The 110,715-nt window shown below is 33.1% G+C and overlaps 9 protein-coding genes and 2 pseudogenes across 19 annotated transcripts; 6 read left to right on the top strand and 5 right to left on the bottom strand.

Moving 5' to 3' along the window:
- Positions 1-704: 704 nt before the first annotated feature.
- On the top strand, positions 705-3,649 carry LOC124836315 (transcription initiation factor IIE subunit beta-like). Of its 2 annotated transcripts, none has more exons than XM_047311461.2 (5): positions 705-811; positions 1,086-1,319; positions 2,033-2,164; positions 2,274-2,390; positions 3,060-3,649. In XM_047311461.2, exons 2-5 carry the CDS (start codon positions 1,086-1,088, stop codon positions 3,399-3,401), a joined length of 825 nt encoding a protein of 274 aa, XP_047167417.1. In that variant the 5' UTR covers positions 705-811; the 3' UTR covers positions 3,402-3,649. The 2 variants fall into 2 exon arrangements, with proteins under 2 accessions (XP_047167417.1, XP_047167416.1); XM_047311460.2 differs by lacking the exon at positions 705-811 and adding an exon at positions 818-955.
- A 780-nt stretch (positions 3,650-4,429) lies between these two features.
- LOC124836287 (Stress responsive alpha-beta barrel domain protein) lies at positions 4,430-20,634 on the top strand. Of its 7 annotated transcripts, none has more exons than XM_088103283.1 (12): positions 4,431-4,617; positions 4,727-4,805; positions 4,882-5,009; positions 5,138-5,277; positions 5,391-5,459; positions 5,682-5,820; positions 6,106-6,168; positions 6,253-6,296; positions 6,951-7,051; positions 7,132-7,184; positions 7,477-7,632; positions 20,334-20,634. In XM_088103283.1, exons 1-9 carry the CDS (start codon positions 4,527-4,529, stop codon positions 7,035-7,037), a joined length of 840 nt encoding a protein of 279 aa, XP_087959409.1. In that variant the 5' UTR covers positions 4,431-4,526; the 3' UTR covers positions 7,038-7,051; positions 7,132-7,184; positions 7,477-7,632; positions 20,334-20,634. The 7 variants fall into 7 exon arrangements, with proteins under 7 accessions (XP_087959413.1, XP_087959409.1, XP_087959410.1 ...); XM_088103284.1 differs by lacking the exon at positions 20,334-20,634 and adding an exon at positions 7,717-7,792; XM_088103287.1 differs by lacking the exon at positions 6,951-7,051 and having other exon boundaries at positions 4,430-4,617.
- On the top strand, positions 12,268-13,097 carry LOC148205458 (uncharacterized). The gene is made up of 2 exons (XM_088104529.1): positions 12,268-12,438; positions 12,528-13,097. The coding sequence occupies exons 1-2, from the start codon at positions 12,268-12,270 to the stop codon at positions 13,095-13,097; spliced, it is 741 nt and encodes a 246-aa protein (XP_087960655.1).
- A 932-nt stretch (positions 20,635-21,566) lies between the features above and the next one.
- Positions 21,567-25,673, bottom strand: LOC124836288 (DEA(D/H)-box RNA helicase family protein). The gene is made up of 10 exons (XM_047311419.2): positions 24,832-25,673; positions 24,360-24,466; positions 24,094-24,149; positions 23,784-24,008; positions 23,382-23,588; positions 23,204-23,290; positions 22,916-23,011; positions 22,619-22,834; positions 22,163-22,345; positions 21,567-21,930 (listed from the first exon to the last, which is right to left on the bottom strand). The coding sequence occupies exons 1-10, from the start codon at positions 25,599-25,601 to the stop codon at positions 21,700-21,702; spliced, it is 2,178 nt and encodes a 725-aa protein (XP_047167375.1). The 5' UTR covers positions 25,602-25,673; the 3' UTR covers positions 21,567-21,699.
- Positions 25,674-26,120: 447 nt separating this feature from the next.
- TET10 (tetraspanin10) lies at positions 26,121-29,874 on the bottom strand. Of its 2 annotated transcripts, XM_088103282.1 has the most exons (12): positions 29,380-29,874; positions 28,924-29,008; positions 28,602-28,714; positions 28,450-28,504; positions 28,285-28,340; positions 27,646-27,693; positions 27,476-27,524; positions 27,306-27,389; positions 27,140-27,207; positions 26,880-27,005; positions 26,713-26,788; positions 26,121-26,392 (listed from the first exon to the last, which is right to left on the bottom strand). In XM_088103282.1, exons 2-12 carry the CDS (start codon positions 29,005-29,007, stop codon positions 26,327-26,329), a joined length of 825 nt encoding a protein of 274 aa, XP_087959408.1. In that variant the 5' UTR covers position 29,008; positions 29,380-29,874; the 3' UTR covers positions 26,121-26,326. The 2 variants fall into 2 exon arrangements, with proteins under 2 accessions (XP_087959408.1, XP_047167376.1); XM_047311420.2 differs by lacking the exon at positions 28,924-29,008 and having other exon boundaries at positions 29,380-29,872.
- A 2,943-nt stretch (positions 29,875-32,817) lies between these two features.
- Positions 32,818-38,565, bottom strand: LOC124836300 (Nucleic acid-binding, OB-fold-like protein). The gene is made up of 14 exons (XM_047311437.2): positions 38,181-38,565; positions 37,449-38,069; positions 37,231-37,361; positions 37,034-37,151; positions 36,857-36,955; positions 36,453-36,752; positions 36,226-36,333; positions 36,049-36,120; positions 35,738-35,824; positions 34,799-34,870; positions 34,563-34,652; positions 34,012-34,119; positions 33,450-33,518; positions 32,818-33,263 (listed from the first exon to the last, which is right to left on the bottom strand). The coding sequence occupies exons 1-14, from the start codon at positions 38,412-38,414 to the stop codon at positions 33,189-33,191; spliced, it is 2,184 nt and encodes a 727-aa protein (XP_047167393.1). The 5' UTR covers positions 38,415-38,565; the 3' UTR covers positions 32,818-33,188.
- Positions 38,566-39,535: 970 nt separating this feature from the next.
- On the bottom strand, positions 39,536-41,169 carry LOC124836302 (LIM domain-containing protein WLIM2a-like). Its single transcript, XM_047311438.2, has 5 exons — positions 40,936-41,169; positions 40,687-40,786; positions 40,556-40,578; positions 40,346-40,435; positions 39,536-40,248 (listed from the first exon to the last, which is right to left on the bottom strand). Exons 1-5 carry the CDS (start codon positions 41,068-41,070, stop codon positions 39,880-39,882), a joined length of 717 nt encoding a protein of 238 aa, XP_047167394.1. The 5' UTR covers positions 41,071-41,169; the 3' UTR covers positions 39,536-39,879.
- An 820-nt stretch (positions 41,170-41,989) lies between these two features.
- Positions 41,990-44,794, bottom strand: LOC124836312 (remorin-like). The gene is made up of 5 exons (XM_088110947.1): positions 44,701-44,794; positions 42,691-42,735; positions 42,526-42,586; positions 42,339-42,420; positions 41,990-42,271 (listed from the first exon to the last, which is right to left on the bottom strand). Exons 1-5 carry the CDS (start codon positions 44,789-44,791, stop codon positions 42,071-42,073), a joined length of 480 nt encoding a protein of 159 aa, XP_087967073.1. The 5' UTR covers positions 44,792-44,794; the 3' UTR covers positions 41,990-42,070.
- Positions 44,795-54,727: 9,933 nt separating this feature from the next.
- On the top strand, positions 54,728-66,188 carry LOC124822111 (glucan endo-1,3-beta-glucosidase 13-like; annotated as a pseudogene). The gene is made up of 9 exons (XR_015783266.1): positions 54,728-55,824; positions 56,801-56,868; positions 59,204-59,451; positions 59,847-60,024; positions 60,593-60,930; positions 64,565-64,669; positions 65,000-65,048; positions 65,345-65,401; positions 66,116-66,188. The product of XR_015783266.1 is annotated as a glucan endo-1,3-beta-glucosidase 13-like (transcript).
- LOC124822112 (uncharacterized) lies at positions 61,676-66,188 on the top strand (annotated as a pseudogene). The gene is made up of 6 exons (XR_007027520.2): positions 61,676-61,696; positions 62,513-64,428; positions 64,565-64,669; positions 65,000-65,048; positions 65,345-65,401; positions 66,116-66,188. The product of XR_007027520.2 is annotated as an uncharacterized LOC124822112 (transcript).
- Positions 66,189-101,195: 35,007 nt separating this feature from the next.
- On the top strand, positions 101,196-106,451 carry LOC124820571 (uncharacterized). The gene is made up of 9 exons (XM_047292287.2): positions 101,196-101,609; positions 101,940-102,140; positions 102,213-102,335; positions 102,438-102,475; positions 102,577-102,685; positions 102,979-105,219; positions 105,338-105,475; positions 105,724-105,809; positions 105,894-106,451. Exons 1-9 carry the CDS (start codon positions 101,541-101,543, stop codon positions 106,138-106,140), a joined length of 3,252 nt encoding a protein of 1,083 aa, XP_047148243.2. The 5' UTR covers positions 101,196-101,540; the 3' UTR covers positions 106,141-106,451.
- The last annotated feature ends 4,264 nt before the right edge of the window (positions 106,452-110,715 follow it).

Below are 110,715 nucleotides of genomic sequence, written 5' to 3'. Positions count from 1 at the left end.
TGGCTATGTGTGTTTATTTTTTATGATAATAAAAAATACGATTATTATTTAAGTTTGAAAAAAGGTCAAATAAAAAAATGTTTTAAATTAAACAAAGGGTGACTTAAAAGGTAGTATTTATAAAATATTTATTTTCATTTTAAAAATTATTTAAAGTGTAAAATTGAAAAATAAAAGTGAGAAAGAAATATTCTTTGTAAACAATTTTTTAATTAAAAAAGTAGTTAAGTTTGAAAAAAGACAAATGTGGAAAAAAAATCACTTTAGATATAGTACTAGGAAAAACACATGCATTACAAGTATTCATTTTTTTCTATTATAACAAAAAATAATAAAATTATTGTTATTATAGTTATAAAAATAAATATATATAATTTGTTATAATTTTTTTATAGATAATTTTTATTTGTTGTGAAAATAATTTTTGAACTTAAAAAAATATTTTAATTTTAAAAAATGATTAAATTTAAAAAAATGGTAAAATCAACAGTTAAATAATTCTAAAAATTTACTTAAATTAGGTATTAATAATAGTATAGATAACAAAGAGAAATTAATTTAAATAAACTTAAAATTAATAACGATATTAATATTAATATAAAAATAGTAGGTAACTAATTCGGACACAAAATTGCACGTGATTCTCATTAGTTTTAATAAAAAAATGAAATTATTTTCTGAAAATTGCTATTCTTAACATATTCACGACAAGTAGTATATGCGATAGTTCTAGACAGTACAGACTCTAATCCAGTCCAACCAAACCAAAGCCCAGTCAGTAACGGCAAAAAGTCGTTTGCTTCCATTCACGGTTAGCTTCTCTCTCTTTCTCTCTCAATTTTCGACTTTCCTTGCAAGATTAGAGCATTCAAAACTCAATACTTACTAATCCTCCAAAGTCTCTGGTTTCTTTGCCACTTCCCTCACTGGGAGCTATTACTTTCTCGTTATTAGGGTTTGTTTTTTCTTCCGAAATCCCAAATTTTTCCCTCTCAATTTGCACACTCAACTCCAGTTTTACACTTTCAGTGCTGGGAATTTCAAAGGGAATAACTTAATCATAGTTCTTGTGTTTCGCTTTTCAGATGGCGTTGCAGGATAGGTTAGACAAGTTCAAGAAGCAGCAAGAGAAGTGCCAAGCGACACTGTCAAGCATTGCAGCAAGCCAAAAATCTGCCTCACATGGTTCGGCCAATGGAAAAAACGTGCCCCCTGCGGTTAAGTTTTCAAACGACACGGAGAGGCTCCAGCATATTAACAGCATACGGAAAGCCCCCGTGGGTGCTCAGATGAAGCGTGTTATTGATCTCCTTCTAGAGGTGCCTATCCAAATTGCCTTCAACTATATTAGTCTTTGTTTCATAGGGTTTGAATTTTATTCTCATTTTTTTATGGTATCAGTGATAGATAGTCACCAGCATGGTAGAAGAATTAAAAATGGAGTTTTGCTTGTCACTTACATGCTTTGGGTTGTGAGCATCTTAACTCCTGTTTGGATAAAGATTTCAACAGACACTTGACATTGTTTGGACTTCTCAGAAAACACCTGGGCATGTTCAATTAAACTTCTCAAGAAACACTAACACTTAGGTCTTGCTTGGATAAATTTAAAATTAACTAGTCAATAAGTAAAAATTATCTTATGCATAAAGGTAAAATAAACTTTTGGAGAAGTTAAATGAGAGAACTTCTATAAAAGTTGAAGCTTACAAGTTGATTTTAACTTATTGTCCAATTTTATCTTTTTCTTATAATGTCTACTAGTGTTCATTAAGAAATTTATCCAAATAAAGTTTCAGTTCTAAATATCAAAACTGTGTTCCTAAATCACCTGAGGGTAGATTTTTTTTTTCCGTAATAGTCTACGGTTGTGTATAATATAACCATAAAAATCCACACGACATGTATAACCATGCTTTTGTTTCAGCCTTGAAGTTAATTTGTGGCTAATGAATCTGAAATGGTGATTGATACAGTGTAAGGTTGATCGATTTGTTTTATCATACTCTTATCTTCATGTGTTTGCCGACAGACAAGACAAGCTTTAACACCGGAGCAGATAAACCAGTCGTGCTATGTTGACATAAAGGCTAACAAGGATGTCTTTGAGAATCTTAGGAAAAACCCGAAAGTGAATTATGATGGCCAACGATTCTCTTACAAGGTTTTTATTCATACCACATGATATATCTGTAGTTCTTAACATTCATTTATGCGGATGGTCCTTTAGAAAATAACACGTTCTACATTTTTTGATTGCTTTTGGTCTATAGTCAAAGTACGGGCTTAAGGACAAAACAGAACTTCTTCAACTGATACGTAAGTATCCTGAGGGCCTTGCTGTTATTGACTTAAAGGATGCTTACCCCACTGTGATGGAAGACTTGCAGGTAAGATTACTTTTATTAGGCCCCCCCAACATTGAGCATTTCTTGGCATTGATTTTCCGGGACATTGGTTGTTTTGTTCCTAGACTAGATGTATGTAATAATTTCTTTTAGATTGGACTCATGTCTACATAATGCTTTTTTTTGGAGAAACATGAGTGCACATTGGTCTGTTTTGAAAATATTTTTTGCCACTTTCTCCTAACATTTACACTATAGCATTTAGGTTAGCACCGAGGAAATCAAAACACTTTATTAACCAGTCATTAGAAAATCTTTCTGTTGAGGTGCTGCTAGCTTCAGTGCAGTTCAGCCTTTCCTGATACACATAATCGAGTTGGACTTTGGAGCTGTATTAACGGGCAGAATTTCAAGTGTTCTTAGTGCATGAGTTCAATTTGAAGGGCATCCTGCCTAGTAGTAGAAGAAAGTCCATTGAAATTTTCCTCCTTTCACTTATCTGCATCTGTTTGGTCTTTCCTCCTTTCCAAGACCTACCTTGCTTATTTTCTTATTGAGGTTTAAATGATGCTGAAATATGTAAATAAGAATACAGCCATTTGATGAAGTTGAATTAAAATGACTTCAGTTAGATAACTTGTAGTGCTAGTTAATGTTTTTGCACAAATTGCAGAGTAAAAATAATGCATATAAATGTTTTTCGGTTTCTAGGCTTTGAAAGCTGCGGGGCAGATTTGGCTGCTATCCAACTTTGATTCACAGGAAGACATTGCCTACCCTAACGACCCCAAATTGCATATTAAGGTGGATGATGATCTAAAACAGCTTTTCCGGAGTATTGAATTGCCTCGTGATATGATTGATATAGAGAAGGATCTTCAAAAGAATGGAATGAAGCCCGCCACCAACACTGCAAAGAGGAGGAGTGCAGCACAAATTCAAGGCATTTCTTCCAAGCCCAAGCCTAAGAAGAAGAAGAGTGAAATCAACAAGAGAACGAAGCTGACCAATGCTCATCTTCCAGAGCTTTTTCAAAACCTGAACAATTCCTGATTAGCTCTCAACTAGTGTTGGATTAGTTCAAATAGATAATGTATCAGACAGACTAAACTAGATTAGTAGACTGAAATAGTCAGGAGGTTCTTGCTGCTCTGTCCTAGTCTTATTTGTTTACAATTTTTATTTTTTATTTTATACATCAAGGCTGCAGCTAATGAACTGTTGTGATCTGTAACAACTCGTAATAATTTGTGAATCCTTGTATATTAAACCATGCTATATTAATTTTCTTAGTCTTGTAACTTTCTGTACATTAATTAGTAGATCGAAAGTTCAATTCTTTTATTCAACTCAACAAGCGAAATAAGAGATTGTGTTAAAGATTTATAGAGATAAGAACAATTTAAAATAAATTGTAATTAAATTTAAAGTTGATTTCTTAATATTGTTTTCAAAGTTTTTTTTTCTTTTTTATTATGACATTGCAGGCCAGATTCCCGAGTACAGACAAAATATGTATTCTGTTTTTTTTTTTTCGTGTCAGCCCATTTAGAAATGAATGGAAAAATAGACTATGAATGCTAATATATGTGCTCGCAGAAGGAAAAATAGATTAATTAAAAAATGGATGGTGAAATATGATAGAATGGTAGTGAAGTTATGTGTAAAATAACTACAATAATAACAATAACAATGATTGTAAATATTATCATTAAAAAAAAGTTTTTGCTCCATAGTAGTAATTGAAAGAAAATACAAGTATGAAATTAAAAGGAAATATTTTTATTGATCTTGAAAGGTTTTATGTACAATGATAATAATGTCTGTAAAGTGTGTTATATAAGTAAAAAGGCTCGTGTTTGTGAAATATTTGAATAGAGTCAAGTGAGATAAAAAAAATGTATAAAAATTCATAAACTAATTTTTAAATTTTTGGATCAAAAGTGATTTTAAAATATATTAAATATGTAGTAGTGAATAATAAATGTGCGCGGAGTGAACAGCTGTAAGTGTAGTTCACTTAAAATGTAAGGCGCCAATTTTGCGTGGTATTTAAATGAAAGGCGTTGGTTTTTCCCAGTCCACCCATTTTCTTTTTCCAGCAAATTTCTTGCTTTTGTGATAAAATAAAACTCAGTCTCGCTTTCATCGGAGAAGAGAAGCGCAAAGCTGCAGAAAATGGGTTTCGCGATGCAATGCTCAAGCTATTGCTCTTGTATTTCTATTTCTGCCCCTCATCGGTTCCCCCAGGCCCCTCTATCTTTTCACGGTCTTTGAGTTTACTCCTTCAACTCTCAACTCCTTATCCAAATTCACTCATCTACATTTTCTTTAACGTAACATCACCGTTTTCACATCAATTCGAATTTCCCTTCCAGCTGCGCGAAAGAATCAGAGGATAACGGTTCTTTGTGGGTCGGACCGGCGAAGTTCCAACCTAGGTTCTGATAGGAAAAGGTCTCTGTTCTTTTTATTGTTGCATTTCCGATTTTCTCCTCTTAAATATGAATATGACTGTTTCAATTTCTTGTAGAAAAATCGTGGAACACGTTTGTCTTCTCAAAGCAAAGCAGGATTTATCAGAAGAGGAAGAGAACGACATGCTCGATTACTTGTACACTACGCAGTACCAGATGGGTGGTGTTATTGCAATTTCATTAGGTGGAGCGGCCTTCATCATATGCATTCCCTAATTACGTACCTTTATCTATCGGTGCTTTAAATTAATTCCCCTACATGTAATCTAGTGTTAGTTCCTTTTGTTGCCATTGACCTTGTTGATTCTTTAGGGCGCGTTTCTGCCCCAAATCCAGAGCGTTACACGCATGCGCTGTTTATGCGGTTTCAGAAGAAGCAAAATCTTGAAAAGTTTTATGAGAATCCCTTTTACTTGAAGGTTCTCAAGGACCATGTACTGACTTACTGCCATGTATGCACCAACATGTAAACACCGATTCTCTGTTTCTTTATTCTTCGGCTGTTGCTGCGTGAACCTCTGCGTGTGAACAGTTTAACTTGGTTTTCATTTGATTTCTGTTTCAGGGATTGGTCAATGTGGATTTTGAATCGGAAGTGGATGATGAGATGCTTTCTATATTTCGCAAAGGAGAGGTTGGACTATAAATTGAAGACTTGCTCATTACATGTTCATTTGACCATAAGCCAGGGCCACGAATTCTATTCACATTAGAAACTTTGAAAGAAAACGGGCATTAATGCATCAATGCTCTCAATATTTGTTCTTGTACATTTTAGATTTAGATGTCACTTTTTTCTTCACATCTCATTACGTATGTCACGTCCTGTTTCTGATTCTTGCAATGTATATGCCAGGAGTTCAACCATGGAGTGGAGTTTCTGCTTCTGATATCATTTAATGAGTCTGCACTGAGAAACCAGGCAGAGGATGCATTGGCCTCTCTGGCATTGATGATGTCGGAATCTCCTTCCTTGGTAGTCCAATTCACTCAAGGTATCCAGTTCCACCATCACTTATACAATTGTTTCCTTATTTTTCTGGGTCTGCTGTCTCATCAAAAGTTGAAAATTTTCACAAAAGAATAGTATGGAAGTTAGGGTGAGCTTTGGCACAATGGAAAGCTTGCTGCCTAATAACTAGGAGATCACGAGTTCAAATATTGAAAACAACCTGTGTGGTTGACCTCACTTGGTGGGAGTGCAGTAGGTTATGAAGAATATCCTTTTCACTGAATTTTTATTTTGTAACTGCCTAACTGGGTTATTACTATATTCCCAGGTTTGAATTTTAGTCCAAGCTCTAAGGAGTATACTCATGGAATTGTCATACGATTTCGATCAGGTAACCTAAGTCTCGTTATCTTTAGCATCTGATTTCCTTTCACTGTAACACTGGTACTGGTTGATGATGGTATTTCTTTTGCAGTTGAGGCATTTGAGATATTTATAAACAGCAAAGAGTACAAAAATGTAAGAAACCTTTTATTGTTTCTTGCACAATGGAATTTTGGCTGTTATTTTTCTTACAAATTTTGGTCTACAGTAGTGTGTATTGTATTTTATTGAAGATTATAATTTCATCTCCTTGCCACATTTTTAATGGAAAACGTTTCTGAATGTGTCCTTTTTCTGTAAACAATATAATTCTAAATTTTATTTGGGTTTGTGTTGTCGTTTTCTCTGGATAAATGTTAATTCTAATTTGTTGGGTGGCGGTCATTTTTAGGTTTCTATGAGAATGGGTTTTCTTGTTGGGGAGAGGAAGAGGTTAAAATTTTCATTTCTAATTTAGTACTCTTTTTAAGGTAAAAGACATAAAATGATAGATTAGTGTAATTTTTCTTTTACCATTCGCTTATTTTAGTAAACATTATGTATTTCTCTTAATTTAAAAATGAAAAATTATCCTGCTCCTCCTTTTATCTTCCAAAACCCCATGTTAAATATGTCCTTTGAGTTTTTCCATTTTTATCATATCAACTTATTAAGATGAACTTCTAATGAGCAAATTTTCATATAACTTCATGATATAAGTATCTTTACAAAACTAAACTATTACCACTGTAACCATATCTTGGGAACATGTACAGCAAGGTTCTAAGTTATCTTTGAATTGAAAAATAGGTATGGCATTCTAAGTTCCAGCCTATTGCTCACAAATCTTTGTCTCTTCATTTTTCTGTTGATCCTGTGGGAACTGAAATTATGTAGTGAGGATGTTTATGGTAAGTTCTTACAATTCACTCACTTGGCTTATGTGGAAGGGAGATACATATTTAACATATTTTATGCCAAATGTTTGCAGGTTGTCAATAAGAGACGCGACTCGGTTTCCTCTTTTTAGAAACAAGGAAGAAGGTTATTTCCTGCTTTGTTATTTTTCCCTTTGTTTTTTTGCCATGAATTGAGTACAATAGTACACTTGTTTTTGTGATCTGTGACATTCTAAAACACAATTGCCTCAGTTTTTTGTTTATTTATACATTTGCGTGTGAAATTGTACATCTTTATATTACTTTGGTAAATATTGCTGTAAGTTAATGTCAAAATTAGCCCTACATAGTACATCTTTTTCCCCGGTAAAAAGAGTGTTGCATAATTTTTCAATACTGATTTATGGACATATGCTAAACTAATAGCTATCTATCAGTTCAACCACAACGGTCAAAGACAACAGTAATGAACCTCCCTGTGAGGAGAGGACTTGGATGGGTGATCTTGAGATAAGAGTCTTTGCAGGAGATGCTTTATTTTTTGCCTGCAACCGCACTAAAAGATGTCCTTTTTATCAATTTATAACTATATGGTACTTCTCGATTTCAATTTTTTTCATTATTGTTGACAAGGTTTGGTTTTCAACCGAGCTAATAATATTGTGTAATCCGTGTAGTCAATCTAATCTAGCGAGATTAAGTTGTTGGCAAAGATTGAGCTAGTATTCATGTATGTCTACCTACTTTTACCTTCGCTGGTAGCACTTATTATTTTTTTACATCCTTGGCAATCACATCAAATCTAATAAGCACTAAAATGAAAAGTTCTAGTATCCTTTTGTTAGGAGACTTGCTCAATAATTAGCAAAATTTACAATTTCTGACTACCTAGACTAATTCATTTATGAAAGGTTGTTATAATAGAGATTAATGACTTTTCAAGAGTCACTAAGAGCTAAAATAATAAAGACAAGTAATAGCGAGGCTCCTGCAAAAAATATGGAAATGTTGGGTTGGATTTCACTGAACACCATACTCTTGCATTTCTCCATGTTGAACTTAAAAGGAATGAGAATTTGGGTTGTAATCTGGACTTCTACACTCAACCTCAGGAAATCTCAAGCTCATGCTAGCTTGCTCTCAACGCCTGTGTTAGGAATTCTTGAGTTCAAGAATTCAAATTATAGGATTAACACTGCAGTAACACTCAAATTAAACATTCAACAATTACATGGATATAAACATTCAACAGTGTCCAAGGGAAGAGTTCCCTTCACACAGGTTAACACCTGTTATGAAACAACAATCAAAAAACCACCCCTGTAGAAGGAACCGTTTCCCCCTTAAAAGACAACCATACTAAACGAAATCACTCTCTCTAACCTCCTCTAACTACCCATAAATCGTCCAACCCCTGACAACTGTTCTATACCTTCTAATTTTTAACTTTTTTCCTAACATACAGGCTTATCAATACTCCCCGGATTCTGAACAACCTTGTCCTCATGGTGGAAATCTGGATATTGATCACGAATGGTTCCTTCATCTTCCCATGTAGAACCTTCAGGTCCTCCTGTTTGCCACTAAATAAGGAGTTGAGGAATTGACATACCATGATACTGCTGCACCCTGTGATCTAAAGACTTGAAAGGGAAAACAATTGAGTTCTAGTATGTAAAGTTCAGTTGGAAGGTTCTGTTTGACTGGATGATTGCAAATAGCTAGCTTAAGTTGGGAGACATGAAAAACAGGATGAATCCGGGCCGTCTCTGGCAGTTGAAGGCGAAAAGTGATGGGACCCACCTGTCTAAGCACTAAAATAGGATTAATACTGCAATAACACTCAAATTAAACATTCAACAATTACATGGATAGATTTACGGGATTACAAGTCTAAAAACATTCAACAGTGTCCAAGGGAAGAGTTCCCTTCACATATGTTACGGTATAAGGTAGGGGTAATAATAAGGTTCGGAAAGTATATGAGAAGGAGAAGGAAGGTAGGAGGGAAGTGAGGCCGAACGATATTGACGGTAAAGGCCGAACGGTAGCCGAACGGTGGAAGACGTGGAGAGGTCTAGCCGAACGGTGGAAGGTGGTGAAGAGCGGGAGCCGAACGGTAGGAGGCAGGGGGAAGCAAGCCGAACAGAGGAAGGCGAGGAGCGATTAGGCTGAACGGTGGAAGGCAAGGAGCGAGTAGGCCGAACGGTGGACAAGGGGAGCGACCAGGACGAACAGTGGGAAGCAAAGGACCTGAGCCGAGCGGTTGAAGAGCTACCATCCTAACTGTCATAGCGGTTAGGATGGGCAGGAACTAATTACAGTAAAGGAAGCTATATTTGAGGAGAATATTCAGTATAAGATAATTAGAGTAAATAAATATATATTCCAGGAAAATATACAATATAAGATATTTATAATTAATGATATATGCTAGGGAAATATACCATGAATATTTACATTAAATATAGGGATATTTATATTAAATATAGATATATTCTAGGAAGATATTTAGTATGAGATGAGTAGGAAATAATTACTATAAATAAAGCTAGAGTCTAGGGTTAAGGGTATACTTTTGATTATTGAGTTTGGTTGACAGACGACTATGCGGGAGGTTATGCTCCCAAGTAATTGAAGGAGGTTATGCTCCCAATTATTGTGTACTTTTGTTATTCAGATATCACCATCAATAAAAGAAATTCTTTAGTTTAATTCCATTCTTTTATTATTATTTTGCTTACTTTGAGTGTGTGAGGGATTATTCTGGTCACGTTTCCTACTCAGATACTTAACAACATAGGTTAGCACATGTTCTGCAACAATTTAACTGCAATTTCTGTTTCTTTGAATAAGGTTGCTGGAGTAATCACCCTCTTGGTTAAAGAAGGATCCCCCTTTACAGAAACCTCCTTCCCTGCTTGAATGAAGCACATAGTTAAATCCTTCCAGTTAATTTTGACTTCCCCCAATGTAGCTAACCAAGCAATTCCTAAAATTAAATCCACTTCGCCTAATTCAAAGAGGTAAAAACCTTCCTGCACCTCCAACTCCTCCAATTGTAAATGTAAATTTTTACACATCCCACTAGTGGTCTTTTGATGGCCATCTCTCAAACTAACTTTCTAAGGAATAGTTTTGTCCACTGCCAAACCCAATTCAGCCACTAATTGATCTGAAATAAAATTATGACTAGCACCACTGTCAATCAAAATCAGGACCTTTCTTCCTTGCAAACCATCCTTGTAACTTCATAGTGTTTGTCTGTGACAAACCTCCTGCCGAAAAAAACAGATAACTCCATTTCTCTCCCAAAATTAACACTCGTAGATTCTTGTCAGGACATTTATGGCTAGGACTGTATGGTCCTCCACATTGAAAGCATCTGCCCTCTTCCCGTCGCTTGACATATTTAGGATAAGGTAAATTTCGCCATCCCCTAGTTCTGTTTTCTCCTGTATGTGTACCGCCCACCTTAGACTCCATGGTTACTCCCCTGCCATTTCTTTTAACCGTGCTAACATGACTGGAAGTTCCTGGTTCAGTCCGGTTTTCTTTCACCGTTTCTACCCGAGAAACTATTCCTCCAATCCCTTGAAAACGGCTAGGATACAAATTACCTCTAGTTGTAGTTCTCTCCCTTGACCTTATCTCACTAGAAACTCCTTCCACATCTCTAGCGATCTTCATGGCTCTCAATAAATCCTTGGGATTGTGCTGCCGGATCTGATTTCTAATATTAATATGCAAGCTTGCAAAAAAATACCCCAACAATTGTTCATCTGTCAGGTCTGTTGCTTGGCCTGCTAACATCTCAAATTCCTGTATATAGTCTTCCACTTCTCCTTGTTGTCTGACAGCAGCCAATTGTTCAAATACTGAAGATCTATCCCTTCCTCCAAACCTTCTTATCAATGCTTCCTTCAATTCTTCCCACGTCGGTGTTTTGGTTTTCTTCCTCCAAAAATTGAACGAATGATTAGCTTTGCCTTCCATACCGATAAAGGCCAACTTGATTCTCTCCCGAGGTGAAACCTCCTGCACATAAAAAAAAATTTCAGCCCTACTTATCCACCCAATGGAATCCCCTCTTTCAAAAGAAGGAAGTTCCACCCTTTTCATCCATCCTCGCTGGCTCTCCCTTTTATCTTCCTCCCATTCCTCCTCAACCTCTTCTCTTCTTCCCACTCTATCTCCATACACAACCTCTACTTCCATCTAACTCTCTTTCCGTGTTCTTGAGTCTTTGCAAGATATCCTCCTTCCTTTCTCCGAACCTTTGAAAGTTGGCCCTAGTTTCCTCTCTATTCTCCTCAAAAGCTCTCTCTAATGTACTCATTCTACTCTCCATGGTGTTTGACTGATCCGGCAAGTCGAACCAAATTGTTAGAAATTCTTGAGTTCAAGAATTCAAATTATATGATTAATACTGCAGTAACACTCAAATTAAACATTCAACAATTACATAGATAGATTTACAAGATTACAAGTCTAAAAACATTCAATAGCGTCCAAGGGAAGAGTTCCCTTCACACAGGTTAGCACCTGTTCTGAAACAACAATAAAAAAACCACCCCTATAGAAGGAACCGTTTGTCAGAATATGTGAATTTATTACACAATAAATATAACAATTAATATAGCAATTATGTGTAATCCCTAAAATTAAGGGATTAGGATTAGTAATTATTGGGCAAATTTCCTTTTATTAAGATTAGGTATTATTGGGTGGATATCTCCCAATTTAGAGACTTTATTTCAGGAGATTTTTTACCTTATGTAGACAATGGTTTGTTTCTTTTTAAACACCTATGTATTGTTTCAAAAGTATGAATGAGAGAATTATTATTTCCAGCATCCTACTTTTGTTTTCAACATGGTATCAGAGCTCTAAGTTTTTTCCTGGAGCCCTGGTCTTTGTTTTTTTGTCTCACGGCCTTCATTGTCGTTCCTCAACTATTGCTGGCCTTCATTGCCATTCTCGTCCAAAAAAAAGGGGTAGCCTTAATTGCTGTTGTTATTCTTTCCGTTGTGTTAACCTAACCTCCGATTACAATTGCTACATCAAGTAGAGAAATCTCTAGTTCTTCACACAAAAATGGAGAACTCCAAGGTCTCCGAGCTTCATATAGGCTGGATGGAAAAAAATTTCTCAAATGGTCCTAGTTTGTTAGAACCTATCTCAAGGGAAAAGGATGCTTGGTTCATCTCCTTGAAAATGGTTCAAGCATGGAGGATCCAACATTCGCAACATGGGATGAAAAAGATTCCATGATTATGTCTTGGTTGTGGGACTCCATGGAAGCTACCATCAGTGACACTTGTATGTTTCTTAATACAGCTAAAGATATTAGGGACTCCATAAACCGCACATATTCTAAAGCCAATGACGCTGCCCAAGTATATGAAATCAAAATAAAAATTGCAGCCACAAAACAGGGAGCAAAGGAATCACAGAATATGCGACACTGTTGCAGAATCTATTGCAGAAACTTGATCACTACAAAGTTTTTGAAATGAAGTGTGTTGAGGATGCAATCCTCTGGAAGAATTTCATGGAGAAGGATTGTGTGTATGATTTTCTAGCAGGACTAAATCCTGAATTTGATCAAGTTAGAGTGCAAATTCTAGGGAGAAAGGATACTCCTTCACTAGAAGAAACCATCTCTATTGTTCGTGCAGAAGAGAGTCAGAGGAGTGTAATGCTTGAGTCTCAACCAATAGATGGGTCTGCTCTACTTACCAAACCTGAACTGGTGCAGAAAGGAAATGAGCAAAATACTAATTCTCTATGGAAAGGAAACAAAGATGATTTATGGTGCACCTATTGTCAGAAACCGAGACACACAAGGGAGAAATGTTGGAAATTGCATGGCAAACCTCCAGGAAAGGAGTGGGTGAATCGTGGAGGACAACAAAAGTCCCAAGTCCATGTAACACAAATAGAGATTAAAGAATCTCCAGCAGTAGACAATTTCAATATGGAAGAAATAAAGAAACTGAAAAAGCTATTGGGGAATATGGAGGAACCCTCTAGATCATGTTCTCTTATAAACTGAAAAACTTCTTCTATGAATACCTCATATAATGTGAACTCTTGGATTGTGGATTCGGGAGCTACATATCATATGACACACTTATTCCACTTGTTTCATTCTTATACACCTTCACCAAGTAATAGAAAAATTATTGTTGCTAGTGGGTTAGTAGCTACTGTTGCAGGATATGGTAATATCCAAGTAAATCCCAACCTTATGCTTAAAAATGTCCTCCATGTTCCCAAACTCTCAGCCAGTCTTCTCTCCATAAAGAAACTAACCTCTGATCTCAATTGCTCTGCAATTTTCTCCCATCTCTATGTGTTTTTCAGGAACAGGATTCATAGAGGAGGATTGGACTTGCTAAAGAAAAAGATGGTCTTTACTACTTGGAAGTATCTCAAGAATCCCAAACCAACCAAGCAAAATCCCTTCACAGTATAACAAATAAGGATGAACTATGTTTGTATCACTATCATCTAGGATATCCATCATTTAAGGTGCTACAGTTTATGTTTCCACATTTTTATGGAAACTTAGATATCTCAAAACTTCATTGTGAAACTTGTGAGTTAGCCAAGCATACTCGTGCATCTTTTCCCAACAACAATAATAGAAGCTCTCAACCTTTTCAATTGATTCATAATGATATATGGGGACCTTCTATGGTACCTAATATTTATGGGGCCCGCTGGTTTGTAACTGTGAGAAATAGAGAAGATTGGGAGAAAATATCCCTTGTGTGTTTTGCATACACATAGGGTAGTTTATTTATATTGTAGGATATGGCCCAATGCCCTTAATACAGAATAGGCTGAGCCCAAATAACAGAAACACACATCTTAACATCTAACAATAACATTTATTGATGATTGCACTAGGGTTACTTGGCCATATTGGCTTAAATAATAATCTGATGTAAGCACTATCATTCCCATATTTCTCTCAATGATTAGAACTCAATTTGGAGTTAATATTAAAAGGTTTAGGACCAATAATGCTAGAGATTATTTCAACCAAACCATATCCTCGTATTTCCAATCTAATGGGATCATCCATGATTCTTCATGTGTTTATACCACACAACAAAATGGAGTGGCAGAAAGGAAAAATGAGCATTTACTCAATATAACTCGGACACTTCTTTTTCAAGGGAATGTTCCAAAAAATTATTGGGGAGAAGCTATTCTTATTGCATCATATCTTATTAATAGACTTCCCTCACATGGCCTAAGTAATAAGAGTCCAATAGAAGTCCTAAATAATTTCTTTCCTCACTTTAAGAAATCAAATGGACTGATTCCTAGAATATTTGAATGTACATCCTTTGCACATGTCCCTGTTCAAGCTAGAGATAAACTGGATCCCAGGGCTGTTAAATGTATTTTTTTAGGATATTCAGCCACACAAAAAGGGTATAAATGTTATGATCCTATCATTAAAAAATGGTATATCTCAACTGGTGTTACTTTTCTTGAAACTAAACCTTTTTTTAACAAAACCAATCCTACAGAACAATGTCTAGAAGACCCTCATGAAAATACTGAGTTCTTAACTCTGCCATATATCACAACCAACAGATCTAAGCCTCCAACTATACAACATAATTTTGAACAAGGATCAGAAGCTGAAATGGATACAGATTTCCCCATTGAAGCAACTTGAATAGAAGTTGACAATCCTCCGAGATTTAACAAGGTGTACACCTGGAGAAAGAAAATTCCAGATATGATGCAAGTCCATGAATCCAATCCAAGTTCTGCACCAGAAAATGTAGAAATACCTGAACCAGAAAATGAGATCGACCTTCCAATAGCCATCCGAAAAGGTACTAGAAATTGCACTAAAAAACCTCTTTATCCTCTCTCAAATTATGTTTCTTATGATAGATTATCAGCTAACCATAAAAGCTTTATTGTAAACTTGAATTTTGTGGTTATACCAAATAATATTACTGAAGCACTAGCAAAGAAAGAGTGGAGAGATGCTATGCAAGTGGAAATGACAGCATTAGAGAAGAATAACACTTGGGAAATTGTGGATAAACCCAAAGAAAAGAATATTGTTGACTTTAAGTGGTTATTCACAGTAATATATAATGTTGTGGGTCACTTGAACGATACAAAGCAAGATTGGTGGCCAAAGGATACACTCAAGCATATGGAATACACTATGAAGAGACGTTTGCACCAGTTGCTAAAATGAATACTCTAAGGATTCTTCTATTATTAGGTTTCTGATTTGGAAACCTAACCAAGAACTCTTCTCACACAAACAACAGAGAAACGCAGAAGAGAAAAAGAATGGTATCGTATCTTATTCACAAAGAATTGAATAGGCAACAATGATACAAGAGGCTTAACCCTCCTCCACAGGACTTAACCTGTTAACCAACTAACTGTCAAAACATAATCCCCTCTGCCAACTAACCAACTCCTATTTATACTAACACCTCCTCAGTTCCCTTAACTGACTAACTCCTCTAACTCGCCCCCCTATTTCTCCTCTCATATACAATCCACCCCTGTTTACCCTTAGGTCTATCATCTATCCTTAGCTTCTCATTTTGATTGGAAACTACTATAGTATAATGTTAAAAATGTCTTTCTTCATGGATACCTAGAGAAAGAAATCTACATGAATATCCCACAGGGGGTTGAAGGAGATAGACAAAATAAGGTGTGCAGACTTAAGAAGGCACTATATGGACTGAAACAATCTCCTAGAGCATGGTTTGGGAGGTTCTCAAAAGTTATGAAGGGATTTGGCTACAAACAAAGCCAACGAGACCACACGTTGTTCGTAAAACATTCAGAAAAGGGGAAGGTAACAATTCTTTTGGTGTATGTGGATGGGGAATGATGAAAAAGAAAAGGAAAACTTGAAACAAAGACTAGTCCAAGAATTTGATCTCAAAGAGCTTGGAACACTGAAATATTTTCTAGGAATTGAAGTAGCATACTCTAACCAAGGAACCTTTATATCCCAACAAAAATACATAACCGATTTGTTGGCTGAGACAAAGACTATTGGATGCAGACCCGCAACCACTCCAATGGACCCTAATCACAAACTGAGTAAATCTGGAGATGAACCAGAAGTAGAAAAAAGGATGTACCAGAGGCTGGTTGGAAAATTAATATATTTGGCGCATACTGGACCAAATATTGCTCATTCGGTAAGTGTAATAAGTCAATTTATGCATGAACCAAAGGACTCTCACCTTCAAGCTGCCTACATGATTCTACATTACTTAAAAGGCACTCTCGGAAGGGAATCCTGTTCAAGAAGAATGAAAGATTGAACCTTGAAGCCTACATCGACGCAGACTATGCAAGATCTCTAATTGATAGAAGATCGACTACTGGATATTGTACTTTCCTGGGTGGAAATTTAGTAACGTGGAGAAGTAAAAAACAAAATGTAGTGTCTAGATCCTCAGCCGAATCAGAGTTCAGAGCACTTGCTCAAGGAATATGTGAATTATTATGGATAAAAAATATTTTGGATGATTTGAAAGTTGATTTGAAGGGTCCCATGAAACTGTACTGTGATAATAAATCAGCAATAGAAATTGCACATAATCCCATTCAACATGACCGAACAAAACACGTTGAAATAGATAAGCACTTCATCAAAGAAAAAGTAGACGAAGGTTTAATATGCATGGCATACGTCCCATCCAGGCAACAAGTAGCTGATGTGTTAACAAAAGGTCTCGATAGCCCTATCTTCCAAGATCTTATAAGCAAACTGGGAATGACCAATATCTATTCATCAGCTTGAGGGGGATGTCAGAATATGTGAATTTATTACACAATAAATATGACAATTAATATAGCAATTATGTGTAATCCCTAAAATTAAGGGATTAGGATTAGTAATTATTGGGCAGATTTCCTTTTATTAAGATTAGGTATTATTGGGTAGATATCTCCTGATTTAGAGACTTTATTTCAGGAGATTTTTTACCTTATTTAGACAATGGTTTGTTTCTTTTTAAACACCTATGTATTGTTTCAAAAGTATGAACGAGAGAATTATTATTTCCAGCATCCTACTTCTGTTTTCAACACCGTTTCCCCCTTAAAAGAAACCCATACTAAACGAAATCACTCCCTCTAACCTCCTCTAACTACTCATAAACCGTCCAGCCCCTGACAACTGTTCTATAACTTCTAATTTTTAACTTTTTTCGTAACATACACTTTAAAAGGCTTATCAGCCTGAGTTGTCCACATTGAGCTTTAGAATGCTAACACTTAAGGATGACTTTGAAAACTTAATTTGTTTCCTCTGTGAGTTTGACTTTACCTTTCAAAAGCTTTACTTTTAATTTTTTGAATTCTTCCTTTTTTTTCTACAAAAAGAATATCAATGTGTAGTAATATGCTTAAGAAGTTAAAGAATCTACTGCTAATTAATATTTAGGTTACCTTAATATTTTATTAAAACAAAGTTTATGATAATTCTATAATATGTAGGTATAACAGGCATTAATCACATTTCCCACATCAGAGTATCATCTATCTTGTAGCTGTTTAAAAACACAAAGTTACTCCATATTGTTTACCTAAATTTAATAAAAGGATCACATCTACACCATTATTCCTGTCACTAATGGTATAATTAAGCCAACTAAGTAAGTAATGTGTAGACATACTTGAATTTGACTTGTTTTGGGGATTTTATTACTTTTACAACAACGATCTTTTATCTGTTGACTAAATAATTAAATATAATAGTTTTACTTCTGTTACATATGGGCAGTGTATGTGAAACCTTTATTGTCAAAGTCCTACAATCTTATTACGGAGACTTCTTTTAATAATATTTACAAGCATGTGAGTGAAAGAAAACGAGGGAAATTACTGAAATCTAAGTTTTGATAAAATATCAAGCATGAAAGAAAAATGAGATCTAGTCATCATCCCTTTTACAGTCACCTTATTATTTCTCTTTCTTTCATTGTTCACATTTTAGTCAGAAGTTCCTTTTAGCATACCTTCTAGTATAAATTATTCAGATACCCAACCCGAGAATTACACAGGTCATAAAGATATTAAACATAATTTTTGTTTGCAAATTTTCAAGAACAAACTTTATTCTTCGGGTAAATGTCTGCATATTTCATTATTTTTCCATTGAATCAAAGTACAATTTATGTCATTAGAAGACATGGACGATGATCCTCACGAATTATTCATTCTACATCTTTAATGGGAAACTAAAATATTTTACACCAGAAGCCTGCAAAAACTTGTATAACTTGACAAGCAGCAGAGTGATAGATAGTTGATCAGTTATGAAGGGGGTTTGGACCCCCTGGAACATCTCGTAGAGAAACTCCATAAATTGGGTGGACCTTTTCTGTGCTAGGTCCCTGTTGTGTCTTTGCATAGAGATGCCATGAGATTGATAGCCATTGAGAAGAGGTGCTTTTTTCTTTTTGCTTGATTTCCTTACTCATCCATCTGCCGGCCTTGCAGCAACTTGAGAGCTGGCTAAGCATCAGTATCGTCATTAAGATCAGAAGTGAGAGCCTTGAATATTGAACTGCCATCACTGCAGTCTTGTGAGAAACTTAAAAATACTAAAGGCTGAATTTAGTTTATTCCCTTATGCGGGACAGTTTGTTGTCCCTTTATACGAGGTCAGGGAAGAATTAGAGAAGATAGAGCCAAAACTAAATTAATATCAGTGAAATGTCCGAACTGCCCACTGATCATAAATGGATTTGCTGTCGACCATTGGCTTGACTAGATGACGAAACAGAATGAGGATTAAGCAGTTGTGCTTGTTTAGGCACAGTTGCTGGTGTTCACTTATTTTGATTCAGGTCGTTTTGTTGGAATGTTACTCTGATTATTCAAATAACTTTGATAATAGCCGGGAGGATATAATTAGATATTACTCCATTAAACTTGAACTCATGATGAATAAAAGCTGCGCTTTTAAATTATTGTTGAAGAAAGCAGGAGTCCTCTTTGGTCCTTTTACTCTGGTGGAGTGCCAAATAAAAATACTGCTTAGAAAAAGGATGAGACAGTTGACTTTTCTATCAATTGGGTTTGTATTATGCCGCTCATTCAGAGTTTTGATAATTTAATCGTGTGATAATAATTGAGAAGACTTGTGCATGCTTTCCATATACACCCTGTCCTTGGATCAGAATGACAAGTAGTGTTGGTGCCTATTTTCCGATTTAAATTTTGTCTTTCCTCGTCTGCCCTGGCCACTAATCTAGTCTTATTGGTAATCTGATGCGATATTTATCTATTTTTTAATTCGTGACCCTTCTATTGGTTTTCTCAGTTACCTCATTCAGTCAATACCAAAATCATGGTACTGATGCAAAAGCAGCTGTCTGCTTGTTCTTGCCCTTCCAAGTCATTTCGTGGTCTCCATTATGAGCGAACTGTTGAATTCCTTGTCTCAATCTTTTTATCCTCATCTGTTATATCTCTAGTAGGTATTCTTTCGAACCCCATTACTTGTAAAGTTGGCTACCTTCGTGTCAATGAAAGAGATAAATGGGTTGTGTCATAAGTTAATGCTTATGAGTGTAGCAACTGTTTTGCACAGAAGGTCGTGGATAAAACCACATGAATGAGGGCCCGTTTGGCGCCTGTTCTAATTGACTAAACTTATTGGGGCTGGAATTTCATTGTGCATTAAACAAATAAATAAATAAAACTAGTGTCATTCTCAATCATCTGTCTCTTTGATGGGTGTACAAGTATAAACTTGCACCGACGGTAGAAGTTGAATCTTGCCAGCCAGTGGTTAGGACTTAGACGTTACACACATATATGTTCAAGTTTAAAGGTCATGATGAATGATGATATATCTTAGTACTCACTCTTTTTGGACGGAACCCAGACCTATGTGCTCAATAAGCTGCTTCTATCTTTGTTACTCCAGTTCTAAGGGTTCCTTTTATTTTAACTATAATTTTAATGCTTGAGTTCAGCTATATAATCACTTATGTTGGGACAGGACAAGATATTTGTCCGAACAAGTTTTGCCTGTTCAGACTTCAATTGACCCAAGTTGAATCACTCATTTTCTGGGTTAATAGAAAAGCAAGCAGGCACTTCCATTAGGTTGGTGCTGAATAAATAGGCAGCTTGATTATCTTGCTTAATTATCGTGATTTATGACTTAAATACTCAATTTGTACAAAAGGCCATTTGATTCTTCTTGATTACTGTTAACTTTTCCTCAATCACCATGATCACATCTCTGGGTTTTTAGTTCTTGCAGGTGGAGTTTGATTGTGATTATGCTGTGCTATTACATGTCTCTTGTTGCATCCTGACGGGATACCAATTTGACTCCTGATTAACACGGTGGACCCAGGATCCGTTTAATATGGCCACGGTTATTAAGGTCAAGGTGATTTCGTGTGGAACAATATAATGGTCCCATAATAGTACTTGTGGGGATGCAGGACAAACGTCAAAAACAGATAATTTAACATTCTTTTTCTGTTGTTGATGTTGACAATCTCTATTTTGAACAAAACTACTTCACACCCTGGCAAGGTATCAAACTACCCAAGTATCAATCTAATGGGGATTTTAAATATAAATAAAATATTAAAAAGATGCTTATTAAATAAACAATTAAGGAAAATATTGGTTTAATGCAAAAACTTGAAGATATGCCAAATTAAGAGACACATGATTAAGTGTAAAAGAGTAAATACAGTTATCTTGCTAGATTCAAGTTTATAATATAATACTGCACACGATGTAAAAAGATTTAATTCTACTCAGCTGTAAATTTACATAGTAAAGTAAACTAACAAGAATGGAATTGTTAATAATGTTCTGCTGAAGAATTTTCCTGTCATGTTGTACAAATCATTCTAGAATAGGTGAAACTTGTCGTTTATAATGTTATTAAAATTTTAAGTCTGTCTAAGTATGAAAAACTATTAGAATAAATCACATGCACTAATAACGAAAATTTTGAAGTATCATCCAATCACATTATAAGTTCGTTTACTTTTATAAAGTACGATTTCTGATTTATCATGTTTTACATTGACGTACATGGCCATTAAACTCTTTTTCACCAATGTTTAGTTTTATGCGCAGAACTCTATTCCATTCTGATGCAAACTAGTCACTTTATGAGGTCCTTGGTTTTCTTTGTCTTTATAGTTTTTTCATGTACTTTTATAGATGTGAAAAATGTCAAAAATATATTATTCGATAAATTTTATTGAAAAGACTTCAAATTACACATTCAATAATGAAAAAAAAATTATATTCTAGAGTACACAATTCATTTTTTTTTCAATGCTTTTTTAATGTTATGTAATTATATATGAAATTTTAAATTATACAATCCAAAAATACATTTTAAATTACATAATTGAAATTTTTTTCTTACTTCTAAATTAATTAATATAAAATTATACTTTTTTTCACCTTCAGATCTATGAATCCGTTTTATTTCGTTGCACATAGGCCAGATGTGTGTTGATAAATGAGCTTTCGAGCCATTACTAAATAATTAGTACAAATTGAATAATCAGGAAACAAAATTCAACGACATTGTCCCATGCCGCTAGTATCTCTCTATAACTTTCCAATCTATGCCGACAGCTGAACTATTTACGAATTCTAATACCAGGAATGTCTTTCAAACCCATTTTTATAGCAGTTTTTCGGAAGAGAGCAGGAGGCCTCTGTAAACCAATTGATTCAGAAAATCGGTTTGCCAGCTCAGCTACAGTGCTCTTTTCCCTCCCAATTTCCCTGATAGAGTTGTAATAACCAAGCCAAGCATGATAAGCAGCTTCTTTGATGTCATTATCAATCTTTGCCATCGAATTCTCAATCTGCAACGATCATAGACAAAAATTCCGGTTAAGTTGTGTACATATTCTAGATAGTGCCCGTGCAAAGCCATGCTCAAAATAAACATGGAGTAATCAAAATTATGTCAGGACACAGTATGAATTTTGTGGATCAAAACATATATATGTGTGTGTGTGTATATATACACATATATATGGCATAAAAACCAAAATTTTGTATACATGAGAATGAGAACAACAGCAAGAAATGTACCTTTAGTTTTGCCTGTGGATGTATGTCAGGTAAGGGAAATTCCTGTAAAGGTAGATCCTTAATTTCTTCTAAAAAGTACTTTTCCCATGGAGCAATCAACAATATGCCTTCCCCTTCTTTGTCTTCTCGACCTGTTCTTCCAAGGCGGTGTATGTATTGTTCACGGTCAGAAGGAATTCCCACCTGGATTCCATTTAGACACACTATTAATAAAAAAGTGAAGTGTGCACTACATCCACCTAGATTTCACACATGAACCAATAAGTAGTTCCTGATGGAATCATTGGCTAGAAATCCACCTTTCGCTTGATATTTTCAGCAAGAAACAATTGACAGTCTCATAAGGAACTTTGTTTCAGTAGTTAATTTACCCTCACAAATCAAAAATGAGAAAAAAGGAAGAAAATTTCAAACATCCCAAGTACAGAAAAACGCGAGTAAAGTATGTAAGTATACCTGTATGACTAAGGTGACATCAGGATAATTCATTCCCCGTGATGAAACATCAGATGAGACAAGAATCAATTGTTTGGATTCCTTGAACTCATCTGATATACGAGTACGATAGAGCTGAGGTTTTCGAGAATGCATCTCCCTCACATTCATTTTCATTTCCCGAAGAAGGTTATACATGAGTGAGGTCACCATTCCAGTTATACAGAATACAATAACCTGTAGGCAAATCTATGAGTCAAAACCATAAAGTATATAACAAAACAATTCAAAATCTGAAACAGCATATGTATTACTAACCTTATAATCAGGTGTTTGCAAGATATGCTCCTTCAGAATATGATGCACTAATTGAAAATGTGACTCATGAGGAGCAACGAGATAAGATTGCTTCACCTGGTATGGCAAACCAGAACAACCATACAATCATTAAATCAATAACAGTTTTAAAAAAATTCAAAAATTATAATGGCAACCCCCTCTTCCCCAACAAGAAAAAATGTATATAACCTCAGGCTCTTGAAGTCATTTAAATATCTAATTTACATGTGCAATTTTTAGAGTGTGACAATGGTTGTTGTAACTTGCCTTAACAGGAGTTTCTACGCAACCCATTCCAACTGTATCAACATACTTGTGTTCCCTTTTCAAAACAAGCTGGGATATGCGACGTACCTAAATATTTTTAAGCATCGGCATCACTGTTGACAGAATAAAGAACCTGAGATTAAAGATTAATTATAAAAATAAAAAAATCTAACCTAACCTCCTTTGGTATGGTTGCAGAAAACAGTAAAGATTGCCTTTGACGGGGCAGACAATCCACAATTTTTTCTACATCCTTTCTAAATCCCAGGTCGAGTAAATGATCAGCTTCATCAAGTACAAGCATCCGCAAGCCCATTAATCGCAGAGATATTCCAGACTTATTCTCAATATGATCCAGCAACCTACCAGGTGTAGCAACAAGTATCTGCAAAAATTGATACAAGGAATGTAAAATGCATTGTTTTTGTACTTTGAAAGACGATTTTATTACACAATCAGTAACATCTCTTCTCTTCTGTTTTTTCCTTTCCCCCCTACCCTTGCCCACCAAGAAAACACCTACACTAGGCCAGAGGCCAAATAATAGGAAACATAAATAATTTTATATATAACATAAAACCTGGCATGGATCTGATTCGAGGCGTTTTTGGTCAACTTTAAATCGTATGCCTCCAACAAGAGTCTGCACCCCAATGCCATCTTGATATTTCAGCAAAACTTTCGCTACAGCGGCAATTTGACTAGCAAGTTCTCTTGTAGGGCAGAGAATAAGAACATATATTGGGGGGACCCGTTGAGATGTACTGCTACTCATAGCTTTCAGAACTGTTTCAATAGCAGGAAGCTGTTTGCACTCAACATCATTGATAGAAAAAAAATTCAAGACAAAACATAGTATGATAAAACAATATTAAAAATGTAGGGTATACCAAAAAAGCTACACTTTTTCCTGTGCCAGTTTTAGATTTGACTAAAGCATCCAGGCCTGCAGTTCAACATAGCTAAAATCATCATCGAAATCAAATAAAATAGTCATCTTACAATAACAAGCAAAAGACTCGAACTGGAACATTAACATACACAACTCTTGTAAGATGAACAAGAGATAGTCATAACAACAACTATAAATGGAAAATAGAAAGTGGATTGACCACCCAGCTGCGAAAATCAAATCTGGAAGAAAAAGGCAACATACCCTCAAGGCAAATCGAGAGGCTAGCCTCTTGTACCCGTGTCATATGAACATAACCAGCTGAAGAAAGTGCCTTGACAGTTTGCGGTGATATACCGCACTCATCAAATCTACAAAAAAAAAAATACAAAACATCTAAATTACCCATTGCAGTACTGCTGTCCGACAAAACAACCAACCATTTAATACCGATCCCAGGATTTAAAATGGCCTGGTTTTTGTCCCAATGTCAGGGTTTGTGGGGTGTCTAAAACCACCATTGTAGCTATATCCGTAATATCCAGCAATGTCAATAATCACAATTAAATTAAAACTTTAAAACTTGCATGCATCTATCAATACCCTGTTCAATTTGCATTACCATCCGTCCCACAAGCTATAGGTGCGTATGCTCTAATCAATCATAAATACTCAAAGAAAATTGGCTTTCTATTATCAGCGTAAAGAAAAATCCATACTAGCAAAGTAAGACCACCTTGTGTTGCTTAGAATACTTTCATAGCTGTGTTGTTTCTCAATCTCTTGCTCCTCAATCTGTCTCAACTTCCGCTTAATAAGTTCATGTCTAATAAACTCAACTTCTTCAGATTTCTTAGGCACCACTCTCTTCTCTCTCTTCACATCATACTCCCCCAAAGAAGCACTACTACCCGTCTTCAAACTCAATTCATTCTCATTCTCACTCTCGCTCTCACCGGAAGAAGAATCGTCACTACCTTTCCGCCAAAACCTATACTTGTGGGCCCCGACACGGTTGTTCCTAACCTCGGGAACTGAACGGTAGGCCCTAGAATGTTTGGGGCGAAAATTAAGGTTTGGGTTCGATATTGGGTTCGGTGTTGGGTTCGGTGTTAGGTTCGGTGTCGGGTTCGGAGTCAGGGGACCGTCGTTAGTGTTCCAGAGATCTTGGGCCCCTTCTTTGACGAAGCGGTCCGCGAGGGCTTTGACGTGGTCGTTAGGGGATAAAGGGCGATGGGTGGCGGCGGCGGCAGAGTGGTGGTCGGGGGAGAGGGTGGAACGGATGTGGGAGCGAATGCGAGCCTCGTAGAGCTGCTTCTCTTGCTCGATGAGTCTCTTTTGTTTGTCTCCTGCGCGTTTCTCGTGCATGCGCTTCCACTTCCACTTGTTCACGCCGCCCGGAAAGGTTCTCGGACCGCCACCCATGTGTCGGAGCGCCACCCAGTTGTAGGTGCACGCCACCTCGCACACCGCCCTACGGCCTTCACCAAGCATCCAAGCCCACATCGCTGGAAGAAACAAGCACGACCACTACAAGGTTTTAGTTTCAGCAGCGAAACCAAACTGGGGTTTTATTTCTTTGATAAAGGGTTTATAAAGAATATGATTAAATCCTAAATCAAACCAAGCATGGTATCGAATTATTTATATTAATTTCAAGATAAAAAAAATCCTAATATTCTAAATAATATAATACAATATGATAAATAAATATAGGAAATTATTAACAGAATAAAGTTTTAAACAAACACAAATAAGTCACACTTGTTATATTTTTACCATATTTAATGTTCATTTTTTTAACAACTAAAACTAATGTTGCAGGAATCAGCCATCACCGTTTGAAAGATGAGATTTAAACGTAATTTAATCTTATACAACTAATCGTAAGATGGGATTTAAACGTAATTTAATTCCCTTAACACGAATCTTATGCTGCTGTGAAATACGTTGAATTGATAAAAGGTTATTTGTCTTCTCTTATTATCTAATAAGCAAACGAACAAGACATCGTAACCACCACAATGTTTGCTAATTTTGGATTTTCTATTCACATCAAATCAAATAATAACATCAAAGATATTAACAATTGAAGTGATGGTGTTCACATTCAAGCTAACACGAATCCCATCAAGGGGTCCTCTAAAGATAACACGAATTTAGGAAGTTTCACTGATTTTCTCCTTCAAAATTGAAAAAGCATTATGATGATGGCTTCATGCGGGTTCCATTCAAGCTTTAGAATGCCTTCTGGCTGCATTTCGTCTCGCGCAGCATCCCACAAAGTATACAATTGACTGCATTGCACCAAAACAACGCCATTACACTTCAAAATTGTTTACCTTATTTGAGGTATAAAACTGAACAATTTTCTCTATTAACATTCCTAAAACAAGAAAAACAAGGTCAAATGAATCGAGTTTCCAACGTAAACTAAAACTAACTTCTAAAACAATTAAGTTATAAGTTCTTTTTTTCTCATTTAACTTTTCCAGAAGTGATGTTTATAGAAAAGTTTATCCAAGGTTTGAAAAATGACATAACAAAAGTGGATCGAATCGAACACCTTCTCTGATTGTCGTGTTATTAGAGAAAAGGGTAAGAATGTTTGCCTTACCAAGACAACAAATAAAACAACATTAAATATAGCAACAACTCGCCACTCGGTTTTCATGTATTGTGCTACACCAGCCCTGGATTGAAGATTGAGGACAAACAAAAAATGGCAGTGAGACAATATTTTACTGATCTAGAAAAGGAGAAATGGAGGATGGTCATGCTTACTTGCAAGAGTCACAGTCATAGCATTTGATGGCTCGAGAATTTTTGTATCGCTTGCAGTCATTGTTGGGGCTAACTGGATGAAAAGTCAAGTCATAGTAGGATGCATTTGCAGCAGGATATCCACACCTGAGTTAGACAAAACCCCAACTTAAAACCATATCAGAAATATGCACTCATTTTCTTATCTGAAAAATAAACTATACCCTATTGAAATGTATTTGAGTAAGCTATGAAACAAACAGTCCGAGAATAGAACCTACTGAGAAGGTGGTCGGCAGCAACCAGCTTCAATTGGCGTCAATTTAGCTGATTTATATTGTTTAAGAGTCTGCATAACAGGAAAATTGAAAAGGTATTAATCACAGTTTTTTTTTTTTTCTTTTTGTTCTAGAAGATTTAAATTCAATGGAATAGTATAGGTCACACCTTATATTTTTTGGATAGGTTATTGCAGTCTTCAGATTTGACAAGACAAACCTTCAATCTCTCCCAATTATGAGAATTGTTTAACTAAAACAAAAGATAGAAACTTCAAGCTTTTGGATGTTGAGGTGTTACTGTGCACAACAGTTCTCCATGTTGACAAAAGTGTTTACCTCTTTGAGAAACCAAGAACTAAAATCCTGAAGCTGATACTCCTTATACCTAAGCAGATAAGAAGGTTGTCATTGATCTTTCATCACATCACATATATCATGGAATTGTCACCATTTCAAATATCAAGGATCATAATATATCTACATAAATGAAATACTTGATTCCTTACCTCAAGCCAGTCACGCTATGACCTGATCCATTGTTGGTGACGATGAACCTGACACAATAATGGCAGAGCGTTACATAAGATCTAAACGTCTATCCACACAAGAAGAGACAGTGAAGCTTGCTTAAGAAAAATGCAAGTTTTGAAATGCCACTCATGTCACCAGTGGAACAAACAAAGAAGGATAACCATCAATGAAACATCAAACAACTCGTCTACAAACTTAGTTACTAGAGCAAATGTCTTTTCTATCAACAAATCTTAGTTCTTGATGTGTTAGATTTTGTTAGTGGAGGCATGAGCCTTGAGCGTTTTCACAGTTTCTTTTACAAAATTAATTGCAAATGATACTGATATGTTACACAGATTCTAAGTAACCTACTGCTGCTAAAACAATAAGGATAATGTCGCATATATGTACCATGAACTGCCAAGGTATTAAATTCAAAGAACAAATTGACCTAATGAACATACCAATAAAGCAAAGAAGAGCTGAAATACAAATATGTTAAAGACTTTTTACGGCCAGTATATGAGCCTCTAAACATAAACATGACAAAGACAGCTTATATTTAACAAAAAAAAAAAACGACAAATGATAATGAGAACAAAATCGCATTGTCAACCAAACTGCATACTTACACCAATACTGTGAAGACCAGGATTCCCACCAAGACAATGAACAGCGAAATCAGATACTGCAAGTACATTGTCAAGGATGATACCCAGAATCCAAAATTTATTTCTATTATTATTATCTGATGTAACCATCTTAAAAATAGTGCATCTAATAAGAAATAAGGATACAACCCATAAGAGTATGGAAATGTCTTTCAGGGCACCCAAAAAGCCAACTACAGATCTGCACAACAAAGAAACATGAGAGAAGACAACGCATTAGCAGAAAATATTCAAAAGAGAAATCAAGGCATCAAAATCATATAGAATGCAAAGCTGACATCAAGAAAATAACTGCTCCGAGGCCTATCACAGGCAAAGTGAGAGACTTTCTGCAGCCATCATGATGAGTGCTCATCCACACTCCAAAAATTATCACAACAATGGCCAAAAGCTGCGCAAGGTGAACAAGAAATCAGCATAAACAATCACAAATCGTAAAAGCAATGATAATAAAATACTTGCAGCCTGTTTGATTCCCTTTTCACTTTTTAGGTTTGAAAATTGTTTTCAGCAACATTTCCATACCACAAATCAATCAGATTCTCATATAAAATCTATTATGTTTTGAAAATTGTTTCCAAAACAAGTTCTTTAGCAAACCAGAAAATAAAAACAGCTGGAGATGTTTTCTCGTCTTTTTCTGTTTTCATCTTCCCCGATTACACACTGCTTTGAGCCTTGCATCCTACACCATTTGGTTAAACAATATTATTTAGTTGCATTTTGAAAACTAAAAGCAGCTTTTATAAAACAGAAATAAGTTGCATTTGGGTCTCAGTTGTGTTTTTCATCTTCAGTACACAAATAAACAGCTAGGGAAATAAAGCAGTAACTGTGAACAGCAGGCAAAGTCGACAGCTAAAAATCGTATCTTTGGAACAAGTTCAAGAGAAAACTAACGAAGGGTATGCAAGAACAACAGCAAAAAGCACGTGAATATAAGACAGTAAACAAAGTGAAAGTAAGAGAAAAAAAAGGAACAGACAAACCCAAAAATTGAACTGAAAAAAAAATGAACAGGAAAACTCAATCGCAGTAGAAATCAAACAGCATTACCATGGTGAGAAAGTTGATCCATCTAGTAACAAAGGTGCTAGTTCCCATTCCCATTTTCTTCCGAAGAGGGAAAACTTGGAGTGTCTGAATATTCTTGGTCTATCTTAGAATTTGTACTTTATTCAAAAGAATTCAGTTTTTGTTTCTACAAGTTGTGGAAACAAAGAGAAATCATTCACTAAGGGTAACAAAAGGGAAGCGAATGGTATGGAGAAAAAGGGTTCATTCAAATGATGAAGCATAATGGAGAAGCAGGTGCATTATGTGCGATGAAGATGCGGCACACGGTGTACGCTAAGAAACCCAACACTTTACGACACGATACCCGATGCTATGTTATTCACACCAAACACAACACAACGCTGTCCCAAACCACACCAAAAAAAGCTGTCTTTTTTATTTTCTAATTAAAAATGAAAAGAAATGAAAGCTGTCTATAGTTATGGAGAGAATTCAAACTTGTGGCACACATTCCCAGTACAACGGTCACCCATGCATGCTGTTTGTTCAAAACCCTGGAACCAGGTGCATATAAGGCACTGTCTAATTCGTTCTTTTCAAGACATAATTCAGTTTTGTTGACCAGTAACTAAACTAATAACATAATCATTGTTCTAACCAGGATAAATTTGTGGGACTGTGGTTAAAATATTGTTAAAATCTCGAGGATTACTTCAGTGGAATAAGACAGACATGTTCCAGTATTTGGCAAGTCAGAAATTTGAATTTCACTTGTTTATTTAAGTTGAAATAAATATTAGAATTCTTAATTGCTGTGAATTTTTTTCATAATTTGTTAACCATTATTAATTGTTAGAAGAGAAAAATTAAAAAAAAAACTGGTTGAAAGAAAATGTTGATGTATTTGCTTGAAAGGGAAAAAAATAGATTTTATATCTTATTTTCATTTTTCTCTTACTTATTATTCACTTATCTACTTTTTCTTTTTTTTTTTTAATAAGCACTCTTACTTTCATTTTATTTTTCACATGTTTGTATTTATTTTTTCTGTTTCCATTCATCTTTTTATCTTTCCGCAAAAGATACTTTAAAGATAAGTTTTCTTTAATATAAATTTTTTCATGATTTTTCTAATTATAAATCTTAAAATGAAAATTCTTAAATATTACAAAGTATTTGTTTCATTACCGGAAAATATTCCTAAGAGTACCGTCATCGCATGTGATTTAATAATTTCCAATAAAATTTACATTTTAATTTATAAAAAATTAGAATAGAACTCCGTTGAAAAAAAAAAAACTTGACTAAATACCATTTTTGAGGGAATGTTAGTTTTGGAAAGTAAACCAAACATCACAGAGCTATTTTCCGAATTTCATATTTCTAATGAATTTAAACATTTTCTTTCTTGCAAAAGGGAAATTACAGATTTGGCTCTCTTTAATTTTTTCTATCCCCTATTTTGATCCTTCTATTTTTTTTCATTATTTTAGTTTGCTTTAGAAAATTTACAACCCTGTCAAATTCATAACTTCACTTGTTTTGTTTTGTTAACTTTTATCCAATCGAACTTAAACGTAACATGTTTTATTAGTTATACTATATAAAAACATTTAATTAAGTTAAACATAAAACAAAGTAAACTATAATCAATGGAAGATTAGATTGAAATTATTACTTTTCTTAAAATTAGAAAGACCGTAATCGGGAATTAAAAAGAATCAAACTACGCTTTACATAATTTTAAATATAATCAAAATTAATTTAGCTTCTGCGTGTATTCTTTTGAATTTATTACTTACAAATTTTAATTTTTAAAAGGTATATCCATTTTTTACTCCATTATGCTGTAACATGTATTTAATTATGTCGCATTTTTATTGTTTTTAGGATTAAATATGTTGTTAGTCCCTTAAGTGTTACACGATTTTGGGTTTAATCTCTACTCGAAACTTTGATTGTTTTTAGTCCTCATAGTTTTGAAACTGTTATAAATAGTCCCTAATGTTGGATGGCGTTAACTTTTGTTTCCAACTTAAGGCCGCCACCACCTAGCCTACATGCCGCCACAAAAACCCTAAGCCAACCACCTGCAAACCCTGGGCAGAAGCGCCACCGTCATCTCCTTCAAATCGCGCCGTCATCGTCGAGAGAGAAAACCATAGCCACCAGATGGCGGTTTCATCTTCACCGGACCACCTCGTGCAAGCCAGCGCGTCAACCTCCAAAAACTTGCAGGAATCAAACCAAGAAGCCAGAGACACAAAAAACCCATCACGAAGCCACTATCCTCATTCTCGCAAGTCATCAACCTCCAGACCTAAGAGAGATTTGCGCAACAACTCGCGCCATCTAAGCGCCTGCATAGCAGTTCTGCTCCACGGTGAAGCAAGTCGGGCTCCATCAGAGAGCGGGTGTTCTTGCCATGACGGTGTAGGCGTAGCTTCTTTCCTTCTTTCCTAATGCTCAATTCAAAACCCTAATTTTGGGTAAAGGGTGAACTGGCATGTGGCATGGTTTCACTGGATAGACTCACCTGAGTCAACCCTGCACCTAGCTGGTCAAATGGGGCTATTATGCAATTTTGAAAAAAGGCTAGGGGCTAAGGTCTAAACATTGAAGAAATTAGGGGCTTGTGTACAAATTTGGAATAAAAAGAAAAGAAAACATAGCAGAGAATAAACTCATACCTGGCATCAGACGTGGGCTGGCCCTTAGCCACGTTAAACAAAAGTTAACGCCATCCAAAATTAGGAACTATTTATAACAGTTTCAAAACTATGAAGATTAAAAGCAAGTTGTATCATTAAAAATATTAATAGAAATTGTTTTAAATTATAAAATTTATAAAGACTATGAGTAATATCCGGTAAGTTATTGGTCTCATTAGGTTAAAATAAAGTTCTAAAAAAACATTTTTTGAGAATGCATATTTAAAAATATGGTATTCAAATGTTGAGTTTTCAAAATTATTTTTAGGTTTCAATGTAGAAAAGCATTAATACCTCATTTTATTTTATTTTTATCTTGAACAAGAAAATAATTTTCTCATAAACATATTAAAATCATTTTATGATCTAATGATAACACAGTGGTTATCATATTTATAAAATTTATGAAAATATAATGTTTAATAATTATAATAGTGATAAAACAAACTAATCCAACTCGATTTTGTTCCATCAGTCGTTAATCCGTAAAAAACAGGTCAAAAGGATAGGTTGACGAAGTGACAAACAAGCCCCACATTTTTCTTAATTTTTAATTTATTTATATATAAATAATATTAAAAATATATTTAATCCTGTAAATATTTTACAAACTTTTAATTAATTAATTAATTAATTTAATTATATAAATGATAATAATTATTTTACTTATATGTTAAATTGTTTTATTATAATTAATAACAAAAATTTAATTTATAAATATAATAATTTAAGTTCCAATACTATTACATATTTACCAGTTAAAAAATAAAATACAAAAACATTAATTTTATTTTAATTTTTAATTAAATCAATTATCAACAATTTCTCAAGTGGTCGCGGTAGCAAAAAGCAATCATGAAATGATACCACTGAGCCAAGAGAAAAAGGATTTATATTTCCTTTATCGTTGACCAACCACTTCTTCTCACCCCCAAACCTCACCACCAAAAAGGTAGGAATATGCCTTTATCACTACTTTTTTACAAGAAATAAAATTACTATCCTTCCACCAATGCTTTTGTATAGAGTAGTATCTTCAAATGCTCCTTAAATTGCAGCCTGCACACCCCAGAAGAACGTACAATCATAGAAATGCAAGCAACCAAAAAAGGCTTGCTGTCACAAATTAATCCACAATTATTCCACTCTGTTTGCACATGTCAGAACAGCTGATTTCATCCTTTCTTTATCCAAAGATGTTTGAACTATCACCTGCCCAAAATTATTCGTTGATCAGGGTTAGACTATACTGTGAATATGTCTAGATGAGTGTCTTAAGTAATTCATCTGCATCTAGAACAATATAAAGAAAAGAAAGAAAAAGAGAGACCAGAAGAAACATATACAGCAAAAACCTTTTTAACGAGATATTAAAACAAAACCGATATCATTCATTACCTCTTGTACTTTATTTCCCGATCGAGCTAGTAACTTGTATTGATCCTCAAATATGGATGCCATATAAACCTGGTACGGTATTGGTTTCCATACAGATAAACAACTTGAGTTAGCTAAAAATTATTAAACAGCGTCGAGAACAAACTATTAATAAAAATATAGCTGGTAAAATGATAAACAATAGGTTTGGGAGAACTAAGCATTTGTCTTGTTTACAAGAATGTCTACCAGCTGCTCAAAAACAATAACAAGCAATCGCATGACTAAGGAAAATGAAAAAGGATACTAAATGGGATTTCTTTTTTTCCAGAACGACCTTCTAGCTGAATACCAGACGGCATTATTACATTATCAACAAAGAACCTAATAATATAGCCAAAAGGAAATTCTGTCTGTTGATTGCTAATTTGAACCTTTATTGGCCTTCCACAAACAACATGCAAAATCCATAATGCAAATTGTAACTTCTGTGGAGTTCTGACAGATCAAATACTGAGCTAAAACTCATTTTAAAGAAAATAATAAAGAACATTATTCAAAGATCGAATATATGTATCCATACCTGAAAAGTTGGAGCCAAACCGGGGCTTCTGAAAAAACGGCCTTTTGAAACAGACTGGACTCCCTCAATCTTTTGCAATTCTTCAACAAGGGATTCCACTTCAGGCCACTGTCAAAAAATGAGTATAATTTGATGATTAGTCATGTCAAGCCAATAATCCATCTGGACAATAAAACAAACATAACATATTATTAGCCAGCAGATATAATCTCTAAGAATGTCTGAATGATTGCTACTACAAGAAAAACAATATAGTTCATTCTTATCTTCTATATTAATTATTTTGTCACATTGTTGTGAAGGAAGTTTTGACTTGAGTTTTGTCACATGAGGACCAGAGCACAAGCAATCGACATAAAGTAAACTTCAAAAACCAACAAGGAGATTTAAGATATTATAATATCAACACCTGTAAATAGAATTATTTGAAGCCTGTTGTTAGCTGCTAAACTACTGACAAATAAAGTCCTAGAGCACAGCAACTATTCAATCAATATAACGGGCATACTTTGGTAATTAAAATGACTTCTACTATTTCATATGAAGATTACCTCTACATCTGTTTGAGCTGCTTCCAATCTCCCATCTAAGGGGTCATGATCCCCAATTATAGCCTCTAAGGAATTGATTAATGGATCAGGCTGTCATAAGAAGACAATGATTTGATAAATAATAAAGTGTATAAATACTGTTTGATCTAAGAGGACTTTGTCAAAATAATCTCCATAATTTTCCCCTAATGCAAGGGAGACCTTGTGTAAATAACAAAATAGACAAAGAAAATTACCGTGACCTCCTTTAATGATAAAAGTATGCGCTCAAGAGAAAAGTTTAATTGGTGAACTTTTGCCTCCAGAACCTGGAACAAAAAGTAAGGTTAAAATAAATACAAAGTAAAACTATAAACAGTTCAAATATCAAGGGTACTTTTATCAACTTCATCTATTAGATATAAAACCATTCATGTAGTTTGTTTGCTAGCAAATTTGGAAAGTTCTGCTCTTAATTAAACAAGTTAGAAAGAAGGGAGATGATGTTGATGAAAAATGTTGAAAAAGTTAGCACCATCTATATTTAGTTTTTTTTTTTTCTAGCTATGTTATTTCTAATAACATTGCATGTTTACATTGTAAGTATAAATACTTATATTTACAACTTGTCATTGTAAAAAAATGTTCTCTTTTGAGTAGTGTGTGTGTACATAAAGATTATAACCATGAGTTTATCTTTAAAATTATATTCAACATCACTACCACCCACTTTCTCCTTGGCATTACTTGTCAGTCACGTGTAAACCCAACAAGGATCATGCCGGGTTGAGTTTGGACAGACCAATCCCTCAATTCAACAAAAAATCTCGGTTTGAATTAGGTTGGATTTCTGCCTTTTTTATTATTAGATCTAATCTATCGATAGCGTTGGATTATATTTGATCAATTGGTGGGATGGGGTGGGTTTGTATTATATCTAGACCCAATCCTGTATACCACCTGCTAATTAACGCTGCAAACAGATACAATCAAATTATCTTTGTACATCCACCAACAACTTGCACCGTTGAATAGTTTATTCATGCATCTATATTGAAAGCATTGAAAATAGACTGCAATGTCCGGAAGAAAAAAAGTAAACATGTTGGTGGAGGCACACATAATTATTATTTAGTTGTTGAAAACCATTCCCTACTTTATTAATTTGTCAAATTGTCAAGTAGGAAGGAAAATACCTGACCAATCCTAAAATACGATGCAGGGTTCACAGTGGCATCCCAGGATAATTCAGACTGATGAATTAGTGCAGAAACTCCTTCAACCTACAGTAATAAGTAATAATCACATCAATTTTTAGAATTTTTTCATCACCATTATAAACTCCGATTCTATGAAAGGGCTAAAAAGAGTATCCAGGTGCTTACTGCTTGGCTCAATAAACAGGCCAAACAAGGCAATTCCACTGGAATAAGTGATGTAAAGCTAAATATGCTAGTGAAACTGAACTCCAAAATACTAACATAACGACTTTAAATGTTGTATATACCTCAACAAAAATTCCAAAGTAAGCTATTTTCTGGATGCGGCATTTCACTATATCCCCAACTTGAAGTCTAGCCTGTCATAAGAAACATAGAATAAATCAGAATAACACTTCATTTCATTGAATAAGCAAGCATGCTCCATGCTAATTTAAGAATGCTATTCTTACTAAAGCATTTACCATGAGATTTCTCTTCTTCTCAACTAATTCTTCACTCTCTTTCCGCCTTAGAGAGAATATGAGCTTTCTTATTTTTCTGTCTGCCACTAACACATTTGCCTTAAGTTTCTGCAAAACACAAACTATTGATATCTTAAAAATAAGATAAGGCAATATTCAACTTCCGTCTCTTAACATAAAATTTGAGGAACATATTTGGGCAGTGCATGTATGTTTAAACACCAAACCTGTCCAATAAACGATGATAAGAACCTATTTTTCTCCTGGTCATAAATCCTTAGCAGATCTTCCAATTTCATATCTGGTGAAATTTTATCTTCAACTTTACCATCAATCTCCAGAGATGGAGGAGAATCCGGAGAAAAAATCTTAATATCAGTATCAAAACTTGTAATAGTGGCTGAGTTTTGCTTGTATATTGATGGATCCAAGCCCTTCTGTTTTAACCAAGTCTCAAAAGCTAAGAACTTCCATTTCGAACTAAGATTACGGTATGGCAGAAATCCTACCAAGGAACCAAAAGAAACCTGTAAAATGGTTTAACTGAGTTATTAAAAAACCAATCTAAGACTAAGAAACTGTTTTTTTATTTAGAAATTAAAGTCCGTCATACTGCTTCCTAAGTACTTACAATGAAACCTTTGGTGTTGCAGCTTACTAGTTCCACATCTCCTCTGTCTCCGGTCTTAATCAAACCTTCTGCCTTAGTCCAATCAGCATCCTCACTTTCCTACAAAATTGAAGAGCACAAAGGTTAACACAAAGTCAGGAAATAAGTAAATAACTCGTATAATCCATAAAATCTGACCTGGAAATCTGACATATCAACAGAATTCCCTAAATTATCATTGCTTGTTTGACCTCCAAGATCAAGGAAAGTGCCCTCTTCAACAAATTTCGAGGTTTGTTCAACATATTGATCTAATCTATATAAAATGCATTCAAGTAATTAACCAAAACTGAAATCACAACCATAAACTTAACCGTTAAACTATTTTGATATACCTTTTTGGCTTTGCCTGCAGTGCAGCATCCACAGGCAACTCCAATCTAGAATCAACTGACTTTACATCTAATGATTCATTTAAATCATTTGGCGCCCAATGTAACTCCAGCTGCTCATGCTGCTCCAATTCCTAATCAGTCAAGCAAAAAATTAGTAGAAAACCAGGCTTACATCACAAAAAGTTTATATTGCAAGTAGCAACAAAGGTTACACCTACATCATTTGGTACCATGGCATTCCATTCTCCAAACTCCTCCTCTTCTTTTTCCACGCTTGGTTTGTGAGGCCGCTCCAACAATGTAAAACCCGGCTCTTCATTCAACATATTTAACTCACCATCATCGTTCCCTTGGTCCACGTTAGACGAAGGCTCTTCAACCGTATCAGTACTCTTGGCAACCGGTGCTTCAGGCTTCCTCAATAGCGTCATGTCGCTAAACTTCTCCTTCACTTGCTCATCCCGCATGTTCAATGACAGATTGGGCCTCATTCTCAACCTTGACGTCAACGTTTCCGCGTCGTCATCATCTTTAAACACGGTCGGCTTCCTCAGAATAACATTGGGAACACTACTCTTCCTATCACTCCCCTCCACATTTTCAGTCCGGACAGGTTTCTTTATCTCCAATGCCGGTTTGTTATCATCCGATTTGAACTGGAATCCCTTAACAGGAACAGGACGCACCAAACCAAGGTCATCCAGTTTCCTTGATGACTTCCCTCCCTTAGAGCCCTCAAATGGAACTTCTTCTACTTCCACAACTTTACCACCATTCTTATAAAAGGCTTTCTCAATATCAAGATAAGAAGCATCAGGATTCGCCTTTCTTCCCATTATCTAAACCAACAGGCATAACATGGTGCACGGAACCAATTACAAGATTAAACTATAAACATTGTTACGCGCAATAATAATACAAAAATAAATAAAATTTGAAAAGAAGGATACCTTGGCAAGGGTGAGCTTGGGGTCTTCTCCCATTAACCGACCAAACTTGAGTTCCATGAGGTCGTAACTGTCAAGTTTAGGGGATTGTTTTTCTTCTTCATTTGGAGACCGTGAAGCGAAAACCTTGACTCTCTGCTTCAGAGAAATGGTTCTTGTTGGTGTTCTTGTGCGTGACGAAGACCAATGAAGATTGGTGAAGAAGGGTTTACTACCGGTGAGAGGAAGAGAACCCATTTGATTTTGCTCTGATTTTCAGTTCACAGTGGTTGCTGTTACTATTGTTATCATCAGAATTGAAAAGGGTATGAGTAATCGCTTCTTGTTTTCTCACAGTTGGAGACACTGGAAACTGGGTTTGGATAAACGGCCAAGGAGGAGTAATGAATACAGAGTTATCCCACACACAATAAATAAAATACTACGATATTTTTAAAAATAAATGAATTTACCCACAATTAACTTTTAAATATTCTTAAATTTGGTATTTTAAAGTGAGTCGATGGAACCGATATTTTTATACTTTTTTATTATTATTTTTTTTAATAGATGATGTGATTATAATTTTTATCTTATTATTTTATTTAATTATTCTTGTAAATTAAAAATATGATATTTATATTATTTTATTAATATCTTTTGCATTAAAATGTTTTTTTTCTTGTTTTACATACATTAGTATTATTTTATATTAATAACAAAATTTAAAATTTCATAATACGTGAATAATACTACTAAAAAAATGACAAGTTATGATGATAATTACGCCAACATGCATTCAATAAAATTTAAGAAATATTTGATTGAAAATTTTGAATTTTGAAATAAATTTGAAACTTAGTTAAATACATTAAGTTTATCAAGATTTGAAACTTAATTAAATTAAAAATAAAATAAAAGAATTAGTGATTTAAATAAAATAAAATGAACCAATTTAATACATATACCATTTAAAGAAGCAGAGTGAAACATTTTACCCACCGTCATTTATTTAATAATAGAAGAGAGAAGAGAGACTATTTAAAATGTCTAATTGAGCAAATAAAACTTTATGGATGATGTATTTTAATATATACTAGAGAATGAAATTAAGTTCTTTAAATCATGTGTGTTTATATAATAGGTTACTTTACTTCAATATTATAAACCTGTATTCTAGCTTGTGAAATAAATATTTGTTATTATATAAATTATATTATATAGTCTAAGACTAGATAACTTCAAATTGCAACTTATTTTTACATCAATGTTGAAATGTTTGTTTATAGGATGTTTGATGAAAGATAGTTGGTTTGGTTAAATAGGTAAAAGCGTAAAGGGTGATATGAAGTATAGAAAAAGAGATTGGTATGGTAATTGATGATGAACTGAGATGATAAAAATATATTGGTCTATTCTGGTGTCTGTTTCTTAACACAGAATTAAAGGAAATGACTGCGGCACGAATATAAAGGCATCTACATGCCCCAAAAAACAGAAGGCTTAACGATTTACAGTCTAAACTAACTGTTTGCAAATTTGTGATTATACTTTTGTAATAGCCCTTATGTGGGAATGTTCCCAAATCAGACAAGCCAACCCCTTGCATCAACAAAATGCCCAAAATATTCGGGTTTTGGGGTTGTGTTATAGCCAGAAAGATCAAATCATGAAAAGAAACACTTAGCAGTGAAGCCCCCAAGTTGAACTGACACTTTATCTACTACTCTTTGTCAGAGTTTGGTTCCTCGTCGGCTTCGTTTTTCTCTGTCTCTGCCTCTGTCTCTGCTTCTACCTCTGCTGTTTCTGTCTCTGGTTTTGTCTCTGTTTCTGCTTCCGACTCTGAGCGATTACCATCAGTCTTCTTATTCTCCGCAGACGCAGCCTCTTGCTCTTGTAGCATTTCACTTCTCTTCAATGAAGCTTGCTTGGACAGATAACTGTAGCTGCCCTTCTCCTTGAACAACTGAGAGAAGTGTGGCTTGCAGTATAGGTAGCCATCAAGAGCGGCATAGGTTGAAGGAGTCAGGAAACACCCTCCGTGGGCGCACCTGAAGCATGATTTGTGGTAAAACTCACCTTCCACTGTCAACTGTTTCACAAAAAGTACCAAACAAATTAAGGGTCACAACTCAGAACTCAGAAGCATGTATAATCCTCACAAAGCACCATTGATTTGTCTTTCAAACCTTTTCCAACGGATAGACTGTTTTCTTGCATTTTGAGCATTTTTCTTGAGTCCCAGAGAAGAAGGCAGAAATTTTGCTTGGTGTCCTATTCTGTGGTAGATAAAACAACGATGAAAACCATGTAAATCGACATTGTTTGCAGCCGTAATAAAATGACCGACTTCAAAACATATATACAGAAAGGATATTGCTTCATAGAATAATACATACGAGCTCGGTTGGTGGCTTTGGAGCTGATTGAAAATAATGAAACAAGATTATGATTAGTCCCAGAATTATCACAGAAAGAAAAAACCTTTAATGACAAATTTGGGTAGCAGAGTTAAAAATAAGGATTTTACAGGACTGGACTTTCTTGGGGTAGGAGCCAGTTTCCTTGAAAAGCTGCTCATAATGCACCTTGCAGTATAAAATTCCATCGCCAGAGCAGTAGTTGCTTATCTGCAACGAAAAACACCACAACGTATTAAAACAACAAAAGCTTGTGGTTTCAGACAACATGCTACATTTGTTCAATTCGTAGAATAATCTATTATGAAAAAGTGGTTTTGTGATTATAAAAAAATGCAAAAAGAAACAAGTGAATGTACCGCGAGAAGGCCATTGCAATGGCTGCATCTAAAGCAGTTTTTGTGATAGGAGATCCCATCGGCAGATAAGCTTTCGACGAAGTGAACAATTTTATCGCAAGCCTTGCACTTCTGTTGGGTACCGCTGAAAGCCATTATTTTATTTTTGTCTTTTATTTATTCGTCGCACTAGCTAGTCAGATTATTACCTGGGAAAGAAATGGTGGAAATAAGCTAGCTAGCACGAAAGATGGAAGTGGTGAGGGCTCAGCTTGAACACCAAAGGAACACAACACCTTTTATTGTTGATGTCCCCTGCGAAATTAGCGTAACAAACATCCAATGTGTGGATATCAAACATCATTTCGTTTTGTAATACGCTTCTACACAAATTTTGTTTTCTAATTATAGAACTCCACCCATTTCTGGAGAACATCACACCTCTATTACAGTAAACTCTATATATATATATGCTGCCAACGTGTCAGACCGACAGTTTTTTCAAAAACCAAAATTAATTTCCACGTGGCTGCCACCTTGTCAAAAATGAGTAAGAGGTTCAGCGGGTCAAAATATCATTTTCTTTTACTTTATTAATATACTGTTGTATATATTGTACGTTTGAAAATTTTGTTTCGGTAGTTCCCTTTACATAATTTTCTTTTTTAATTTTAAACGTGTAAGATTTTTGTCAAAACAACAGTTTTATTCGTGTCAATATTTTAAAAAAAATTTATTCTAATTTTTAATTAAAATAGCATGCAAATATTAATTTATATATATACTCAGATTTATATTTATAATCTTATTTTCATTTTCATCGCAGGCAAAACTATTAAATATATTCAAATTTATATTTTTAATCTTATTTTCATCTCATATACGAGATCATTGTGTTGACCTCAAATCCTTATAGCATTAACAGGATGAATCCCTTTTGGAATCAATATTTTTACAAAATTTTGAAATGAATTTTATTTTAAAATAATGGCTCAAATTGTTTTTATATATTTTTGAATGACTCGATCTCTCGTCCTTACCAGATAACATGATCCCTTGTTTGTGTAACAAGCGAATTGCTGCTCTTATTACAAAGGAAGAACAAACAAAGAGCGAATTTTGAACCTTTAACAAGAAAAGGAGAAGATGTTGAACTTTAACTGCCAAAGCATGGAAGAAATTTCCTGGGAGAATATCCACGAGTTCGAAACTTTGCAGCTTTCTCCTCTATTTCCAGAAATTCTTCTCCCTTGTACGCTTCTATCATTGCCCTTTTCTCCTCTGCTGTTCGGTGAATTTCTGCAACTTTATTTTGCATCTTCTCCACACACTTCGCCTTGTTTCTGTCCAATTTTTCCTGTCCAATGCAAAGGTTTTCAATACAACATTAACCTCATTCATCGTATAACACAAAAAACCAGTACCTCAATTCTCTTCAGATGTGCCTCCGCTGATGCTTTCTTACTATTCTCCCACAACACAACAGCATTGTGCCTTTTATATGCTCTGTTTCACATTTTCCACATCAGTCAATTTTACTTTCTGCAATACACTCTCTTCAACATATCATTTAACCAATTTATTAAAACATAAGTCATGTTTTTTGTTCACCTGTTTTCTGCTTTTGTTTTTTCACTTTCTTCCCAGGCTTTGATTAAAGCTACTCTTTTCTCTGATTCAACCCTTGCAAGCACAGCATCTGTGGAAAAACATAGGTTACTCATCTGAAATGTTTTTTTGTTGTTCGATAAATACAAAAAAAAATTAGAAAAGAACCTCTGTCAATTGAATCCTTTGTATCCGATCTAGTAATAGGGGGAACTGCAAACACAATTACATGAAGGTTGAGTAAATAAAGTACAATTGATCGAAACGTGTGGAAAATCATTTATGTATTATTCGTGTATTTCTGCATCTAGATAACAAAATTTTAAAACTAGATTATTTGAAAAGCAACTAACATTAAAGATTAAGTCATTTTATTCATCAATTAAAAGAATATATATACTTACTATTATTTTAGATATACATATAATGATTAAAATTTTCATCAATAAGTAATAGCAATAAATATGGAGGAAGGTTAACCTTAACCAATTATTATCCAAATCCTAATGAAAATATTTTAAATGTATTTTGGTATTAGTATTTCATACTATAAATAGTTATATCTAAACATTATAAATTAAAATACCTAAAAGAATAATAATTGCTTGGGTCGATAATAATTTAATTTATCTATTCAGTGTAACTAACAATTATCAACTGAGTTGAGTTTTTACATAATATTTAGATTGGAAGATAATAGAAAATAAGAGAGAGAGAGAGAGATTTCATGGAAAAGAAACTTCTTGTTTAAAATTTTTTAGGAGAAAAAAAAATCCGCCCAAAACATTTCTCTATTGATCATCCTATTTTCTTTATGTGATAACTGTTAAATATATTTTATATTTTCAAAACATTTTTTTAATTCAAGCTATATGTTAAAACCACATTTAAATTTCAGAAAATAAAATACATTTGCTATTTTATTTATTTATAAAGTAGTAAAAGGTTTAATTGGCGTTTGGTTTCCTTCTTCTCTCTTTCCCTTGATTTAACCAAATTCGATCTTAAAACCTAAAAATAACTCACCTTTCTTTTTGACCCTTTTGGACAAAATCACTAAGAAACTACGAAATCGATTCCATATGTCGAACAAACCTAGAAAGTAGAAACATAGACAAAAAAAATCAAAGTTTCGTGAGGGAAAAAAAATTAAAGGAAAAAAATTGAGTGAGATTGTCTGAGTAAATAGAAAATTTTCACTCTTGAATTAATTAACATTACGATGCATTTTATGTTATATTAAATAAAAATACTGGATTTGCCTTTAAATATTAAAAGACCAATTCACCGTTGTATTGTAGAAGTTCTTATTAACGAGGGATTCAAAGAGTTTCAGAAAAATATCAAAATGAGATATTATTTTAATTTTCTTTAAGCATATTTTTTACAATCTTTATTATTTTCTTATAGAAACTAACTACTAGCCTCCTCATTTATATTAAGAAAATTCATTGTTTTTAATAAATTAATAACCATAATAATATGAAAATCATTATTTCTTTAAATATTTCAGTCTTTATTAATCATAAATAAATAAAATAAAGAGCTATATTATTAATTCGAAACGACTAAATATAAAAAACAAAAAATATCCCTATAGAATATAATATTTAAACAATTAAGCATTATTAGACGTTTTAAACCTATATAAACATGTGATAATTTGAACATATTCATTCTTAAAACATTCATTATTATATATCTACCACACTCTAACATGATTTTCATGGTTGGTTCTCAATTGTTTTTGGTGAAATTTTTTATTCTCAAACAAATATGAAAATCTCTTAACATTAAAGGGTCAACATAACTATAAATGCATCATATCAAAACAGAGTAAGGATTCAAAATATAATTAAACCAAAAATATCGAGGATTATCCAGATGTGAAATTCATCAAAAGAAATATCACTTTAAAAGTAGCTAAGTTGAGCTTACATAATCCAATTTACATAAAGGTTTCACGTGAATGTTCTATAACATACGAAAATATCTTTCTTAAACAGTAATACATAAAAGATGTTCAATTTCAAAGAAATTATGTTTCTACAATCATAAAACTTTGACTCACTACAACAGAACAGAGAAGATTAGAATTTGTGAGGCACATAAAAAGCTATATGTTCTTGGTGAATACTTACAGATTATGTATGAGTTTTTTTTTGTAGAGTGACATACCTAGATCAAGTGGAGAAATGGGACGTTCTTTATAAGTGTTTGAAGTGCCTTCGTTCACTTCTTTTCCACGTTGCTTCCCAGTTTCTTCCATAACCCTCAGACTCAGTATAATAGCAGAGGTTATGGCATGCACTACATATACCCTACGAAACTATAATATATAGCAACACTCTTTGTTATGGTGTTCAACGATGATGGCCTCGTTGGTGCATGCAAGAGACATGGGGAAGTTTAAAAGTAGGGTCCACTCACGTATTTTTACTTGTTATAACATCGTTGGTGTTATGTTCCAATCACATATTTTGGTCAGAACCTGAAATGCTTTCGTGGAAGATTTTCCAAAGCTTATTGTAATGAACTGTATAGCATATGAGATTAATGAAAAGTTATGGTGAAGTTAGCTGGAATAAACGAAAATAATAGTTAATAAACTTAACTGCTTCTGCAAGGTATCTCCTCCCCCAAGTCTAGAATCAAATCGGGATTAATAACCCTTGTATATATTATATGGTGTGAAAAGTTACTGTTATAATTATCTGTGTTTACTTTCGAATGAATGATGATGGTGTTAACCTTGGCTCTTCTGGAAGAGACAGATGTGAGGATTTGAATATGTAGATATATTCTATTTATATGTTTTATAGCATAAAATGTACTTTGGATGGATTATGTATTGTATGACCATCATGTCACGATCTCACTCTTAAGAAATATTCAGTAAATCGGTTGATTGAATAACATGAATCGAGCGATCAATTATAAAAAATAATTAAGATTGATGATAATTAACTTAAATTTAAGCACAATCATTGCCACTTGAGTCGTAATTAGACAGATGATAATTCAAAACTCATTCTTAAAACTATAAACACAAGTTTGAGATATCGAGGTAAATTGAATATTAATATGCATTTATTGCTAAGACTGTCGAATCTTTACCGATTTACATCAGAGTACCTTCTATAGATAAACCTCCAGTACGACCAAACAATAAAAGTAAAGAATTCAATAAATTAAATTTTGAACAGGGTTTAAGAGTTTATTACTCCCCTAAGAAACTCTATTACTAAACTATACTTATAAACACTATCTTAAAAAATTCTATTAACTAAAATTGAATTGAGAAAATGAAAACAATATTACCTCGAATAAGATTAACACAAACAAAAAGAAATAACCAAGCAAACTTATATTTTTTCCAATTATATTACTAATCACAAAATGTACAAAAAGAAAACTTCAAGAAGAAATTTTTTAGGACTCTTTTTCAGATGGATTATATATTGTATAATTGTCTCCTAAGATTAGAACTAGACAAATCCACCAATTAGGAATATATAGTAAATCAGTCGGTTGAACAATATGAATTGAGTGGTTAGTCTTAAAAAACAATTAGGATTAATGATGATTAATTTAAGTCAAAGCACAATCATTATCAGTTGGGTTGTAATTAGACCGACGCTAATATGAAACTTATTCCGAAAGCTATAAATACAAGTTTGAGGTATCGAGGTAAGTTGGATCCATTTAATGAGCATTTATTGCTAAGATTGTGGAATCTCTTCTGACTAATATCACAGTGCCTTCTACATGTAAACTCCCAGTGCAACCAAACAAAGTGAAGGCAAAACGGTGATTAGGACAAGTGGTCAGACTAACGGAACTTGGGAGATTTATAACCTGGATCCTATAAATCGAAACATTTTGACACCTACCGTGGGGCTTGAGGATGAAGAAAACCCAATAGTGACCATTAGGAACATGGTGACCAACAAGACCCTATGGAGCTAATAAGGGAGATGCAACGGCAAATGCTAGAGATGCAAGCGAAACACGAGGCATATAATTAATAACGTTGAGGGTGGAGAACACAGTTGTGCGTCAAGAGCAAGCTACTCAACACTTTGTACTGGACGAGACTGGTCTGTCAAATGCAAACAAGTCGACAGAGGGATAAACCAAGATGGTCCAAGAAGCCAATACAGGAGCAAGCAAGGGAGCTCTTAAAATGCAAACGGTGCAGACAACCAGTTTATTACCTTTTACCACTATTATCATGGAGGCCCACAGGCCCTGACCATTCGCCTAGTGGGGAATGGACATTGTAGGTCCTTTCTCAATAGGTCACACTTAGAAGAAGTTCCTCTTTGTGGTGATAAATTATTTTACCAAGTGGGTGAAGGCAAAACCTCTAGCAACAATAACGACACAATAAGTGCAGAAGTTCACGTGGAAACTTATCTGTCGCTTCGGCCTCCCCATGGTCATTACTGATAGTGAACGACAATTCATCAATAAGAAATTAGTCGAGTTTTACAAAAACTTGGACATCAAGCATGTGACGAGTTTGGTGGAGCACCTCCAAACGAACGATCAAGCCGAAGCTGTCAACAAGGCCATTGTAGTCGAGCTCAAACGTCGTCTAGGGGACACTAAGGGAGTTTGGGTAGATGAGCTACCAGAGGTCTTGTGGGGTTATCGTTTTTCGTCGCATGGTACCATGGGTGAAACACCATTCAACCTCACGTATGATACTAACGTCATGCTCTCGGTTAAAGTGGGCGAACCTTTTCTTAGGCGGTAGCTAGAAGACATGGAGGTTAACGAGCCTGAATTGATAGTAGAGTTGGACACCCTACAAGAAAGAATAGAAGCATATTGTGCGGATAAAGGCGTACAAACGAGTGATTGCAAGAAGGTATAACGTTAAAGTAAAGTCGAGGAACTTTCATGAAGGGGACTTAGTATGGATAAAAACAAGTGAAGCTCGTAAGAAGCCCGCCCATGGAAAACCGACAACAAATTGGGAAGGACCATTCAAAATTGTTGAAGATCTGAAGAATGGGGCTTACCGTTGACACACTTGGACGATACAATCTTCCCTAATACATGGAACGCCTCCTACCTTAAATTTTATTTTAGTTGAAATCTCAAACATGATCTCCTTTTGCAAATCAATAAAATCAGGATTTCCAACTATTCTCTCGTGTGCAAGTGATCAAGTCAAGCCCGTCCGATGGAGGTTGCATGGGGAACGTTCTTAGTGAACTTCCAACAACCTCTAAACCGATCAATAAGAAATATATTCTTAGTGAGCTCTTGTTGCATCGCAGAAGCATGTTTGAGGAACGTTTTTACTGAACTTCCAACACTCAACCAATCGACAATGAACATTTTTCGTGAACTTGTGTTATATCGTCAAAACGAGTTTGAGAAACATTCTTCTACTTAACTTCTCCTAACCCTTTTCCTTTTATGGTTGGTCAAATCTCCTTCTAGATGCATTTCCACATCAGTCTTCCCACCTCATATCCTTTATGTTTAATAATATCACTCGAAGAAAAAGAAAATGATTTTCATATATTCATAACAATTATATTCTCTTTATTTTTATGTGTAACAATCTAATATTTTAATAAAGAAAAATAAGAAAAATATGAATTAAAAAATAATCTAGAAGATCATATATTTATTTATTTTTAATTAGAAACATTCATAAATATTTTTTTAAATAAAAAAATTCTATAAATATTTTTTTTAACTAAAAATATTCTATAAATATTTCCTCTGTTAACATTCTTCAGAGATTATATGAATATAAATATGTAACTTTTGTGCGTTAAAATGGAAATTTTTCTAAGGATATTATATGTAATTTAAAAAATTACATACACATATTGTATACGAATTTTTAAAATTAATTATTAAAAAATATAAGTAAAAATAAAATTTCAAATTTGTTCTCTTTCTGTCCCTAAAAAAAATAAAAACCCTAAAAATCACATTCATTTTGGACTCTCTCACATTCATTTTAAAAGAAACTTGAACATTTACGGGATTTAGAACTCTGTGAGCCATTATTTGCTTGCTCACAAGCCAACGGGAACCATCGTAGGCCACCGCAAGCCACCATTCGTCCACCATGGCTTTACCAACTTCTTATAGAAACTCTCTTCTTCTTTTTCCATCTGAGACCATAATTAAATAAGACTTCATTTTAAAATTTAATTTCAATAAGAAACTCCACACCAGTTCTTCATTTTTACTAACGGCACGTGTCTTCAAAATTTATGTATTGCAATAAATTTTATAAAAAGAAATAATTAATTATTATATTAAATATTGTCAGACCTCGGAAAACCCACCTGTCTTATCTTATTAAAAATGCACCCAAAACCCCTGTCAGAATCATTTAAAACGCACCCAAAACTCTGTAAACTGATGCCAGGTGTCAAGAATGGAAGATTCGAAAATCAGTAGTGGAGGATAGGTGTCTAAAGGAGAGCGCACGTCCGTTTGGACGTAGGGCAGACAAAAATGATTTTCTGAAAAACCCTGCCCACTCTCCTCTGCACGCACCCTCCTTCCAAAATCTGATCTTTCATTTTCCTCCTTCTTCTCTCTAGAAAACCCCTCCTTCTCTCTACTGTAACTTACCTCTCTCTACTCCGATCACCGTTCAGGCACCGTGGAAGCATTCCCGGCGACCCAAGCTTCATCTTGAACTGAACAAGTTTCAAGTTTGAACTGGTAAGTTTATCTCAGTCGTTCGTTCTTTTGGTTGCATGCAAAGCCAAGTTCTGGTTGCATGCAGGGGTATAGTCTAAATTATTCTTGATTTTTACATGGTTAGATTTAGTTGGAAGAGTTAAGTGATCGTTGAGGGTAGAAAGCTGTAGTCGGACGAACCAAAATCTTACTCTTAGGACGTTCACTCACAGATCCAGGTAAGGGAAGCTTATTCAATTTAATTTCCTATGTTGTATTGTGCTGTATGGACGTTCTGTGAATTGTATGAAGCATGACTTTGTGATATTTGATTTTTGGTATATGATAATGATTATGAGTGATGTATGAAAAATATGAAAATGTACTATGATATGAGTATATGAAAATATGAAACTATACACTGAGAAATGCGTTAAATGTAAATGAATTCTGAATATAAATTTCTCTATGATAATGTACATTCGTCATTGAACGGTCCTTGACCGTTCGGTGTTAATAGTAAACTTCTTTGAAATTGAATTCTTTCATTTGGGAAAAATTCTAGTTGAGGACAAACGCCCTCTTGTAATAGTGCTACGTTTGAGCGTTCGGCCAAGCGTGGATGCCCCGAGTGTTATGTGAGGATTTGAGAATCTTGTAAACATATATCTGGATACTTAGTCATTTTAAACCCTATCTTCACCATCTCGTATCATATTTATTACTATGAATATTTCTATTATGAGTTTAAATCAGTGATGGGTCTCGACCCAACGCGTTCATGATGAGTGGCGCTCGGTCTTATACCGAACGCTCGTACTCGTCTTTAATTATCAAACTTGTTGAAACAGCGTTCGTCCAAACTCAGTAAAATTCCTTTTACCGTGTTCGGTCATTGACTGACATTAGGTTTCTGTAATCGAATTATTCTAAGTATGGTTCTTTAATCGTCTTGAGGTGTCTATATCCATTGGATCCGGTCTAGAACCTCTGTACTTCAATTCTTCTTTGAGTATGGATCTGATCTTTCGAGAGTCAGTTCATTTAACTGATTCAAGTGGCCAATGATGTTCGTCATATATGGTATGTCGTTGTAGTCGGTTTTATTCTATTTTGGGACGAGAGATTTCTCGGACTCGTTCTTCGCGTTCGTCCTCGTTATGAAGAGGGTTGAACGTTCGGCATTTTATGTCCTTGGAATTGAAGATGAAAATGAAAATAAAGTGAAAATTATAAAGGGTGAACAGTATATGAGATGAATAAACGGTTGTGGTTTTTGAACGAGCGTTCCAGGGAGGAACGACTCTTGGATGAAAGTTGGAATTTGTAAAGTATGAATGTGGACAAAGCTTAGCTGGCGATTCATCCTGATGTTCCGTGAGTGCTCGTCCTCAAGTAGAGGGAAGTATGTCATGTGTGGGAACGGCAGGAGGTCCTAGTCCTTAGAGGTACTTTGGATGGAACGGACTAACCTCGGGTGGCAGCTGATGAGAAATTCCAGTTACTACATCACCCGGGTGCACGAACGTCGTAGCTACACAGAATTCATACAGTCCGGACAGTCAGTCTAGTATCAAGGTTGTTTGAATCTTATATTGAAATGTACTTGATATATTTGAATGTGTGAAATGCATGTTATTACTTGAATTAAATTAAATAAGCTTACCCTGTGTTGTCCTGTATCTGTACGTTCGTCTTGTCCTTGCAATGATCATCCGTGTGGATGTGAGCAGATGGTGGTGCGCTACTGGAAGAGGCGCTAGAAGAAGGAGTTTTGGAGGAAGAAAATCTCGTTGATGTGGAAGTAAAGGCCGAGCAGTAATACGTTCGGTTCGCAGTATAGTTTAGCTAGTATAGTGTGTTGTCTTCGAACGACCACTTTCCCTTTTTCTTGTTTTAACCGTTCGGTATTTTGCTTTGTAAACCGTTCGGTCAGTTATGCTTATATTGTACACCTCTAATATTTGTATTTCGTTTTGTAAGGCCGTTCGGCCATGAGCTTACGCTCGACTTTAGTGTAAGACTGAACCGATATGTTAATTAATGTGATTATTCTATTATATGGTTTATTACTGTATTTATGGGATATTACAAATATCATTTTATAAAATAAAAACTGAGTTTTTTTAATATCTTTATTATAAATAAAAAATATATAATTAATTTCTGAATGACAATGTAAATTGATTTTTAATTTAACTATCAAAGTTTTAACTAATTATTATTATTAATTTTAAAATAGTATCTAATTTTAAATTAAAACCTAATTTAAACATTAATTTATTGATATTTATTATTATTGATTAGTAACTAAAACTGTAGTCACTAACTTAAATTTTAATTCATAAAACAATTATAATTTTTTATTTATAATGTAAATGTCAATAATTTTTAATTTATATAATATTACTTAACCTGATAATAACTAATTATTTTTTATTTTTAAAATTAGTTACTATTTAATAACTTTTTTGCAGTGTTAAAATAAATACCCACTTTTCTTGTATTTTTTTTAATAAAAGGACATACCATGGTTTAATAAATATTTAGTATCATCATATTTTTACTAAATGGTAATTACTTAATTTATGTTTTTAATAAAATGATATCCATATTAATATATATTTTCTATTATAAAAATAAAATGATATCCATATTTTGGACTTAATATAGCAACCAGTGGTAAAAACTAAACCAGATTAAAATTGAAAACAAAATAGAAGTAGTACAATTAGAACAAAATTGTACTAATTTCATTTTATTCTATTATAATAACTAATCTGTTTTTGGTTGATTCCATTTTATTTTATGATTAGGTTTTTCTGTGTTTGTGAGCTGTGCTTTATTTTTGCTCATTTTATTCGGTCTATTTCTTGTCTAGAGTCATTTTAATTCAGTACAGGAATAATATATTATAGAAGCGGTTTTCTTCCGAATTTGAAAACCCTAGGCAGATGAAAATCTGCAGTTATGTATTATTTTTATTTTATTTTTAAACCACAACTAACATTTAATAATTATTTATTTAAATAATAAATATTGCATCCCGTAATCTTTAATTCATATTTTAAAATTTTGTGTTTTTAACTTACCGCCAAATCTCCGAACAAAGCAAAAAATCCCTAGCCGCACCATTTATTTCTTTCCCTCTATCTTCTCGCTTCTTCTTGCCGTCGTTATGCAAGATCCTTGCGGCAACTCCGGCAAGGGCCAGAGCCCCTGTGGTTTGGTTCGTCGAAATGGGGATGGTAGCCCGTGCCTTCAGATTGCGCCCACAGACGAAGAGAAGACCACTGTTTACTGGCGGCGGAAGCGGCGAGGAAGGAAAAGAGGACCTGCGTTGCGACCAACAACTTTTGCCAGATGGGAATGGGTGACGGCGGCTGACTTTGGCCGGAAGGGAATGACTTTCATTCTCTCTGTTTCTATTTCTATTTTAACCTTTCATCTCACCACCATCATCATTTACTAACCTTTCTCTTTCTCTTTTCTTCTTCTTGATTTTTTTTTCAATTTTTCTTTTTTCCGGCTGGGTTGAATGTGCGGAACGAGAGAATGGGTAAAGTGTCGCCCAAGACTCTGCTCAGCTTCGCTGCTCCAAGCCTTCAGGTTTGGCTTTTGCTGTGGGAAAATGTTGCTGCACTTGGAAGAAAAGGGTGGCGGTGTTGCATGCCAGGAAGAGAGCAAAGGGCCATGAAGAGAATGTCGATAAGAGTCCTACGATGCTTCCCTGTCAATTTGGTTAGTCACGAAAAGTTTCGTGGAGCCCCAAAAGCCCTCACCTTGATTCCCTTTTTGTATCCAGCTCGAATCTCTTCCCATGGAATTGCTTGTATTTTTCACTGGATTCAATTTTTTGGAGTTGTTAATTGAATGTTTATTCGTGTGTTGAGGGTTTGATTTGAGGAAAATGGATGCGTGCTAGTTTTCCAGGAAGAAAAAACACGTTTTTATATTTATTTTTAGGATTTGATTAGATTAGGGACGGAAAACCGCAGACAATCACTATCGATGCTGGATTTTCCATCGGTTTTCTCAACCGCGGGAAGTGAATTTTTTGGGAGTTAAAACCTCCGGTATTGACTAAAATAACCCCTAATAAAATTCAGTTTTTTGGTAGTGATTGATGAATCATGTCCTGTCATGTTTACAGTCATGTTTAATTGCTTCAAATGTCATAAATTCTGTGTTCAAAGCTGTTTTTGATGTCTCTGAGGTTTTTGAAGTTTTGGATAAATTGCTCAGTTGATGCACACCATATAAGCTATGACACATTCATTGTGAGCTCGGGTGCATGATATTGACCTTAATCTCAGATTTAAAGTGCTCGTGAAGTATAAATTGTTTTGAGTTTCTTATCAAGATCAATATACATTAATTCTGCGATAAACTGCGTGAGTGAGTTAGTAACAGGAGCACACCACTTAAGCCATGAATTGCTGAAGCAAATAGCTTGGTGGCACTGAAAACTCCAGCAGTGATCAAACTTGCAGTTGACCGATCTGCCCGACCTTAGTTGAGTCATTTGAATTGTTTTAATGTGGTTGAGCGTTAGAATCATTGCTGGACTTCTGGTAGTACATTCTTAGAGTCTTTATGAAGTTTCAATTGCTGTTTCAAAGCCATTCTCATCGTTAATTTGTCAATTGAATCATTAAAACTTAAAATTGGTGGTGAGGTTGAGCTGTTTGATTGCATAATTGGATATTGCAAGTTGTATTTTGGTTTAATGTCTCAATAGGTCCCTATTTTTGTTCAGAATTTGAAATAGGTCCCTTTATTTTTTGGCGTCTCAATTGGGTCCTTATTTTTGTTAATTTGATGCAAATAAATCCTTTCCGTCAATTTCATCAAACGGCGTTAATGAATGTGTGACGTGGCCTTACACGTGTCAATACTGTCCTCAGGCCACGTCACACATTCATTAACGTCGTTTGATGAAATTGACGGAAAAGATTTATTTGCATCAAATTAACAAAAATAAGGACCCAATTGAGACGCCAAAAAATAAAGGGACCTATTTCAAATTCTGAACAAAAATAGGGACCTATTGAGACATTAAACCTTGTATTTTCGAATTACTGTGCTTTGCATCCAATCTCAGTACAAAACCAGTTTGTTTTGATGTTTTAAATATGCTGAGATAGTTTAATTCGAATTATATCAACCTTTGTGCAATTTCACATTTTGAAACCACCATCTTAAGTTCATTTTGTGTGTGCAAGTGGAGACACAGTGCTTAATTTTGCGAACTGGATCTTTTCATAAGCATTTGATTGTAGCAAAAGCTAGGATCTGTGATGTTAAAATAAAAAAAACATGAAGATGATATATTCAGTGTAAAAAGCTTCAGACCTGTACAATCCAGTTAAAACCAGTTTTCAAAATAGAAAATCAGATTTAAACATACAAACTGGTTTCTTTGTGGCATGTCCTTTAACAGTTTTGAAAATTCAGTCGTGGAAGTTGAATTTGATTTCAGTTTCGACTTGTGGTGTTTCTTGCTTTATTAATATGTTCTAGTTCTATTCCTTAGGTTCTATTTGAGTGCTTACATTGATCAATAACTTTGTTTCTTGATCGTCTTGTTGGCTGTCTTGGTCTTGTCTACATCACATGTGAAATCATTTCTGCTGTTGATTATTGGATCTTTTCTTTGCTTTCTTAATCTGATCTTGAGTCAGTTACTCGGTTGTGCTGTCATTGTCATGACCTTGAGGCTTGATTGGGTTAATGTCTGTCCTGTTTTATTCATCACTTTATAATTAGTCTAGTGAATCCTGATTTCTGGTCATGTTTAGCCTAGCCATTTCCTGATTGAGAATCTGATTTCACTCTGGATTTTGGGATTTGAAAAGAAGGTAAGTGTGAATGGTAGCATCTTAGGTAGTGGTGATCCACAGGATTCTCTGGCCTAGACTGAAATTTCTCTTTAAACCTATCCTTTGAGTGTGTAAAGCTTCTAGAGAGAAACCTGAGTGTTGTGAGAGCTTTGTGAGGCTGACTTGGCCTATTTCCCTTGGTAAATTGAGAGAGAAAATCAGTTTTCATCTAACTGTTTTTTTTTTGGCTGAATGTTTCATTGTGCAGAGAATCAAGAATTGATAATAAAGAAAACACCTAGGTGCATAGAATAATTAACAACCCATAATTTACATGCAAATTATATTACTTGAAAAGAAAATGATTTTATTCGTAACAATTACATTTTTTTTATTTTTATTTGTAGTAATTTAATCTTCTAAAAAAGGAAAATAAAAAAAATGTACTAAAAAATAATCTAGAAAATCATATATTTATTTTTTTAATTAAAAAAATTCTATAAATATTTTCTCCCGCTACAACACTCTTTCAAATGTAATTTTTGCGCGTTAAAATGATTTTTTTAAAATATTATCCGTTTTAAATGTAATTTAAAAAATTACGTACACATCTTGTATACGAATTTTTAAAATTAAATATTAAAAAATAAAAGTAAAAATAAAACTTCAAAATTTTTTCTCTCTCCGTCACTAAAAAAATAAAAGCCCTAAAATTCACATTCATTTCGGACTCATTCATTTTTAAAAAAGCTTTTCTTATAGAAACTCTCTTTTTCTTCACAAGTCTTTCTGAGCACAACTTTTCCTCTCTCTAGTACCATCTTGCTTTCTCTTGTACAAGTTTTTTTTTTGATGATTCTGTTGCTTGGATAAGCCTTTTAATCCATCTGGGTCTTCTGTTTTTCGTTCTTGTGTCTTGCTTTAATCTCGAAAATCTCGTGTTTCTTGATTTTTTACGCAGGTTTCTGAAAAAGAAAATGTTATTTATTTTTTGTTGGGAATTTGTGTATTTTTTTATTCTTTAAATCCTTTTCCCTGTCATATTAGGGGTTGTTGATTCCATTTTTCAGTATGGTTCTTTACACTTAATCACTTTGGTCCAATTTTTTTGGCTCTATCATTAACATGTAGTTTTAGTCATGAATAAGTTTTCTTGAAAAATTAGTGCTTTTGTGATAAGTGATTTAAGAAATTTATATTTTGGTTTCTTTTGCTTGTTGAGGAATATATATAGTGATTGAATAGCACTTGATTGTCTTTGCAGGGAAAAATTAGGTTATCTTTTTAGGTCGAATCAGATTTTGAGAAATTTACTTCTTAATCTGTCTCTGAATCAATTTACTTCTTAGTTAGAATATATAAACTTGCTTGGGTTATGTTATATTTGGATGTCGTGTTTATATTTGATTTTCTTAAATATAATTTACTTCTTAATCTGTCTCTGAATCAATTTACTTCTTAGTTAGAATCTATAAACTTGCTTGGGTTATGTTATATTTGGATGTAGTGTTTATATTTGATTTTCTTAAATATATACGTACCTAGCTTAAATATGATTTTCATAAAGAAAAATCTACTTTGATGGTTTGATCTTTACATTACATTGCTCGTGTCAATTTAATGCGAGAGATATGATAAATGTTTCTTACTTGTGCAAGATTAATCATTTAACGAATTGACTTTTAATTGTGTATTTTGGTTAATCTTATCATTTTATACCATTTGCATGTTAAAACTTTAGTTGTTTATTGTTCTGTTATGGCCTTCTTGATGATGTCGCCTCTTTGCAGTTCCAAACTCCTTGTATTTGCAGTCCCGTTGTTGTAGCCTTCTTGTTGTTGTATCATCTTCAAGCTAGGTAACATTGACTCCTCGTGCCACACTTATTTTTAACAATGTGCCTTTTTTCTTTTTTAAATTTTACATCAGATTGAAAATTTGTCCTATTTGATTTCAATAGGCTTTTAGTGATTGAGCTTGGTCACCGATTTTAGCATCCCTTAAGATTCTTTTATTCCCAATGCAAATTTTAGATGCTTATGAGATGTTGCCTACAAATATATTTTTGAACCTTGTATTGATTTATTTTAGATGCTTATGAGTTGTTGCCTACAAATATATTTTTGAACCTTGTATTGATTTGACCACCTATAAATATATTGTCTTTTTGAAAGCCCTAGAAAATTCCTTTTATTCAGAGTACAAAATTCAGATGCTTATGAAATTTATTCATGTGGAATTGATGGATTTCAATGTTGACTTTATATTGAATTTATGAAAAACAAAAATTGCTTTTGAGCACAGTATGACAATTTCTGAGGCTCATTTCGTGTGGAAATATGAATTTCAATGTGGGCTTTATATTGAATTTATGGATAACAAAGATTGTTTTTGAGCATAGTATGACGGTTTGTGAGGCTCAGTTCGTGTGGAATTGATGGATTACAATGTTGGTTTTATATTGATTTTATGGATAAAAAAATTGCTTATGAGCATAATATGACGTTTTGTGGGACTCATTTTGTGTGGAATTGATGGATTAAAAAGTGGGCTTTATATTGAATTTATGGATAACAAAAATTGCTTTTGAGCATAAAATGACGGTTTGTGCGGTTCATTTCGTGTGGAATTGATGAATTACAATGTGGGCTTTATATTGAATTTATGGATAACAAAGATTGCTTTTGAGCATAGTATGACGGTTTGTGATGGATTACAATGTGGGTTTTATATTGATTTTATGGATAACAAAAATTGCTTATGAGCATAATATGACTTTTTGTGGGGCTCATTTCGTGTGGAATTGATGGATCAAAAAGTGGGCTTTATATTGAATTTATGGATAACAAAAATTGCTTTTGAGCATAAAATGACGGTTTGTGAGGTTCATTTTTTGTGGAATTGATGGATTACAATGTGAGTTTTATATTGAATTTACGGATAACAAAGATTGCTTTTGAGCATAGTATGACGGTTTGTGATGGATTACAATGTGGGTTTTATATTGATTTTATGGATAACAAAAATTGCTTATGAGCATAATATGACGTTTTGTGGGGCTCATTTCGTGTGGAATTGATGGATCAAAAAGTGGGCTTTATATTAAATTTATAGATAACAAAGAATGCCTTTGAACATAAAATGACGGTTTGTAAGGCTCATTTCGTGTGGAATTGATGGATTACAATGTGAGTTTTATATTGAATTTACGGATAACAAAGATTGCTTTTGAGCATAGTATGACGGTTTGTGAGACTCATTTTGTGTGAAATTGATGGATTAAAATGTGGGCTTTATATTGAATTTATGGATAACAAAGATTGTTTTTGAGCATAGTGTGACGGTTTGTGAAACTCATTTCTTGTGGAATTGATGGATTAAAATGTGGACTTTATATTAAAAAATTTCATCTCATGGTGGGACACAGACGTGGTTTTGGAGGAAACAACCAAGTTTCCTGAACTAACTGTGCAAGTATGTAACTGCCTTGTAATCTTTTAATTTTAAAAAATAAGATACTTATCAGAATTTTTATATGTTGAATCATGCTCAGGAGAATGGCCTTAAATGAATTTTGGTATTAGCTATTATATAGAAGCGTTGATATTCTTTTATCAACTTGTTTTCTTTGAAATTTTTGGAGGTATTGCAGTCAAAAACAGAACAATGGCCTCACAAAGGTCAGCTTTTATTTGGAAAAAGGGAAGGCCCCAAATGTCGTCAAAGCTCTCTCAAAATGTCTAGAGAAACATGGGGTGCGATTATAGTTCATAATAAACTTAATGGCAGAAATTTGTCTACTTCATTTGAAAGCTTTGCCTGCAAATATTTTTTTTGATAGGCTGGTAAGACTCTCTTGCCATCCTTTCTCATTTGTAAAAACAAACAACTGATAAGTATACATCGATATCTAATTGATTGGATTTGTCTTGATCTAATATTTTATTGAAAATAATTTATAGCAATGGTATTGCTTTGGATGTATTACCCCAAGTTGCTAGAAAAGGAAGGGCACTTGCTTTTCTAATTGAAAAACTAAATGTTGACGGACTTGGACCACGCTACACTCTTGTTTGTGGTGATTCTAATGTTTGTTTTATCTGCAAATGTGATTGTACTGTAATAGATGACCTTTCATTTCCTGAGTTTGAAGGTCAGCAATGCACAGGAATAATTGCTTCATTGGTATACAGAAAATGCAAGGAGCAATCCCCAAATAATTCATGCAACTAAAAGATGTGCAGCTGGCATTCTGCAAGCCATCAGTGACTTCTCTCAAGCCAACTGAAAGAATGTGTCTCCAAGAGATATTGGAGATTGCATGTCGAGCGGAAAAGTTCTTGATCCTAGCCATGAAGTAGTGATGTTCTACATATTTTGAGAGAGGTGTGGTGAAGTTTAGAATCTTAAGCAGTATATGCACAATTTTAAAGCAGTCTTTGTAAGTTTGATCCAATTGTAAAATTTTACTCAGCTGCAAATCCATATCTAAGCTTAATCAGAGCTGAATCTTTTGAGTACATGAACAATGAATGATATTTGGAATTGGAATACCTAGAACCGTTAGAGTATTAAAAGAAACCAGACAGAAGTTTAAATTGCATGAGAAAAGACATGGTGGATTTGAAAAGACGTTGTTTTATCATAAATAGTGAAAGGAGAATCACAAGACATGAAGTTTCTGTTGATATAGGATCTATGAAATTTAGACTTTCATATCCCCATTTATTTTCTGTCCATTTATATGAAAGCCGAGGGGCTTTTTATGTATATTTGTTAATCTGAAGAGAATCTGATGCTATTCTTTTCTCAATTTTCTTTTTTGTTTATTTTTAGCATTATACAGGAAACTGTGTCCATCATTCAGGAGTTGATCAGCCTATACACCAATTTATAGGTACCTTAGAAAAGGCTTTTGGTGACAAGAAGGATCAATAATATCGAGTGTGGGTTGACGTTGCGGAGGTTAATTTGGGTTTGTGGCTGGTCAAATTCGACAAGTGGGAGATATCTGGTGAGATTTTTCTTAACTTTAATTCATTAGTCTTAAGTTCTATTCTTCAATTGGCATCTTTAATTCTCTTGCTCAAACCACTCTTCCACCAATGTTGCCTATAGTTGAACCTCCCATTGGAATTTGCAAAGGTATTATGTCCACTCTTTATTCTAACCTTTGTGCCTTTGCTCTAAATTGTGCCGGTTTATCCCCTTCCTATTTTTTAGTTGATTTCTTCTTTGAACTTTGTGTCCATTCTTAATTCTACATGGCTGCTTTGGATGCTAGCAAAACCATCATTAGGAGTTGTTGTGTTTATACTGTGAAGATCACACTTGATGGTACATTTGATTGTTACAAAGGTCATTTGGTGGCTTAGAGTTATACTTATATTTTTGGCCTAGATTATGGTGCCCCTTTTTTCTCTTATTCAGTAGTTCTTTTTCTTGTGTTGTTATTGGTGGATCAGAGGTTGATGCTGCCACATGATTTTCACTATATTTAGTCATTGCTGATTTATTTATTTATTTAATAACTAATACTATTATGTTTTTCTTGATTCCATGACTTTGGAAAAAATATTTAGCCATGGCAAGGGAAATCGTGGTGCAACAGAAATCAGATGCTGCTATCCCAGTGACAACAATGTCACCACCTGAAGGAAACATTACATTCATTGATGGCACAACTTGGTGTGTGGCTCGTCCTGGTGCTTCTGAAAATGACATGCAAAATGCTCTTGATTGGGCTTGTGGACTTGGAATGGCAAATTGCAAAGCTATCCAGCAAGGTGGACCATGTTTTGAACCAGGCACACTTGTTTCTCATGCTTCCTATGCTTTCAATAGCTACTATCAGACAAATGGAAATCCGATATTGCATACAATTTTGGAGGCATTGCTGCTTTGACCAAACGTGACCCTAGTAAGTCAAAATTTTTATCTCGTTAGGTTAATTATGTTAAGTGTTCTGAGATGTTCTGATAGTGATTTAGAGTGTTCCAGGTTAATTATCTACGTAGCATCCTTTCACTTTTGGTACCATAGTGATTTAGAGTGTAATAATGAATAACAGTACTTGTGTGATTGATAAATATAAATATATAAATATAAATACACTTTCATATGCTGATGAATAATGTCAAAGATTTATGGAACTTTTTGCCTGAGAATGTTGTGAGGTGTTGAAAAGACAGGTGCTTAACTTAAGCAACTGCAATTCCATCCAATCAAACCATTTACTTTTTGTATGGGTGCTTTCTTTTTATGCATTTGCATAAGATCAAATTAGTTTGTTTTCTTTGAAAAACTGCTACAGGTTTTTGTAACTATGAGATGTGATATTCTTTTAGAAGATACCAGAACGCTTACTTTTGAATAAGCAATTATGCTAAGTTGTTATATATAGTATATATATAGTAAAGTAGCTTCATACTTTGGATTATATTCCTGATGTCATCATAATGAGTACATGTTACGCAGTATTTGCATAATGCTTTACAGAATGCTTTCGGGAAATTAAGTGTAGAATATTTGAATGTGGAAACATCAATAATTTTGAAATGAGCGGAATTTTAATATTAGTGTATGCTGATAATGTTGTTCATACAGATGTTGAAAGAGAAATCATCCTGAACTTCTGTTTTTCTTTTCTCTTTAGGCTATGGAAAATGTGTTTATTCTACATCTGGGTATGAGATCATAGCATAACTTACTAGTTTGAAAGAAGCTTGTATAAATATTTTATTTAATCACTGTTTATATCGTTGTTGTACTTGTTTTGGACAGATCTTTAGTTGCTTCTGGAGCACCTTTGAACTAAGGCTTTTGAAAAGCAAGATGCATTTGTAACTGGATTTGCTTTGCATGAAACTGAACTATAGTTAACTGAACTGCACTAATAGTAAATTAAAAAATAGTTCACTGGACTGCACTAATAGTAAATTAAAAAATAGTTCACTGGACTGCACTATACTATAAATGAACTAAAAAAATAGTTCAGTTCAGTTACTCTGAACTATTTTTTAGTTTAGTTCAGTTTTCCTAAATTATTTTATAGTGCAGTGCAGTATAGTGTGCAGTATAGTGCACTTTGTCCATCCTTACTTACATATAAGCTTTGTATGAGTTGATGGTGTGGTTGCAATTTTGAAAGCCGTATAACTTGAGGTGGGCATTCACCCTTAAGGGAACTATTGGATAGCACATTGATTTTTTTGGTTCACAGTGCAAGTTCCATAAGGGGATATTTTGAGTTTTCCCACACGGAAATCTCAAATTGCGCTTTAATTTTCTTGATTCACTTTGCAAATTCCATATGGATATATTTTTAGCACTCCCATCATAAATAGAGTTGTCAAAGTGTAGTCTGACTTTCTTAATTTTGAGTTGCTCCTATTCGGATAGTTGATGAATTATTTGTATATCTTTTGATGGTTTGTTGGGCCAAATTGGAAGGATTGCGGATTATAATTTGACTTCATATATATTAATTTTATGAATATGAGTTGGCGTGCATTCTTATGAACATCAATGATGGTTATAAACTGGTGTTGGATTTCTTCAACTGGATGCGCAGCCTTCTTTGGAAGCCCTTTGCATTGTTTTTCAGATTGGTGTGGGTTCTAAGGACTTTAGGACACCTCATAGACTGGTTTTTCGAGTTATGGGAAAAGCCTCTTTTGGATGTTAGTAACTCGTTTACTCAATTTACCAAGAGGTCAAAGACTCGGGTGCACATCCCTTTGTGTTTGATGTGTTGTTCCAAGTTCTTGATAAAGCGGGTGGCTTCTAGAGGTTCATAAATTCTATTTGATAAATTGGTAAATAACGACGTTCTTGTTTTTGTAGATTCTTGTAATTTGTTTCTAGCTAGGCTATTCAACAGTTTTGATGGGAAAAAGATGACAATTAATATGTTGAGAGAGTATCCGGAAGTGGGTGTTTGTTGGAACACCATGTCATATAATATTATTCTCCATTCTCTTTGTCAATTGGGTAGGTTAAAAGAAATGCATAATCTGCTCTTACGAATGGAGTTTGTGGGGAGCTTTCCTTATGTTGTAAGTTATAGTGTTATAACTAATGGATACTGTCAGGTTGAAAAGATAAGAAAGGTCTTGAAGTAAGAAAGGTCTTGAAGCTCCTGGAAGAGTTGAAGGGAAAGGGGTGTAAGCCAAATCAATACACATACACAAGCGTAATTTCCCTTCTTTGTAAGATTGGTAGAGTAGTTGAAGTCGAGCAAGTCCTGAGGGAGATGATAAACCAGAGGATTTTTCCTGATAAAGTTGTGTATACAACTCTCATCTGTGGATTCGGCAAGTCTGGAATGTTTCAGCTGCATACAAACTGTTTGATGAAATGAGACATAAGAAAATAGTTCTTGATTTCCTGACTTATACTTCCATGATTAATGAGCTTTGTGAAGCTGGAAAGGTTGTGGGAGCACACATTTGGTGTAATATTTAGAAAAGGTTTGGAACCAAATGAAGTTACTTATACTGCTCTTATATAGTCATTGCAAGGCTGGAGAGATGAAAGATACATTCTCTCTTCACAACCAGATGGTTGATTAGGGTTTGACTCCTAATGTTGTCACTTGTACAACGTTGGTTGATGGTCTGTGCCTTCAACCAAATGTCCGCACATATAATGCACTAATCAATGTTCTTTGTACGGTTGGAAATATAGAGCAAGCAATAAAGATTATGGAAGAAACGGATCTGGCAGGGTTTTATCCTGACACCATTACATATACGCTCAAGGACGCTTATTGTAAGATGGGTGAAATGGCCAAGGCTTGTGAAATGCCGTGGGTTATGCTTGGTAAAAGACTTCATCCTACAATTGTTACATACAATGTGCTAATGAATGGGTTTTCAGGTAAGGAATGTTTGAAGATGGTGAAAGACTAATTAAATGGATTTTCGAAAAAGGTATAAGGCGGAATTCCACAACATTCATTTTTCTCTTGAAGCAGTATTGTATTCGAAATAACATGTGAAAGAGGCATTCTTTTTGCATAAAGAAATGGTTGAATAGGGATTTAGTCTAACTGTTGCTTCCTGTAATGCTCTTATAAATGTTTCTGTAAGAGGAAGAAATATTGTGCAAGCTAAGAAGCTATTTGAGGAGATGAGAACTCGAGGCTTTGTTGCAGAAAAAGGAGATAAATGATATTTTTATTGATGTAACCTATGAAGAAAGGAACTGGGAAATTGAGCTTTGTGATGAAGCAATAGAGAAATATCTTGTTAAGAGAATTTAGTTGGCTTTTGCGTATGGGACTTTATGATGGAAATATCTGGGTAGTAATTGTTGTTTGTGTTGCTCTTTCTTTCTTGGTAGTTCCACTAAAAGTAACTTGCGGATGATGACACCAGTTACTCTCATGATTAGAGGAGTGACATGGGACTTCCAGGTATTTTCGAATTCCAAAATAACAGAACATCACAGTAGCATACACAAAAGACGAGGGAGCTTTTGAACGATTTTCTTGGTTTGTTTTTAATATTTACAACCATAGCCGGTTGAAATTTTAGTGTTTGATTGTGCAGGTACGGTCTTCTTGACGATTTCAGCAGTTTGCCATTCCAACTTCTTTGTATTTGCAGTCCCCTTGGTGTAGCCTTCTTCTTGTTGTTATACCATCTTCCAGCCAGGTAACATGCGTATTTTTTTGTAATTTTACATCAGTTTGAAAATTTGTCATATTTTATTACAATAGGCTTTTAGGGATTGAGCTTGGTCACCAATTTTGGTATCTCTTAAGATTCCTTTTATTCACAATGCTAATTTCATATGCTTATATAAGTTATGGCTTACAAATATGTTTTTTGCGCCATATATTGATTAGAAAAACTATAAATATATTGTTTTATGGACATTATAAAACTGAGATGAGGATGTTCGTCCAATTTATATCTTTGTAAATGTTGTGACTCTAATTTTCTGAATTAAATGAATTCTTGATCTTGGCATTGGACTATTAGGAAGAATCAAGAGGGAAAGAGAAGTTGAACAAACAATCGTGTTCTTCAGGCAAGTTAGTTTTTAAAACACATTTATGTTTCTCTTTTATTGTTTGATCTTTATATTATGTTGTTCGAGTCAATTTAAGGCCTTAAATATGATAAATGTATATTACATGTGCTAGAAATTCAGGATTAATCATTTTAATGAATTGACTTTTTAACTGTTTATTTTGGTTTATTTTTAACTGTTTATACCATTAGTCTGTTCAAATTTTAGTGTTTTATTGTTCTGCTACGACCTTCTTGCTACGACCTTCTTGATGATGTCACTCCATTGCTATTCCATCCTCCTTGTATTTGCAGTACCTTTGGGGTAGCCTTCTTCTCATTGTTGTACCATCTTCACCATCTTCAAGCCAGGTAACATTGACTTCTTTTGGCGCTATTCTTTTCAGTGACATGCCTATTTTTTGTAATTTTAAATCAGTTTGAAAATTTATCGTATTTTATTACAATTGGCATTTAGGGATTGAGATAGGTCACGAATTTTGGTATCTCTTAAGATTCCATTTATTCACAATACAAATTACGGATGCTTATGTGAGTTATTGCTTAGAAATATATTTTGAGCCCTGTATTGATTTGACAACCTACAAATATATTGTTTTATGCATACTATAAAACTAAGATGAGAATATCCCTCCAATTTTAAATCTGAGTAAATAGTGTGCCTCCAATTATATGAATTAATTATGCATTCTTGATATTAGAAATGAATTATTGAGAAGAATTATGGTGGTGAGAAGAATAGAAAAGTTAAGAGAAGTGGAACAAAAATTTATGTTCTTCTGGCAAGTTAGTTTTGAATACACATCTATCTATCTCTTTAACTGATTGATCTTTATGTTATGTTTGCTCATGTCAATTTAATGCCAAAGATATTACAAATGTTTATTACATGTGCTAGAAATTCAGGATTAATCATTTTAACGAATTGACTTTTTAACTGTTTATTTTGGTTTATTTTTAACTGTTTATACTAATTGTTTGTTGAAATTTTAGTTGTTTATTATTCTGATGGGGCCTTCTTGATGATGTCATCTCATTGTTGTTTCACCCTCCTTGTATTTGCAGTTCCCTTGGTGTAGTCGTCTTCTCATTGTTGTACCATCTTTAAGCTAGGTAACATTGACTCGTTTTGCTACAATTCTTTTCAGTGATATGCCTGTTTTTTTGCAATTTTACATCAGTTTGAAAATTTGTCGTATTTTATTATAATAGGCTTTCAGGGATTGAGCTTGGTCACCAATTTTGGTATCTCATTAAGTAAATTTTAGATGCTTATGTGAGTTATTGCTTAAAAATATGTTTTTGAGCCTTATATTGATTTGACAACCTATAAATATAGTCTTATGGATACTATAAAACTTAGATGAGAATGTCCCTCCAATTTTAAATTTGAGTAAATATTGTGCCTCGAATTATATGAATTAATTATGAATTCTTGATCTTAGAAATGGACTATTGAGTAGAATTATTGTGATGCAAAGAATAAAACAGGAAAGAGAAGTGGAACAAACAATTGTGTTCTTCAAGCAAGTTAGTTTTTAATACACATCTATCTTTCTCTTTAACTGTTTGATCTTTATATTAAGTTTGTTTGTGTCAATTTAATGCCCGACATATGGCAAATGTTTATTACAGGTGCAAGAAATTCAGGATTAATCGTTTTAACGAATTGACTTTTTAACGGTTTAAACCATTGGCCTGTTGAAATTTTACTTGTTTATTGTTTTTGCTGCGGCCTTCTTGATGATGTCACCTCATTGCTGTTCCATCCTCCTTTTATTTTCGTTTCCTTGGTGTAGCTTCTTCTCGTTGTTGTACCATCTTCAAGCCAGGTAACATTGACACCTTCTCCAATCTGCCATAACTAGGGGGTCATCATGTGGTATTAGAGCCTGGTTCCTTTCATGATTTGGTTTGTTTTGTCTGTGCGTCTTCTAACAGATAAGTATTCTCGAGTCTTATTTTGATTTTTGCGTCTTTGATTCATGAGGTTTTTTTCTGTATAGAGTTTGCTTCAATCTTCCCGGTTGTTTGTTACAAGTTCTTCAATGTCTTGTGGTTTAATTCTGTTTTTGGTTGATTCCATTGCATTTACTATTAGGTTTTTCTGTGTTTGTGAGCTGTGCTTTGATTCATTATTTTTGCTCATTTTATTCGGCCTATTTCTTGCCTTGAGTCATTTTAATTGATGAATCATGTCCTGTCATGTTTACAGTCATGTTTAATTTCTTCAAATGTCTTAAATTCTGTGTTCAAAGCTGTTTTTGATTTCTGAGCCATGAATTTGCTGAAGCAAATAGCTTGGTGGCACTGAAAACTCCAGCAGTGATCAAACTTGCAGTTGACCGATCTGCCCGACCTTAGTTGAGTCATTTGAATTGTTTTAATGTGGTTGAGCGTTAGAATCATTGCTGGACTTCTGGTAGTACATTCTTAGAGTCTTTATGAAGTTTCAATTGCTGTTTCAAAGCCATTCTCATCGTTAATTTGTCAATTGAATCATTAAAACTTAAAATTGGTGGTGAGGTTGAGCTGTTTGATTGCATAATTGGATATTGCAAGTTGTATTTTCGAATTACTGTGCTTTGCATCCAATCTCAGTACAAAACCAGTTTGTTTTGATGTTTTAAATATGCTGAGATAGTTTAATTCGAATTATATCAACCTTTGTGCAATTTCACCTTTTGAAACCACCATCTTAAGTTCATTTTGTGTGTGCAAGTGGAGACACAGTGCTTAATTTTGCGAACTGGATCTTTTCATAAGCATTTGATTGTAGCAAAAGCTAGGATCTGTGATGTTAAAATAAAAAAAACATGAAGATGATATATTCAGTGTAAAAAGCTTCAGACCTGTACAATCCAGTTAAAACCAGTTTTCAAAATAGAAAATCAGATTTAAACATACAAACTGGTTTCTTTGTGGCATGTCCTTTAACAGTTTTGAAAATTCAGTCGTGGAAGTTGAATTTGATTTCAGTTTCGACTTGTTGTGGTTTTTCTTGTTTTATTAATCTGTTCTAGTTCTATTCCTTAGGTTCTATTTGAGTGCTTACATTGATCAATAACTTTGTTTCTTGATCGTCTTGTTGGCTGTCTTGGTCTTGTCTACATCACATGTGAAATCATTTCTGCTGTTGATTATTGGATCTTTTCTTTGCTTTCTTAATCTGATCTTGAGTCAGTTACTCGGTTGTGCTGTCATTGTCATGACCTTGAGGCTTGATTGGGTTAATGTCTGTCCTGTTTTATTCATCACTTTATCATTAGTCTAGTGAATCCTGATTTCTGGTCATGTTTAGCCTAGCCATTTCCTGATTGAGAATCTGATTTCACTCTGGATTTTGGGATTTGAAAAGAAGGTAAGTGTGAATGGTAGCATCTTAGGTAGTGGTGATCCACAGGATTCTCTGGCCTAGACTGAAATTTCTCTTTAAACCTATCCTTTGAGTGTGTAAAGCTTCTAGAGAGAAACCTGAGTGTTGTGAGAGCTTTGTGAGGCTGACTTGGCCTATTTCCCTTGGTAAATTGAGAGAGAAAATCAGTTTTCATCTAACTGTTTTTTTTTTGGCTGAATGTTTCATTGTGCAGAGAATCAAGAATTGATAATAAAGAAAACACCTAGGTGCATAGAATAATTAACAACCCATAATTTACATGCAAATTATATTACTTGAAAAGAAAATGATTTTATTCATAACAATTACATTTTTTTTATTTTTATTTGTAGTAATTTAATCTTCTAAAAAAGGAAAATAAAAAAAATGTACTAAAAAATAATCTAGAAAATCATATATTTATTTTTTTAATTAAAAAAATTCTATAAATATTTTCTCCCGCTACAATACTCTTTCAAATGTAATTTTTGCGCGTTAAAATGATTTTTTTAAAATATTATCCGTTTTAAATGTAATTTAAAAAATTACGTACACATCTTGTATACGAATTTTTAAAATTAAATATTAAAAAATAAAAGTAAAAATAAAACTTCAAAATTTTTTCTCTCTCCGTCACTAAAAAAATAAAAGCCCTAAAATTCACATTCATTTCGGACTCATTCATTTTTAAAAAAGCTTTTCTTATAGAAACTCTCTTTTTCTTCACAAGTCTTTCTGAGCACAACTTTTCCTCTCTCTAGTACCATCTTGCTTTCTGTTGTACAAGTTTTTTTTTTGATGATTCTGTTGCTTGGATAAGCCTTTTAATCCATCTGGGGCTTCTGTTTTTCGTTTTTGTGTCTTGCTTTATTCTCGAAAATCTCGTGTTTCTTGATTTTTTTACGCAGGTTTCTGAAAAAGAAAATGTTATTTATTTTTTGTTGGGAATTTGTGTATTTTTTTATTCTTAGGGGTTGTTGATTCCATTTTTCAGTATGGTTCTTTACACTTAATCACTTTGGTCCAATTTTTTTGGCTCTATCATTAACATGTAGTTTTAGTCATGAATAAGTTTTCTTGAAAAATTAGTGCTTTTGTGATAAGTGATTTAAGAAATTTATATTTTGGTTTCTTTTGCTTGTTGAGGAATATATATAGTGATTGAATAGCACTTGATTGTCTTTGCAGGGAAAAATTAGGTTATCTTTTTAGGTCGAATCAGATTTTGAGAAATTTACTTCTTAATCTGTCTCTGAATCAATTTACTTCTTAGTTAGAATCTATAAACTTGCTTGGGTTATGTTATATTTGGATGTCGTGTTTATATTTGATTTTCTTAAATATAATTTACTTCTTAATCTGTCTCTGAATCAATTTACTTCTTAGTTAGAATCTATAAACTTGCTTGGGTTATGTTATATTTGGATGTAGTGTTTATATTTGATTTTCTTAAATATATACGTACCTAGCTTAAATATGATTTTCATAAAGAAAAATCTACTTTGATGGTTTGATCTTTACATTACATTGCTCGTGTCAATTTAATGCGAGAGATATGATAAATAGTTCTTACTTGTGCAAGATTAATCATTTAACGAATTGACTTTTAATTGTGTATTTTGGTTAATCTTATCATTTTATACCATTTGCATGTTAAAACTTTAGTTGTTTATTGTTCTGTTATGGCCTTCTTGATGATGTCGCCTCTTTGCAGTTCCAAACTCCTTGTATTTGCAGTCCCGTTGTTGTAGCCTTCTTGTTGTTGTATCATATTCAAGCTAGGTAACATTGACTCCTCGTGCCACACTTATTTTTAACAGTGTGCCTTTTTTCTTTTTTAAATTTTACATCAGATTGAAAATTTGTCCTATTTGATTTCAATAGGCTTTTAGTGATTGAGCTTGGTCACCGATTTTAGCATCCCTTAAGATTCTTTTATTCCCAATGCAAATTTTAGATGCTTATGAGTTGTTGCCTACAAATATATTTTTGAACCTTGTATTGATTTATTTTAGATGCTTATGAGTTGTTGCCTACAAATATATTTTTGAACCTTGTATTGATTTATTTTAGATGCTTATGAGTTGTTGCCTACAAATATATTTTTGAACCTTGTATTGATTTATTTTAGATGCTTATGAGTTGTTGCCTACAAATATATTTTTGAACCTTGTATTGATTTGACCACCTATAAATATATTGTATTTTTGAAAGCCCTAGAAAATTCCTTTTATTCAGAGTACAAAATTCAGATGCTTATGAAATTTATTCATGTGGAATTGATGGATTTCAATGTTGACTTTATATTGAATTTATGAAAAACAAAAATTGCTTTTGAGCACAGTATGACAATTTCTGAGGCTCATTTCGTGTGGAAATATGAATTTCAATGTGGGCTTTATATTGAATTTATGGATAACAAAGATTGTCTTTGAGCATAGTATGACGGTTTGTGAGGCTCAGTTCGTGTGGAATTGATGGATTACAATGTTGGTTTTAAATTGATTTTATGGATAAAAAAATTGCTTATGAGCATAATATGACGTTTTGTGGGACTCATTTTGTGTGGAATTGATGGATTAAAAAGTGGGCTTTATATTGAATTTATGGATAACAAAAATTGCTTTTGAGCATAAAATGACGGTTTGTGCGGTTCATTTCATGTGGAATTGATGAATTACAATGTGGGCTTTATATTGAATTTATGGATAACAAAGATTGCTTTTGAGCATAGTATGACGGTTTGTGATGGATTACAATGTGGGTTTTATATTGATTTTATGGATAACAAAAATTGCTTATGAGCATAATATGACTTTTTGTGGGGCTCATTTCGTGTGGAATTGATGTATCAAAAAGTGGGCTTTATATTGAATTTATGGATAACAAAAATTGCTTTTGAGCATAAAATGACGGTTTGTGAGGTTCATTTCGTGTGGAATTGATGGATTACAATGTGAGTTTTATATTGAATTTACGGATAACAAAGATTGCTTTTGAGCATAGTATGACGGTTTGTGATGGATTACAATGTGGGTTTTATATTGATTTTATGGATAACAAAAATTGTTTATGAGCATAATATGATGTTTTGTGGGGCTCATTTTGTGTGGAATTGATGGATCAAAAAGATTGCCTTTGAACATAAAATGACGGTTTGTAAGGCTCATTTCGTGTGGAATTGATGGATTACAATGTGAGTTTTATATTGAATTTACGAATAACAAAGATTGCTTTTCAGCATAGTATGACGGTTTATGAGACTCATTTTGTGCGAAATTGATGGATTAAAATGTGGGCTTTATATTGAATTTATGGATAACAAAGATTGTTTTTGAGCATAGTGTGACGGTTTGTGAAGCTCATTTCTTGTGGAATTGATGGATTAAAATGTGGACTTTATATTAAAAAATTTCATCTCATGGTGGGACATAGACGTGGTTTTGGAGGAAACAACCAAGTTTCCTGAACTAATTGTGCAAGTATGTAACTGCCTTGTAATCTTTTAATTTTAAAAAATAAGATACTTATCAGAATTTTTATATGTTGAATCATGCTCAGGAGAATGGCCTTAAATGAATTTTGGTATTAGCTATTATATAGAAGTGTTGATATTCTTTTATCAACTTGTTTTCTTTGAAATTTCTGGAGTAATTGTAGTCAGAAACAGAACAATGGCCTCACAAAGGTCAGCTTTTATTTGGAAAAAGGAAGGCCTCAAATGTCGTCAAAGCTCTCTCAAAATGTCTAGAGAAACATGAGGTGCGATTATAGTTCATAATAAACTTAATGGCAGAAATTTGTCTACTTCATTTGAAAGCTTTGCCTGCAAATATTTTTTTTGATAGGCTGGTAAGACTCTCTTGCCATCCTTTCTCATTTGTAAAAACAAACAACTGATAAGTATACATTGATATCTAATTGATTGGATTTGTCTTGATCTAATATTTTATTGAAAATAATTTATAGCAATGGTATTGCTTTGGATGTATTACCCCAAGTTGCTAGAAAAGGAAGGGCACTTGCTTTTCTAATTGAAAAACTAAATGTTGACGGACTTGGACCATGCTACACTCTTGGTTGTGGTTTTTCTCTGTGTTAATTGGTTTCTTCATGAATAAATTATCATTGATGTTGTGTTCCTGCTGATTTTGATTTGATAAGATCTCTTTGAAACTGGTAGAAGAGCTATGAACTTGGTACAAGAGCTAGGAAGTTATAAAGGCTGTTCGGATTGAGTTTTGAGCTTTTCCATTTTTGTCTCAACATTGTTTTAACTGCCAATTCTGGTTATCTGACTGAATGAATTAAATGCATAATTTTTTATCAGATTGGTCTGTTACTTTTTTATCAGTCTAGAACATTGTTTTGACCAGTTGGGATTAGTCATTTCTTCCATTACTTGATGTTGGATTACAATGTGGCCTTTATTGTAAAACAGTAGTAGGATGCTGGAATTAATTATTCTCTCATTCATGCTTTTGAAACAATACATAAGTGTTTAAAAAGAAACAAACTATTGTCTAATTAAGGTAAAAAATCTCCTGAAATAAAGTCTCTAAATTAGGAGATATCTACCCAATAATACCTGATCTTAATAAAAGGAAATCTGCTCAATAATTACTAATCCTAATCCCTTAATTTTAGGGATTACACATAATTGCTATATTAATTGCACAATAATTCACATATTCTGACATCCCCCTCAAGCTGAGGAATAGATATTGGTCATTCCAAGTTTGCTTATAAAATCTTGGAAGATAGGGCTATTGAGACCTTTTGTTAACACATCAGCTACTTGTTGCCTGGATCGGACATACGCCGTGCATTATAGACCTTCGTATAATTTTTCTTTGATGAAGTGTCTGTCTATTTCAACGTGGTCATGTTGAACCGGATTATGTGTAATTTCTATTGCTGATTTATTATCATAGTATAGTTTCATGGGACCCTTCAAATCAACTTTCAAATCATCCAGAATAATTTTTATCCATAATAATTCACATATTCCTTGAACAAGTGCTCTGAACTCTGATTCAGCTGATGATCTAGACACTACATTCTGTTTTTTACTTCTCCAAGTTACTAAATTTCCACCCAGGAAAGTACAATATCCAATAGTCGATCTTTTATCAATTAGAGATCCTGCATATTCTGTGTCGGTGTAGGCTTCAAGGTTCAATTTTTCATTCTTCTTGAATAGGATTCCCTTTCCAGGAGTGCCTTTTAAGTAATGTAGAATCCTGTAGGCAGCTTGAAGGTGAGACTCCTTTGGTTCATGTATAAACTGACTTATTACACTTACCGAATGGGCAATATCTGGTCGGGTATGCGCCAAATATATTAATTTTCCATCAGCCTCTGGTACATCCTTTTTTCTACTTCTGGTTCATCTTTAGATTTACTCAGTTTGTGATTGGGGTCCATTGGAGTTATTGCGGGTCTGCATCCAATAGTCTTCGTCCCAGCTAACAAATCGGTTATGTATTTTTGTTGGGATATAAAGATTCCTTGGGTAGAGTATGCTACTTCAATTCCTAGAAAATATTTCAATTTTCCAAGCTCTTTGAGATCAAATTCTTGGACTAGTCTTTGTTTCAATTTTTCCTTTTCTCATCATTCCCAGTTACTATGATATCATCCACGTACACCAAAAGAACTGTTACCTTCCCCTTCTCTGAATGTTTTATAAACAATGTGTGGTCTCCTTGGCTTTGTTTGTAGCCAAATCCCTTCATAACTTTTGAGAACCTCCCAAACCATGCTCTAGGAGATTGTTTCAGTCCATATAGTGCCTTCTTAAGTCTGCACACCTTATTTTGTCTATCTCCTTCAACCCCCTGTGGGATGTTCATGTAGATTTCTTCCTCTAGGTCTCCATGAAGAAAGGCATTTTTAACATCATACTGTAGTAGTTTCCAATCAAAATGAGCAGCTAAGGATAGAAGAATCCTTAGAGTATTCATTTTAGTAACTGGTGCAAATGTTTCTTCATAGTCTATTTCATATGCTTGAGTGTATCCTTTGGCCACCAATCTTGCTTTGTATCATTCAAGTGACCCATCAACATTATATTTTACTGTGAATATCCACTTACAGTCAACAATATTCTTTTCTTTGGGTTTATCCACAATTTCCCAAGTGTTATTCTTCTCTAATGTTGTCATTTCCACTTACATAGCATCTCTCCACTCTTTCTTTGCTAGTGCTTCAGTAATATTATTTGGTATAACCACATAATTCAAGTTTACAATAAAGCTTTTATGGTTAGCTGATAATCTATCATAAGAAACATAATTTGAGAGAGGATAGAGAGGTTTTTTAGTGCAATTTCTACTACCTTTTCGGATGGTTATTGGAAGGTCAATCTCATTTTCTGGTTCAGGTATTTCTTCATTTTCTGGTGCAGAACTTGGATTGGATTCATGGACTTGGATCATCTCTGGAATTTGCTTTCTCCTGGTGTAAACCTTGTTAAATCTCGGAGGATTGTCAGCTTTTATTCGAGTTGCTTCAATGGGGAAATCTGTATCCATAGCTTCTGATCCTCGTTCATAATTATGTTGCATAGTTGGAGGCTCACATCTGTTGGTTGTGATATATGGTAGAGTTAAGAACTCAGTATTTTCATGAGGGTCTTCTAGACATTGTTCTGTAGGATTGGTTTTGTTAAAAAAAGGTTTAGTTTCAAGAAAAGTAACATCAAGTGAGATATACCATTTTTTAATGATAGGCTCATAACATTTATACCCCTTTTGTGTGGCTGAATATCCTAAAAATATACATTTGACAGCCATGGGATCCAGTTTATCTCTAGCTTGAACAGGGACATGTGCAAAGGCTGTACATCCAAATATTCTAGGAATCAGTCCATTTGATTTCTTAAAGTGAGGAAAGAAATTATTTAGGACTTCTATTGACTCTTATTACTTAGGCCATGAGAGGGAAGTCTATTAATAAGATATGATGCAGTAAGAACAACTTCTCCCTAATAATTTTTTGGAACATTCCCTTGAAAAAGAAGAGCCCGAGTTATATTGAGTAAATGCCCATTTTTCCTTTCTGCCACTCGTTCAGGTTTGGTAAGTAGAGCAGACCCATTTATTGGTTGAGACTCAAGCATTACACTCCTTCGACTTTCTTCTGCACGAACAATAGAGATGGTTTCTTCTAGTGAAGGAGTATCCTTTCTCCCTAGAATTTGCACTCTAACTTGATCAAATTCAGGATTTAGTCCTGCAAGAAAATCATACACACGATCCTTCTCTATGAAATTCTTCAAGAGGATTGCATCCTCAACACACTTCATTTCAAAAACTCTGTAGTGATCAAGTTCCTGCCATAGATTCTGCAACATTGTCGCATATTCTGTGATTCCTTTGCTTCCCTGTTTTGTGGCTGCAGTTTTTATTTTGATTTCATATACTTGGTTTATGAGACTTATTTCATGTGAAATTGATGGATTACAATGTGAGTTTTATATTCAATTTATGGATAACGAAGATTGTTTACGAGCATAATATTTAGTTTTGTGAGGCTCATTTCGTGTTGAATTAATGGATTAAAATGTGGGTTTATATTGAATTTATGGATAGCAAAGATTGTTTTTTAAATATAGTATGACGGTTTGTGAGACTCGTTTAGTGTGGAATTGATGGAATAAAATATGGGTTTTATATTTATTTTATGGATAAAAGGGATTGCTTTTGAGAATAGTATGAGAGTTTTTTATCCTCATTTCGTTTCGAAAAAATATGAATTACAATGTGAGCTTTATATTGAATTTATGGATAACAAAGATTTTTTTTCCATAGTATGACGGTTCGTGGGGTTTCTTTCTGGTGAAATTGATGAATTATAATGTGGGTTTTATATTGAATTTATGGATAAGAAAGATTGCTTATGAGAATAATATGGTGTTTTGTGAGCCTCATTTCATGTAGAATTAATGGATTAAATGTAGGTTTTATATTGAATTTATGGATATCAAAGATTGTTTTTGGACATAGTATGACAATTTATGAGGTTCATTTCGTGTGAAATTGATGGATTACAATGTGTGTTTCAGATTGGATTTATGGATAACAAAAATAATTTTTTAGCATAGTATGACGATTTGTTAGTCTCATTTTGGTGGAATTAAAGGATTAAAATGTAGGCTTCATATTGAATTTGTGGATAACAAAGATTAATTTTAAGTATAGTAAAACGGTTTGTGAGGCTTATTTCGTATATAATTGATGCATTAGAATGTGAGTTTTATATTGAATTTATGAATAACAAATATTGTCTTTAAGCATAGTATGACAGAGGCTCACTTCGTTTGACAATATGAACTATAAGGTGGACTTTATGTTGAAATTATGGATAATAAAGATTATTTTTTAGCATAGTAGGACGATTTGTGAGACTCATGTCGTGTGCAATTGATGTATTACAATATGGGCTTTATATTGAATTTATGGATAACAAAGATTGATTTTGAGCATAGTATAACGGTTTGTGATGCTCATTTCATGTGGAATTGATGAATTGAAATAGGGTTTTATATTTAATTTTTGGATAACAAAAATTGTTTTTCATCATAATATGACAGTTTATGAGCCTCATTTCGTGTGAAATTGATGGATTAGAATATGAGCTTTATATTGAATTTATGATTAACAAAATATGCTTATGAGCATAGTATGGTTGTTTGTGAGGCTCATTTCGTGTGAAATTTATAGTTTACAATGTGAGCTTTATATTTAATTTATGGATAACAAAGATTCTTTTTGGGCATAGTATGACGGTTTCTGAGGTTCATTTTGTGTGGAATTGGTGGATTACAATGTGAGTTTTATAATTAATTTATAGATAACAAAGATTGCTTTAGTGAATAGTATGACAGCTTCTGAGACTTATTTCGTGTGAAATTGATGAATTACAATGTAAGATTTATATTGAATTGTTGGATAACAAAGATTGCTTTTGAGCATAATATGGCGGTTTATGTGGCTCATTTCCTATGGAATTGATGGATTATAATTTGGGCTTTATATTGAATTTATGGATAACAAGACTGCTTTTGAGCATAATATGACAATTTGTGAGACTCATTTCGTTTGGAAATATGAATTACATTGTGGGTTTTATATTGAATTTATGGATAATAAAGATTGTTTTTTAGCATAGTGTGATGGTCTGTGAGACTCAATTCATGTGGAATTGATAGATTACAATGTGAGTTTTATATTGATTTTATGGATTACAAGATTGCTTATGAGTATAATGTAAAGTTTTGTGAGACTCATTTCATGTGGAATTGATGGAATAAAATGTGGGTTTTATATTTATTTAATGGATATCAAATATTGCTTTTGAGCGTAGTTTGACGACTTTCGTTTGGATTTGATGGATTACAATGTGGGGGTTTATATTGAATTTATGGATAACAAAAATTGCTTTTGAGAATAGTATGACAGTTTGTGATACTCATTTCGTTTGGAAATATGAATTATAATGTGGACTTTATATTAAATTTATGGATAATAAATATTGTTTTTTAGCATAGTATGACGGTTTGGGAAATTGATTTCATGTGAAATTTGTGAATTACTTGATTTTTATATTGAATTTATGATGAGAATTATAAAAACTATTTACAATAAAATTATAAAAATTATTTATATTTAATTATATAATTATAATAATAACAATGATAAAAAATTTATTATCATAAAAAAAATAAACATGTTTTCACTAACTAGTGATTTTATAATTACAGACAAAAGTAAATTAAAATATATTTCTTTTAAAACTTCGAAAAACAAAGTCTCTAATTTATATCACACTAGTTATCTTCAACATATATTAAATTTAAGCTTAAATATACCACACATATGACTTCGTCAAGTTTTAGATGTTATTAAAAGAAATCAACTAAACGTTACGTTCTTAAATATGTAATAAATGAATCATATTAAATTTAGACTTAAATACACCACACGACTTTAAATCTATACTTGAAAACGTACTTAAATAATAAAAATATATTTTAAATCATTTTAATTATATTATTTTTAATTATGTAATTTAATTGAGTGATACATTTACTAATTTATATAACCATGGTACCAACTAATAATTGAGATTTGTAATTTTATATAAATTTTTAACATATTATAATTTGTGATTTTTATACTATAAATTTAAATAGTTGTTTCTTTTTACATGAAGGACTAATAATAAAATAAAAAAACGTGCCTGTATTATTTTATACGAAGAATTAATAATAAGATATATTTAATATATTATGTATAAGTGAAATATTTTTGCATCCTTTTGATTTTTTTGTAAGGATAAAAAGAAAAAAAAAAGATTAAATATAATTTTAATATATCGTGTACAATTATTTAAAATATAAAATAATTTAATAACTTTACTATAAAAAAATTATAAATTTTTATATGTATATTACTTTTCTTTATAAAATGTTATTTTTAAACAATTGTATATACTTTTTATTATATATTAAACAATAATCATATGTATTTATTATCCTACAGGTAAAGAAGGATTAGTAATAAAATATATAAAATTCCTTTCATGTAACCATTCAAAACTATTAGGTTTAATGTAATATGTGTGCGTATGTATTTATTATCTTACAAGTAAAGAAGGACTGGCCTTTTGCTGTGTGTGTGAAAATTATAAACATATAAAAAATATAGGAACAAGTTAATTATTTAAATAATATATAATAAATAACATCAAAATAGAGATAATCACAATTAGAGCTATCAAAACAGGTTACCGGTCCGGCTCAGCACGGGTTGGTCATGTAGTGAGTCAATCCAATCCGACTCATTTATTAGTGAGTCAGAAAAATTCAAACCCGGCCCGACCCACCATGGGTTGATGGGTAAATGGGTTGGCTCACTAGCTCATTTAATTACAATTTTTTTAAAATAAAAAAAAATTACAAACTTTTTATAATTCAAAGCTAAACAAATTTCACTCTCAACATGGATGTTTAATTAATTTTGAAAATAAGAAACTTAAATAATTTTTTCAAACAAAAACAAAATAATAAATATTTTTTTATAAAATTAAAATTAAAGTTCAATAAAATAAAATTAGGTAAGTGGGTTGGTGGACCAACTTGATCCACCACGGGTTTAATCCGCATGAGCCGAATTTAAATGAGCCGGATTGAAATCTAACCCGCATAAAAAAAATACAATTTTTTCAAATCCAACTCGACTCAAATCCGTGATTGACCGAATTAGCCCGTGAATTGGGTTGTGATCTATTTTGAGAGCTATAATGACATGTGAATTTATTAAAGGTCATAAAAAATATAACAGAGCATGTTTGACTACATTAAGAATACTCCCATTACCTACTCTATTAAAATTTAGAGACTGATAGATATACTAATTTTTGTCTACCTAACCATCTAATCACTCTTAAATTCATCCCGCCTAATAATTTATTATATTATGACAAAATAATTTCTTATAAAGTTTAAATATTAGTAATTATTCACTCTAATTTAATGTCAAAATATCTTATAAATTCTAACCATGTAATTTATCTGGTTGACTCATGTATTATTAGAACTTAAAATCCTATAAAAATTTCTAATTTAATATTCACACAAAAACTATCAACTTAGTAGTATGTTTTTGGTTTTTATCAATACTTATATATAGTATATAGTTATCATAAATTATAACTCTAATAATTATTTACCATAACATCATAACATCCTTGGATTTATGAGAATGAACAATAACATATTTAATATTTAACAAATCTAATGAATTTAAATTTCAAAATAAAAACTATTAAAGGCAATATGTGTAGATATCTTAAATTAGAGATAAGTTCTTTTTCTTTAAAAGGTAGATTTATTGGGTAAATCAAATTTCATTGAACAAATCAAATTGATAAATTGTTTAATTGTCATCGATTGAGATTTGTTGGACGATAATTTAAGAAATTTGTTAGATAAAAAGTCTAGAAATTAATTTTGTACTTTATGAATTAGATTCATTGAGCAAATTTCCATACATTAAATGAATCATGCAAAATTAAAAAATTCAACCAACGTACATATAATCCAAAATAACCATTTTCAACCCTCCTATCAAGTTTTAAAACTCAAGATAAACTAGTTTTCCATTCTAAGGTGCATGTGTACCACCTCAAGTCATTTATGACTATTTGACACTGAGAACAATTTAAAACAACACTAAATTAGTTTATTTGAATTCAATGGTAAAAACAAAAAAATAGTTTAATCATTTTGGAGGTCTCTATTTCTGCAGAATCGTCTCAATTAAGTCCTCGTATTTTTAAAGAGCTCAATTATGTCCCTGTTTTTGTAAAATTGACTCAATTGGAACCTTGACGTTAATTAGAATGGACGACGTTAAAATTTCTCTATCTTGACTTACTGACTGTGCAATTTTTAATGACGTGGCAGTGTAGTTGGCTTAGGTGGAATTTATGTTATTTTAAGTTTTAAATAAGTTAAATTTAATCAAAACACAATGTTTTATTAAGGATAACTTTGGGATTTTGTGGTTTGATTGTTGAGTGTGTTTAGGGAAAATTGGGGATAGGTCCCAAAGGCCCTTAGGGTTAGTGATGGTCTCAATTTGGTGCACCACCTTGAGATTGGAGAAGTTGTACAGAAAAATCTTGTGCGCCAGGACCACCACGATGACGCCCTTCACCTCAGAGCGAAAGGATAGCTCGCAGATGCAGCGGGACTGGTAGTCGTCCTAGATCATAACCTTGTTAGGGGCTAGCATGGGTCGGCACGACCACTGACGAAGGCGAGTATGTTGCAGCAAAAGAGCATGTGGACGAGGCCAACACCGCCGTCAGGCCGAAATCGTGACGGAAGATCTCCCAGAAAGGGTCGCAATTGTAGATGCGAAAGTCGCGGTTAGTGGTCGCGGCGAAGCATCCTGAATCTTGGTTGAAAGAAAGGTGGAGAAGCGTGACGGCATGGGAGTCGGGGGTTTAGGCGGCAGTAGCGGTGGATGCGGGGGTTGGCTCCTCGGAATCGAGGGAGTGGTGTGTGGGACATTATTGGGAATGTAATCGATTCGAATATGGTAGAAATTGAAGTGTTTGATTCTGAAGGAAGGTTTTGGTTTTGTGTGGAGTTGAAAAATGGAAGAAGTTGAGGTAGGTCGAAGGGAAGTTGTACTGTATTTCGCACACACTCAGCAATCAAACCACAAAATCCTAAGTTGTCCCTAATAAAACGTTAAAACATTATGATTTGATTAAATTTAATTTATTTAAAACTTAAAATAACATAAATTCCACCTAAGACAACAACACTGTGCCACGTCATTAAAAATTGCAGAGTCAGCAAGTCAAGATAGAGAAATTTTAACGTTGTCCACTCTAATTAATGGCAAGGTTCTAATTGAGCCAATTTTACAAAAACAGGAACATAATTGAGCTCTTTGAAAATACGAGGACATTGAGACGATTATGCAGAAATAAGGACCTCCGAAATAATTAAAACTAAAAAAATTAAAAATATGTCATAAACTCTACATTCAATTCTACCTATCTTTAATTTACCATTTATACTATTTTCTTCAAATAACCTCTTCACTAGTTTACTCATTCTCCATTTGACTACTAAAAGTTTAAAAATGTAATAAAAATACTAACAAGAAAGATACATTTCTCATTGTTTGAATATGTGAACTGATAAGTGTATATTTATGTTTCATTTAGTCTTTAATTTTGGATTGTTAATTATTTTATGTTTTAAAAAATTGTTTTAATTAGGATTGGTTATAGTTTGGTTCACATAATTATTCTTAGAATATTTTGAGTTACATTTGTGAAAATAAATTAGTTAAATCTTAATGATACCTTAAAAGATAAAGCCAACAATAGCAAATTATCAAAATCACAAAAAATTCAAGTCAAACATTGTATGAAGAAGACAAGAAAAAACATAAAAAAGTGAATAAATTTGGCTACGTCAAACTAAATTTGGCTAAGCCAAGAAGAAGGAACGAATAACAAAAATTGAACCTTGTATTTTTCTCTATCTTTTTCATAAAAATGTTTTGATAATTGATTAATCTTTATGATAAAAGATAATATGGAGTAAACATATTTTTAGATATTTTACTTGATACTTTTAACTAATTATCTTATTTAACTACATCAGTAAATATCAAAAGATAATATTTTTCAATTTTTTTATGTCAAGATTTTCTCAAATCTTTGTAGTTCTCCATAACAATAAAAAAAATTACATTATTAGAAAGAAGATTACAAGAATAAAAAAATTCCAACTCAATTTTCATATAAAGAGACTTGAGAAAATACCTTGAGAGAGCTTAGGAACTCTTTAGGGGAGTCTAATTTCATCCTCTCTCTCAACTTTCACGTTCTCCACCTTCTCCTCTTTTGTTTTTATATTATTGATACATTTTATGGAGTGTTAAGTCAGTCCAAAGACCGATTATGCTATAATTTCTTAAATGAATTATAAGGTTATATGGAATAAATTTGTTTGTTCTTTTGATTCTTGTGATTTATGTTTTTTTGTTTCTTGTTGTGATTTATTTTTATCTATGTCTTTTATTTTTTAATCAAGTAAAAGTAATGATTTTTATATTGTAATTAGTTAGCACGCTGCTAAAACTACATAACATAACAATCATATGAGTTTAAGGGTTTTTAATTTTAATTGAGAAATTACTTTTATTGAAGTTAGAAATTTTCATATCATTGAATATGTTTTTGCCAATAATTGAGAAATTACCTTGATTAAAGAAGAAAACCTTAATTAGAATTAATAAAAAAATTATTTTGGTTAATTAGCTTTTTACTATATATATAAGAGATAAAGGAATAGACATAATTAGACATAGTAATATTTAATTTGAGAAGTTACTTTAGTTAGATTTGGAGATGTCAACAAATTAATTTAGAAGTTATATTGATTAATTTGAAATCTTAGATAAGAAATCAATAACAAAATATTATTTAAATAACTAGTAAGGAATTATATGTTGAAAACATAGTAAAATTAATCTATTATTATTATTATTATTATTATTATTATTATTTTTATTTCTTTTTATTATCCTTTCTTTAATTGTATTTCTTTCTTTCGTTTAATATTTTGTTATCTAACCCCTTATTTGTTTTGTATATCTTTATCTTGTATTATTTTTATTATAATTGACCAACTCTTTTAGTGTATAAATTTTATAAGAATTAATTTATTAATTCGAAGACGACATAGTATTGACTTCACCTTTTCTATTTTCTCGATTACTATTTTAGTAATACTAAAATTGTTATAATTTATTACTATTAATTTGATCGCGTTAACAACAACATTATCACAAATCTTACAAAATAATAACTAAAAAAAGGTAAAGAAATTTTAGAATAGAAAATAATTATTTTAAAACAAATTTTGATAACTTAAAATTATCGACGAAATCAACAACAAAAAATATGTCAGTAAATTGATATTGGTAAAATGTATTGATTGTTTTGTCGATAATTATTGACAAAAAAATCTATCGGTAATAGTTATTGATAATTATCAACTATTGTTGATAATTAACGATAAAAAAAAATTTGATTGTTTTGTCGATAATTATTGACAAAAAAATCTATGGTAATATTCATTGATAATTATCGACGATTGTTGATAATTAACGATAAAAAATTTGTCAATAAAATTTATCGATAAATACCGTGATCTAGTTTATCAATAAAATTTATCTTTGTGCATGGTGACTATGGTTCCATTTTCTATTCCAAGCCTACATGAAACCAGATATGCCAACTTCTTCTTCTTCTTCTTTGTGCATGGTGACTATGGTTCCATTTTCTATTCCAAACCTACATGAAATCAGATATGCCAAGTCATTGTGGTTCTTCCTCGTGTAGGTTATGTGGTGTGCGAACTGGTTCTAGTGGTGGAGATGTAGATGGGTGTTGTTCGAACGATGGTGAAATGCTTGGATCTGCATTTGTGTTGGTGGCGTGATTCTAGGTCTAGCAAATTTGTGGTGGCTTTTGTTTACGCCATAATGACTAAATAGTTGTGTAATAGAGGTTTTTTCGGCAAGTGTGTGGTGTACGATCTAATCACGTTTTGGGTTGCTTGTGTTTTGATGCAAGAGTTGTCAGTGTATGGTAAAACTTCGTTTGCATTGCTGGTGGTGGTTGGAGGTGTTGCGGGTTGTGGTCGTGAGAGAAGATCCTACAAGATTCGCAGTAGATGCAGGTGTCATGGTTATTGAACGCGTGTTGGAGAAAATAGAGTATATGTTGACAGTGACACGAGATTTGAGCGAGAAATTCGTCACTCTTTTTATCGACGAATTTTTTTGTTTGTAAATCCGTCAGTAATAACTTATGTAGGATAAATTTATCAAAAGATTATTTTATCGATAATACATATTTCATTTATCAATAAAATTTGCCAGTAAATAAAATATGTATTATCGATAGATTTATCGACAAATTATTCTATTAATAATGAATCCATTGGTAATATCCACTAATATTTAAAATTTTAAAATCTATCAATAAACTTTTTTGTTAATTTAAATTTATTGACGAATTTATTTTTGTCAATAAAATTTCGTCAATAACTCTATAAATTTTTTGTAGTAAGTCATTAGACTAATATGTTGAATGATCCAAAATGGTCCAATAAACTTAGAATTTAACTTTTTTTAATATGATAATTCTCTTTATAGTAATTGTAAATAAAAATAAAAATATGTATCATCATACTAACAAATGAGGATTATATTTTTTTGACCAACATGTGATTTTTTACAACTCAAACATGCTATCATCTTTTTATGTATCTATTTAACTTTCATTTGTGGTCGATTGTAACATATTTGGTCCTATATAGGAATTTTCTTTCATCCTAATGTCAAAATAGAGCATATTTGTAGTTTTGTGTAAAAAAAATTATATAATGTCATATTATTACAAAAATAATATTTGTTGTTATATGAAACCAGATTATTTATTTTACATCGGATTAAATTACATGCTCACTATTTGTGCAGATTCTAATTTATTTTAGTTTCATTCTTATGAATGCACTCCCCAAAACACAGGTTTCCAACCAATCTGTCAAATATTAGATTGTTTTCTATAATCAATAATTTTTCTTAAGAGTTATAGATTGAATTGAGTATAAATATATTTTACAAAATCCATTTTAATGTTTACCAAAACTTATAAGTGAATATAAGTTTTTTATCCAAGATAGAAATTACAAGTTATATCATATAATTACACTATTTCTCTATGATTTTGGATATATTTTGATATACTACGGGTAAAAAGTAAAGATTTTTTATCAATCTAACCCTAACAACTCACACATAACCATCTCACAATTTAAATAATAATAATAATAATAATAATAATAATAATAATAATAATAATAATAAAAAGGGCACAAACTATACTATTCTATAATACAATTTAATAATAATATAAAGGAATATCATAATTCTTTCATAAAATATAATATAAAATTACAAATTTGTCATGGGATCATTAGAAGTCTTCTAAGATCATAAATTATATTTAGTTGTAACGTTATTTCGTTGACTATGTATAGTTTATTTTAATTAAAAACTGTTATAATCATATATAATTTACTTTTATTACAAACTATCTAAGATTAAAAAAAATGACAAGTAAAAAAATTGTGATGCTTTTGGTTACTAGTACACGTTGGTATTACATTTTTTAAAATAATTTTTAAATTTTAAATTTTATGAAACTAAAAGAACAAAAAAAATGAAAATTCACAATAGAAATTAGTTTTCTTCATTTTCGTAGCAAATAACTTATCTACCTCCCAATATAGAAATAAAAATTGTACTGTACTTTTCATAAAAATACAGTACATCTGAAAAACTGTTTTTACAATCTTCAAGCGATATTATTGTTATATAATAAAAAAATTCCTTGAAAACAACTGGCTCCTAGAAATTCATCTAAGAAAATGACAGTAATAAAGACCTGGACCTAAACACCTACTTAAATGAATAAATTTAAATGTTTAACTTTTAAATGAAATCGATAAAATCAAACCAAAGCAACTAAAATTGATTATAGTTTATTTGAAATTAAAATTCATAAATTAGATAAATCAGATCAAATTTCAATTAATTTAAAATAGAAAATTTGTAAATTAGATCAGATCCGATGGATTGGTGTGTCGGAACTACACAAACTGTAGAGATTGTTTTGATCTGAAATCAGATAATGGTTGATATGAGAATGTGATGAGATGAAGGGTGATAAGAGATTGAGAGGATTAAAGGAAAAATCATGTGAAAAAACCCTTCTTTTGAAACCATGAAATTCCACCTGTCTCCCTTTCCAAAATCCCAGAAAAAAAGCAGAAGCCAGTTTAACTCAAAACATGGGACCATAGCCCATGGTATCTCTTTCTCTCTCAACATTAATAACCCTTTCAACCATTTATTCCTTATTCCTCGCACTTCTTCTTCCAATTTCTGCAACCTCATTCGTTCTCCTCGTCAACAATGGATGTATTTATTCCAGAAGATTATGTTACAAAGCGAAGGCTCGAGAAAAAGGCAAAAGCAGGAACCACCTCGGTTTCAGACCATGGGAAAAGGTTAAACTCATATTCGCACAGGAGTACCACCAATGTCTCTGATCCACCCAACTCTTCCTTAATCTCCAATGGCTTTTCTCTTGTTGACGACAACCTCGTTTTCACCTGTCTCTCTGCTTAGTTAATCACCATACCTTTTTCTTGTATTAGTTCTTCTAATTCCTCAACTTAATTAACCGACAAATTAATTGCTGCATCTTTCTTTCTGTTCTACTTTTTCCTCCTCTTTCTGTTTCTCTGTTTCTGTTTGAGTTAACAGCAGTTTTGTTTTGCCTGGAAAAAGTGATGAGTTCCTTCTACACCGAATAAATTAATTTTATGTTAACTGTTGTTTGATTATAGTAATAGCTTGTATTATTTTAAATATTTGTTGGTAGATTAGTTTAGTTAAATAATGGAAAATTATTTATTACATTATATTTGGTTGTATTTTATATTATTAAGAAAACAAAAAAGTTTGCTGAATGTTCCATGTCCTTCTTATGAGTCCACAATGACATGTGTTTCCTGCATGAAGATCAAAGTGAGAAACATATCTTGACAAATGTAAGAAAGGGAATTTTGTGTGGAAAACTGGAAAAAAAATACATGTTTTTTATAATAATATTTTTTTTCCATATTTAATTATGATAATTAATGAAAGTACAAATTTTGTTATGTTCTTGTGAATTTATTAAATATTATAGGTAGAAAATTATAACAAATAAATATTTTAAAATGTATCTTAGTTTTCCTTCTCTGTTTATTGGAATTAAGTGATGTGGAAATAATAAAAGTTCAACGAAGCAAATTATAAAAAAATCATCATTATATAACTATATAGTTTGTAGAAAAATAGTTACAGTTGATGGTAATTTAGAAAACTATAAACACAGAGGAGTTCTAATTACATATTGTGAATAATTAAGAGCATATTAATATTATCAAGTAATAATAAATAAAATTGTTTTTCCTCAATTTTTCAACTATACAAATTTTCTTTCCGTCTGTTTTTTTTTCACTATCATAAAAGACAACTAACGTTAATTATAGTTCTAAATTTATTCATGATTTTATTGTGTATTATTTGTTTTCTAGGAAACTGAATTAAGAAATACAATATATTTACGTTATAATTAAATTTTTGATAAAAATAACTATCATAAATTTATCATGTTAACTATCATAATAAAAGTAAAAACAAACTTAAATTTATTGTAATAAAATGTTAAAACAGTTTCACTTTTAATTTAAAGGTCAAAATAAACTTTTTAGTGTGTTTAATCCCGAAGAATTTTTCTCAAGAGAGAATTTATTTTTCTTATTCTTAAAATATTGAAGAATCGACTTTATAAATTTGGAGGTATCATACTTATTTGTTTCCACAATGCAAATAATGATCCAATGTGGTCTAAAAATAATTTCCAAATACGTCTTGTGTTACCTTTTGAAGATTTGTTGTATAGTACATTGTTGAATTCGGTGATGATTGTTAAATAAAAAGTAGTGACAGATTTGGTATTTTAAATATTATTTAAGATATTTTTTAATTGAGTTTGGAATATCTCTTTATTTATACACGATGAAATGAAATTTCAGTTTGATTGGAGAATTAGATCAATAAATTATTGTACATTTAGTTTTTTTTTTTCATGATGTTAGTGGTTTGTCATTGGAAGAGAGAAAGAGCCAAAGAAATTAAATTGGTTTGGTTTTGTGACGGTTGGAGAAATGAAAAATAAGAAAGAAAGAAAGAGGTGTGAGAAGAAAGAATTTGAGATGAATCAAATTTAAGTAGCCCAAACAAAAAATACAAATGAAACCAAAACAAGACAAATTCTTCTCGCAGCTACATGTTTTCTATCCCCACCTCCATATCTTTTAAAATATCAATACTATCCTTCTGGATATAAGTTTAGAGTGAGTTTTTTGAAGTTCGGGGTGGTGATGTCATTTTGGTTGGTCAGTCTCTCATTTGTATGTTAGTTTCCTATTATTCCTTTTTTTCATTTATGTAAAATAAAAATAAATAAAAATTATGTTTTATATTCTAAATTATACATGCTAGAATATAATATTTTTATTCTAGATTCTATATTTTGAATATAAATTTTGAATTATGAATTGTATATTTTAAATATAATTTTATATTATGAATTTTGTATTTTAATTAAACCGAAATACAAAATTCATATTTCTGATTGTGAAGTTAAAAAGAAAAACAAAAATTTGTCCAGCCATGTCATGAAAACCGACAAACCACCCCAGTGAACAACATCTACTCCGCCACAACCATGCCACTGAATCAAAGTGCATTGAATTAGGAGTAACATCTATGGATGGCATACTAAACCGAAGTGGGCTTTTCTATCATAGAAATAACTGAAAAGTATCTCGGGCCTTCTTCTTCCATTCTATTGTTTTCTTCCTGCACCCCAATTTTTCTTTTCTGGTTCCCATTTGCCGCCTCTTATTCATATATTAAAGAATTTAATATAACTTTTATCTTCTTCCTCATGGGATACTGAAAACCCTTCTTGTGTACCCAAACCCTTCCTTGTTTTCACATTGCAAAACCAAGCATCCAGCCATCGTAAATGCTTTGCTTGTGGACTACTTCAACAATATACAATCTACAATTTCACTTAGTAAACACTTATATTGTAGGTGGTGGATTATATGGTGTGATGGTTTGTGATAGGAGTGGATGATTATTTTTATTTTATGGAAATAGCAATTTGAAAAGTTAACCAAATTCTTCATTTCTATAATTTCCAAACTATACAATTGGTTTATATATCCAAATTATGGAAAAAAAGTTAACCAAATTATTTTGATAATCTTTTCTTGAATATGAAGATATATATTGGATTGTCCAGTCTAATAACTGAAAAATCCTTAACCGAATTGACAATTCTAGTATACATCTCGGCTAAATTAGGTAATTTGGTTGTCATTCTTTGATCCAGGATTTCATACCAAGATGCTCATTCTAATATAAGGATAGATAGGTCATTTTGAAAATTATTTATGTAGTCTAGTGGATATACAATATGATTGTTTTAGTGATATTAGTTTGTGTTGTTTGTTGGTGGTTATAATTTTGATATTGGAGATTGAAGTTTATTCTTTTAGATTTAAGGAATCAAATGAAATAAGTCAAAGCTTCAACATGGAAAACTCCTCAATTTTTGTCATTGAAATGAATTGCACATGGAGATTATACCAGACATTTTATAACTGATGAGGTATTTTCTACACGTGATGAGTTACTTGAGTGGGTACGAGGTGTTACTTTTCAACTTGATTTTGCTATTGTCATTATATGATAAAGCTAATGGTTAACCTGAAAGAAAGACATATATGTTGTTACGATGTGAAATGGATGAAAAGTATAAATTTAATTTACAACCTAGTATGACTGACACAAGAAAATGTGGTTGTTCTTTTAAATTGTGAGGTAATAAAAAGAGTGAGTATTGAAGGTAATATGTGGATCCCATGACTATGATTTGTCGAAGACTTTAGTTGGTCACCCTTATGATGGAAGATGAAAATCACATGAACATTCAATGCTTGTTGACATGATTAAGAATGAAGTTAAGCATTCAAACATTTTGGTTACCTTGAAAGAAAATAACGAAGATAACATTACAACAATGAAACAATTGTATAATACAAGATGATAACAGTTGTTGATGTAGCTAGAGAGTCATGAGTACATTAATTGAAGTAGATGTGAAAAAGATTTTGATATGGTAAGTGACCTTTTTTGACACTTCCTAATGCAAAAAAGTTATTGAATGCATTTGACATTATTTTGTTGATGGATAATACCTACAAAACCAACAAATATATGTTGTCTCTACTTAAGATAATTGGTGTGACATCAACAATGTTAACTTTCTTTGTCATTTTTGTTTTCTTATCAAGTAACCAACTTAATAATTTCATTTGAGCTATTGAAAGGCTAAATGTTTATGACATCTTATGCTCTTCCTATTGTTGTTGTTAGTGACAATAACCTTGCTTAATGAATGCCGTAAGAATTGTGTTCTTTGAATCTTATTAACTTCTTTGTTGTTTTTACATTTAAAAAAATTTTAAAGTCAAGTAAAAAATATTAATTAATTCTATATATCCATAAGACATTGTCATGGATACAACCAATTGTTTTGTCTAAGCAAAGCATGTGTCTCCAAGTTAGTTATACATATGTACTAATGCAACCACTCTCCATGCATATTTGCTGCATGACATAACACAAAAAAGAATGTTAAACGAAACACCCTTTTTTTCAATAAATTTTGATCCATAAATGGAATTTTTAACATACTATATGTTTTCACCACAAACATACATAAACAAAACAAAAGAGAGATAATGATAATATGAGCAGCAAGCCCTTTTGTAATTAACAATTTATTTGATATCATAAACATAACATTCCTTGGAACATCAACTCTAAAACTTTATCCTAGAGATCTAGAAATATCTAACCGGATAATATGGTACATCAACACAATACTTCACTGCAACAAACAATCTAGTTCCAATCACCAGATCCGATAATCAATTTGGTATCAACAATTTTGAAGCACACAATCCAACAAAAGAAAAAAATGTATCATATGGGATTCTTATCCTAGTCAAAGTCAAAAGGGTTTTTTGCCATTATAAAAATTTTGGGGTGCAAAAAAGAAAAAGAAAACAATGTGATGCAAGAAGCCCAAATATATTTACTACAGAACAAACAAAAAACCAAGAAAACCATAAACAAATAAAAACTTTAAAACGGCATTCCCCTATGCTATGGCTGCCTAACTATATTTTATAAATATGATCATAATTTTTAATGCACAAACAATTAGAAAACAACAAATTTAAGTTACTTATTTAATTACAGAGAGAAAATGAAACAACTTTTCATTCAAATAATAAAAAAAGAATGTGAGTTGAATACAAGTTGGGCTTTCGAGGTGGGTCCAGTGTCCACTGACAACAGTCCCACATCGACTCAACTCATGTTTTGATTTTGTATTCGTATCCTGCGAACAAGCTTCCCAAGCTTCCCATGTGAAATAAATCAATCCCAAGCCACAAGTACCTCATAGTATTTCTCAATCAACACAAATTAAATCTCTCGTCAAGGGGACAAAAATTTCACCAGAGTTAAAATCATTACTACTTTTTCAATAATCATTTATAGTACAAATATACTTTCTATTTTCCATTGCAGTGAAGCGACTTAATAACTCCATCTTCAACATTTAACCTTGTTTTACGTTTCTTTCACTATAAATCATTGGGTATTTCAAAATTCAAATTTTGAATAACATCATGGTTTGATATGTAGCATTAATTGGTCATCATTCTCACAGTGAAGGCACATCATATATTTATGAAGGAGTTCTTTGAATATGTAGCTCCGGACCTTCTCGTTTTATCGTGTGATGAAAATTAAAGGAAGCATAGAGAGAAGCAGAAGCGCAAGTTTTCTTTCATCACGTGAGATCTATAAACCTTTGCAGGGTAAGCACATGATCTTTTCTTTTTCTTTCTTTCTTTCATTTCTTTCGCACAACTATATATACCTTGGCATCTATTCTTTCTTGCATTCTTTATTTCTCTCTTTTTTTTTCAGTTTTCAGTTCCATAAGGGGTTTCCAATTATAAAGGGTGCATATGGGCCAACAAAAATCGTGGTGTGAGTGTGCGAGACAAGTTTTGGTGTGGACCCACTCACACAGTATGATCTTTTATTGCAAAATGGGTTGTCTTGTGAGTTTTAGTGTGCTGGATGATCCATCATGGATCATGGGGTCGACCACCTTCACGTGACCACCTTCACTGTGTTGCCCTTCATGCTTGTCATGTGTGTGTGCACACACACAGCACAACACAACCTCATCATCATCATCATCATCTTCTCTTATTCTCATCCACCTTGTCTTTATCCAACTGAAAAGAAATAAAGCTAAAACAAAAGTTATTTTAGTAGTTTCAATCAATTTCTTAACTAAGTAAAATCAAAGACCCCCAAGATTTCACATCTCATTGTTGTCACATTACGGACAGTGATAAAGTGAAGTAGATAAACTCACTAAACCAAATTCACGTGAGAAAAAACAAAAGCAAATCAAAAACCAAAGCTACACACTTCTCTCGGACCACATCTGTGGACAGACACCTTTGTTTGTTTCCTCCAAGTGCCAAAACCAGGTGGTTATGTATTCTTTTATATGTTTCCCCTCTTACAGTTAAACCTTCTTTACAAAGTGGTGTTTTTGAGCAACAATTAGTACAAGGGATAATTCAAAATTGCAATTTTTTATACTTAATTATAAAGTTGGACAGAAGAAGAGCACACAAACAGATCCATAATTGTAGTTATTATTGAAGAAAGAAACCATAGACGTATAAAAACATAAGTTTTTGAAGTAAATTAATAATAAAAATGTTCCCCTATAGTTGGTAGGTTGAATTCTCTTGTTGTTGAAGCAAGGGATCCAAACATAGTCAATGATTCCCGCATGACCGTATCCTTGATATGATGAAAAAAGGGCCAAAATTCACATGTAAGAAATTCTATGATCTGCAGCACATTCTTTTGCTTTGGCACTAGCTACCTGTTGTTAATAACTCACTTCGAGTGTTGAGCCATTCCATCTCTGAAATGCCCACGTTAGAGCGTGACAGTGAATATACCTTCCCTATAGCACAGTAGCATGACACACCATTGATGTGAATTCATGAGTTGGAAAAGCAAGAAGAAAGCAACTGTGGAATTACAACATTAATAACAAATTAGTTGGCATGTCTATGGAGGCAACGGAGGTAGGTTGAAACTATGAAATTACCCTTACCCATATCCTGATTAAGCACTTTCATTTCATTACTTGTTGATTGAGAAGATCATTGGTCAATAATAAACCCCAAAAGGGTTCCTTTTTGTGATTTGAGGGAGGTAAATGTTTGCATGAACCGATAATACTAATCTTGCAATCCTTAATTTTTTGGCAAAGTTTAAAAGTGGAAATCATAATGAATAAAGTGGATTAAGGGTCCCTCTCGTTGAAAATGTGGAATGGGACCAACTGGGTTGCCAGCGACGATGATGCTCTGAAAAATAATATCATTATATAAGGTAGAAACATCAACATCTTTATGGTTCCCACTTTTGTGTCTCATAAGATGGACCTCTGTGTCTGCAACAGTAGTCAAGTCTCGCAGCAATTAGTTACCATGCATCTTTAGTTTAATTTTGTGGCAACTAATAAACCCTAACTCGATCACGATCACAATCACCATCACAATAACATTTCATGGTGAGTTAGTGAGTTAATTAGGCTTGGTCTTTGAGCAAACCCAACTTTATTGTGACTTTGCCTCTTTGGTTGTGGGATTAGACCTTTGGATTACACTCGAAAACCTAACTCAACTATTGAGGAAACACCACTCAAGTCCAAAGGAAAGCGTGATTGTTGGATCTTCTAAAGGAAAATCATTTTGCCTTAAAAGAATATAAGCTTTCTTTTTTATTCAATGTTTCAAACTTTAATTTTTATTAAAAAATATAAGTCACGCTCACACATATCTTAAACTAAACTATATAGTAAAATTACATTAATCCCTTTTACAAGATCTTTCTGGAATAGTGTTTATTTTCTTAAAAAGAAGCAGACATGTAATAATTGAAAGGAGGCCATGACAGGAAGTTGCACATTGGAATTGTTGTGCAGATGGTGAAAGGAAGGAATATTTGATGAAAATTTTGAGAGAGAGAGAGACTTAAATTAGCATAGGTTCTACATGGTACGCAGCCAAGAGAGAGGTAACTTAGAAGCAAAAAGTTGGATTTTGCCTTTGCTGAAAGAAGGTGAAAGAGGAAAACATTAGCATATGTTCTACCTTGTGATTTGATTGTTTCTATGAATAGGGTTTAAGATTCATGTCGATTATACATAGTATGTGTTGATTATAAGGAGCATGGACCCCAGTTTAAAGAGGTGTGGACTGTGGTTAGGTTTGGCAGTTGTGGTGTGCATTGAAACTTCATAGCTGGACTTTCTTTCATTGGTCCCTCTAATGGAATGTAATTTTTAATTATCAATTAAAAATATTAAATGTCTTCTCTTTATTAATTCAAAAGTGAATGTGATTGACCCATTTTTAATATAAAAACATAATATTTAATTTGAAGAATTTTGTGCAAAAGTGATTATGGTTAGAAAAAGTGATTTAGAAAAAAAGGTTGCATGATATATAGGTAGTTTGTAGGAAGATGAAATTGAATGGACTTAGTAACCATGTGAGCTTTTAAGCCAAGTTATAATTGAAAGGAGAATGAAAAGGAAAAGTATATATCTACTTCACCTTCTTCATTCCCCCACGTATTCTTCATCTTTTAAATGAAGGAATCTTCACAATTATTTTTCGCAGGGCTTCCTGTTGGTGGGTGCAATCTTTAATGTCAGTTCACTGCTGCTTTAGCTTTCAGTTAATCTACTCTCCTATATGCTTTCCATAAAAGATGTGATACATGTGGATATTTATTTTAATTTATCCTTACTTAAAATAGAAGAGAAATCTTCGTATTAATTAGATATAAGCATATTACACATAAGTATAAATGTAGATAAAATTTGATTTTTTTTAAAAATTAAATACGAGATCGAGTATGTACTGTTTTATTTTTGTCTTTATCTTTGTTTAAATGTTATTTTTTTTTTGTTTTAAAATATTGAAACATCTTTATAATTTATTTATTAAGTGATCTAGAATATTTATATTAATGTTTTTTATTCTTTAGTTTCATAACTAACTTATTTTTAAAGCACACATTTAATACTTTTAATTATTCTACAATTATTTATAACATTTATTTAAGTGTTATTCGGTATTTTCTCTTATATTTATACAATTATAACTTCTTTATTAACATTTGATATTGGAGAAAAGAATATGATTATCATTTTGATATAAATATTTCTTAAAATGATTTTTTTTTATTATGATTTTTACTTTTTGGTCTCTAGAACTATTTTTGTCTTACTCATGAACTTATCTTAAACCTCAGAACCATGTGAGCTAAAATGATTTAACTGGTTTGACCGGTTAATTAGTTTAATGATGAAAAGATATTAATTATAGGCATATGGGTTGTTTTTATAAGAAGACTATTGCACCCACTTCAACGTTTCTCACCTCGATTTCTCAACATTTAAATGTATGAAATAAATGTACTCGAAAACTTCACCTATATAGAACTATTTGTTTATTTCCCAGTGGTTAAATCTTAACTACTCTTCTGTTTTTTTCAGTACTATACTCTAATGTCATGCTCGACTAAATTTGGAAACCAAGGTAAAGATCTGTCAATATAAAATTCTAGTACAAAATTCAATTTAATTCTTTAATACTAACATCAACTTTTTCGTTTTTTACCAAGTTCTTTTATGATGAAATAGATTACGGAGGAAAACTAGTTTTCATAATATTTCTCAAATCCATGTTATACAAATGCTTTATTATTATACATAGAGCTGTAAAAATGGGTCACAACCCGCCAGTAACTCAGTTCACCATGGGTTTGAGTCAGATTGGATTTGAAAAAATTATATTTTTTTATGCTGATTAGATTTCAATCCGGTTCATTTAAACTCGGCTCATGTGGGTTGAACCCGTGGTGGGTCGGGTTAGCCTACCAACCTACCTACGTAAATTTATTTTATTAAAATTTATTTTTAATTTTATAAAAAAAATATTTATTATTTTGTTTTTGCTTGAAAAAGTTATTTAAGTTTCTTATTTTCAAAATTAATTAAACACTCATGTTGGAAGTAAAATTTGTTTAGATTTGAATTATAGAAAGTTTGTAATTTTTTTATTTAAAAAAATTATAATTAAGTGAGTCAGTGAGTCAACCCATTTACCCATCAATCCGTGATGAATCGGGCCGAGTTTGAATTTTTCTGGATCGCTAATAAATAAGCCGTGTTGGATTGACTCACTAAGTGACAAACTCTTGGTGGACTGGATAGGACCAGGTAACCTGTTTTGACAGCTCCGTTATATATTACTTCATTGTATTATATTATTTAATTATTAATATATTTATAAAGATATATAAAGGAATTAAAGAACCAATTCTTATATATATATATATATATATATATATATAAAGAATAAGATAGTGATTCTTTATATATATACTTTATATTTATATATATATATATAAAGAATATAGAATCGATTGCATATTTATAAAGATCAAATAATTAATTTTTTATATTTATAAAAAATGAGATAATGGATTTTTATATAAGGAAATCGATTCTTTTATGTTTTAAAAATAATTTTTAAATCATGTTTTTTTAAATCATGTAATGCGCTAAAATCAAAGAAAGAAATAAGTAATTTAAGTTGTATAACATGATTTTCTTTCATAAATTTTTTTATGTGAGAAAGTTCTAGGTATGTCATTCATAATTCTTTAGTCATTTATTCTTTTAATTTTGTCTAAACAAACAACCTTAATACTCGCTCTTTCTTATTTATGAGATATCGTGAAAAGCAAATACAATATTAAAATGTTTTATATTATATTAGTAACTTTTAAAATATTGATAAATTATATAACCATTGATAAACTATGTATTCTTTTTCTAAATAAAAAACAAATCGTCAATTTCACGTGCTATAAAACAAATTCATTGGTTTATTCAAAATATTACTATTTATGCACGTTGATTTTATTACTTACTAGACATTAATTAGTCAATAATTCTTTCAAAACAATTGTATGATTTCAGATTCTATTATATGACAATGATTACGAATTGAAAACGAATTTTAAGAATTTATTTAAACAAAGTGTATCCAATATGTTTTTAAAAAGATTTATATAATAATGTATTTAGATATAGTACTTGAGGTACGATGTTAAAACCTCACCGTCTCTGACGAAAGTAAAGAAATAATTTTCTAATGAATATCATATTACATCTCAATTTCTTGTAGAATGTAAAAGAATGTTGAATTGTAAATAATTCATAATTATTTTTTTTAAAGTATTGTTAATATAAAATGTAAATATAATTTTTCATAACATTTAAAATAGAATAACGAATGACAACAAATGTTGTTGAATATTTTCGATTTTTGAAAAGAGAAAAATAATTATATGTGCACTATATAGTGTCATAAAGAAATAAAATATTTATCTAAAAGTAATAAACATTAATAACAAAATATTATATTAAAAATAATAGTAGTAAAACATTATTATCTAATTCTAAATATAGATTACTATTATGATTTTTCTTTCAGTCAATTTTTCTTATATATATAATTTGAAAAGAAAAAAAAACCTTGCCACTTCTGTCAAGAAAATCGATATCACATTAGTCAAAATTGTCTGGCAGACAAATTGGTAAAATCCAATTTAATAAAAATTAAATAAATTATAATTTAATTTTTTCTCAAAAATAAAAATAACATAAAATATTAATCATTTTTGTATTCCGTATATAGACATTTTACTATAATAAATTTTTGCTTACATCACTCAAATTTCAATTTAAATGACGCAAAACTTTTATTTAAACCTTATACGCACTTTAAATATTTAGCAGATCTAAATTAATGTCTCATTTTAGTTTTTACTTTTAAAATTAAAATATTTTATAATATTAATATTATTTCTGCATTTTAATTATTAAAAATATTTCTATTAATATCAATTTGATCTCAGTAAACTATTAAATATTGACCCAGTAACTTAATTGATGTAATGCCCAATTAGGTTTTAAAAATCGGTTCTCATTCATATTATTTATTAAAATAAAAGTGTAAGTGTTATATTAAATAAAAATTGACACCTTAATAGGAATAAATCACTCCCTAATATAATGTTTTAAGGTTTTACTACGTGAATAATGTGGGGTTAAATTTACTTATTCATAGTAAAAATCTGCATGAATATCAAGCAACATCTTATACAAAAATAAAATTATAATCATTAATAGTTTTTTTTTAAATACTTACAATTTTTTGGAGTACGTGAAGCTTTCAAATAAGTCTAACTAATCAACGAAAATTGGATTTTAATATGTAAAAGCATTAGATTCTGACTTCATATAATTAGTAATAAAGCCAAAGACAAACATGTATGATTTAACCTATCTTTTTCTGTATTCTTAAAGTTAGGAACGAGCATGATTTAACCTAATTTACTTGTTTGATTCCGTCCAAGTTAATTTATATGAATTTAAAATTGTATTTTGGATAATCTAATATAGTCTTACGATTCTTTTGAAAGTACATATAATTTTTTTAACACTGTGTATTAATGATAGTTTTTTATTTAATAGAAAACAAATAAATAATTAGTTTGATAGAAACTTGGTTAGATAAAACCAATGATAAACTTATCCCACGCGCCCATTCTCACCAATATTTAATCTAAAAAATTAATACCATGAATTATTAGGGAAACATAGAAAGTGCCAATAACATAATCATATTTCGAGTGCTTATAGGATTCGTAGGCGAACTCCACAATTTTAGTTAAGATGTCATTTTCACGACATAGAAAAAGAACACAAAAAATATTGATTGTTGTGATTTTTTTTTCCTCTCGCAATTATTTACATAAGATCCCGCCCAAATATGCATGTATATTTGTCGGCAGCTGACAGATTATATACATGAATATAGAACAATAAAGTTATTTATTATTCTCACACTTTAGCCTCAAATAACCCCCACAGAAACAAATTGTATAAAATTTTGACCTGATTAATTTTGTTTTTAGAAAATGTTGTCAGGAGAATATAATTATTAACCAATTTGTTTTTACACAGAAAAAGTCACACATGCAGTGAAAGATGGGTTGCTTATTGTGATCATTTTTGGGGGTCCAGATGTCAAATTCCACAAGAAATTAAAAGATGAAGCTAAGAAAATACACAAAAGTACACATTTAAGTGGGTCCTCTTAATTCAAGCATCCAATATAATAAATAATATGATAAGGACTAAATAAAAAGGAATCCAACAAGACAGTAAGAAAAACTTGTATCAATGATATGATTAACTTGTATATCATAAGAAACTTTAGCCTCTTTATTTATATCATAACTAACTCCTGCATTTTATGAAGAAGAACATTGACTATTCAGTATTTCTGAAAATAAAAATCCCAAACAACTTAGCACAATTGAGTGGTGGCCTCAACAAGGACGAAAGTACATAAATATTTTCATTGAAATTATGGTTATTTATAGTAAGTAATATTTTGAAAATGTTCAGACACATTTATCAGCATTAGCATCAAAGCTCTTCTCCTTCTTCTCATGTACCAAACTCAGAAGAAGCAAAAAAGAAAGTAACATTGTTATTTTCAAAAGGACAATTGCTAATCTTCTTGTGAAAAGTCATATTCCGACACTTGTACAATTCGATAAAGATGAAGAAAAATTCCACCATTTAATCTTGCACGTGGTATTCTCTTTTAAAGTTTTCCAAGAACTCACACACAACATGATGTCTTTAAATTACTCAGCGTGATTTTTTTTAGAAATTAATCTAAGAAATTTTACATTCAATGTCTCTAATTTATGAATTTCATCTTCCATGGAAGAAAAGAGGCAAACTTGTGGATATAAACCAGCAAAAAATGTTTTTTTTAATTTAATTTAAAGATATGGTCACTATTCCAACGACCCACTTCAATAATTTCTTTTTTGTTTGGTTTGAAATTCCCTTTCATCCATCATTGTTAACAATGTAAAGCAAATACCTCGCAGGAATGTGGAAAAATCATTTTTTTATATACGCAGGGGCAGGTAAATTGTTACGATAATTTTAATATAAGGAAAGAGACAACGTAGAAGACCATCATTATTAACGAATAATGACAGCTCTCCTAAAACGAAAACCATATACGGGTTAATTATTAATAATTTTTTTACCTCCTGTTAGAAAAACATAGAGAGAAATAGACATATTTATTTCTTGAAATGGAATTAAACATTGATTAATAAAATTAATAAAATAAATAAAACAGAGAAGGTTCGAATTAAATATTAAATTGTTATATGCATGTGTCACCTGGTTCCTTGAGAACTGTTCCAAATACACAAGACAAGAACATCACGTAGGAGATGAGATCTACTGGCTCTGTTTGCTTTCGATTTTTTGGAGGCCGCTCCACTCACTTTCCTTCCTTAACCGGTTTTCGTTTCAACGTCACTTCACTTCACCATTGTGTTCAGAACCGCTGAGACTGTGATCAGCACGCTTTTTCCGCCTGGACCACCGGAGCAGCATTTACCGGCGGTTTTGGGAGTTCCCGTTGATGACGTGGATTTCCGGTGACCGAAATCTATCTGGGTTGTGGGATCAGTGACATGAGGAGCTGAGTCGGTGTAGTGGTGTGGCTTGTGAGCGAAGATGTTCAGATGGAGGAGTGAGAAACACAAAGTCAAAGCTGTTTTCAAACTCCACTTCCATGTCACCCAGGTAGCTAAACTTGGTTTCATTTCACAATGAAAGCTTTTGTTCATTAAATTGGGAACTTTTAGTCGTTTGATTTTGTAAGGGTCAATTTCTCATGGCGAACCAAAGTTCGAATTTCGCCAGAGAATGGCCACGTTTAGTATTTGAACAGGATTGTTCCGCAAGGAAGATGAGATGAATGTGAGAATTGAAAAAGAAATGTTTTAAATTCGTTTCTCTTGGTCCCGTTTGATTTTGATTTTGATGATGGGGGAACAATGCAGCAAGCAAGTGGGTTTGGCAATGAGAAGGTCAAACTGGAGATTTTGACTTTGTGGTTGGTGTGATTTTCAGATGGTGCAATCTGGGGTGGAATCTTTGGTGCTTTCTATAGTTCCAGGCGACATTGGAAAGGTAACTACGAGGTTAGAGAAAGCAGTTATTCGTGGTGGAGTTTGTAGATGGGAGAATCCTGTCTATGAAACAATCAAGCTTTTTCAGGAGCCTAAGACTGGGAAATTCAGTGAGAGAGTATATTATTTTGTGGTTTCAACGGTAAGGAGTTTGAAATTTTCTGTTTGTGGTTGCTTGTTATGTGTGTCAGATTGTGATCTGGTTTCTGTATAGGGGTTATCAAAAGCTAGCTCCTTTGGGGAAGTCTCTGTAGACTTTTCTGAGTACGCTGAGGCTACGAAACCCTCCACTGTCTCTCTTCCCATCAAGAATTCTCATTGTGAAGCCGTCTTGCATGTTAGTATTTGGTCTCTCCCTTTTTCTAATAACAAAATTCTGTAGCATGTTTTTTACTGCAATGCTGATTTCAGTGATTCTGATTTGCTGCTTAATGGACAGGTGTCAATCCAGAGGCTGCAAGAAAATAATGATAAAAGGTATGGTAGATTGCTATGGATATTTCTATTTTCAGGTTATAGAATTTGCCTCTAAGTTGTTTCGGATGATGAGGTTTCTTCTTGTCAAATAACATTTGCAGACAGCAAGAGGATTGTGAAGATACCGAACTAAAGCCCAATGATAGAAGTTTGAGGACCTACTTGAGCAATGGAGAGATAGATGCAAGCTCGAAAAGTGATTCTTCTGAAGTAAGGTTTCACTCGTTGGGGCTCGAAGCCTAGGAATCACTTTGGCTTGTTTATGTGTCGCAGTTTATAAAATCATAACTAAATTTTCTTTTGGTAACTTTTTTGCTTTTAAGATTGGTTGTGGTGGTGGGGTGGTTAGGTCTGTTGATATTTTACTTGAAGATTTCCTCAATATGTAATTTCAACTGTCATATATACTTTCAAAGGTCAAAAGTTGCTTGTTTTCTTTGCTTCTATTTTGGAGGATGAAGTTGTATGGAAATAATCAATTTCCACTTTCTACATTTTCTCAGGATGTGTCTGCCAAAGCAAATGGCAATGGAGCTGAATTGAGTGCTGATTGTAGGACATCCAGTGGATCTGACATTACAACGTTAAGTTCTGATGGAAGCTCTGGACTTGACACACCCAGAGAACTAGGAGTAATAAATGGTGGCATCCACGCCAACAACAATGGTTTTCTTTCAGATGTTAGCCACACATCTGATCCCCAGAAACCTGCTGTAAATGATATTCATCAGAGATCACACTGGGAATGGTCTGGTGGTTCAGAACACAGTTTGAGTACGGATGGCTCAACAAATGGTTCTCAGGATGCTCTTCCTAGGGAAAGATCCCATCAAACATCTGATGTGGAAATTGGAAGACTCAAGGCTGAACTTGCTGCTTTGGCCAGGCAGGTGGATGTGTCAGACTTGGAACTGCAGACACTAAGGAAGCAAATTGTAAAGGAGAGCAAAAGAGGACAGGAGCTCTCAAAGGAAATCGTTTGCGTCAAAGAGGAAAGAGATGCACTCAAGGTTGAATGTGACAATCTCAGATCTTTTCATAAACGAATGGAGGAGGCCAAACTGAGTAATAGGCCACCCTTGGATAGTGGGGATCTTTGTACTCTTGTTGAAGAAATTAAACAAGAACTGAAGTTTGAGAAGGAGCTGAACGCAAATCTCCAATTACAGTTAAAGAAGACACAAGAGTCTAACGCTGATCTAGTTCTTGCTGTGCAGGACCTGGATGAAATGCTGGAGCAGAAAAATAGGGAAATGTGTAGTCTTTCCAATAAGAACGAAGAGGGTAAAATTTCCCGAGAGTCAGAAGGAAAGTTCTGTAATTCTGAAACGGATGATGAACAGAAAGAATTGGAAGAGCTAGTTAAGGAGCACACCAATGCTCAGGAGACTCACCTACTTGAGCAAAAGATTATAGATCTGTATGGTGAAATAGAGATGTATAGGAGAGACAAAGATGAGTTAGAGATGCAGATGGAGCAGCTTGCACTAGACTATGAGATATTGAAACAGGAAAACCATGATATTGCATATAAGCTGGAACAGAGTGAACTGCAAGAACAATTAAAATTACAGTATGAATGCTCTTCTCCTCCTGCTGTCGATGAAATCGATGCCCATATTCAGAATCTGGAAAATCAACTCAAGCAACAGTCAGAAGAACTCTCAAATTCTCTGGCTACCATCAAGGATCTTGGAACCCAAATCAGCAGATTAGAGGAAGAACTGGAGAAACAAGCCCAAGGATTTGAAGCTGATCTAGATGCCGTGACACGTGCCAAAGTTGAGCAGGAGCAAAGAGCCATTCAAGCAGAAGAAGCTTTGCGAAGCACCAGACTTAAAAATGCTAACACTGCTGAGAGGCTTCAGGAAGAATTTAGAAGGCTCTCAATGCAAATGGCCTCTACATTTGATGCCAACGAGAAGGCTGCCATGAGGGCATTGACAGAAGCAAATGAACTTCGTGCACAGAAAAGACTGGTGGAAGCAATGCTGCACAAAGTCAATGCCGAGCTTCAGTCAGCCAAAACTGATTATGAGGTAAAACTGGATGAACTTTCCAACAAAATAGACATGATGGCTGCTCAGAAACAACAGATGTTGTTGGAAATTGACGACAAGACCAAGCAGCTCGAAAATCAAAAGAAGCGTGAGGAACAAGTTGGTAGGGATTTCTTTGAAGAGATCCAGATGCTAAAAGGTGAAAATGAAAGGCTTAAAGTGGAGATTTCATGCCTCTCTGAGAACGTAGAAAAAAGAGATATCTTAAGAAATGACTTGGAACTCGTGAAGAAATCGCTTGAGGAATCTCAGGCTCGGTTAAATAGTAGAACGGTGGAAAGAAATGAGCTAGTGAGTGAAATTGATCTGTTGAAAAAGGAAGCAGAAAGGTCACTTGATGAGCTAAATAGGATGAAGCATCTCAATGATGAAAAAGAGATTGAGACTAGAGTTTTGCAGTCAGAGTTAGAAGAACTCAGAGCTCAATACAGTGACTTGAAAAGGGCCTGTTTTGAGGACGAAGCTGAGAAAGAAAATCTAAGAAAGCATGTTTTCCAGCTAAAGGGTGAGCTTAAGAAGAAGGACGACGCATTAACCAACATGGAGAAGAGGTTCAAGGATAGCAATGGACGCACACAACTTTCAGATGGAACCAAACACAACTCAAAGAACAAAAAAGGTGCTTCAATTCCTCAGAGTGCAAAAGAAATAGCAAATCTGAGGGAGAAAATTAAAACACTTGAGGTAATAACTTCACAAATCCCAAAAGCGAATTCTTCTATTGGCATGCGTTTTCTTAGGATAATTTGTTTTTCTCTAGCAGTTGAGGGAAGTATATTAACAAAAGAGTTATTTGTGGCAGGGCATGATAAAGTCCAAGGAAACTGCTTTGGAAATGTCAGCTTCTTCATTTTTGGAGAAGGAGAGGGAGCTCCAATCCAAAATCGAGCAACTAGAGGACAAAGTTGAGGAATTCAATCAAAGCATTGCTTTGCAAAAGGTATACTTATCAGCATAACTCAAGCAATCTGCAAACATAAATAGATAAAAAATTGAGAGTCTTAGTGTCAACTGCCATATCCATTAAACTGCTCTGATGAAGGATGCAAACAAGAATATTCCAACTATTTATTTTATTTATCATTTTTCTTAGGCAAGGTTTCATAGTAATAATTATTGCAGTGTTGGTCTATGACCTTATTGAATCATATATCAGTAATAAATATAATTGTCTTGCATTTCAAACAGGTTGATGAGGATAAGGGTATTACTACTTCAAATGATACTACAAGCGTGGCTGAGGAAAACGGTGTTGCATTGACATTGTTGAATAGGTCTGTGTTCTTTATATTTTCTGTACAACATCAAGTATACATAATTCATTTGTTTCATTATTGATCACTTTCTGTTCATTGCAGTAATTTATATTTGCCGGGGAAAGAAGCAGAAAGATCCACAGTGGATGATAATGGAGATGGCAATCTTTGTGAAACTTTAGCTGAATTATCGCTGTTGAAGGAAAGAAACAACTTAATGGAAACTGAGCTTAAAGAGTTACAACAAAGATACTCAGAAATGAGTCTCAAATTTGCAGAGGTAGAAGGTGAAAGACAAAAGCTTGTTATGACTGTAAGAAACCTCAAGAATGCTCGGAAGGCTCAATGACTTGTTCAAGTTCATCACTGGAAAATGGAAACAGTATAAAATGAATAAATTAATGTGTACAATGGCAAGATAAATATGCATTTTCTTCCCCTTTTCTTAGCCTTTTTCTTCCTCTTCTGAACCGTAAACCATTTTATAGAGTTATCTAGCAGTTTGTGATGTTTTTAAGTGCTTCTTAGTTACTGATAGCCTTCATCAGTTTTTTCATTGTATCCTTTTTTTTTTTCTTATGCGTTTATATATTCATATTCTTTTATTGTATCCTTTAACTGATATATGATATAATACAAATGAGCATTTCTTTCATTGAATATTAATGTGTACACCTTTTTGTTTTGCATTTTCATTCATATTCTTTTATTGCATTCAAGTTAAAGTGTGATAAAAACGAGCACACTCACCAACGATTGTTACATGCAGTCAAAGTGGACTGTGGTTTTATCTCAGAATTATGATACAAGAATATCCGATCAATGATTAAAATTAATATGAATAAAAGAAGAACAAAAATTTAATCTCAATTTATTTATTTCATTTGTAACTTTATTATTTCTTTTAAACCTCTCTTCAATTAGCATTCTTTTTTTAGATTGAACAATAATTTATAAAGTAATATTAAGAAAAGGGAAGTAAGTTCTGGCTAACGTATTTTTCTTTAAATGTGTAAATTTTTATGTGACATCCCAAAATATATAACAAAGTATATACGTAGAATGCATCAATTATAATAATAGAAACAGTTAGGAGTACGCAATAGATGGAATTAGGAGTACAGTTATCCAAGTCTGACTGGAAAACTTTAAAATATAAGTACAAGCTCATAATTCTCCAAAATACAGATCATGCTAAAATGAAGGCTAGAAGTTTTTCAAAATAAAAAGCTATTGAACATCATAGCTAGAAGAAATCCTAAGCACTAGGAGCTGGGTCTTCCTCATTCTCCAACGCTTGCTCCAAGGGTACATCATCACCTACTGCTCACATCCAAAGGATTGGATGATCATCGCAAGAGGGAAATCAAACACATGCAACACACACAAATGCAAGGGTGAGCTAGATCTCAAACAATCATACAATTCATTTTCAACCAATCTAGCATTTACCAGAATATCCATACACATAAGTCATCATAAACATAAGCATTTATTTAATAACACTCATCAAGACAAGTATCCTATCATGTTAAGACTCTAGACACGTCCGGACATAGAATGTATGTAGAGCTGGGGCGGGTTGTGCACTTGTGATGGCCTCTACTGCTTTGCAAAGCCATTGCCGAGGGGTTCCACCCGACCATACACAAGGCTAATCCGTTACCGCGGAATAGACCTCCAGTGATAGCGTCTACCCTAGGACCTCCCACTACTCCACCACACGCGTCGATCCTCTCTAAGTGAGAATGAAGACCGTTGGAGTGTTAGGGATAACCCCCCATATGGAAGCCTCTTACATTCATTCAATACACTAACTGATCTCACCGAGAGATCTAAATTTCCGATTTAATCCGACCATTTTAAATCTCATAATATTCCTTTTGAATCAACAATGTACATCATAAACCACTTATAATCATACACTTTTCAACCAATCTGGATCACATGAAGATGCATTCATAAATTGTAACCGAAATATTTAATTAACAAAGCTTACTGGAATGAGAGAAAGCACAAAAGAAAATATCACTGGACGAACACTGTTTGGACGAGCGTCCAAAAGCCCTTGGGCGGACACTGTTTGGACGAACGTCCTAACACCATTGGACGAACTACTTGGACGAGCGCCCAAAAGTCCTTGGACGGACCCTGTTTGGACGAACGTCCTAACCGCTTGGACGAACTGCTTGGACGAGCGCCCAAAAGTCCTTGGACGGACCCTGTTGGACGAACGTCCTAACATCTTGGACGATCCCTATTTGGACGAACGCCAAAAGCACTTGGACGAACCCAATTTGGACGAACGCTGTTATAACTAGGACGAACGCTTCAATATCAAGCCTCATCATGACCGAACGCTAACTGATTACTAACACCGGCTCAAGGACGAACGCTAATCCCCCAACATTTGACCGAACGTCCCCAGACAAGGACGAACGCTAATCACACCAACCTTTGACCGAACGTCCCCAGACAAGGACGAACGCTAATCACTAACACATTCCCATGGACGAACGCTATTACTATCATCTCCTAAGACCGAACGTTCATCCAACCAACATTTGACCGAACGTCACTCAGCACATGCATGGCCGACGCGTTCAGCTCCGCCATGGACGAACGCTCAGTTTGCGCGTTCTGCAGAATTTAATTCTGCAGAATTCTCAGAACTCTGCAGAATGGTAACAGAACCTCCCTTAACCATTTCTAACCACTTTTCCCAAAAACGAAAAAAAAAGAGGACTTCTTAGACTCTTAATTCTCATTTTAGACTTAATTAAACTTATCCAAATGATTCTAAACATTTCTACCACCATTTTTAAGTGATTAAAGTTCACTTTCAGCATCCAAAACACTAATTTCAACAACTTAGGGACCCAAATTCGATTCCACTACTTGGAACCTGTTTTCAACTACTGTTATGCTTCTAACAAGTCACAATGGACTTGTCTAGGCTGCCCAAACAGTCCAGGAACACTGCAGCCTTCATTTACTCAAAATCCCTACCTCACTTCCTCTAAAATGACCAAAAAGTGACCCTAAGACACTTGATTTTCCTTCCTATCAACACCATAACAAATTTTACACACCAAAACAGTTCCAACATACATAATTCATCACTCAAAATCATCCCAAACAGTTCACATCCATCAATCACCACATTCACGTAGCACTCACACTTTCATACATGCATTTCAAGTTAGCAAAATTCAAAATTATGCTTCCAACAACATACCAATTTGAAAATCATTATGTAATCACGTCATACAGTAAAATCAAAAAGAGAACTAGCTCCCCTTACCTCTAGTGTAGACAACCAAGCTCAAGTAGAAACCCTAGACCACTTGCTTGCACTTTCAAAAGGTTAGAATCACCTATAAATCATCAATTGATGATAGAAAACGAATCTTAGCACCAAATAGAAGCTAGATTATGGAAGAAAACGAAATGGGTTGCATGCACCAAGTTCAATCACATGCTTACAACCCTAGGGCACATGAGAAAGGGGGTTTTCTTACCGGTTCAGATTTGGGAAAATTGACCGACTAAGAGCAACACCCGCTACTTTGTGATCGTTGGGGCAGCACCTAATCAAGATTTTAATGGTTCAGTGTGAAGGATGGAAAGGGAGAAGATGTAGGAGGAGGAGAGAGCTTGCTGGAAGGGGAATGGTTTCTCAGACAAGAGGAATGAGTTAAAACCCACTGTTTCCAAACTAATGTAATTTTATTTTAAAGTACTCAACCTCTCATCCTTTGCCACTTGTCATCCCCTTTTTGCTGACTCAAATCCAAGTCCTTACATTCTCCCCAACAACAAGAATTTTCGTCCTCGAAAATTAGGACTTACCAGAAAACAAGTGAGGATATGACTTCTTCATCTCTTCCTCTTTCTCCCAGGTAGAATCGCCGGTTCTACTGTCCCAAATGACTTTGATCAGTCTGGTAGCTTTCCCATCTGGTCGTTTGGATAGCCTCTCATCTACTTTGACCGGTTGCATCTCTATAGAGAGATCTTCCTTGACTCGTACAGTGTCAGCTTCCAACACATGAGAAGGGTCGGGGACATACTTCCGAAGCTGAGAAACATGAAAGACTGGATGGAGATTAGCTAGCTGGGGCGGCATAGCTATCTCATATGCGACTGGTCCGATGCGTCTAGTAATCTGATATGGCCCAAGGTATCTGGGAGAAAGCTTCTTAGCACGGATAGCCCTCCCTACTCCAGTAGTAGGTGTCACACGAATAAACACATGGTCATCGGCCTCGAACTCCAAAGGCCTGCGTCTCCTGTCAGCATATGATTTCTGCCTACTCTGTGAGGCTCTCATTCTCTCTTGAATTACTCTCACTTTCTCAGTCGTTTGTTGCACTATTTCTGGCCCAGCCAACACAAACTCCCCATCCTGGAACCAGCATAAAGGTGTCCTGCAGCGCCTCCCATACAGAGCTTCGAACGGTGCCATTCCAATACTGGTTTGAAAGCTGTTATTATATGTGAACTCCACCAATGGTAGCACTTCATCCCAGACTCCCAGATGATCAAGTACACACGTCCTAAGCAAATCCTCCAATGACTGTATAGTCCGTTCTGACTGACCATCAGTCTGAGGATGGTAAGCAGAACTCATCTGGAGTTTACTGCCCATCTCATTCTGTAAAGTCTGCCAGAAACGCGAAGTGAAGCGGGGGTCTCTGTCCGATATGATGCTGGAAGGCACACCATGCAATCTAACTATTTCCTTGATGTACAACTGAGCTAACTTCTGCATAGACATCTTCAAATTAATTGCTAAGAAGTGGGCACTCTTGGTCAATCTATCAACTATTACCCAGATGGCATCATGCTTTCTGACAGTGTGTGGCAAATGGGTTACGAAATCCATGGCAATGCTGTCCCATTTCCACTCAGGAACCTCAGG

This window comes from Vigna umbellata, chromosome 1 (assembly GCF_029865625.1).
Source record: "Vigna umbellata cultivar VRB3 chromosome 1, Vumbellata_1.0, whole genome shotgun sequence".
Lineage (NCBI taxonomy): Eukaryota > Viridiplantae > Streptophyta > Magnoliopsida > Fabales > Fabaceae > Vigna > Vigna umbellata.
This window is presented reverse-complemented; position numbering and strand designations above follow the sequence as displayed.

What these genes read in the sequence shown, in the direction of transcription:
- LOC124836287 (XM_047311416.2), top strand. Translation starts at nt 4,527, where the DNA reads ATGGGTTTCGCGATGCAATGCTCAAGCTATTGCTCTTGTATTTCTATT. An exon ending in GGCCCCTCTATCTTTTCACG is followed by an intron (nt 4,618 to 4,726) that starts GTCTTTGAGTTT and finishes TTTCCCTTCCAG; the next exon opens with CTGCGCGAAAGAATCAGAGG. An exon ending in CTAGGTTCTGATAGGAAAAG is followed by an intron (nt 4,806 to 4,881) that starts GTCTCTGTTCTT and finishes AATTTCTTGTAG; the next exon opens with AAAAATCGTGGAACACGTTT.
- LOC124836300 (XM_047311437.2), bottom strand. Translation starts at nt 38,414, where the DNA reads ATGGGTTCTCTTCCTCTCACCGGTAGTAAACCCTTCTTCACCAATCTT. An exon ending in CTGCAGGCAAAGCCAAAAAG is followed by an intron (nt 37,152 to 37,230) that starts GTATATCAAAAT and finishes CATTTTATATAG; the next exon opens with ATTAGATCAATATGTTGAAC. An exon ending in CGTATTTTAGGATTGGTCAG is followed by an intron (nt 34,871 to 35,737) that starts GTATTTTCCTTC and finishes TTTTTGTTCCAG; the next exon opens with GTTCTGGAGGCAAAAGTTCA.
- LOC148205458 (XM_088104529.1), top strand. Translation starts at nt 12,268, where the DNA reads ATGGAGGATCCAACATTCGCAACATGGGATGAAAAAGATTCCATGATT. An exon ending in AAGCCAATGACGCTGCCCAA is followed by an intron (nt 12,439 to 12,527) that starts GTATATGAAATC and finishes AATCTATTGCAG; the next exon opens with AAACTTGATCACTACAAAGT.
- LOC124836302 (XM_047311438.2), bottom strand. Translation starts at nt 41,070, where the DNA reads ATGGCTTTCAGCGGTACCCAACAGAAGTGCAAGGCTTGCGATAAAATT. An exon ending in ATTGCAATGGCCTTCTCGCG is followed by an intron (nt 40,787 to 40,935) that starts GTACATTCACTT and finishes TTTTCGTTGCAG; the next exon opens with ATAAGCAACTACTGCTCTGG. An exon ending in CCCCAAGAAAGTCCAGTCCT is followed by an intron (nt 40,579 to 40,686) that starts GTAAAATCCTTA and finishes ATTTTCAATCAG; the next exon opens with CTCCAAAGCCACCAACCGAG.
- LOC124820571 (XM_047292287.2), top strand. Translation starts at nt 101,541, where the DNA reads ATGTTCAGATGGAGGAGTGAGAAACACAAAGTCAAAGCTGTTTTCAAA. An exon ending in ATTGTGAAGCCGTCTTGCAT is followed by an intron (nt 102,336 to 102,437) that starts GTTAGTATTTGG and finishes CTTAATGGACAG; the next exon opens with GTGTCAATCCAGAGGCTGCA. An exon ending in AGAAAATTAAAACACTTGAG is followed by an intron (nt 105,220 to 105,337) that starts GTAATAACTTCA and finishes TATTTGTGGCAG; the next exon opens with GGCATGATAAAGTCCAAGGA.
- TET10 (XM_088103282.1), bottom strand. Translation starts at nt 29,007, where the DNA reads ATGCAAGGCTCAAAGCAGTGTGTAATCGGGGAAGATGAAAACAGAAAA. An exon ending in CCAGCTGTTTTTATTTTCTG is followed by an intron (nt 28,715 to 28,923) that starts GTTTGCTAAAGA and finishes CACCTTGCGCAG; the next exon opens with CTTTTGGCCATTGTTGTGAT. An exon ending in TTTCCATACTCTTATGGGTT is followed by an intron (nt 28,341 to 28,449) that starts GTATCCTTATTT and finishes ATGTACTTGCAG; the next exon opens with TATCTGATTTCGCTGTTCAT.
- LOC124836315 (XM_047311461.2), top strand. Translation starts at nt 1,086, where the DNA reads ATGGCGTTGCAGGATAGGTTAGACAAGTTCAAGAAGCAGCAAGAGAAG. An exon ending in GCCAACGATTCTCTTACAAG is followed by an intron (nt 2,165 to 2,273) that starts GTTTTTATTCAT and finishes TTTGGTCTATAG; the next exon opens with TCAAAGTACGGGCTTAAGGA. An exon ending in CTGTGATGGAAGACTTGCAG is followed by an intron (nt 2,391 to 3,059) that starts GTAAGATTACTT and finishes TTCGGTTTCTAG; the next exon opens with GCTTTGAAAGCTGCGGGGCA.
- LOC124836312 (XM_088110947.1), bottom strand. Translation starts at nt 44,791, where the DNA reads ATGGAAGAAACTGGGAAGCAACGTGGAAAAGAAGTGAACGAAGGCACT. An exon ending in AAAACAAAAGCAGAAAACAG is followed by an intron (nt 42,421 to 42,525) that starts GTGAACAAAAAA and finishes AATGTGAAACAG; the next exon opens with AGCATATAAAAGGCACAATG. An exon ending in CACATCTGAAGAGAATTGAG is followed by an intron (nt 42,272 to 42,338) that starts GTACTGGTTTTT and finishes TGCATTGGACAG; the next exon opens with GAAAAATTGGACAGAAACAA.
- LOC124836288 (XM_047311419.2), bottom strand. Translation starts at nt 25,601, where the DNA reads ATGTGGGCTTGGATGCTTGGTGAAGGCCGTAGGGCGGTGTGCGAGGTG. An exon ending in AGTATTCTAAGCAACACAAG is followed by an intron (nt 24,467 to 24,831) that starts GTGGTCTTACTT and finishes TTTTTTTTGTAG; the next exon opens with ATTTGATGAGTGCGGTATAT. An exon ending in ATGTCACCTTAGTCATACAG is followed by an intron (nt 22,346 to 22,618) that starts GTATACTTACAT and finishes AATGGAATCCAG; the next exon opens with GTGGGAATTCCTTCTGACCG.